Consider the following 144,179-nt stretch of genomic DNA (forward strand, 5'->3'; position numbering starts at 1 on the left):
GATCAATCATGTTAATTGTTTCATTCAAATTCTATCCTCAGCATCTGGTCCCAATCCAGACAGAGATGGGAAAGGGGGAGGGAGGAGGGACAATAGGGAGACAAAATTGAGGGTGATTCCAGTTACTTCATATTTCATGCAGCACAGACCTACTCAGAGGCAAGGAGCATCATATATCTTGTTAACAAAGCAAATAGAAGAAGCAAAAAGCAAATAAATTCTATACCTTTTACCTTTTTTGTCCCCTTCATCTGACAATTTCTGAAAGATATATATTAAAATCTCCCACCATGATGGTAGAATCGTGTACTTCTCTTTCTATTAATAGAAATTTTTGCTGTACATGCCTTAAGGCTAGCCTATGAGTCATGAAAATTTGTGATTATCAAACTTTCTTTAGGTAAGCTATTTCTTCCCTTGCTGTGTTCAGTCTCCTGACGAGGTCACCAAAGGCATTCCTCATTTCTGTCAGTCTTTTAGACTTCTAGCACTTCCTTCGATTCTTTCTTAGAATTCCCATCTGTCTGTTTACATCACCCACTTGCTCTTACTTGTTGCTGCTGTTCCCATTAGAGCCCTTATCATGTTTATCATGGTTATTTTTTAATTTTATTTTTAAATTTAATTTTATTTTATTTTTGGCCATGCCACATGACTTGTGGGATCTTAGTTCCCTGACCAGGGATCTAACCCAGGCCCATGGCAATGAAATCACCAAGTCCTAACCACCGGACTGCCAGGGAATTCCCTAATCACAGTTATTTTAAATTCCCTGTTTGAGAATGCCAATACCTGTTGTCATATCTGGATCTGGTCTGACGCTCACGTTGTCTCTTCAGATGTTTTTTTTCTTACTTTTTGATGTGCCTTGTAATTTTTTCATGAAATCCGAGCATGTTTTACTGGATAATGGGAAGTGAGGTGATAGGTCTTTAGGGTGTAGTTTTGTGCTAATCTGGTTTGGACTTGGGCTTTCCTTACTGTTTGCTGTGGCTGTTAAGTGACAAGACTTCAGACTCGTCTTGTGTCCTTTTTTTTTTTCCTTCTTGACTTTGGACTTCCTTAAGTACTTCTCAGAGAGTCTGTTTGTATACAGTTGTAATCGTTGTAATCCACTATTCTTATAATAAGGTGTGGATGACAGAGGGCATTCCACAAATTTCCAGTTAAATCTCTTTCATGGGGCCTATATCTCTGGCCTGTGACCTTCACGAGTGTTTTTTCTTGGATGGCTTCTCCTCTTAGGAAGAAAGGGACCAGGCTCTGAGGAAGTCTTGGTTCCTGTCATAGCAAAGTCTCTGGGCATTTATCACAAAGCTCACTCTACCCTTCCCCTGTCAGAGCCACTAAGGGACTTTTCCCCAGTCTTCACTGTGACAATCAGGGGAGGTCCCTAAAGGTAAAGTCCAAGAAGTGTGACGCTCGCTTGGAACTCAGCCCCCAGGAGATCTCACTCTTACACTAGTCTTCACTCTGCCTCGATAATTTGTCAAAATCTCATTTACGGGTTCCTATCCGTTCACAGCTCCAAGGGCTTCTGCTGCAGGTAAGCAGATCTCAGCTAGGAGGCTCTAGGTTTGCCTGTCACTCCAGATTCGGGGATGGAGACTTTCACTACGAACTTAGTTCTCCGCAAGGTCTAAGAAAAAAAAATCACTGATTTTCAGTTTATTCAGCTTTTTCTTGCTGTAGGTTTAGGAGTAACAACTTCCAAGTTCTTCCCAGCTCTTTACGTCTGAAACTGGAACTCCCAATCTAGTCTTTATCATTATAAATATACTTGGTTTTGGCCTCATTTAATGCTTTTCATGTCATAGGTCAGTTTATTTGATTTTTAGATGATTATTTAATACATCCTTAGTCATTTCATTATTGTTAGCCTTTCTATGTGACTTTGTTTTTGTCTTGTTCCTTGTGAAAGGCACATAGCTGGATTTTGTTTTCTACTCCAACCTAGTATTCGTCTTTTAATAGGGCAATTCAACCCATAAATGCCATACCATCATTCTTTGTGTTGTGTGTATTCTGACCTTCAATTTCCCAAATTAACTTGCTTTCAGCAATCTATTTTTAATTTTCTTTTCTTTCCTTTTTTAATGATTGCTTTTATGTATTTATTTAGTTATTTATTTTTGGCTGTGTTGGGTCTTTGTTGCTGTGCGCGGGCTTTCTCTAGTTGCAGCGAGCGGGGGCTACTCTTCATTGCGGTGCACGGGATTCTCATTGCGGTGGCTTCTCTTGTTGCCAAGCATGGGCTCTAGGCACATGGGCTTTTCAGTAGTCGTGGCACGCGGGCTCAGTAGTTGTGGCTCGCAGGCTCTAGAGCGCAGGCTCAGTAGCTGTGGCGCACGGGCTTAGTTGCTCTGCGGCATGTGGGATCTTCCCGGACCAGGGCTCGAACCCGTGTCCCCTGCATTAGCAGGTGGAATCTTAACCACTGCACCACCAGGGAAGTCCATTTTTAATTTTCTTTATTAACATTTTTTTAATATACAAAATTATTTTGTTGCTGTTTTAAAAATTTTTAAACATTTTTGTGTTCTCTGCTCTTTTCTTTGAAGTGTCTTCTTGTATTATTTTAAGAATTCTTTTTTTTTTAAATAATTTTTATTGGAGTATAGTTGATTTACAATGTTGTGTTAGTTTCAGGTGTACAGCAAAGTGAATCAGTTATACATATGCATATATCCACTCTTTTTAGGATACTTTTCCCATATAGGCCACTACAGAGTATTGAGTAGCGTTCCCTGTGCTATGCAGTAGTTTCTTATTAGTTATCTATTTTATATATAGTAGTGTGTATATGTTAATCCCAATCCTCCAATTTATCCCTCCCCTCCCTTCCCCTGGTAACTGTAAGTTTGTTTTCTGTATCGGTGAACCTATTTCTGTTTTATAAATACATTCATTAGTACCATCTTTTTAGATTCCACATATAAGTGATATCGTATGATATTTGTCTTCCTCTGTCTGACTTACTTCACTTAGTATGATAATCTCTAGGTCCATCCATGTTGTCTCAAATGGCATTTTTTTCATTCTTTTCTTATGGCTGAGTAATACTCCATTGTGTATACGTACCACATCTTCTTTATCCACTCACTCCTCTGTCAATGGAGCGTCAATGGAGTCTATTTTTAATTTCTTTTCCTCAATATACAAAAATCATTTTGTTGCTTTTTAAAAAACTTTTTTGGCTCTCTGCCCATTTCTTTGAAGTGTTCTCTTTTATTATTTTAAGATTCAATTTTATTTCCTTACCCATATCTGGGGAATGTCTTACCCAGGTGGTGAGAGGTTAGAAATGAATCCTGTCATCATTTGGTGAGGACCCCGTGGCCCGGCAAGCTGACCATAGGTCGAGTGGCCCTATTTGGACTCCTCCAGGTTTGTCAGCCCTTAGGGAGGGAGCAGAGAGGGGCATTCTTCTCCTGGCTTCCCATTCCCCCGGCCAGTCCTCCTTAGGGGGACACGATGGATAAGAGCTTTATGCTTTTGCCCGAGCCATGATCACAAAGCAGACAGGGGCATTCCTCTGCGAAAGCCACAGCCCGGGACGTCGTCACCCTAGTGTCCTCAGCAGGCTGTCCTTTCAGACTTCACAGCCTCGTGACAGACACTGCTGCTTGCAGGGCCCCTTGGAAGAGAGCACATTTTACAAGACAGGGTGATCTCCTGCTTCTCCCTAAGCTGTAGCCCCTGGCCCCAAATTCTTAGAACACACACACACACACTCAAATGACTAAGGAGGTAATATTTTTAGAAAAGGATTTATTGGTAGCATAGGAAGCCATCTTTATAGACTCTTTTGCTGGTTATTAACTTTTTTCCATCTTCTTGAATAACAAAAAATTAGACGAAGCAGCCCTTTTATATTGAGATCTGCTAAAATACAGCAATGTGTGCCTGACAAAGACTGCAGAATGCTTGATATTTCATCTTTATAAGTAAAAGAGATCCTCACATTTCAATTAACTGAAGTAAAGAACTATATCTATATCTTTGTATTAGAAAAACTCTTCAATTCTTATTTCACATCTGGCCAAGTGAAAATTCTCAAATCAAGACTGCCTTATTTATTCACAAAATAATATTATCCTGATAAATTGTGAAAATGAAGAGGCCTATTTCTTGAAATACATTTTGGCCTACTTGTCAATGTGGAGATCATAAAATACGTTGCTCAAAAACAATGGAAATAGCATTAAATTTACTGAGCTTTACTCACGTGTCAACATTCCAGTTTCTTTTGACCTCCTTAAATCTTGGCATACTTTCTCCTCCCTGGCTTTCCTCATCTTCCTGATCAATTCCCATTTGGAGCCACAAATTTGCTAAAAGCAGCATTTACGTGTTCATAAGGAAATCAGTGGAACTGCACTAAATGCCACCTACTGTAAAATCTGAAATATGTTCTTCCACGAGTCCTGCTTTTAGCTATTCCATCAGTAACACTGTACCTGGTGTGGCATCTGGAGGACACATCTTTTGTCTTGGTTTTCAAACGGAAACAATTAACTCAATCAGTTGCACATATTTTCCCTTGGAATTATACTAACCAAAATGGAATGGCAATAAATGAAGAATCATTTCTGGAATTCCTATATTTCTTTGTAAAACACACTCAAACACAAACACAAACAAAACTACCCCATAATTTTCCAAGGGGCGTAGACTCACATCTCAAGTATCATACTGATCTGTTTTTATGCTTGTCTTCCTAAATACATATCATTATATTCTAGACTAGAAAAAAGATAATAAATATTTTATCCTTATGCAATTTAAATGTATTATTCATCTGGAAGTTTTCCAAAATCCATGGACAGAGATTTATATTAAATAGCTAGGAATTCTGACCCTATTGTGTCATATAGTTCTCCAATACTTAGGAAGATAAAAACTTTAATTCATAAGTCTAGTGGAAAAGATTCCCCAGGGCTGCTCCAAATTCATCCTGAGATATAAATGTCTCTCTTCTTCCTCTTTAAGTGTTCCCAATGCAAGCCTGTCCATTGTGTGCACGTACTAGCATTCCGCGCCTGCTCGGGCATCAGGCTTCCAGAGGTTCAGCAAACCCAGCCACAGTTATGGCAGCACAGGCGGAATTTCCTTGAGTAACACTGATTTGTGTTAGAGCAACTATTTTTGCCAGCTCTATTTTTTAAAACAGAAGTAGAGTTGATTTACAGTATTATGTTAGTTTCAGGTATACAACGAAGTGATTCAATTATATACATATATGTATATTTTTTCACATTATTTTCCTTTTTGCCAGTACTATTTTTATTTTTAAAAAGTTTTAGGTACAAAATTACTTAACACATACCATTGGGATAGAGCCAGTTATCAATCGCGGATAGAGATTGGTTGACAGTCAAGTTTTGCACAGAATTTGTTAGTGGAGAGATTTACATTTTAAAAAATACCATAAATAACTTCTTGAATCAGTTTTACCTCTATTCTAATAAAATTACCTAAAAGTAATTAATATAGCACAAAATTGAAATAACGGTGCTGTGTTATTTTGGAATCGCAATATGTTACTTTGAAAGAGATTTACTCTCAGTGCAAATTCATTACACTGTTTGCTTAATCTATTTTAATGACACCCTTCAATATTTGACAGCAATTCAAAATCAGCATGTTCTTTTGCTAATCATACTTCTTAAATGTTAATCTGGTCGTTTTTATCTCCCAATTAAAGTTCTTCAATGGCTCTCATAGTCTTCAGAATAAAATGAAAATAAACTCTTAAGCATGTTGTTCAATGTTCTTCATTATCTGGTTACACTCTCCTCTCTGGCTTCATCTTTTTCCATTTCCCTATGATGATCCGGCCATTGTGTTAAGTGGCAACGTGTAACATAGTTTTATAAATATATCTGTTTGCCTCACTTTGGATCACTTTAGTGTAAGTACCATTTCTTACGAGTTTTTATATTTCAGTTGCTTCCACAATGTTTGACCCATAGTGAATACCCAGAACATGTTTTTATTGAAAAAAAAAATAGAATTAAAATGAGCTATATGATATTTCTTCAGCTTTAATTAATTTTCTTACTAAAAATAAGTATTGTCTGATGTCATTGTTCTAAGCATCTATCATTTCCACCTTCAAGAACTTTCAATGACCAGATTCTAGGTTTCAATAATCTACAAAGAAAGCATAAGAAACTGAGTTGAATTAGTTAGAATTAGTATATAAAAGAAATTGAACACAATAACGACAGAAGAATTTTAATCAAAAGTACAGTTAGTTATCTTGTCTTGGTTTAAATAGTTTTCACTTGGGACTATCAGTTTTGACTAATGAGAACTTCATAAATGCTTATGGAGATCTCTTATTGGCACTTGGTGACCTACATATGAGGTCGAAGAATGTCAAAAAAGCTACTTAGTAGAAATTAGCTTCTACTAATGTTTTTTAGAGTCTATCTATATCTAAGTATCTATCTATCTATCCATCATTTATTCTTACCAATTCTATTTTCTGTTCAATACTGTGTTTTGACTTCAAATGTATTTATTTTAACATTCCATATAGGTAATTTACTATGACTCATTTACATGAAGCAGGGTATGAAAATGAAAAGACCTAGATTTCAAACCTGGCTCTAACACAGAAACAAATGAAATCCGATACCTGCCTTCAGTGTCAGAGATACAGCCCATAAAGCTGCTGATGTGAGGTAGCGGATCCGTGCTTGTTCTGGGTCCCTGACCTCCCCCCCACCCCCCGACCGCATTTTCCCGTGAGCTCCATCTTGCTCATTGAAGATGGCAAACTGCAGCCTTAGGCTCTGAAGTCCTCTCTCTTTTTTTTTTTTCCAAACGCTCTCCTTTCTTCGCTTCCATGAATTTCATTTCCTTATCAATTTTAACAATTTCCCCATCATTCTTCCTCTAAGTGTAAGCGTCCCCACAGACGCAGCTGGCCCTCTTATTCTGTATTTTCCCTCAGTGTATCGGTTGGCATTGTGCCTGATATTACCTCTGCTTCCCTGACTTTCTCCTAAGCCCCGGTTTGCTGTCTCAATCTCAGTGCCCCTGAAATAAAACACTCCATCCTTCTTCCCACAATTGCACTTCTTCTGTTCCGTCTCTCTAGAAATATCCCAATGGCCACCTACTCATCCAAGTTCAAAAACTGCGCGTGGTCTTCGAGTGCTTTTCGCTATCCTCCGCATTCAATCAGTTCCCTGTATCAACTGCATTGTCAAAACACTGTCCCTCATGAATCTGTCCTGCGCATTCCAGGCGCTATGACCAAAGTCCAGGTGTTACAATAGGTCTGAAACGGTTCCCTCCGCCTTCGGAATAAGAGACGAGACCAATAACCTAATGCGGAGCAGTCAGTCAAGCGATAAGAACCCTCGCTGTGCTCCTCCTTCGTAACTGCTTAGAGCTCGTGCCATGGCTGAATCATGCCCGCCCCGCCCCGTCCCGCAAATGCACGTGGTGAAGCTCCAGCCCCTGGTACCTCCGAGTGTGGCCATATTTGGAGATAAGGTCTCCAAAGAGATGATGAAGGTAGGACGAGGTTGCGAGGGAAGAGCCCTCCTCCAGTAGGACTGGTGTTCTTATAAGAAGCAGAGGAGACACCAAGGATGTGTGCAGCACAGGGACGGCCACGTGGGCAGAAGCAAGAGGGCCGCCATCAGCGAGCCCCGCAGAGACGCCGCAGAGGAAACCCCGGTGGAGCGCTGGCCTTAGCCTTCCAGCCCCAGAACCGTGAGAAGATGCACTTCTGTTGTTTACGTCGCGCGGTCTTTGTAACTTTGTTGTGGCAGCCGCAGCAAACTAGTACCGCATTGACCCTGGGTCAAGGACGTTTCCATCCACAGGTGTCCACAATCCACAGGGCATAATAAAGCTGATCACGTGAGGAGGGAGAAGAAAGGTCTAGCAAAAGGAGCAAGCGCGAACGCAGATGGAGAGTTTCAGAGGCGGGGTGCTGTTTCCCACGACTTTGATTTTACTTAACACCAAAGTTTATTGTCAATTACTTAGCTTTCGGGGGAAGGTTCTTAGTTTCAAATGTTGGAAAGTGTTATGTTTAGTGCTGGGGTTGATAGGAAGGGAGTAGATGGAGGTAAAGGAAAGGGAGAGGGGAAGGCGGCGCCACAGCTCCTGAATGCGTGAAAGATGCTGAGAGTGGGAGCGAGGTGATGCAGCTGGTGGTGGACGGGAGGAGAGACGGAGAGGAAACGTTTTCTGTTGGCTGAGTGGAGGAGAAAAGCGATGTTCTCATCATGGGTAGGTCTGTTGAATGAACGTCGAGTGAATGCTGCCTTCTGTTTTGTCCCCTGGTGAGGGTGCGTAGGGAGCCGGGTGATGGAAGTTCGAGGACCGTGGAGAATGTATGAAATAACCATGGAAACCGGAGCAAACGTAATAAGATTGCTGAGCACATAAAGGGCCCGTCTACTGTAAATGCCATTAAAGTTGTTCTGTTAAGTAGTTAATCCGTCCACTCAGTTTTGGAGAAAGCAGGTCGTGGGCTTCACGCAGGATTGGAATTTTGTCAAGGAGGTGTAGCAGGACAATCAGGGAGTGCAGTGCAGGATATCGATAAGAAAGTTATTCCTTGAAACTGCCCAACCACAGGTGCCATCGTCCTGTCAGCCACTGAAATGAAATAAAACAAACCAAACACACAAGCCAAGAATAAGTTCCCTGTCGTGCCTGTTTTTGGCCATCGGCACACTTGGTTCTGCTACCCTCATCCTACCATGGTCCATCGTGCATCCTCAAGTCTGTGTCATCGATGTCTCTCTTATTCTCTGGACTCTTTTTACTTCCTGAGACGCTACCTACTGACAACTTGCTCAGTGTTCTTCTTGCTCCTTGCCTGTCCCAACACTGTCTCCAGACGGCTGTTCAAGTGATCACTCTACAAAACAAATCCGATTACATAATTCCCTTCTCTTAAGACCCTTCCCAGCTTTATGTCAACCTATAAAATAAGCATCATTGTAAATGAGGCCCTTACTTGTCTGGTCCATGAACCCCTCCAGCTTCATTTTCTGTCATTCTTTCTCTTCCCTGAATCACAAATTCTTTATGTTCCAGAAAAATAAAACTCTGTGGAAAAATGTCCACACCATGTATTGTATATCTATGTCTCCACACCCATCTTTCCACTTTTTAGGAATTCCCTTTGGTCAATCTGGCACACTGATTCTCTAAAACCCAACTCAGACATCATCTCCATGAGAGATAGTAATCTTCCCCCTTCCCCCAGGCTGTTAATCACTCCCTCCTCAGGGAGCCATGAATACCTCATACATGAGTCTTTTGTCGTAATGATAAAACTTTAGTGTTACCCTGCTGGTGCCACTAGTCTCTGATTTTAGCTAATATTCTAGTCTTACATGAAGCATAAAAAGCATAGAGATTATCAGACCAAGTGAAGTAAGTCAGACAAAGACAAATATCATATGATATCACTTATATGTGGAAACTAAAAAAAAAAATGATGTAATTGAACTTATATACCAAACAGAAATAGACCCACAAACAGAGAACAGACTTATGGTTACCAGAGGGGAAAGGGGGTGAGGGATAAATCAGGAGTTTGGGATTAACATATATACACTACTATATATAAAATAGATAACCAACAAGGACCTACTATATAGCAAAAGAACTATACTCGGTGTTTTGTAATAACCTATAAGGGAAAAGAACCTGGAAAAATATATATATATGTATAACTGAATCACTTTGCTGTACACCTGAAACTAACACAACATTGTAAATCAACAATACTTCAAATAACATCTATCTATCTATCTATCTATCTATCTACACTAAGAAAATAAAGCATTGCTTTCAACATTTCTTTAATCTCCCAGGAGCCTATTTGTGTACTGTTTTTGCACAGAGCAGTGTTTTCTGAATTATATTTCTTGGAACACTAGGTATATGGAATATTTATAGATACAGCATAAAAATTTGCTGGTCAAACATGTTTTGGAGATACTAGTTTAAATAATGTTGAAATATTTCTATTTATGACATAACAAAATATTTAATCTGCTAAAATACTTTATAAATCTTAGAAGGAAGATATGATAGATGAAAATTTCCAAGTTTGTTTAGAAATTGATTTTTCTTTTTCCCCATGAAGCACACTGAGGGCTAATGTTGCCAAGAGCACGCTTTAGGAAATGCTAGAGAATTGCATCCAAACATTTTATTCTAACCTAACCTAGTGCTTTACTAACTTTCCTTTTGGCCTCTCTGCCCTGGACACACCAGCTTCAGAACCTGATCTTTACCTCTCAGCCCTCAGTCCCTCTGCTAATGCTATTACCCTAGAACAAATGTCCTCCTTTTGCGCCACTACTATATAGAAATTCTATGTTGAATCTACACAAAATGATACAAATGAACTTATTTACAAAACAGAAACAGACTCACAGACACAGAAGACAAACTTATGCTTACCAAAGGGGAAAGAGGGGAAGGGGATAAATTAGAAGTTTGGGATTAACATATACACACTACTATATATAAAATAAATAAACAGCAAGGACCTACTCTATAGCACAGGGAACTCTACTCAATGCTCTGTAATAACCTATAAAGAAAAAGAATCTGAAAAAGAATGTGTGTGTGTGTATATATATATATATATATATATATATATATATACATATAAAATATATATCTGAATCACTTTGCTGTACACCTGAAACTAACACACCATTGTAAATCAACTATATCCAATAAAAAAAAAAGTGAATAGGAAAGAAACTTAAAAATAAAAAATGAAATAAACACTATATTTCCCTATTAAAAAATTCTATTGCTAAAGTAAGTTCTAAAAACTAGGTTAGAGAGATATTATGTTTAAAATGCACAGCAAGCTTGTGTCTAGAATGATGTATAATAAATGTTAATGAGTTATTTTTGAAAAAAAGACAAAAAAACAAATTAATGTAATTTAATATATATGGTATAATTGTTAGGTGATCAAATCTAATACAACAAATATTCATCTTGATTTCTAAAGTTGGTTTCACAAAAATGAACAGATTCTGGATTACTTTTCTATAACAATTTAAGAAGTTTTCTTCCTTAAATATTTGTGTTTAGAATAGTTAAACATTTATAATTTGCTTTTGTTCAAAGTAAATCTTTATTTTTAAATCATTTCTCATTTTATTTTTTTAATAAATGTATTTATTTTATTTATTTATTTATTTTGGCTGTGTTGGGTCTTTGTTGCTGTGCACAGGCTTTCTCTAATTGCGGTGAGAGAGGGCTACTATTTGTTGCGGTGCGTGGGCTTCTCATTGCAGTGGCTTCTCTTGTTGCGGAGCACGGGCTCTAGGCACGCGGGCTTCAGTAGTTGCAGCTCGCGGGCTCAGTAGTTGTGGCTCGCGGGCTCTAGAGTGCAGGCTCAGTAGTTGTGCACACAGGTTAGTTGCTCTGAGTCACGTGAGATCTTCCTGGACCAGAGCTCAAACACGTGTCCCCGGCATTGGCAGGCAGATTCTTAACCACTGCACCACCAGGGAAGCCCCCAAAGTAAATCTTTTTAAAAACATATACACCACCACGAAGCTCCACTCAGCATAAAAGCTGAAGAGAATATTCCAGCAATATTGCTTTTTATCATTAAAATATTGTCTTTGCCCCCCCTTCTTTGGAATAATTATTTTGGTGACTATGTCTCTAATCCCTGTCTCCAAGAAGGAACACATGATTCTGAGAAGAAAGTCATGCATCCAGGGCTTTTCAAATGATCTTTTGAGAGATGGGTCATGAAAATACCAAGACGTAACTAATATACTAATAAAATAAAGCCATAAACTCCAACATGCCAAAAAACCAAATCCACGACAAGCTAACGTTGTTCTTAATGATAACATGATGAGCTTAATTTGCTTGGTGAGGCTGATTTTAAATCTTATTTTAAAACCATAATAATTTGATACATACCACAATTTTATTTCTATAGCTTACTTTTAATATTTGTACGATCATTATACATTCACTTGCTAATTCTAAAACAAAAACTGCTGAAATAGGAAGCCAGTTCTTAGTCATCATCTCTCATATCATAGACAGAAATTGTAAATGGAGTTTACTGGTATGGCAAATAGAAAACACTTCCAACAAAGACACAGATTTAGAATCCATCCAATGTGCATTTTTGGAACTTCCAGTTGATGTAGCTTGGTATTAGAAAACTTAGAGGAATAAATTCTTAATATTGTCCATAGATAATACTTCTCTAATATTAATTGTTTACCTAGGTCTTAAAAAGAAAGAGGTAATAAGCAAAAAAAATGAACATTGACATTACTTACAAGTTTCTATAAGACAGGTTTTGGGTTGCTTTTTAAACTGATGTGACACATCTGCTCTGGTTACAGGGGAAGACAGCTGTTCTTCAGGAGACTTAAGGCATGAACTCCTGGAGGAGAGCATGACGTCTTCCCAGACTTGCAGCACTGCTGATGGGCACATTCAGAGCTGGTCAAAAGAGGCTGCTATTACTTTGTTCAGACTTGGTAAAAACTGAAAATACTTTTGGCAGAGATTCTGTTTCACTGGAAGATTTGTGGGCCTGAGTGACTGGCCATCTGCTTCTGCCCCAGGAACTGTCGTCATTGCTTCAGAGAAGCATCTGGCTTCGAGCAGTAGGAACGAGCTGACTTATCGCAAGCTAACTGCAAAGCAGAAGAATGAAAGACTCAACACACACAGAAAAGGCAGGAATGAGCGAGAGAAGGCACGAGAGAGAGAGAAGCATGATGTGAAAAAAATATATATGTTTATGTTAAAATATAAGTTTATATATATATTTTTAAATAACTGGGGAAATTTAATTATGGGCAGAATTTAGGTGATACTAAGGGATTCTTCATTTTGTTAAGTGTGAAAATGACATTGTGGTAATGTGTGACGGTGTCTGGTTTCCAGAGATGCATATGGGAGCAAGTATTGAAATAACATGGCAATGCCTTTAACTACCTTTAAAAAGACACAGATAAAGCAAATGTTCAGTTATTGATAACTATTTTATGATGGCTATATGGGGGATTGCTGCACTGTTTAAATTCCAGGTCTATGTCTTTCTAACCGTAACCTTATTTACACTAACTCTTCTAGACAGAAAAATGGCTTCAATACAACTTTCTGCGCCTATTAAAAAAATCAAAAAGAATAAATAACTCACACAAACTGATCTGTGGATGACAGTTGCTCCATAATATCTATCTGGATGTTAAGAGCTTTGGTGAAAATCAGTGATTTTGATATCGTTAATATTGGACTAGCCTTGATAATGAAACTGTGTACAAGCTTCTGTGTCCTTCCTTTTTTTGAAGTAAAAGGCTGGGTCAAGAGTTAAGGATTAGGAATATGAAGATGTAGAAACAAAGGTTAGCTGTTGGGCTTGGAAACTGGTAACAATTTAGACTATAAACCAGCCACATAGCAGAATCACTGAACTCCCAGTTCCCTGAAAGATACAGATAAAGGCCCGACACACAGTCCTAGGTTGTTTTTATAGGAAGCAGACCCACCAGATGAAAACTGCTGACTGTAAGAACGTAGACCCTAGACCATTTGAAACCAGAAGGTTGATGATGCTTGAAACCTCACCTTGATGCCAACCAAGCCGAGAATCGTGCATGAGCTAATCATGCACCCTGCAGCCCCTCCCTCACATGGCCTTTAAAACCCTTCCCTGAAAGCCATCAGGCAGTTCAGGTCTTTTGAGCATGAGGTGCCCATTCTCCTTGCTTTTGCCCTGCAATAAACGCTGTACTTTCCTTCACCACAACCCAGTGTCAGTAGTTTGGCTTTTCTGCACACCAGCAAGTGGACCCAAGTTTAGTTTGGTAACAATAACACTAATTAATCATTAAGTTCACTTGCTTTTTCCTAAGGCATATTCTTAAAGTATGGTAATAGTATCATGTCATTAACAAAGAGGTGAGTAATTTTTCCTCTTTTTTTGCTAAGGCCTTAGGACATACAGTATATCTAATTTATCTAAAAGCTGTATCATATAATGTCACTGCTTTTATAGTGAATATTCTGGCAAAACATTAAAATCTTGATATCCATACACCTCCAATCACAGATAGGTCCTCTCTATGGGGTAAGGGCTGTGGTGGATTAATAGAAGTTACAGTGGCCTTTGATGGTTCAGAACTGTTTCCTCAATTGGATGAGACAGAATATAATACTCAAATTCATAAACAGGAGTTTCTTACTCATATTTCTACTTTTATTTTCTCAAAATTACATCACAGTTAATGTGTTTTGGCTGTATATAAATGTTATTTTGGATGTCATTAGCTATTATTAAATATAAAATTTACAGCCACACAAAAATATTTTTAGTGCCCAGCTTCCAAAATCAGACATACTTAGGTGCATAGCTCTCTCAATCATTTATTAGGAATGTTATTAACAAACTTGGGAAAAGTTATATGATGCCTTTGGATCTTTATCTATGAATGGTAATAAGAAGAGTATTGCCCTCATAAAGGTGGAGAGGAGATAATAAATTTATGCAGCACCTGGAAAATAGTACACCCTCAATCAATGAAAATGATAATTATTATTATTGCTATTATATGGAACAGAAAGAAAAATTAAGTGAAAAACAATTCACATATTCATTAATCTTTAGGACCAACCTGGCATTGGAAGTAAAATTCTGGATCTATACTAGAACAGCCTCTTTTACTTCAACTTCCTAAACTGTAGCCAGAATTCTGTACAAGCCAAGTCTATGTCTAAAAAATAAGCTGCTTTAACTCATGTGCAACTAAAACTGGAGCTTTAATGTTCTAATATGACATTAAAGGTGAAGTACTCCTATCTCTTCCCCTTCAACTCTATTATCCTGGAGAAATAAATTCCTTTTCTGAGCCTCTGGTTTTTCATAGATAATAAGTGTATTAAAATAACTTGCAGTCAGAGTGGAAATACATGAAATAGAGACCAAAAATAAACACCAATAGAAAAGATCGATGAAACTAAGACCTGCTTTTTTGAAAAGATAAACAAAATTAATAAACCTTTAGCCAGATTTATCAAGAAACAAAGAGGGCCCAGTAAATAAAATTAGAAATGAAAGAGAGGTTACAACTGATATCACAGAAATATAAACAATCATAGGGGAATACTATGAACAGTTATATGCCAATAAATTGAACAACCTAGAAGAAATGGGAATTCTTAAAAACATACAATGTTTCAAGGCTGAATCAGGAAGAAAGAGAAAATCTAATCAGACCAGTTACTGGTAGTGAAATCAAATCAGTTATCAAAAAACTCCAAACAAAAAAAAAGATAGCTTCACAGGGGAATTCTACCAAATGTTGAAAGAAGAGTTAAAACCTATCCATCTCAAACTATTCCAAAAAAGTGAAGAGGAAGGAACACTTCCTAAGATATTCTTAGAGGCCAACATTATACTGAAACCAAAACCAGGAAAAGACACTACAAAAAAAGAAAACTACAGACCAATGTCCCTGATGAACATAGATGCAGAAATCGTCAACAAAATATTATCAAACCAAATTCAACCATACATCAAAAGGATCATACATCATGATAAAGTGGGATTTATTCCAGGGATGCAAGGATAGTTCAATATCCACAAATCATTCAATATGATACACCACATTAACAAAACAAAGAATAAAAAACACATGATCACCTCAATAGATGTGAAAAAGCATTTGACAAAATTAAAAATCCATTTGTGATAAAAACTCCCAACAAAGTTGGTACAGAGGAAACATATCTAAACATAATAAAGGCCATTTATGACAAACCCACAGCTAACCTCAGACTCAATGATAAAAAGATCAAAGCTTTTCCTCTAAGATCAGGAACAAGACGAGAATGCCCACTCTTGCCACTTCTATTTAACAAAGTACTGAAAATCCTAGCACAGCAATCAGACAAGAAAAAGAAATGAAAGACATCCAAGTTGTAAAGGAAGAAGTAAAACTGTCACTATTTGCAGATGACATGGTACCATATATAGAAAATCCAAAAGACCTCACCACAAAACTATTAGAACTAATTAATGAATTCAGAAATTTGCAGGATACAAAATCAGTATATAGAAATCTGTTCCATTTCTATACAGTAGTAATGAAATATCAGAAAGAGAAATTGAGAAAACAATCCCATTTACAATCCATCAAAAAGAATAAAATACCTAGGAATGCTTTCTTTAACCAAGAAAGTGGAAGATCTGTACTCTGAAAACTGTAAGACACTGATAAAAGTAATTGAAGACAGTACTAATAAAGAGATACCCAGTATTCATATATTAGAAGAATTAATATTGTTAAAATATATTTTCTACCCAAAGCAATCTACAGAATCAATGCCACCCCTATCAAAGTACCCATGGCATTTTTCACAGAACTCTATAATCCTAAAATTTGTATGGAATCACAAAAGATCCCAAATAGCCAAAGCAATCTTGAGAAAAAAGGACAAGGCTGGAGGTACCACACTCCCATATTTGAAATGATATGACACAGTTACAGTAATCAAAACAGTATGGTACTAGCACAAAAACAGACATATAGATCAATGGAATAAAATAGAGAGCCTAGAAATAAACCCACATGCACATGATCAATTAATACGACAAAGGAGGCAAGAATACACAATGGGGAAAAGACAGCCTCTTTGATAAGTGGTGCTGTGAAAACTGGACAGATACACGTAGAAGAATGAAACTAGAACATTTTCCCACACCAGATACAAAAATAAACTGAAAATGGATTAAAGACTTAAAATGTAAGCCCTGAAACCATAGAATTCTGAGAAGAAAACTTAGGCACTATGCTCTTTGACATTGGTCTTAGCAATATTTTTTGGATCTGACTCCTCTAGCAAAAGCAACAAAAGCAAAAATAAACCAATGGGACACAAACTAAAAAGCTTTTGCACAGCAAAGGAAACCATCAACAAAACGAAAGTGGAACCTACCGAATGGAAGAAGATATTTGCAAATGATATGTCCAATAAGGGGTTAATATCCAAAATATATAAAGAACTCATACAACTCAATATGAAAACAAACAAACAAACAAACAACCCAATCAAAAAATGGGCAGAAGACCTGAATAGGCATTTTTCCAAAGAAGACATACAGATGGCCATCAGACACGTGAATAGACGCTCAACATCACTCATCATCAGGGAAATGAAAATCAAAACCACAATTAACTATCACCTCACCTGTCAGAACGGCTATCTTCAAAAAAGACAAGAAGTAACAAGTGTTGGCAAGAATGTGTAGAAAAGGGAACCCGCCTACACTTGGTGGGAATGCAAATTAGTGCAGCCACTATGGAAAACAGTATGGAGGTTCCTCAAAAATTTAAAAATAGAACTACCATATGACTCAGAAATTCCACTTTTAAGTACTTATGTGAAGAAAATTCAAAAAGATACATGCACCCCAATGTTCACAGCAGCATTATTTACAATAGCCAAGGTATGAAAACAACTTGTGTCCATGTTTATACGGTTTTAGTGATTCTGCTCAATGTAAGTGCGCTTAAAAGGTCAGGCTTGGGGCTTCCCTGGTGGCGCAGTGGTTGAGAGTCTGCCTGCTAATGCAGGGGACACGGGTTCGAGCCCTGGTCTGGGAGGATCCCACATGCCGCGGAGCAACTGGGCCCGTGAGCCACAACTACTGAGCCTGTGCGTCTGGAGCCTGTGCTCCGCAACAGGAGGGGCCGCGATAGTGGGAAGGCCCGCGCACCGCGATGAAGAGTGGCCCCCGCTTGCCGCAACTGGAGGAAGCCCTCGCGCAGAAACGAAGACCCAACACAGCCAAAAATAAATATAAAAAAAAAAGAAAAAAAAAAAAAAGGTCAGGCTTGGAGAAATTGGAAATAAGACTCAGAGATGAAGTTAGATGCCAGGAGACAAGGCAAATGATGAAGTCACAGAAAATGTATGTTTGGTCCAAGAAGGTCATTTGTTAGTCTATTGTTTTTTTGTTCTCGTTGTTTGTTTGGTTGGTTTTTTTCTCTTTTCAAACTAATGGTCAAAAATAGACCCTAAACGATTCCAGCTCCTTGAAAGGGTTTTCCTTCTGATCCAACACTGCCCTCACCACCCCCGCCCGCATCGTCTCCAGCCCCTGGCGGGGACCACATTCTCCCGCTCAGACGCGGGGAGGGGGCTCTCGCGCGGCCGGGACACGCCTGCCCTCCCCGGCCCCGGCCCCATCTCCGTCCCCAACTCTGTCCCCATCTCCGTCCCTAACTTCGTCCCCATCTCTGTCCCCAACTCCCCTTCTCCGTCCCCATCAACTCCGTCCCCAGCTCCGTCCCCATCTCCGTCCACATCTCCGTCCCCACCTCCGTCCCCAACTCCCCTTCTCCGTCCCCATCAACTCCGTCCCCAACTCCGTCCCCACCTCCGTCCCCATGAACTCCGTCCCCAACTCCGTCCCCATCTCCGTCCCCACCTCAGTCCCCATCTCCGTCCGCATCAACTCCGTCCCCATCGCTGTCCCCATCTCCGTCCCCAACGCCGTCCCCGCTCCGTGCCGCGGCCGCGCATCGCCCCGACCGCACAGGCGCGGACCACACGGCGCAGGCTCGGCGGCCGGAGCAGGCGCGTCAGCCCATCGCGGGGACGCGGGGACGGAGACGCGGGGACGGAGACGCGGGGACGGGACGCAGCCGCTCCCCCCGCACCGGCGCGTCCGGCCCGAGCGCGCGTCCTCCGGGGCTGCGGGCGGGGCGCCAGGGTAAGTCGGCCCCGGGGGGAGGGGCGGCGCGGGGGTCCAGGGTGAGCATCGCTGCGGCGAGGCCGGGGCGCGGGGCGCGGGGGTCCGGGGTGAGCATCGCCGCGGCGAGGCCGGGGCGCGGGGGTCCGGGGTGAGCATCGCTGCGGCGAGGCCGGGGCGCGGGGCGCGGGGCTGCCGTGGCGGCGGGAGGCGGAGGCGGAGGCGGAGGCGGCGGCGGCGGCGGCGGCGGCGGGAGCGCCTCCCGCGGGTCCGCGGGTCCGGCGAGCTTGGCCGCAGGGGCGCCGTCGGCGGCGTTTGGTCTGCGGGGCCGCCTTCGGGAGGTGTGGGTGGACGCCGAGGCACGGGGCGGCCTCCCTCTCTCCGCCCTGCAGACCTCCGGGACGGCCTCGGGCTTCCGGGCGCCGGGAGGGAAGGCGGCGCAGCCCCTGCGGCGTGGGCACAGGTGCGGGGCCGGATGCCGCCGCCGGCTGGGCTGCGGGGCGACCGCGGGCAGCTGTGGGCCTGGTGAGCGCCCGTCGCCCTCGGGAGGGAGGAGTCCCCGCCTGCCTGCTTAGGGCTGCGAAGGGGAAAACGTGAGGAGATGAGACTTCCGGGGAGGAGGAGAGAGGAAGAACGTGACACGGGAGAAGCCAGATGATGAGGGCGAGCTGGGGCTTCCGCGAGTGCGGAGGAGCGGACCGGTCTCTTATTCTGCAGGAAGCAGTGAAGGAGACTCTGCTTATGGTTTGCGAATTAAGGATGCGGAAGAGGTTTAAATACTACAGGGTTTAGGAGATGCTTAAAGGTGTTATGTTTTTTTAATGCATCAGATAGGCAAGAATGTAATTCTCCTGGAGCAGGGAAAATGTTATTAAATAAAATACAGCTGAGAAGAGTATTTGGAGGAGGCTGACTGTATTTGCTATTTTATTTCATACAATGTTGCCTAGAATTTATAGAGTCAGAAATCGTCATTTGAATGATAAATGTCAGTATCATGTGAGTAGGAGAGCCAAAAGCTAACTTAAATCAATGTGCACCTTTTTTGGGTGAAAGGTAACTTGCGAATTTAATGTACATAAATAAAAACAATAAATTTAGACAGTGAAACTCTTTGATAATAATTTTTTCTTTTTTCTCTATCAGTCCTTTAATAGAATTATCTTTCTTCGAGAATAGTTTTATTGTTTTTGAAAAAATATACATGCAAAAGTCAAAGAACAGACGAAATTTAAAAAACAAAACATCGATTTAAATGACCTAGCACGACTTAACCATCTTAAAACCGTGTAAACATCTTTCCATGTATCTTTCTAAGCATATATTGATATACTGTGCGATTCAATATCAATTTACAATTTCACGAAACTATACAGTAGAATTTTTTGCATACTTACCTTGTATTCCTCATAGGGGTCTTATTTTCTATGAAGCATTATTTAAACTAACTTTTACTATGAAACCATCACAAAATGTATAGTAAAGTATAACCACGTAGGGCCTCCCTGGTGGCACAGTGGTTGGGAATCTGCCTGCCAATGCAGGGGACACGGGTTCGTAGCCCTGGTCTGGGAAGATCCCACATGCCGCGGAGCAGCTAGGCCCGTGAGCCACAATTACTGAGCCTGCGTGTCTGGAGCCTGTGCTCCCAACAAGAGAGGCCGCGATAGTGAGAGGCCCGCGCACCGCGATGAAGAGTGGCCCCCGCTTGCCACAACTAGAGAAAGCCCTCGCACAGAAACGAAGACCCAACACAGCCAAAAATAAATAAATTAATTAAAAAAAAAAAAAAGTATAACCACGTAGGTTTGAGCAATGAGAATTTTTTTAAAAGCCAAATAGCATTTATTCAAGTAAAACAAATCACAGACACTATACATGATTATACATGAAAACACACATGATATGATTTTAAAAGTCTAAAAGTGGACTTCAAAGATGGAACTTACAGAGTTTTTTCTTCAGAAGAGAAAGAATAGAAAATTATACTGAATATGTTTAATAAGCTTAAAATATGATAAAATCTTAATGTTTGCACCTGTATGCAAGACAGATGTTTGCCACGAGCAATGAGAACTTGATGTACAAGACACCCTTGCCCATTGGGTAGTAATGGTCGTACGCCTTAAAGAGTCGTGTAGTTACCATTTGCCTCATAAATGTAAACATTTTCTTGTTCTTTCTTGTAGATCGATCTCCTGAAATTTAACTTTTCAAGATGAAGTTTGTATTGGCGGTGGCCTTTTTTATTTTAATTTCCTTGTGTGTTGAAGAAGCCTGTTCTAAAGAGAAGTCGTCAAAGAAAGGGAAGGGGAAAAAGAAGCAGTACCTATGCCCATCGTATGTTCTTCATGTCTTATATTCTTATACGGAGAAATATTATTGCATTTTTTATCAAAGTGGTTTATTGAAACACATGCCAACAGAACTTTCCCTATCAGAATTGCACCCATTTGTTTCATAGGTAGAAAGTGACAGAGTGAAGAGGGCTTTACAATGGGAAAGCTAATTCTCAATATGATAAAGGTAAAGTTTTATAAAGTTTTGTTCGTGCCCTGGGCTTCTGTAATTTTCATACATCTTTTATAAAAGTAGAAAAATGTTACTATTTCTTTCTTACCCTGAATGTGCAACTTCCGTTGGTTACTGAGATTCCCTGCTTTGAGCAAATACCAGTTCAAAAAGTTGACTTTAAAAAAAAATACTCCTGAAATTGAATATTCATTTAAAAAATCAGATTGCTAGACTATGATTTTAAGGTCTATTTAATTCACATTAATGCACAGCAGGAGAAGAATTACATGGTAGATCCATTTTCCATTTCAGTGTTTTTTTTGGGGGGTAAAAGATTTATCTTAGGAAATGAGTATATTTCTCAAAAAATATGTCATTAAATTTGAAGTTACCTGTAAAAACAAAATCTAAATCCAATTCCCACTCCCTCCCCACCCAGAAAAAAAACAGCAACAAAATTTTATGGTTTGGACTCCATTTTTTAAAAAAATAAAGTGTAACTATTACTGGTGAATAACAGTAAATAATATCCAATAGTTAGAACAATTGAACAGTATATAAATCAATAACCTTCACAGAATATGTGCTTTTAAGTAGTAATGTTACAACATATGCAGTAATGTGGAGGAAGAATTAATTTGCTGGTACTGGTTATTTTTACATTAAGATTTCCTAAGTGCCATATTGATCTCAGGTAACATTATTCCAGCATCATCATTACTTAAATATTCATTATTATAGTTTCATAGATGTTCCATAAGAATTATTAAGGTACCTTCTGGGAAGTAAATTTTGTAAAGAAAGGATATTAAAGTTGGTATTTCGGAATGGACGTCTGTATGATTATGTGAGACGGAAGGTCTGGGGACGGTATGGTGACCCACATAAAGTCCCGTAGTACAGAAAGCTCCCTGTTAAGAAATACCTCCTAGTTTTCAGCGTTCCAGTTACCGCTGCTTCCAGTCTACACAGCCTGACGTCAGGGCCAGGCTTCTGGGTGTGACAGGATGGCCCCATCCGCCCGACTGAGTGTGACTCCTCTTCACAGATGAGAGTGTTTGAGCTGCGACCAGGAGACTAGCATTTTCGGGAACTGGACATGGTCAGGCCTTACTCTTCCCCAGTATAAGGACACCTTGTCGTATTTTGGATGTCCTTCATTTTAACGTTTTGTTTGATAAATCTTGGCATATTGATGTGGACTCCTGTATTTGTCTTGAAGGCACGCTGATCCTATGTGTGGAGTCAAGCCATCTGTGGTCAGTCGGGTTCCGCTCTCTGTGGAAGCTCATGGGGCTCCTGTCTCCCTCGCCCCAGCCCTGCTCCCCCCCGCCCCCCCCATATCCCGTCAAATGTCATGAATCACAGCTCTGAATATGGCAACTGCAAGCCTAACGGCTGCCGTGTACCTTACAAGAGTCTTTTAGAGGGCCTCCTATTTCTTCCCAGAACTGCGCTGTTGCCTCATATGTAAACTGACTGTATATGCTTAGGCTGTCTCTGGTTAGGACAGATTTTTAACGTTAAATCTGGTAGATAAAGAGTGAAACAATGAAGGTTCTCTTTGGTGCGTATGGAAACCTCCAAGGGGAAGGCCCAGCATACACGTGGTGAGCGCGTATCGCAGTGTTTTACGTATGTTGAGAAATTCAAAGTTTTATCTCTGAAATTTTCTACCACAGTTTTCAAATTTTGATTATATTACTTACTTTCTTGCAATTATGAGACTGAGTAAAGCTTTATTAACAGTAGCCCGCTGATGCTGCCCCAGATCCAGCTTATTAAAAAGCAGACGTACTTTGCAGAATTACGTTTGTGTATTTTTTGTTTGAGCATTTCACTAAGAGTTTTGATTTCATGGTCACTGAACTTCTGAACACTAAGGCTTTCTCTGGCTATTGTTGGATCCGTTGTATTAAATTTCTTTGGATATCCAGGTTGGGAATCTCAGTTATAATAACGGGCTGAGAAAGAATATGCAAATTATTTGTTTCTCAGCGGATGGTCCAGTTTGCCCATCTTGTGTAAGCTGATTAAGCATAAAACACCTTGATTAAGAGGAATATTTGAGATCACGAAACCCGGAAGTTACGTACAGGCTTCCATATACTCCTCAATATGGTGAAATTTTGCCCAGTGATGTTCTGATTCTTTACATTTTTTTTTGAATAGAGTTGAAGAGCAATGGTGTTGAATGGATATATGCAGTTGATGTGTTGTGCACGTGTAGTAAACAGGAGCAGAAACTTCCCTTTTTATTCTTGTAAGATTGGAAATAAGAGGAAAACTGTTTCTAAATGTAGAAAGGACTTAGGACCCTTCGTATTCTAGGTTGATGTGGAGCTTGAATCATATGATACACTCTCCCTGGCTCTTTATTATTTTTTTAACCTTTAATTGTTTTGAGAAGCTCAAAAATGATAAATTTCTGCTATTATTTATTGTTTTTTGGTGTGTAACCGGAGCAGCAGTACCAGGTTGACAAACTACCTGATAAATTTGAGTTCCAAAATTTTAGAAATTTAGTAGATATTAATAAACACAAAATAAACTTTAAATTAGAAGCTATGTTTTAGATTAAGTCCTTGGACACGGTTTAGCTTTTTATTTTAAAGCTTGAATTTGACACTGACCTGAATCTATTGGTCTTCTGATTTCCTATACATTGTGCCTCAGCGATTTTGTCCAAATCTCTGGCTGTAACTCCTTCTATGCACTGTTAACGCCGAAGGTGCTGTATGCAGCCCAGCCTCGCTGAAGAATGTACCCATACATCCACCATTTCTACCTGGTTATCCCATCTTGATCTTAAAACTCAATTCAAAATGATAAAACCCGAGTACAGAAATCCTCCCCACCTCTCCTAATACAGTGTTTCCATTTGCATCCAAACTCAGATCCTAGGGATTACCTAGGACCCCCTCTTTCTACCTTAGCTCCTCAAGTCCAGTCGTTGCTGAGACTTCCGCGTTCAGAGTCTGTGCCACCTTGGGAGTGTGTCCCTCACTTTCTTCCCCATCGTGACGCTGCTGTCGCTTCTCCCGCCAGCCTTTCTGGTGAGCTCTTTATTAGTCTCCTCTCCTTGTCTTCCTCCACCAGTTCCTACCCCACCCTGACCCTAGAGTGCATTTTCCTTAGTGCACTCAAGCCACTCCAGCGCTTAGAGCCCCCTGAGGGGCTCCATAACCTGCGGAAAAGGTTCTGATTTCTTGGCTCCGCACACAAAACTCTTGCTGAACTGGCCTCTGACTCCCCCGGCTGTATCTTTCCATCCCGGCCACGCCCTTACTCGAGTCTCATACACGCTTGCTCTTTCACACCTCCGAAGTGTTCTTCCCTTTACCAAAATGCCAGAGGTTTCCTTCTTCCATTAGTTAACCCCTGCCTCAGTGGTCTTATGAAAGTCCACAGCTGTAAATACCACGTGTTCGCTGTCGACTCCTGTATCTGTGTGCCCGGCCCAGATCTCTCAGGAGAGCACCACATCCATACATCCAACACTTTAATCTGACTGTCCCTTAATGACCTCACACTCAAACTTTGTTGTCTCCTTTGGGAAACCTTTCCTAATCCTGACAGTCTGATTTAGACAATCACACTCTGTGCCTTCGTGGTTCCCTAATTGCCTATCCTGCTTATAAAACTATGTGGTGATACCAGCTGTAATTGTCTGCTTCCCCTACTAGATTGTAAACTCCGTGAGGACTGTGTCTTATTGACTTAGTCACCAGAGATCAACATCGTGCCTGGTACAAAATGTACATGCAATCAACATTTGTTGAAAGAGTGAATACAAACTCAAGATCATTGACCCGTACAAGTCACTGTATCTGGATTTTGTTACAGTACTTGGAAATAATTTATATGATCTCTCTGGACAGTATGTAGACATATAGTCTCAATATAAGGAGAAGAAGGTAGTTAACGTCTAGGTTATTGGTAGAGCGTCTTCAGCCTGGATGATGCTTTCTGGTGAAAGTTTGGCCTCGTGATAAACATCGTATCAATGACTAAAATAAACTATACAGAGGAAACATCCAGATGGAGAGTAATGTGATGCTGAAACACATGGTGGGTATGTGAGACAGAATTAGGATCTAATATGACCTTGAAGGTCCAAAGCGATGGGCTGAATCTAACGAGATTGAAGTATAAACTGCACTTTGGTTCAGAAATCATGTGTGCAAGTATAGGATGGGGAAAGCAGTGTGGCCGAACACATTTGGAAAAAATATTAAATAGTGTTGTAACCATAATACAAATGAATAATAATATCCTATAGTATAGTATAATATAATATAATATGATATATAATATATATACCTGATGCAGATGAGTAACTCTGTACACTATCTTTCCATCCCAGCTAAATATAACTATATATATAGTTACGTAAGAAAGAAATTAGTGTTCTTATTTTACCAATTCTGTGTTAAGCATATTACTAGCCTTAAAAGAATTATATTATTTAAAGCAGGACTTACAGAGATTTCTGCACTGTGCTGGTCAGTACCTTCAGGGGAGAGAAATAAGAATAGTTGAGGTAATTAAAATAATGTCATATTAGGAAGTGCCGAAGGAACTGAGGTATTTGACAGTTATCTTCAATTTTGTGAAAACTTGTGATTTTAGATGACAAAGTAGACTTTGCTGCTTGGCACCAATACTTACAACCAGAACTAATGAGTAGAACCATGAGAAGGGATATTTTTGGCTCCAAATTAGCAAGAACTTTCTAATAGCATTCTGCCAGATATAATTGCCTGGGAACAGAGGCAGTGGAGCTCACAGCAACCCCAAGCACTCCGCCATGGGGGATAATTACTTGCAGGCATATTTGATAGAAAGTTTGAGCCTTGGGTAGGTAGTTTGGCCAGACAGCGGTGTTTAAGGACATTTCAATTTGTGAGATTTTTAAGAGTCGTTGATTCTAATATATTGTATGTGATGACGGTCTTATGATTATCCAATTGCAGAATGTTATAGAAAGAATCACCTTTTAAAAATTTAATCTCCATCCAGATTTAAATAGCTTGGCCGCTATTTTTGGTGCATTGTAGAGAGCTCTACCATATAAAATAAGTATATCTTGGTCTAATAATAAGGATTTAAAAACTTGCAGTGGTAGCATTTCTTCTTGAAATTTCACGAGTAATCAGGTTTTTTGAATATCTTTCAAACTCAGACCATCTTTTCTCTTTTCTGACCTAAACCAATCGGAATAAATATCTCAAGCTACTGTTAATCTCAAGAAATAATGATTGAGGGATGATATCTAATCAATGACTGCCATAATTGATAAGAAGAAGGCATAGGTTTATGGATTTGTGTTTATATGTCTATTGTATATGAAACCAGAACATTCTAAAATATACTTTCAGAATTCTTGATTGAATGAACAAAAACAAAACAAAACAGAACTATCTGAACCAAAACCAAAGCATTATGTGTCATTTCTATTTGTGCTCATAGCAGACACAATAACACTTTTTAATACTGAATTTGGCCCGACTGTAACCTCTTGACACATACTGACATTTTTGTCATCGCTGAGTTAGGGAACTTGCTACCATTTGTTGAGGACTGTTTGAATTTCAGGCATCTGATAGCTCACCGTAAGTGTAACTAATTTGCTTACAAGTTACATTTGAAATCTTTCTCCCATTTTGGGCCCAGACTTGTATCTTAGGTGTGAAGAAGCATCATAAGAAGCCCTTAATTGATACTTGATGAGGGCTGCTATTATTTATATGACTGTTCGGTCATGTTTGCCTGTATTTACTTCATCTTAATGATCTTTCCTCCAAACTGTTGGTAATCTAGCTTTAAAATCATGACATGAAGATTTATGGTTCTGTGTGTGTAATGAGAAGCAATATGACTACTTTTTATTAGTTTGTTCACAACCTAAAAAAGTTGTGTGTGTATAAATGTGTTTGATACCAATATGAGATTTTTTTTTGTCTCCTTCAGAGATATACCATTTAATGGTAGTATTTGTGGACATCAGTTCTGTGTAGTAAGAAGGGTTGGGTTAAGTATAATGTTAGCCATTTTCTTCCTATTCTAATTTTATTACCTGTTATTCATTAATAGAATGGATTGATTTCAGTTTAGTTCCATTTTCTTACTTCCTAATGGAAATGTTCAAGATAAATACATTGGCCCAAAAATGAAAGGCTGATTGGAAACGGATATGGAGAATCTGTACAATGGATACACTTGAAAACTGCCTGTATTCTTATTACTATAACAAAGGTAGATCAAATTTTTCATTGATGGGCAGTTATGTATTTTCTTACTACCTAACGAACAACTCTGATTTAATGGCATGATATTATTTTGCAATCAATTGAATTAATGATCTTCCCTTTCCAAATAATTTCCTAGGTTTTGAAATCGGCATCCTCATTATTTTAGTTATTCGGGCATGAATCTTAAATGGAACTTGTTTTCTCTTAAAATGATCTCCTGTGTCTGTCCTGTTCATTGCATCTCCACTTACCGTCATTTTCAACATAGTCTGTTACAATAGTTTCCTAATTACTTGCCGTATTTTTTTCCCCACTCATTATTATTCACCTTACATACTGTTTCCATTTTCATCTTGTTAATCTTATGTTCCAGACCCACAATGTCTTCTTATTCCCTCAAGGATCCAGGGCAGACTGTTCACTCTGACTTTCAAAGGTCTCTCTGATTTACATGTGGAACTTTGTGCGAAACTACTCTCTCATCTTAGAAAGGCTGATCTGTCCTCGTGCCAACCTGCCACTGCTTATGCTTAGACATGCTTATGGTTATAGAGCGACAACCTCTTCTTAATCTACGCAGTCCTTCAGGGCTCATCTCAGTCATTACCTTGCCTGATGAAACCTTTTAAACGATTAGAAGTGTTCACTGAAAGTAAGATTAGTGCAAATTATTAGCATGCTATGGCTGTTAGTGCACTGAGGTCTTGGACCTTGATAGAAATACAGTGTTTGCAGAAAAAAAAGGGTTAATTTCGTGATGGGTATATCATACCTGGAACATTGTGTTGAATTCTGGTTGCATTCGTTTGTGAGGATTGGACTTACGTGGGAGTTTGTTCAGAGAATCATGACCAGCGTTTGCAGGAACATGAAAGTCTGTGGTGTGATAGGTTTACCGTGGGTTATTTTCTTTAAGAGTAGATGAGTAATCCCCCATTTTGAGGAGTTTTCATATAATATGAACTAGAATTCATATTTAGACCTCAAGTTATAGAACCAGGACCAAAGAGAGAAACATAGAGGAAGACATTTCCATTTGAAAGGGTAGGATATAACTATCCAACGATATAACTATCCAAGGATTTCCTTGGGAGGTTCTTTGTCACCAGAGTGACGAACATAGCTTGGGTAGGGACACCACCTAAACGAAGCATCACTGGGAAGTTGCCGAATTTAAAAGTTCTTTTCACCAGGGTTTCATGAGCTTACGATTAGAGCTAAAATTAAACTCCCTCTTCTTGATCTCTTGGAATCCTTTTTGTGCATCCTGTATGTTTTGACACTTGATTAGATTTAATAGTAATATTCTTCCTATGATGTCTTTTATTTTCTAGTTGAAATATATATATTGTGTTAACTCTTTAGCCAAATTATAAATACTTGAGATGAGATGGCTCTCCCTCTCTCTCCCCTTTCATTACAGTATATACACTTTCATTTAGTAAGCATAAATGAAGCTCTGATTCAAGGAATTTTGAAGTAGGAAGAATATATATATACACACACACTTTCATAAAGATACACACTTTCATATATGTATAGTTTCATATTCTGCCTACTTCAATGTTCTTTGCATTTCAGCTACGTTTATACTTACTAAATCAAAAGGAATCAAATGGGTGACTGATCAAATAGAAAAATCATAAATTAATCTTTTGATGGGTCAGTGGCTCACTGGGACCATGTTTAGAGATCACCTTGAAACATGCATTGTTTAAAATTCCCTTTGTATGTCTGCTTAATCTAGATGGATAAAACCTTGTCATCTGGGAGAAAGCCCACTGCTGTATCTCAATTAGGACTCTTGCTGATGGGCTTTATAACTTTCAGTAAGTCATTTAATTTATTTGGGTCTCAATTTTCTCATTCTTATGGTGAAAAGTTTCATCTCAGTAGTTTCCTAATTTCATTCATTCATTCCAGCTCTATCTATTATGATGCAGTCAAGTTTTATTTATGATTGTTTTGCTACTTTTATATTCAGGGCTAACTATTCCTGTTTTTGTCAAGATTTTTCATTTTCTGATTTAGAACTAGACAAGCCTAACCAATGGAAAGAGAATACACAAAATTCTGTTTCTTAAGCAAGTTAATTACTAAGGGATCTAATTGCAGAGTTGACTTATCAAAATGTAGGTATGTAACCATCCTCCCAAATAGAAGAATCACATGTGTGCAAGGTGAATTGTACCCATTCTTAGCTCTATAATTTTTCACAAACTGAGGAATTTGACTTACAAAAATGTGTCCTATGTTTGTCTTTTGTTTTCTTTTGGAGGTGAATAATTTCTGTAATGCAGTAAAGGATAGCATATCTTTGCCGAAGTCTCTTGTATTCTTCTTGAGCTACTACCTGAAAAAAGCACATCACTGCGGTCCTCCAGAGAGCAGAGAGCGCATCATAAATGAGTTCCTTTGCCCTCAACATGGAAATTTACACTTAGAATTCAAGAAGCAAATTATTCAAATTTATGTACATACAAATAGCTCCTCTGAGAGATGCAAATAGGAAATTACCTTTCTAAGAGCTCTGATTGGAATAGCAGCAAACCAATGATTCAATCACTAATAGACTTTGTTGGAGAATGTGAAACATCTGACCTTTATTAGTCCTCCTGTGAGAAAACAGTGGGAGGAATTCTTGATGATTTGGGGGAGTTTAGGACTCCACTCCCGAGAGTAACCTAATAGAAAAGGCCCACATTTAATGAGTGGCCTCGTAGCCTTGTTTGCATCTGTGTTCAGCTCTCAGTTACACCATGGACGTGGCTGCCGAGATAATCCAAAGGTCGTACTGCAACACCCCTTAATATCTCCCGGGAGTTCCATATGTATTTGACCGGAATATCTATCATGTTTTCGGTTTCATTCTACAGATGTTGTTTGGCATCTTCACTGGTTTATTTTGTGTGTTGATGTAGCCTTGGCTGGGTCTTCATGGTGGTGCCTCAATTCTTCACTGGCCCTTAGTGGCTCCATGTTTCTCTTTCCCTAATAATGCTTTCAGTCCTTGATCAGTACCCCGTTCAGTCTTCACCTACGATACGAACTTATACTTTAAAGAAAAAAAATAGAAGTTGCTAGACTCGAGCTCACCCACCCCTCCATCTTCCCTCCAGAGCTGCCTGTGGCATCATCCTTTCTCTTCTCCTTGGCTCCTGACCGAGAGGAAGAGGGACGTCCTTTTCTCAGTCCCAGATTCCATCCCCCACCCCCTTCTGAGACTCCCCCCATCACCACACTCTGCTTGCCCCTGCTTCGTCGTCTTCTCTTCTTTGGCTCCTTTTTCTAACGGCTTAAAAATACGCTGAAGCGTCACCTACCTGAAAAAATGCATAGTTTTTTTGTTTGTTTGTTTGGCTGCACTGCATGGCATGTAGGATCTTAGTTCCCCAGCCAGGGATTGAACCCGCATCCCCAGCATTGGAAGCATGGAGTCTTAACTGCTGGACCACCAGGGAAGTCCCAAATGCATAGTTTTTGTATTCCTATTTCATCAACTTTGTTTTATCCTCTGTGTTCATTATCACATTTCTTAAACTGACAGCCCACAATTTCAGCTCTAATTCACTATTTTTTTTCCTTTTCTTTACTTGAAATTCTTTGAATTACAAAAGCCAGACATTATTGTTGTAACAAAGGAAGCAGTAGAACCACTTAATTCTCCTGTTAGTATTGACTCCTGCCACCATTCTGTTTTTTGATGAAGATATTTATTTTATTCCTTTTAAGCAAATCTGCAAAATTTCTTTGGAGTCCTTACATTACTTGACAAGGACAAATGATTGTCTTCTGCGTCCTGAAGTGATCTCTTACCCCCAACCCCTCTGCCCTGATTTGCCTTCCAGCTTTGCGTCTGCCTCTCCCGCTACCCCTGATTAGACACCTTCCCAGCTATTCTTTTTTGTCTGTCCAGAAATAGTGGGTTTTACCACATATTCATATCCTGGATGTTGCTAGATGTTCATCTTGGTCCTTTCAGCTTCTTACTTATCGCTCTCCCCCTGAGTAATTTCCACCTGTGTCTGTGGTTACACGCACATCCTTATCTCCAGGTGTAACTACTCTTGCGAGTTCCAGGTCATTATTTGTAACTTCCTATTGGACCTCAGAGTTAATGTATCAAACCAGCTGTGCCATCAGCCTTCCTCAGCTCCGCACCCAGCCTTTCATGAGAAACGGCTGGAACATCTGCCATTCTGTCCCGGACGTTCACCTGGATCATCTCATCAGTTACTCGTTCGGTTGATTCTTGCTCAGAAATGACTCTTGCATCTGGCTATTTCTCCGCATCTCAACGGGTGTGGTCCTTGTTGGGTTCTAATCATTTCCCCTTGAATCTGTTGTTGCAGGAACTTCCCCAGACTCCTGAATTCCATCCTGTCCTCTGTAGTTCATCCTCTATAACAGCGGCTCTCAAACTTTGGTCTCAGGACCGCTTTACAATCTGAAGCATCTTTAAGGACACAGTGAGCTTTAGTTTATGTGGGAGTTATCTATTGGTGTTGCCTTGTTATAAATTGAAACAGAAATTTAAAAAATACTTATTAAATTACCTAAAATATACTCATTGCAGATTAACATGAATAACTTATTTTTATGAAAATTAACTATATTTTCAAAAATAACAAAATAGTGAGAAGAGTGGCATTGTCTTACAATGTTCCTATCTGTTCAGTGGCTGGCATAATGGAAGACAGCTGAATTCTCATATCTGCTTCTGGATTATTGTTTTGGTTGAAGTAGGTGAAGAAAATATGACCCCATGCCGACATATAATTGGAAAAGGGAGAGTATTTCAATAGCCTTTCTATAATTATGAATATTCCTTTTTAATGCCATGCCAAAATTTGACAAGTGATAGTTCCTTAAAAGTTAGTTGTGATGTAAAATCTGAGCTCAGATCAGTGAACTTTTTTTTTTTTTTAACGAATAGCCCAGTTTGCTGTTTTTTTTTTTAAAGAAATTCACGTTCTTTTATTTATTTATTTATTTATTTATGGCTGTGTTGGGTCTTCGTTTCTGTGCGAGGGCTCTCTCCAGTTGCGGCAAGTGGGGACCACTCTTCATCGCGGTGCGCGGGCCTCTCACTATCGCGGCCTCTCTTGTTGCGGAGCACAGGCTCCAGACGCGCAGGCTCAGTAGTTGTGGCTGACGGGCCCAGTTGCTCCGCAGCATGTGGGATCCTCCCAGACCAGGGCTCGAACCCGTGTCCCCTGCATTGGCAGGCAGACTCTCAACCACTGCGCCACCAGGGAAGCCCCAGATCAGTGAACATTTTGATCTCTGTTGTATTAAAATTTGCTGGTCTTGCATTTTGAATGGCGCTCTTTTTTTTTTGCCCAAACATGAATTTATAACATGCATCGATCATTTGGAAAATATTGGTTTGCTGGGTTTTGCAGGTCTTCCAAATGTTGACAGGTTTCATTATACAGTATCAAATAATCACATCCATTTACTATTACTTTCGATCTCACTGGAAAGTCTGTTAGTATCAGGAAGTTGTCAAGTTCATGGTGGTGAATATTAAGTTTTCTAAAATTCCGGTTGTTTGAAAACTCATATTTTATTACTGGCAGCAAATACTCTCATTAGTTTTTCTTGAACTTATAGTCTCTCTTCTTTCACTTGTGAAAACTTTTTTGCCACATATCCAAGTCTGAATCACTATAGGTTTTCCATGGTCTTCCATGAAAACAGTGTTGCATGAAAAGTCTCTTGTTCACAACAAGTCAAACAGTCATCCAAGTGCTGTTCTTTGGAACAATTATCGTAGTTTAGTTTTCTGTGCAGCAGAAGTGCTGTCTGGATAATTCCCATTTTTTTCATGCAGAATATTAAAATAATATGGATTTAAATTGCAAAATTTAATAAATTTAATATTTTTTACTGCTTCTTTAAGAACATGACATGGGAACACCATCTTTAACATCTTTTATTTATTTTTTACTGCTCGTGTCTAGTGGTTAAGAATACGAACACTCTTGCTACATAAAACTGTTATTTTCCTGATTTGTGCACTGACAGTCTTATCCAGTGTTGCTTATGCAACATCAGTGCAAATGTCTGCAGAGTGAAACAAAGTAAATGTTGTTTTGAGGAGGATGATGATGATGATGATGATGATGGAGATGAAGAGAATAGTTTGACTTTCTGGACGCTCGGAAAAGATCTTGGGCACCTTCAGGTGTCTTTGGACCACACTTTGAGAACTGCTGTTTTCTAGTATCAACAGATTTGAGATGCTTATTGTATATCCAACCATGTATTTCTCTTTTCTTTTTTTTTTTAATTGGAGTATAGTTGCTTTACAATGTTGTGTTAGTTTCTACTGTACAGCAAAGTGAATCAGCTATACGTGTACATATATCCCCTCTTTTTTAGATTTCCTTCCCATCGAGGTCACCACAGAGCACTGAGCAGAGTTCCCTGTGCTATACAGTAGGTTCTCATTAGTTATCTATTTTAATACGTAGTAGTGTATATGTGTCAATCCCAATCTCCCAATCCGTCCCAACCTCCCCTTTCCCCCCTTGGTATCCATCCACACATCTGTTTTCTATGTGTGTTACTCTATTTCTGCTTTGCAAATAGGTTCATCTGTACGGTTTTTCTAGATTCCGCATATATGCATTAATAGATGATATTTGTTTTTCGCTTTCTGACTTCTTCACTCTGTATGTCAGTCTCTAGGTCCATCCACATCTCCACAAATGACCCAATTTCCTTCTTTTTATGGCTGAGTGATATTCCATTGTGTATATGTGCCTGTATATATGTGCCACACCTTCTTTTCCTGCCATGTTGAGCTTCTCAGTGCCTCTCTGTTAGTCATCTGCTGTGTTCGCTATGACCACCTCCTGGAATCTGCCCTCCCCCTTCCCTTTCCACCTGTTACCTGCTTCCTTATCCTTCCAGCCCAGCTCAGGAGTCACCTACTCTATTAAATCCCTACTCTAGACACAATTAAATGATAGAGGAATAAAATTAACATTGACAAATTTTAACGTGAAATTAGTTGAATCAATACAGGGGAGGAAGAATGGGAAGAATGGGGTTCTAGTTCACTCTGTTACTAACTCACTGTGTGTCCTCACATAAGTCACTCTGGACCTTAATAGTCCTGACCTGTAAAATGGAGGAATTACCAATAGGATGAATGAATTTTTCATGGTCATTAGGAGAGGAGTTTGTTTTGGAGTTTTAACATGCAGAAACAATGTTGTCTTGAGTCAGATGATCTTGGTTCTGTTCTAGGAAAGATCACTTAATACACTTGTGACCTTGAATAGGCAATCATTTTGCCTTGCCTGTGCTCAATTTTGTTACCTGTAAAATGGAAACGATAAATGCTATCTAATTTACAGCGCTTATCTGATAGTATAACTTGACAATGTATATGAAAGTATTTTCTGAACTCTAAAAGTTCTGCAAAGTGGATTACCTGTGTTTGTGATATTAGAGTTTCTTTTAAAGAGCTCAGAGGAGCTTGCATATTTTATATTATTCTAGGTCCCTTTTTTCTGTCATTACTTAAGCTAATTTTTACAGATGGAACACCTAATTTTACAGCTAGAAAATCCTGTGTCACCTTATTACACATCTTCTCCTTAGACTCAGGATATCAGGGCTGGGGTGGGTACAACTTGTGGCCTACCTTTCTGTGCAAGGGCAGCGCTGTGTGCTGTGTGTGGGACTCAGGACCTGGTGAATCCTCAGGCGATTCTCTACAGCAGGCAGCTGCAATCTCCTTTTATATAAGAGCAACCTGTGTTGTGCAGAGTGTTTCTTAAGGTCATAAGGTTAGTCAGTGATATTCCAGTGATCTAATTCAGGTGGGAATTTTAGGCTCACTTTTTGGTTGTACAGCACATGTCATAGTTTATCCTGTTTATTTGGGAGGTGAGAACACTGAGGTCCCAGGAGGTAAGATGGCTTTGCCAGGGGCACAGCTGGGCACCAGAGGGAAAGGTAGGCCTTCTGATTCCCAGTCCAGGTCTTTTTATGTGCTTTCTTGCCACATTGTATGTCTTTATTTAGTTGTTACCCTCACCAGTAAGACCATCTCTTTCTTTATCTTGATTTCACTTTGTGTATTTTCAAGCAACATATTAGATTTACTTGGGCTTTTACTAAGACTTAAACCTCACTGAAGTACTTTCTCTTTTTTTTAAAAATTAATTTATGTATTTATTTATTTTATTTATTCATTTTTGGCTGCATTGGGTCTTCATTGCTGTGCGCAGGCTTTCTCTAGTTGCGATGAGTGGGGGCTACTCTTCGTTGCAGTGCGCGGGCTTCTCATTGCAGTGGCTTCTCTTGTTGTGGAGCACGGGCTCTAGGCACGTGGTCTTAGTAGTTGTGGCTCCTGGACTCTAGAGCGCAGGCTCAGTAGTTGTGGCGCACGGGCTTAGTTGCTCTGCGGCATGTGGGATCTTCCCGGACCCGGGCTCGAACCCGTGTCCCCTGCATTGGCAGGCGGTTTCTTAACCACTGCACCAACCAGGGAAGCCCTGAAGTCCTTTCTAAATAACAGAATGTGACTTTCTGAGCCTGTAATCTCAGAAGCTTCCTGTTCATGGATGTGTGTTCCACCTCATAAAAACTATCCTTAGTTTGATTAATGGTATTCAGTCTGGATGTTAGTGACCAATAGAGTTTTGTAAATTAGAATGCATTCTGAGTGACTATTTTCAGGAAATAGTATGTGATTCATTACCTCTTCCTGCTGAATGTACTTATACAATAAGATCTACAGAGGACATGGAGTATAAAACACATGGTTCTCTGCCTCTGCTTTCAAGAGAGAAAAAGCGATTCTTTGGTTAAAGAAGGCAGAGTAGAAGGACGTGTGCTCACTCCCTCTTGTGAGACCACTGGAATCACAGCTAACTGCTCAACAATCATCGACAGGAAGACACTGGAACTCACCAAAAAAGATACCCCACATCCAAAGACAAAGGAGAAGCCACAGTGAGATGGTAGGAGGGGCGCAATCACAATAAAATCAAATCCCATAACCACTGGGTGGGTGACTCACAAACTGGAGAACACTTACACCACAGAAGTCCACCCACTGGAGAGAAGGTTCTGAGCCCCACGTCAGGCTTCCCAACCTGGGGGTCCGGCAACGGGAGGAGGAATTCCCAGAGAATCAGACTTTGAAGACTAGTGGGATTTGATTATAGGACTCCGACAGGACTGGGAGAAACAGAGACTCCACTCTTGGAGGGCACACACAAAGTAGTGTGCGCATCGGGACCCAGGGGAAGGAGCAGTGACCCCGTAGAAGACTGAACCAGACCTTCCTGCTAGTGTTGGAGGGTCTCTTGCAGAGGCTGGGCGTGGCTGCGGCTCACCATAGGGACAAGGACACTGGCAGCAGAAGTTCTGGGAAGTACTCCTTGGCGTGAGGCCTCCCAGAGTCCGCCATTAGCCCGACCAAAGAGCCCAGGTAGGCTCCAGTGTTGGGTCGCCTCAGGCCAAACAACCAACAGGGAGGGTACCCAGCCCCACTCATCAGCACACAAGCAGATTAAAGTTTTACTGAGCTCTGTCCACCAGAGCTACACCCAGCTCTACCCAACAGTCCCTCCCAACAGGAAGCTTGCACAAGCCTCTTAGATAGCCTCATCTACCAGAGGGCAGACAGCAGAAGCAAGAAGAACAGTCCTGCAGCCTGTGGAACAAAGACCACATTCACAGAAAAATAGACAAAATGAAAAGGCAGAGGACTATGTACCAGATGAAGGAACAAGATAAAACCCCAGAAAAACAGCTAAATGAAGTGGAGATAGGCAACCTTCCAGAAAAAGAATTCAGAATAATGATAGTGAAGATGATCCAGGACCTCGGAAAAAGAATGGAGGCAAAGATCGAGAAGATGAAAGAAATGTTTAACAAAGACCTAGAAGAATTAAAGAACAAACAAACAGAGATGAACAATGCAATAACTGAAATGAAAACTACACTAGAAGGAATCAATAGCAGAATAACTGAGGCAGAAGAACGGATAAGTGACCTGGAAGACAGAATGATGGAAGTCACTGCCATGGTACAGAGTAAAGAAAAAAGAATGAAAAGAAATGAAAACAGCCTAAGAAACCTCTGGGACGACATTAAACGCACCAACATTCACATTATAGGGGTCCCAGAAGGAGAAGAGAGAGAGGAAGGACCCGAGAAAATATTTGAAGAGACTATAGTTGAAAACTTCCTTAGCATGGGAAAGGAAATAGCCACCCAAGTCCAGGAAGCACAGAGAGTCCCAGGCAGGATAAACCCAAGGAGAAACACACTGAGACACATAGTAATCAAATTGACAAAAATTAAAGACAAAGAAAAATTGTTAAAAGCCACAAGGGAAAAATGACAAATAACATACAAGGGAACTCCCATAGGTTAACAGCTGATTTCTCATCAGAAACTCAACAAGCCAGAAGGGAGTGGCATGGTATATTTAAAGTGATGAAAGGGAAGAACCTACAACCAGGATTACTCTACCCAGCAAGGATCTCATTCAGATTTGACAGAGAAATCAAAAGCTTTACAGACAAGCAAAACTAAGAGAATTCAGCGCCACCAAACCAGCTCTGCAACAAATGCTGAAGGAACTTCTCTAGGCGGGTAACACAAGAGAAGGAAAAGTCTTAACAATAACAAACCCCAAACAATTAAGAAAATGGTAATAGGGACATATATATTGATAATTACCCTAAATATGAATTGAATTAAATGCTCCAACCAAAAGACACAGGCTCCCTGAATGGAATGAAAACAAGACCCATATATATGCTGTCTACAAGAGACCCACTTCAGACCTACGGACACATACAGACTGAAAATGAGCAGATGGAAAAAGATATTCCATGCAAATGGAAAGCAAAAGAAAGCTGGAGTAACAATACTCATTTCAGATGAAATAGACTTTAAAATAAAGAATATTACAAGAGACAAGGACACTACATAATGATCAAGGGATCAATCCAGGAAGAAGATGTAACAATTATAAATATATATGCACCCAACATAGGAGCATCTCAATACATAAGGCAAATGGTAACAGCTATAAAAGAGGAAATCAACAGTAACACAATAATATTGGGGGACTTTAACAATTCACTTACACCAATGGACAGATCATCCAGACAGAAAATTAATAAGGAAACACAAGCTTTAAATGACACAATAGACCAGATAGATTTAATTGATATTTATAGGACATTCCATCTGAAAACAGCAGATTACACTTTCTTCTTAACTGCACATGGAACATTTGCCAGGATAGATCACATCTTGGGTCACAAATCAAGCCTTGGAAAATTTTTAAAAATTGAAATCATATCAAGCATCTTTTCCAGTCACAACACTATGAGATTAGAAATCAGTTACAGGGGAAAAGATATGTAAAAAACACAAACACATGGAGGCTAAACAATACATTACTAAATAACCAAGAGATCACTGAAGAAATCAAAGAGGAATTAAAAAAACACCTAGAAATGAATGACAATGAAAACATAACCATCCAAAACCTATGGGATGCAGCAAAAGCAGATCTAAGAGGGAAGTTTTTAGCAATACAATCTTACCTCAAGAAACAAGAAAAATCTCAAATAAAAAATATAACCTTACACATAAAGGAACTAGAGAAAGAAGAACAAACAAAACCCAAAGTTAGTAGAAGGAAAGAAATCATAAAGATCAGAGCAGAAATAAATGAAATAGAAACAAAGAAAAAATAACAAAGATCAATGAAACTAAAAACTGGTTCTTTGAGAAGATAAACAAAATTGATAAACCTTTAGCCAGACACATCAAGAAAAAGAGGGAGAGGAGTCAAATCAATAAAATTAGAAATGAAAGAGGAGAAGTGACAAGGGACACCACAGAAATGCAAAGCATCATAAGAAACTACTACAAGCAACTCTATGCCAGTAAAATGAACAACCTGGAAGAAATGGACAAATTCTTAGAAAGGTATAACCTTCCAAGACTGAACCAGGAAGAAATAGAAAATATGAACAGACAAATCACAAGTAATGAAATTGAAACTGTGATTAAAAATCTTCCAACAGACAAAAGTCCCGGACCAAATGGCTTCACAGTTGAATTCTTTCAAACATTTAGAGAAGTGCTAACACCCATCTTTCTCAAACTCTTCCAAAAAATTACAGAGGAAGGGACACTCCCAAACTCATTCTATGAGGCCACCATCACCATGATACCAAAACTAGACAAAAATACTACAAAAAAAATTACATACCAATATCACTGGTGAATACAGATGCAAAAATCCTCAACAAAATACTAGCAAACAGAATCCAACAACCCATTAAAAGGATCATACACCATGATCAAGTGGGATTTATCCCAGGGCTGCAAGGATTCTTTAATATACACAAATCAATCAATATAATACACCAAATTGAAGTATGAAAACCATATGATCATCTCAACAGATGCAGAAAAAGCTTTTGATAAAATTCAACACCCATTTATGACAAAAACTCTCCAGAAAGTGGGCACAGATGGAACCTACCTCAACATAATAAAGGCAAACATCATTCTCAATGGTGAAAAACATATATGACAAACCCACAGCAAACATCATTCTCAATGGTGAAAAACTGAAAGCATTTCCTCTAAGATCTGGAAGAAGACAAGGATGTCCACTCTCGCCACTATTATTCAACATAGTTTTGGAAGTTCTTGTCATGGCAATCAGAGAAGAAAAAGAAATAAAAGGAATACAAATTGGAAAAGAAGAAGTAAAACTGTCACAGTTTGCAGATGACATGATACACTACATAGAGAATCCTAAATATGCCACCGCAAAATTACTAGAGCTAATCAATGAATTTGGTAATGTTGCAGGATACAAAATTTATGCATAGAGATCTCTTGCATTCCTATACACTAACAACGAAAGATCAGAAAGAGAAATCAAGAAAACAATGCCATTCACCACTGCAACAAAAAGAATAAAATACCTAGGAATAAACCTACCTAAGGAGGTAAAAGACCTGTACTCAGAAAACTGTAAGACACTGTTGAAAGAAATCAGATGACACAAACAGATGGAAAGATATACCATGTTCTTGGATTGGAAGAATCAATATTGTGAAAATGACTATACTACCCAAAGCAATCTACAGACTCAATGCAATCCCTATCAAATTACCAATGGCATTTTTTACAGAACTAGGACAAAAAGTCTTAAAATCTGTATGGAGACACAAATGACCCCAAATAGCCAAAGCAATCTTAAGGGGACCATGCTCTTTCTCACCTGAAGTCTTTGAATCCTGTTCCCTGTCTGAAGATACAGCCTCCCACCAGCCCCGCTCCATGCCTCCTAACCCCTGGTACGCAAACTGCACCGCACCCAGCTAGCTTTCTTCCCTGCTCCCAGGCCCTCATATGATGTCATCCTTGGGTCGCCTCCCTGACACTATGCACAAGATCATCATGGGAGTCTGGTCCAGCCTCTGGCCAGGATGTGATTTTTTGGCTTCTAATGCCCAGGTCCTCGCTTTTCTCTCTTGTCTGCCACACTTGTGCAGCCCCACATCAGAGGGAACACAGGTTCGAGCCCTGGTCCAGGAAGATCCCACATGCCACAGAGCAACTAAACCCATGCGCCACAACTACTGAGCCTGCGCTCTAGAGCCCGCGAGCCACAACTACTGAGCCTGTGCTCTAGAGCCCGCGAGCCACAACTACTGAGCCCACGGGCCACAACTACTGAAGCCCGCGCACCTAGAGCCCGTGCTCTGCAGCAAGAGAAGCCACCCAATGAGAAGCCCGCGCACCACAACGAAGAGTAGCCGCCGCTCGCCCGTCAGTCCACAGTGATGGGCATTCTGGGGGAGGGGATTCTGAGAACCCCGCAAGGATGCGGTGAACCAGCAAGGCAGGCGCAGAGCAGGGGCGGTGAGGCCCCCAGCACCCGGGGCTCCCGGCCGGGGAGGGATGGACGGCCTTGGCGTTTGAGTCACACGCGGGGTTTTGCTGCCTTCTGAGGACGGGGCATCTCCACCGTGGAAGCACCTACTTCAGTGGGGGGCCTTTTTACTTCTGAGAGAGCCTGATGGCGGGGAGCCTGCGTCCCAGGGCCCTGAGGCCCTTCTGGCCCGCAGAGCGGGTCTGGGTGCGCTCGGGGGAAAGCAGACTTCATCCCTGAGTGCCCTGGATGCTAGCGTCTTCAGTAACAAGTTACATTGGCTTCCAGCTAAGGGTGACGGGAACCGACAAGGCTGATCTCTCCTCGGCCAGGTCTCTCCTCTGTTACCTGGGGCAAGGAGGCAGTTCATCCCCAGAACGACATTCCTGCTTGCTACCTCGTCGTGGGACGCTTGTCCAGGACACGTGTCATTGTTCAGACGTGTCATTGCCAGTGCGTATTTTAGTGAAGAGATAACCCGAAAGAGATGACTCCCTTGTGTCCGTATTACAAACAATATTACAGGTCAGAAATGCCTCAAAGAGACTCTGCAGACAGGAGTGAAAGCGGAAACAGGCCCAGTAGCGGTGGTGGTCTCGTAGGAGTTTCGCCCAGACCTTAGACTTCCCCACAGTGGCAGAAGCCCCTCTATCCGTGGGCTCTGGAGCGTTCCTTGGAGTGATTTACTCTAAAGGGCTTTGGTGCTTAGATTATTCCTTTCGGTTCCCAATTTCTGCTCTGGCCTCTCTTTACTGAATATCTTGTTTCTGAGTTTTGTTTGTAGGAGCAAGGAAAACACTCCCTTTTACTAGCTCGGTGCTGTAAATTTCAAGGCAGCAGTAGGATTAGAGTGTTGATTTGGAAAAGAAGATGCATAAATTTACGTTACGTGTATGTGTAAGAGATCAGGATATTCTACATATTTGTGAATCAAATCACATACTGAAAACTTTCAACAGGTTTGGATCAGTTTTTTTCTGACTAGGGGTCTTTTTAAAAAAAATTTATTTATTTTTATGTATTTATTTTTGGCTGTGTTGGGTCTTTGTTGCTGTGCGTGGGATTTCTCTAGTTGCTGCGAGCGGGGGCTACTCTTCGTTGCTGTGCGCGGGCTTCTCATTGCGGTGGCTTCTCTTGTTGCGGAGCTCGGGCTCTCGGCGCGTGGGCTTCAGTAGCTGTGGCACGCGGGCTCAGTAGTTGTGGCTCGCAGGCTCTAGAGTGCAGGCTCAGTAGTTGTGGCACACGGGCTCGGGCTTAGTTGCTCCGCGGCATGTGGGATCTTCCCAGACCAGGGCTCAAACCCGTGTCCCCTGCATTGGCAGGTGGATTCTTAACCACTGCGCCACCAGGGAAGCCCTAGGGGTCTTCTTAATTGTAACCAGTTTCTCTTCCTTTGCCGATGACACAAGATAGGGTACCGTGCGCTGATAGATGTGTAACACCAAGTATTAGGTGTGTTCTAAGCTCTTACTTAAATCACCTAATTTAGTTCTGAAAACATGCCTTTTATGAAAAAGAGTGATTTTCCAGGATTATCAGCACAGTTTACAAGACAGCTAATTGAGGCACAGGGGTTAGGTGTCCAGGGCCACACCGCTAGTAAAAAAGGATTCAGACACAGGCGGCATGGCTTCCAGAGCCAGGGTGCTGTCACTAATGGTGCCTCTCATGTCAAGGGCTACATATGTCTTTCTTTTAGACGAGAAGGGGATGTTGCCTTTAATATATGGTTTAGGAAGGCTCAGAATGATACAGTGGCAATCTGAAAATCATCATAAACCGTACAGAAAAAGTGTATATAACAACGATGTACAGTGCAAAGAATCATCTCTAGCGTGCTTGCAGTGCCTCATGCCACGCAAATGCTATGTGAATAGTTGCCAGCACACTGCAGACTCAAGTTTGGCTTTTTGGAACTTTCTGGAATTTTTTTCTCCTCACATGTTTTCCAACTGAGGTTGGTTGAATCCTGGTTGCAGATATGGCTGGATGACTGTACTACAGTCAGTTCTCCCATCTTTGTTATGCATTTTCATGTCTTAACAGTGTCTTTTGATGAACTGAAGTGCTTATTATTATTTTTTTCTTTTGAAGTATAGTTGATTTACAATGTTGCGTTACTTTCAGGGGTACACCAGAGTGATTCAGTTATACATGTACATGTATCCACTGTTAGATTCTTTTCCCATATAGGTCATTACAGAGTATTGAGTAGAGTTCCCTGTGCTATACAGTAGGTCCTTGTTGGTTATCTGTTTTGTATTTAGTAGTATATATCTGTTAATTCCAAACTCCTAATTTAAGGTGCTTATTTTTAATGAAGTCTGATTTATTAATTTTTATTAATGCTTTTGTGTTTTATTTAAGAAATCTTTCTCTGATGCAGGTCACGAAGTAGTCTGTTTTGGTTATTTTCCTAGAGGCTGTCACTGTCTCGTGTTTCACGTTTAGCTCTGCAGCCCACTTCAGCTCATTGTTTGTGTATGATGGGATAGGCACACCCAGTGAGGGCGGCACATTTATGCAAAAGGCTCTCCTTACTTTGCTAACTGGCAAGTGTACATTTACTGTAGGTCGGTCATCGCTTCTCTTTTCTGTCCCACTGGTCCGGGACCGCTCACCTTGTGCAGTGACACCCCCCCCCCCCCCCACATCAAGGGAGTGGAAAGCCTCGCATCCCCTGCTTGGTTCTCCTTCCATGTCACCTTGGCCATCCTGGGCTCATAGCATTTCCCTGTGAAGTTTAGAATCAGCATATCCATCTTCACACAGGTAGATACAAAAGCTTGGGATGGTCCCTGACATGGTATGGACTCGATTTTGTTTCTAATTTTTAGTTGAACGTGAAATAAAAAGGTAAACAGAGCAACGTACATGGGAAAATAGGCAAAGCAAATGAACTGGGAATGGAGATATTTATCGTCAAGTTGCGACAACCACCTTTTCCTAAATGTGGCTGGATCATGGGTATTTGAAAGCGCATCAGATGCAAACCTTAGCACTGAACAGTTCCCTGCTCTTTCAGAACTGGGAACTGGGGGCTTTTGGATTCCTGTCCGGTGGCAATCACTCCCCGAGTCCGGGGTTGAGCTCCAGGAGGGCAGGGGTTTTTGCATGTTGTTTTGTGCGCACTTTTCCAAGGCTGAGGAAAACGCCTGGCTGCAGTTGTGTAACTCAATATGTGTTGAGCGCTACCCGTGCAGAATATGGAGACTGGTAGTTCCATTTAAGTGTGGGTTCTGTGAGGGAGAAGTAGATTCAACTCTTGCAAAATTTACACTCACAGAACATTTCCCCCCGAAGTTGTTAACAAATATAGACAATGATAGTCCGTGATTGATATTAGTCATGATTAGTGAATCATTTGGCAACAGTATTGGATACTGTATCATAATACCTTTAAAACATAAGTTTCAAAATCAGTCACATTGATGTATTTTTGGTTACCTTTAAGGTTCGGAATTGTTTTAAAATACAATTCAGTATGTTTCATTTTTTATCTTCTGGCTGCTCTGTGATAGCTTAATTCTTGGCAGGTAAACAAGAAAATTGTTCTGAATTGTTAGCGTGAAACTTTCAAGGAGGACAGGACATTGGTCTGACTGTTTTCCCACCAGGCATATGATCCTGCCTGTATCCCCCACCTTTCCCCTTTCAGAGAAGGCACTCCCCACCTCCATCCAGGACTAATTCTGTCTCCCATGGCTTAGATTCCATTGACTCTGGTTTTTTTTGGGGGGAGTGGAATCGGAAATGGGAATTAGTATTTTCAAGTTTTTCCACTCAACTGCATCTTTTATCACATACTCAGATTTTACATCACAGACTAATGTAAAGAAAAATTCCCACATGTTTCTGAAACCCACACTTGTTTCTAGTCAGTTTTTCTCCTTTTCTGGAGTCAGTATAGTCCAACTCTTCTTTTGGGGGTGGTAACAAAGAGTAGATTTATTTTATTAATTTTTAAAGTCCAAGTATTTAGGAACTATACCCAGTGATGTTTTGTCCTGCTAGTATTCATTTTTTTAATCTCTTCATGGGCCAGATTTTCCTTAGAAGAAAGCCAGGACGTTAAACTTGGTTTTCAAATATTAGCTAGGGAAATAGTTCAAATAATCAGCCATTTGGTTAAAAAAACACAAAAGCAAACTAGTAATTTGACTGACTTTTTTTTCTATCTTAAACTGAGTAATAACTCAGTCACAATATTTTGTATGTATAAACACAGCGTGGATTTTCTTTTGGGGCGAGTTGTCACTGGATATTGTTTTTTTTTTTCTTAAATTTAAAAGATTTTTATTGTGGCAAGAACACTTAACATGAGATCTACTCCTTTTCACAGATTTTTGTGTCCAATACAGTGTGGTTGACTTTGGGTACAACGTTGTACAGTAGATTTCCAGAACTTACTCATCTTACGTAAGTGAAATTTTACACCTGTTGATGACCAAGTCCAGTTCCCTCCTCACTCCCACCAACCCCTATTTTTTCCTTTGTCTCTATGAGTGTGACTATTTTAGGTTCCTCGTATAAGTGGAATCCTGCAGTATTTGTGCTTCTGAAACTGGCTTATCTCACTTAGCATCCTGTCCTCCAGGCCCATCTGTGTTGTTGCATATGGCAGGATTTCCTTTTTTAGGGCTGAGTAATATTCCATTGTGTGTATGTATGGACTGCTTTTAAAAATCCATTCATCTGTCAATAGACATTAGGTTATTTCCACACAGTGTCTATTGTGCAGAGGTGGCAGGGACCCTGGGGTGCAGATGCGGGGAGGAGCTGGGGTAGAGTTTTATTTTTTATTGTTTTAATAAATTTATTTATTTTTATGTATTTATTTTTGGCTGCGTTGGGTCTTTGTTGCTGTGCGCAGACTTTCTCTAGTTGCGGCGAGTGGGGGCTACTCTCCGTTGCGGTGCGCGGGCTTCTCATTGTGGTGGCTTCTCTCCTTGCAGAGCACGGGCTCTAGGCGCATGGGCATGAGTAGTTGTGGCATGTGGGCTCAGTAGTTGTGGCTTGCGGGCTCTAAGCACATGGGCTTCAGTAGTTGTGGCTCACAGGCTTAGTTGCTCCGCGGCATGTGGGGTCTTCCCGGACCAGGGCTTGAACCTGTGTCCCCTGCATTGGCAGGCGGATTCTCAACCACTGCGCCACCAGGGAAGTCCCCCAGAGCTGGGGTTTAGAGCTCAACACTGTGCACTAAGGTGGCAGGAGGGGCCGTGGCCAGTGCCCCTGGTTCCAGCCCCGGCTTGGATCTCTGTGGTCCCCACGGGACTGGTATCCACTGGCCCCATCATTGTCCGGAGGCAGGCGAGCTAGAAGCCCGTCCCTGGGGTGGCACCCCAATGAACTGGGATGCTGGTTCCACTCTTTCCCTGTTCTCTCTGGTCTGTGTTGTGGGGGGCGGTGCCTGGGGGATGGGGATTGTGGGGATACAGTGTCTCCCCTTTTCCTACTGGGGTCATTGAGGCTGGTTGGGTGGAGAAGCCTGTCGGTTAGTTTCTGGATTTCTCACAGAGGGGGTGGATCGTGCCTTGCTGTTGAGACGGTGTGTCCACGGCGGGAGGAGAATTTCCTGTTCCATCTCCTGAAGTCCCTCCAATCAAATTCTTCATGCCATCTCCCGCCCTACGTCTTACCATTCCATCCAGTGTGGCTTCTGTCTCTCCCTCAGCTGGAAAGCAGCTCTCCCTTTTGCTCAATCCTGGGAAGAGTCTTTAGTCCTCAACTTATTAACCTCTCAGCAGCTTTGGTCCTATGAACCAACCCTTCCATCAAATATTTTTTTCCTGGAGTTCTGTTGACTCCACACTTGCGGGTTTTCTCTGTTGACAGAAAAAAAATGCACAACCTAAAAGTTGAGAATTATGCTTTATTTGGCGGACAAAACTGAGGACTTAAGCCCAGGATGCAGCCTCTCAGAATAGCTCGGAGGGACTGTTCCAAAGAGCTACGGGGAGAGCCAGGACACAGAGGAGTTTTTGCAACAAAGACCAACTAATCGGAACATCAAAAGATTACCGTTAGTGAACGAAAGCCAGACATCTCAAGTTAATGAATTTAGCACTTTTCTATGTATGGGAAGATGCAAGAGTCCGGCCTCACTGAAACCCTTCCTTTGACGTGCCCCTCAGCTGCCGGGGGCCAGCGTCCTGTGCTTTCTCGTCCTGAGTCCCCTCAGGGGGCACCGCCGGGGGCGGCTGTCATGTGATGGCTTGATGGCTGCAGCATCCTTTGTTTACTGATATGGCAGGCGACATTCTCAGTCCACACATCCTTCCTCTTGGGCAGCTTATTATCCTTTGCCTTAATTGTCAGCTTATCTTCCTCCATCTACTCATTCAATGTTGGGGCTCCTGGTGTTTCAATTCCATGTCCTTTTGTCACTGTAAACTTTTTTTTTTTTTCTAACTAGTGATTTGTCTAATCATTAAAATCATCCAAGGAGCTTTTAAATCCTGATGCCTGGGTCTCACCCCGCACTAATTCAATCTGGAGGTGGGGCGTGGGGCTTCGCATCTGTAGTTTGCAGAGCTCCTCCGGGGGACTCAGTGCACAATCGAAGCTGAGAATCACCGGACACAGTCATCAGAACCTGCAGCTTTAAATACCACCTTCATGCCAGAATCATCCAGATGTGTGTCTGACTCTTGAATACCTAACTAGCACATGCACTGTGCATGGCGTGTTGTGAATGCCAAGAGCTTTCTTAAATGAAACCTTAAATGACTGAAGGAGAAGAGAAATGCAGCATATTGTAGTTGCGTGACTGGTGAAGCTTTTGTTGTTCTTTAAGGGATCTTATTGTTTAATGTCCTCAGTTGAGTTTTCTCAGGGACAGACCCTGAGATGGAGATTGACCTGCAGAATGAGATTGTTTTGGGAACAAGACCTCTTGGGGCTGAGAAAGGCAGATTCAAACACAGGAACAAGGCAGTTGCAGCTGAGGCTTCAGTTGATGCCCCGGGAGCTCGAGGCTGGGATGGCCTTTCAGAGCGGCCTCGGTTAGTAGAGGGGGACTTGGGGCTTGGTGTCCCCACAGAGAGTCTTCAGACGTGAGTTGCCTTCAGCTGAAGGCTGTTTCCGAAGAGACCGAGCTCAGAGCCTTAAGCAGCCACATTTCTGGCAGCCTCAGCTGCGCTGGGAGATCTGGGGGGAAGCAGCGCCCCAGGATCCATCACAGGGCGATCGGACGGACCTTAGAGGTCACCTCATCTAGACCTTCATTGAAAGGTGAGTACACAGAGGCTCAGAGAGGGTAGGTGATTTGCCAGTGTCACGTGGCCATCTCACAGTCTGTCTGGCACTAGAACAGCGCCCACTCGTAAGGTAAGAGTGTCTTCAGTGATACCCGTACTTAACTTTATTATGTGACTGTGGAGCTTACCTTATTACCACGTCTCTTAGGCCAGAAGGGAAGTATGTTACATTTATGCTACGTGTGGAAAACTGACAGAAGATAAGTCCTGTTCCAGTTGTAATTCGTCTCAGAGTCAGAGGTATTATTGCGATACTAGGGATTCTGATTTTCTGGGCTGGATGGAATACCATTTCTGTGTAGTATGGAAAATAATTGCACAGCAAACATTTTGTTTGAGTTGAGGTTTAAGTTTAATTCCTTGTGCCATGAGGCTTGTATCAAAAGGACCGCAGCCTTTGATGAGTTTTGGAAATCACTAGTGTCCAATATATAGCATCTCTAAATAGATGTTTCTACTTCATGAAAAATATTTTTTTCTATGGGCCATGGGTAACGTAATTGCGTAATTGAAGACAGACAAGTTTGTCAAATGTTTCCATGGGATTTAACAGTTCCTTAAGCCCAACTGGAGTGATAAATAAAACAGTTGTTAAGGAACACTGTTTGTAATTATAATTCTTGGAAAATTATAACACAACAGAGTTTGCTGCACATATACACATACGCTCATAAACACATTCTTTTCAAATAATATAAAACTAATTAAGTCAACTAGTCAGTCAAAGGTATCACTCACTGTATTCATAAACCTTCCGTTCACAATTTAATCTGGGAAAACCAAATGGAAAATAAATACCGAAGCTGTTAAGAGAGGTGATAATAAATTATACTATAGTAAGGCGAATACAAAACAAATAAAAATACTCTACAATAAACCCACAATTATCTGGATTCTTAAATAACTACTGACATAATTCATTACCTGAACCTAGGAAGTGTTTGTCTGTCTTTGTATGTCTCTCTGATTGTCTAATTAAAAATCCTTCCATGTAGATAAAAATGGGAACTAACCTCTTAGTAAGGGTATTGTACAGACTTGTAGCAGTGGTTTTTCATAAGCCCCAGCCTTCACGTATGATCAAAATGTCAGTTTTACCTGACTGTATAGAGAGTTTACCTCCAGTTATGGCTGTGGATTTTGGAATAAGAAAGTGTGATTGCCTCTCTTGAATCTTTTAGCTTCTTTCTTGTTCTTTCTCTTAACTTTACTTTTTCAGAGAATTTTTAGGTTCACAGCACAATAGAGAGCATGGTACAGAGATTTCCCGTGTACCCTCTGCCCCTACAATGGCCTAATCTCCCTCATTATCAACATCCCCACCAGATGGTACATTTGTTACAGTTGATGAATCTACATTGTGACCACTCAAGGTCCATAGTTTCCATGAGGATTCACTCTTGGTGGTGAGCATTCTGTGGATTTGGGCAAATGCACAATGACATGTATCTGTCATTATTGTGTCATACTGAGTATTTTCACTGCCCTAAAAATCCTCTGTGCTCTGCCCACTCATCTCTCCTCCAAACTTCCAAGCCCTGGGCAACTGCTGGTCTTTGTACTGTCTCTAGTTTTGCCTTTTCCAGAATGTTATATGGTTGGAACTATACAGCCTTTTCAGATTGGCTTCTTAGAAATATGCATTTCAGTTTCCTCCTTTTATTTTCATGACTTGACAGTTCATTTCTTTTTAGTGCTGAATAACGTTCCACTGTCTGGATGTCCCCCAGTTTATTTATCCATTCACCTACTGAAGGACGTGTTGGTAGCTTCCAGTTTTGGCAGTTATGAATAAAGCTGCTGTAAACCTTGTGTGCAGGTTTTTGTGTGGACATAAGTTTTCATCACCTTTGGGTATATACCAAGGAGTGCTATTACTGGATCATACAGTACGAGCATGTTTCATTTTATAAAAACCCACCAAAATGTCTTCCAAAGTGGCTGCACCATTTTGCTTTCTCACCAGCAATGAATACGAGTTCCTGTTGCTCCACATCCTTGTCAGCATTTGATGTTGTTGGTGTTCTGGATTTTGGCCACTCTAATCGGTGTGTAGTGGTACCTCATTGTTGTTTTAATTTGCATTTCCTTGGTGATACATGATGTGGAGCATCTTTTCATATGTTATTTGCCATCTTGCTCATCTTTGGTGAGGTGTTTATTATTATTATTATTATTATTTTTCCCCCCTCTTCTTTTTTGTTCCTCAAATAAACTTTTTAAAACAATTAGAACAGGGACTTCCCTGGTGGCACAGTGGTTAAGAATCCACCTGCCAATGCAGGGGACACGGGTTTGATTCCTGGTCCAGAAAAATCCCACATGCCGTGGAGCAACTAATCCGTGCACCACAACTACTGAGCCTGCGCTCTAGAGCCTGTGAGCCACAACTACTAAAGCCCAAGCACCTAGAGCCTGTGCTCCGCAACAAGAGAAGCCACCACAATGAGAAGCCCGTGCACCACAGAGAAGAGTAGCCCCTGCTCACCGCAAGTAGAGAAAGCCCACACGCAGCAACGAAGACCCAACGCAGCCAAAAATAAATAAATTAAAAAAAAAATTAGAACAGTTTTAGATTTATAGAAAAATTGTCAAAATAATATGGAGTTCCCAATATCCTGCATCTAGTTTCCCTTATTATTAACATCTTACATTAGTTTAGCACATTTTTTACAACTCAAGACTCAGCCATAAAAAGAAACAAAGTTGAGTTATTTGTAGTGAGGTGGAAGGGCCTAGAGTCTGTCATACGGAGGGAAGTAAGTCAGAAAGAGAAAAACAAATACCGTATGCTAATACATATATATGGAATCTAAAACAAAAAGGTTCTGAAGAACCTAGGGGCAGGACAGGAATAAAGACACAGACGTAGAGAATGGACTTGAGGACCCGGGGAGGGGGAAGGGCAAGCTGGGACGAAGTGAGAGAGTGGCATGGACATATATACACTCCCAAATGTAAAATAGATAGCTAGTGGGAAGCAGCCGCATAGCACAGGGAGATCAGCTCGGTGCTTTGTGACCACCTAGAGGGGTGGGATAGGGAGGGTGGGAGGGAGATGCAAGAGGGAGGGGATATGGGGATATATGTATGTATAGCTGATTCACTTTGTTATACAGCAGAAACTAACACACCATTGTAAAGCAATTATGCTCCAATAAAGATGTTTAGAAAAAGAACCAACAGTGGTATACTGTTACTAACCATAGTCTATATTTAGCTTGCTTAGTGGTCACCTAATGTCCTTTTTCTGTTCTAGGTCCCCAGTCAGGATACAAATTGCATCTAGTTCTCACACGTCCTTAGGCTCCTTTTGGCTGTGACAGTTTCTCAGACTTTGTTCTTTGTGGCCATGGAAGCTTTGAGGAATCGTGGTCAGGTGGTCTGTAGAATGTCCCTCCACTGGGATTTGTCTGATGTTTTTGTCAGGACTAGATTGAAGTTATGTGTTCTGGGGAGGAAGAACACTGGTTTAGAAATGACAGTCCCATCACATTATGTTAAACGTACACAGAATCAACATGACTTATCACCTGGTTGAGAGGTTAAGGTTGATCACCTGGGTGAGGTCGCATTTGTCAGGTTCCTCCCCCGGAGAACTCACTGTTTGTCCCCCTTACCATCCCGTGCTCTTTGGAAAGGTGTCGCCGTGCATTGCTCACACCAAGCTGGGGGTGTGATGCCCCAGCAATCTAAGGGCAGAGGATCTATGCCAGTTATTTGGAATTCTGCACCGGAGATTTGCCTGTGCTCTACCATTTCGTTTTTTACTCAATCAGCCATTTTATTCACATCTTTATGGACTCATGCATTTTTATTTTATACTTCGAATTATAAGCCAGTACAATTTTATTTCATTGCTCAAGTCATCCTAGATTTGGCCATAGGGAGCTCTTTCAGTTGGCTCCTGTGTCTTTTTGACAAAGTCCCATCAGCTTTAAAAAAAAAAAAAATCTTCCCTTAGCTCACTTTAGGTGATGATAACAGCATGGGTTTCCACGAAGGAGGGTTTCTTAACCTGTGGGGCACATCCGGGAACCCTCAGCGTTGCAAACTTTGTGGGCATTTTCTAAGGGAAGAACATAGCTTTCATCATATTCTCAGCGGTGTCTGTGGTGCTAAAAAAGAGGTAAAGAATCACTGCCCTAGAGTAAAGAGGAGAAATAAGACAACGTACACATTTTGCACGCCTCGCTCTTTCCTTCCTCCCCGGTGCTTGCGTGAGTTCACATCCAGCAGAAAGCTCTGCAGCTCCCTCCTTGGGATGACCTGGCCAGTGCCCTGCCACACGCAGGTCGGAGAAGACCTGTGACCATGGTTGCTGTATTTATAACTGGAAGAACAAAACGGTCCTTTGACTCAGATTCCTGGTTTAAGGGAGGCTGTGAAGCCAATATGCTCGCGCACACCAGCTTTGAAATGCAGCAGTGCAGTGTGGTCGCTAAAGGGTCATGGAAAATAAGTACCTTCTGCAGTTAATGGAAAACTGAGCTTCCCTCTTTGGAAAGACATTTCTGGATTTTTCCTTTAGTGCTGGAAAACATTACATCATCCAGCTCTACAGCCTGGTCCATTCCTTAGCGTATTAGTCATGACATCAGTTCAAGTTTAGGTGAGTGAACAAAAGAGGACAGGCTGTAAAAAGGCTTTTGATATAAAAGACATTATTTTCTCTAGTCATTTGATGACTGCCTGAGTAGACTCAGTTAGTGTCTTAAATTAATATCATATTTCCATGAAATCAATCCTGTTGTGTAATAATGTCATAATCGCTGATAGATTTCTTGAAAGAAAACACAATGGCCTCTTCAGATGGATAAAACATTGGACTGAGATTCAGAATGTGAAATCTCTAATAACGAAATAGACGGTGAGCGTGGAACCTAATTAAAATCATTTAACTCTTCTTATTCCTGGTTATTTTGTATAAATACTAGCCGCTTTCCAAATTACACGGTTAAGTATAGTAAAGTGCAAACCCAGGAAAATGTGCTGTATGCAGATTGTTTCAGCTCTCTTGAAGAAAGTGATGTAGCTATCTAGGCTTTTAAAATATATTTTAATGTGTGGAGGTGACTTTAATGTTATTTTAGGATTGACCAAGCTGAAAAAGAATGATTTCTACTTTTTTATTTAGGTAGGAAAAAAATCGCTGAATTCATCCATGTGAATATAAACTACATGAGATTTCACTTAAATTTTAAAATGTCTTTGAATTTCTAATATAAAGAAAGGTGAAGTGTTGATTCAAGACTCATATCAGGTTACCTGCAGCAGAGACATGAAAATATGTATTGACACAAATGAGAATAAAGAAAAAGGGCTATAACATATTTGATATACTTCTTTCTTTTAATTTCAAGAGATTTTTGTCAACCAACACTGTGCTTTTGCTGTTACTGGCAAATAAGATTTTTAAAAATTTAACTCTAGAGAGAAATCTAGGCATTTGGAGATGGCTAGAGGGAAGAGTGACCCTGGCAAGTTGTAGAAAGGGCAACGTCAGATTTTCCAGGACTAGTGATTTTAAAAATTGGTAAGACTAATGTAATATCTATCTACCTATCTATCTTATCACCTAAAGCAATACATGGATGGGTGGTAATAAGAAGATAGATAATATTTCACTTCCATTACGGCAGGTTTGTGAAATGACGACTAGGAATGGGGGTTACCAGGTTTCACTCTTGACTCTACCACTTCAGACAATCTCTGAACCTTGCTGTGACCTGGTTTCCGTATACCATGTACCCTATGGCTCCAGTAGCAGTCAGCTACTGCTGACTCTCTACCCATCTGGTTTTTCTCTTTCTCTGCTGAAAAGCCATTCTCTGTGTGGTTCATGTCTCTCCTCTGTAACCAAGGGAGTCTTTGTGATGATCAAGTGCAATCATGTAATGGACATGGTGGTTGATTATCCAGTACCTGTTCTCTATCAGATTATTGATCTGAGCCAATCATGATGGCTTCTTCCTCTTTGCTAATGGTTGGTTCAGGAATGGCTAATGCTGGAAAGCTTCTGAGGGAAATGAATCCTTTTTCCTAAGAGGACATCTCAGGAGCAAATGCTCTTCATCTGGAAATGTTGAGTGAAGCTGCTACCACGATAGCACCCGCGGGCATCCTGAGGCTGAAACCAACCTAGAAGAGCAGGCACGTGGGGGACTGCCTGGGGCCACGTGTATTCAATGCCGTACAAGTGTAGGGAATTACAAAACCATAGAAGCCACGGTTCCCTCAGGAATCACTGGGTGCATTCCATCTGGTTGGTAATATACACGTAGATATGAAAAAAAAGCTACAAAGTAATTGCCAAACAGTAAATGTATCAGTTTGTGTTTTTTACAGGAAGCCAGGATGATTGGGGCAGGATTTCAGAAGGGCAGCATTAAAGGATAGGTTGTGTTTGGATACATACAATGTGGAGGAGTTATGATATTCCATGAATGGGGGCGGACTGATTCTGTAGGAAGGATAAAATCTGGTAGTGAGTTAGACGGGCTATCCAATGAGTTTGGACGACACAGCTTACAGATGAAGGGGAGGAAAGGTTTGTTGGGGGTTTTTTTTCCTCTCTCTATCCTCAATAGCTGGGTCTATGAAATAGTCTGACAGCAGTCATGCTAACAGGATAAAAGGTATACACATTTATTAATTTTGGGGACTTAAGACAAGTGACTTCCTTCTGGAGGATCTGTCTTTAGGCAGATAAGAAGAATTTAGAGAAATCTTCTCCCTGCATTCGCTGTTTTTCAAGTGCCTTTAGCTCAAAATAACTTTTATGCTGAAGAGATATTATGGGGTGGCAAATTCTGCCTCTCTTCACAGCTGGAGAAAAATCAGGCTGGAAATGTCTCCACCACAAAAATTATCGTGGGACTTCCCTGGCGGCCACTGGTTAGGACTCCGCACTTCCACAGCAGAGGGCACAGGTTCCATCCCTGGTAGGAGAACTAAGATCCTGCATGCCCTGTGGTGTGACCAAAAAAGAAAAGAAATTGTTAATTGTCTTTATGTTGCCTGGTTCATTCTATTGCTTAGAAGAAATGTACTTGTGAAGGATTTTATATCGAGACATAACAATAGCAGGCCTTAACTGATCCAATTCAAGTGTAGTTTGTAATCTATCAATTCCGTTTTCCTCCCTTGAATGAGAAAACTTGTAGATGGGTTTGGACACTAATTTGCATCTTAATATCTAATTTTTCCACATAACCTCATTCTCTTGAGAATGAAGTAGAAAAATGAAACGGAAAATGATTGAATGGGAAAATCTCATTACTGGTCCCCAAATCCTGGAGAATGAAATGGAAAAATCTCATTACTGGTCCCCAAATCCTACAGCTAGGATATGGGAGCTGATAAGGTCGTGAGAAAAAAATCTACTTAATCTCCTGCACCTTTGGGAGGTTTAACTAATTGGTTTTCATTTTTTTCCTCCAATGTTTTGGATTCTTTCTGAGAGCTACTTGAAAAGGTTGTCTGTATCAACTCATAGTAGTTTTAGATTTTTTCATACGCTTCTTAATATCTGTCATATTTCACCTGTAGTAGTTGTATCTTATCAGCACATTGTATGATAATTAACACAAAAGAATTGCCTGATAGGTCAGAGCTGGGATTTTAAAACAAAGCCAAGCACATGACATTTTTTGCTTCCTATAATGTCATTTATGAAATTGACACTTTTACCATTTCGGTAAAGAATAGACAATGCTGGATGCTCCAAGTGTAGTTTTAATCTTCCCTGTGATTTTCATGGATATTATTTTTGGACTGGGAAAATGATTATATGATAAGACTTTACAGGTGGTAAACGAATCCAAACAAACAGTAAAGAACAACAGTTTCCATTGGCTTCCAAGGAAGTGTTTATATGGTCCCAAGCAACTACCAATTTAGTCAAGATTCACTGTTCAAAGGTGATTAAAATAGAAAAATATGGCAGTTTTTCTCTTTTTGATAGTTGACAGCAAATATGTGCATATAAAAGAAAAAGGCAGCTGTATCTCAGAGCTCTATACTTTCCCTATTTAATTGGTCTGCTATTTGAGGAATTGCTTTTACCCATCCCTGATGTATTTAACTCCACGGAGAGCATTCCTTGTGTGTTTCTTGAACAATATCATTTTATATGTCAGCATGATTGTTTTATGAATTCTTGGACTCTCTCTGGCCATATCATCCTGTAGTACTCACATACTCCTTTGCTTAGGTGGAAGGTTAATATATATATTATTCAAAAACTATTTTTTTCTTTTTTTTTTCTTTTTTTTGGCTCTTGTTTCTTTGTCTGCCATTCTTTTGTGCTTGTCTAGATTTTGATTGCATGTTGCTTCAGGACAAGTGAGAGGTCTGCTTAATTTTATTTAAAGAAAGTAACATGAAGTATTTAGGGCAGTGTTTCATGCATTTGGTAAAATTAAATGCTAAAGTACTTTTTGTGTTTGTTTGTATTTTTTATGACAAATACCTTTTGGGATTCTGATAAGGTCTACTACTTTTCACCTCTATTTGGAAAAGTCATGCTACAAATTTGTCTCAAAAAGCTAAGTCTTTTCTCCAGTGAACATCACGCACTCCTGTTGCTTGCTATTGTAAATACTTAGCAGGGCTTTGTTTTGCTTTTTCTCATGTAGGCAGCAGTCAGCCGAGGACCTTGCCCGAGTACCGGCCAACTCCACCAGCAATATCCTGAACAGGCTATTGGTCAGTTACGATCCCAGGATAAGACCAAATTTCAAAGGTTGGTCTCCCTCCACCCCAATATCTCCATTCTTTGCAGTTTAAAAACTTATTTTATCTGTATAAAATCATTTATTTGTTTTATTCAAAACAGTGTATTTTAAATTGACATCTGTCATGTAATGTGCTTAAGTCAGAGCAATTTAATGCCAAAAATGTTTAAAGATAAGCAAAGCATTAGTTCTAATAGGCTTATGTAGTTCCCAGTTAAAAAAAAAAAAAAGATATGTTGTGAATTAATAGGCTAACCTATCTGATGGGTTTTCTAAGTACTTTGTATTCTTAACCTTAATAATTTAAAATTTAGGTTCTGACTTTCATTCAGACACCAAAGTTCCACTTTGTAGGAGAATGGCCATATACTCATTTGAGGATAGAGAACACTCTGATAGACATTTAAATTCTTTTTTTAAAATCTTTATTAGGTTTTCACATTGATTAAAAAAATTCCCTCTACTTTTTAGCTGAAAAAAGTGGCCATATGGTTTTTAAAAGCGTGTTAACTTTGTGAATAAAATGACTGTGTTTTCTTCAACAAAACATTATCTCCTATCATTCCTTTCAAGAACCAAAACTGTACTTGAGCTAAAAGTTGTGGGAAGATGGTACAGCTTGCCTCCCTCCCTCCCTCCCTCCCTTCCTTCCTTCCTTTCTTTCTTTCCTTCTTTCTTCCTCTCTCTCTTTCTTTCTTGCTTCCTCTTGATGAGTTAGGAAAAGTTATATGAACATATCTCTGGAAAACTGTCGTCGTTGTTGCTGGTTAAGGACAGGTATTAATGTAGATCGGATTAACATTATAAGGCTTGATTATTTTTTCCTTTGTGGAAACAAAAAAAGAAAGAAAGAAAAAAAGAAAGAGAAAGAGAGAGAGAAAGAAAGAAAGAAAGAAAAGAAAGAAAGAAAGAAAAGCTTGCAGCTGCTTCTAGTCAAGTGAAGTTATAGGACTCTGTTGTAAAAACAGGGTTTTTGTTCGTTACCAGAACCTGCGGTTACTTTCAGCAGTGCTGCGCTCTAGGTTGTCACATGTCTACCCTGCATTGATTCAACACCTGTTTTTCATCAGTCAGAGGTTATGTGGCTAAAAGGCTAAATTCACATTTTCCCTTTGTTAGCCCAAGCAACAGTTCACAATGAGTAAAAAAAAAAAAAAAAAAAAAAAAAAAAAAAAAAAAGAAACAGAAAGAAATTGGCAACATTATAATTTAGTTCTCACTCCATGAACTTTAAAATTATTTTCCAGCAGGTCAGGCAAAATCTTAATAATGATTTTGTTACATGTCTGATTAACTTTGAATTTTCATGAATTAAAAATCAAAATATAGCAATCGTAATTGAATTCTGCTTTACCATTTAAGGTAAAAATTTAAAATGATTATAAAATGCAAAAAAACCCCATATTTTAAAAATGATGTTTTTTAAAGAATAATTTACAGTCTCATAAAGTAAATGCATCAGCCCAATTAAAAAAAAAATTAAGGTAAATGTATTTTCCCAGAGTTTCTACAATTTAAGAGAGAAATATTTCTGAATAATTAACGCTATAAAGTACAATGTAACTCATTTTTTATTTGTGTGTTGATCCCTATTTAGAAAAATAAGTCAATAGCAACTGTGAACATGGTATCCTGAAACCACAGGTTTATAATTTTACATCCATGCGGATTGGAAAAAATAGAAAAATCAAATGCATAAACCATAAAAAATGAAGATTCTGACCAAGTTTTTTACAGCTACTAATTATATCCTTAATTTTTATTGGCAGGCATTCCTGTTGATGTAGTTGTAAACATTTTTATCAACAGTTTTGGATCCATTCAAGAGACAACAATGGTAAGATTACAGCCAATTTAATATTTTTAATTGAGAAGATTTTAACTGGAGGATAGTGGAAGAAATTATAACTGAAGAATAAGGAGTAACTCTCAGGGAAAAAAATGCAAGCTCTCTCCTAGTATAAAATATTCAAATTTCAGGGTTTTGTTGAATCAGTGATTTCAATGGCTTTGTAATTTTGCAATTCAAATTTAGTCTTTATATTGTACTGAAACTTACAGACTTGGGAGAATTAACGTACCCACTCTGAACGACTAATTGGAGACCACCTGGGAAAAGGATTTATGCAATTAATATTCTGGAGTGACATTTTTTTCCTAATATGCTTATGTGTAGAAGCATTCAAAAATATTTAAGTGTTCATGGTTTTTTTTTTTTTCCTTCCAATTTCCTGAGAAGAATCTTTGTTTTTTCTCTTGTGCTAATTTTGTGATGTGTGGAGCAGAGAATTGTAAAAAGCAAATTTGATTTTCCTAAACTAGAGCAGCGGAGCTCCCTGAAGGGATTATGCGACACAAAGAAAGGGCAAGGAGAGGGCCAGGAAGGGAAAGAAGGGATAGAAAAGAGAGAAAGGAACAGAGAAGGGAGGCTTGGTGTGGGGCTGCCATCCAGGGTGAGTTGGGCTTTAGGGACAAAGATGTCTGTGGAGGGTGATTAGCAGATGCCCTGAGCGACGTGTGATGCAATTACCCCTCAGCTTTTAGAAGACATTCGGTACAGTCCACTTGCTTATTAATGTTTTAACATATTAGATTTGTACCCTTTTTGAAAAACCATATGCTGAAATGATACTGTAGGTGGGAGAAAGAAAGCTTAATGGGTTTTTTTTTTGGTATCTTTTTTCTTGAGATACTTATATTTTTCTTAAGGAATAATATAAGGTTTGGGTTAAAAGCCTAATAGCAGTGGTTCGAACACAGTAGAGTTTTTCAGGGAAAATCTCAGGCCAGAGAAAGAATGATTTTAAATATGTTTTCCTTTATTCCTAGGAGCAGCATAGTGTGTTACAAAAGCAATTGTATATTGCATTTAAATTATGACACCTATTTTTATATTAATTAATATAAGAATATAATATATTAACTGTGAGGAAGATATTATTTATTTTTTATAGAACCATGTCTTTAGCCCTGAGTACTTGATTTTTTTAAGAGAGTGTGTAGATATTTTGGATAATTAAAGAGTTTGAAATCAAGTCCAAAATTTACTTGCAGTGACTTTAGTTCATCTAAATGGCTGTATGTCTAATACAGTATAGATCACTAGAAGACAGCTCTGAAATAAAGGACTGACAACCGTATATCACTCAGGAGACAAGGGTAGCCCTCATCATTTGAAAATATGACTAGTTTATCTAAGCACTTCACTTAACAAGAGTGAGAAATTTCATTTTCTCAAGGTGAAACTTTCAGGGGATCTATTTGGTCTCTTTACCCTTCCCTGTACCCTGTTTTATCTTTCATGGCACCATTACGCTAATCCCGAAACACCACCGACGAGGTGTTTCAGCCTGTGGGAAACATTCCCAGCTCTATCTTGCATTTTAGGACAACTAATGCAGGGATTTTTTTCTCATTTGCATGAAGGCTACATATGTGTCCCAACTCAGGAAGTACCATTAATGTATCTGTCTTTTAATAAATATTGAATGCCTCCCAAATATCAGATGCTACACTTCTCTAGGTCCCATCAGCAGTTACTTAATTGTATCAAGCTGAAAACACCTGGGGTAAAGGGACATAGAAAAGGAGTAAGAACTTTCTTACAGGTTATTTGAAGATAATAACAAAATACTGCGTAATTTCTCACATAATCTTCTCTTGTCCTCCTGCCCGCTCTGCACGGTAGTGAGCCCAAAGCACCCGTTGCTGAGACCAGATCTCATCAGTTTTCAGCATCAGTCTTTCAGCAGGTCTCTTACTCTGAGCTACTCCCACTCACTCTGTGCCCCCTTTTCCATCCAGGTCTTTCAGCTCTATCACCTGTTTGTTTGTTAAACCAGATTGCTTCTTGACCGTAATGCAGCTATTTTTGTGTCTTTTCCTTTTGTTCTCTGATGGACTATTAACTCCTTAAAGTCAGGAAAAATGTATTCAACTTCTTCATTTCCTGTGAAGTGAGGAGACAATAGGCCCTCAGTTAGTGAACACATAAATAATGTCATATTATTAACTAATACTGGTTAAATAAATGAACAAATAAATTCTGCTATTTGTCTAGCAAAAAGTGAGTCCATGTAGCCATAAAAAAATTGGCAAACAAATTTAAACAATAGACTCATGTTGAACATTTATTTGGTTAAAAAACAGAGCAAATAATGTTATAATAGTAAAGGGTTATTTTTGTCAGTTTTAGAGACCTTTATGCAGAGGAGCCAAATTATTTATATTTACTGTTTCTTTTGATGAAATAACCTGCCTTTCCCTTTGTGTTGTGAAGATACAGCCTAAAGGTTCAGAATTGCAACCATACTCATCAAATAGACTTAAATGTTCCATTTTATCATAAGAATTATTTTTTGCTTTTGCAGTGTTTATTTCATACATACCTATAAGACAGAGTTTTATAGATGTGTGTTTTAAGGCTGTCATATTTTATAGATTTGCTCAGTCTTTCCAAAAACAGATGCCCTAATACCTTGTTGCTTAATAGTTAGGAAAGGTACAAGCTATTCTCGATGTAGAGATAACATTACGATGTCTTCTAAGGGAAAAAAATGTATCTAAGACAAGCTTGCTCTTCATTACTTGTTACAAGACACCAGTCAGAAATAATAGTGATGACTCAGCAGGGTAACTAAGAGGGTCCAGGTATGGAGAGCAGTTATTTCTTTCTTTTTCCTTCCAGGGCTTATTTATTTTTTTTCAGCTTCATTGAGGTATAACTGACAGATGAAATTGTAAGAAATTTAAAGTGTATGTGATGATTTGATATGCCTCTACATTGTGAAAGGATTTCCCCCATCAAGTTAATTAGCATATCCACATTATCTCTTTTTTTTTTTTTGATGAGAACATTTAAGTTCTATTCCCTTCGCAAATTTCAGTTACACAATTGTGTTATCAACTACAGTCACCATGTTACACATTAGATCCTCAGACCTTATTCATCTTACAACCTAAAGTTTATACGTTTTACCAACCTCTCCCTATTGCCCATACCCCCAAATTCCTGGCAACCACTTTCCTACTCTCTGTTTCTATGAATTCAACTTTTTTTTAAGATTCAACATATAAATGATACCATGGAGTAATTGCCCTTCTCTGGCTGGCTGATTTTACTCAGCATAACGCTCTCCAGCTTCATCCGTATTGTTGTAAATGACAGTATTTCCTTCTTTTTTAAGGCTCAATAATATTCCACTATATATGTATATATATACCACATTTTCCTCATTCATTCATCCGTTGATGGGCACTTAGGTTGTTTCCATGCCTTGGCTATTGTAAATAATGCTGCAGTGAACATGGAAATACAAGCATCGCTTCTAGATGTCTTGTTTCCTTTGGGTATAGACCCAGAGGTGGGATTGCTGGATCATATGGTAGTTCTATTTTTAATTTCCTAAGGACTCTCCATACTGGTTTCCATAGTAGCTGTACCAGTTTGCATTCCCACTAATAGTGTACAATTGTTCCCCTTTCTCTACATTCTAACCAGAATTTATCTCTTGTCTTTTAAAAAAAATTTTATTGAATTATAGTTGATTAACAGTGTTGTGTTAGATCTCTTGGCTTTTTGATAATAGCCAGATAGCATATTTCTTAAAAACAAAAGAAAACAAATAAAAAGATGCCTCCAAAAAAAGAAGTTGGAAAAGCAGAGAGCCTTAGATTTGTCTAAATATAAGATATATGTTCATAGAAACAGTATGATGAATAGTGGATAAGTTGTGATATCAGACAGGCTTGTGCTGGAATCTGTTGTGTACTTAATGTGTTGCACCCTAAAAAGAGTGAAAAAACTATAGAAATAAAGCAACAGTATTTTGCCTGGCATAGTAACTCTTAGGAATGGTTCACTGGTTGTCATGCATTTGCAAATTAACGTACTATCAGGATAGAATCTCATCCTAAAGAAAATGAACCATTTATGTTTGTTAGTAGCATCACTGTACAGTTGTGGTTTTGTTTATGAAGAGCCCCATGGAAATTTCCCCTATAAAGATTTGCTGAAATAAAGGAAGTCCTAAAATTTGGAAGCTTCAGTGTTGCCCGGAGCTTTCCTCTGCAGCTCAGATCTTTCTACTTTAACTGGCAGTTGCTTACTCCAGAAAACATAATGTAGAACACAGAGCTTTGGGTGGGCATAGCGTGAGGACCTGCAGACAGAGGTGGGGCAACTTCTGAAGGAGGAGGGCAGCCCTTTCCTCCAGTGTATAAAGTTCATTACCAAACAAAGAAGCCATGGAGGTGATGCACATTAACACTGCTGTAAGGACATTTTAGCCAATTCTGTTTGGAAAACATTCCTTGCTGCTTATTTGTCTTCTAATTCAGAGGCTATTTTTTTTTTTAACACCTTTATTGGTGTATAATTGTTTTACAATGGTGTATTAGTTTCTGCTGTATAACAAAGTGAATCAGTTATACATATACATATGTTCCCATATCTCTTCCCTCTTGCATCTCCCTCCCTCCCACCCTCCCTGTCCCACCCCTCTAGGTGGTCACAAAGCACCGAGCTGATCTCCCTGTGCTATGCGGCTGCTTCCCACCAGCTATCTATTTTACATTCGGTAGTGTATAAGGGTAAGCTGGGATGAAGTGAGAGATTGGCATGGACATAATTCAGAGGCTAACTCGCTAAACTAAAAGCAATCTCACATTTGTTCACAAACTGTAGCTGTGTAGCGGAAGAAACAGCGTCACAGCCATATTAATACTCCTTAAGCCCTTCCAACCTGCATGGTTATGTGCTCCTTCAGCTTGTTTCATAATCTCATGTTTTAGCTTTATGGTTCCTATTTCTCATGTCTGTGGGTTCGTTTGCATTCTGCTACCTTCCATTTCTGTAAGACATCGTTATTAATGCTGTAAGTGATATTTACTGACTTAATAGCAGCATTACCCAAATCATCAGATAAATGTAATCACCCTCATTGAAGTTGGTACAGCAGTCACTTACTGTATCGTTTATATGCTACTGCTGGTGGCCACTGAAATAAGACCTTCACAACAGAAGAACGGTTTGTTAGAGGCGAGGTAGCATCTGCTCTATGGTCATACTGAAAATATTTGTTGATTTTTCCGTTCAGTTCCTACCTTTGGCTTACATCAGTTGGTTTTTAGAATTGAAAATGTGAACTGTTGCACTTGTGGGGAAAATTAGGTATTAGGTTTATTGTAACGATCTGTACACAGACATTTTACCTCATCAGAAGTACGTAAGAACTCTTTCATGGAAATAAAAGCCTGATTATACAATCCATTTTCTTCGGTGTAGACACGCTTTGTAATTATATTGAATTATTGTCGCGCTACGATCCATGATCCTGCCACACTTTCTGTGCCTTTGTGCTGCATGGCTTGTTCAAGAGGAAAATCATATTTGGGATCAGCTAAAAGAGCTTAATTCTAGTTCTTGGCAATTACTTATCTTTGTTGTTTTAAAACAATTTTATTTTATATATTTTCTTCTATATGTAACTTTAAATGTCTTTCCTTACAACTTGTCTTAGTTTACTAAGTTACTCTCTATCCTATTTCTCCTAGCTATATTATTCAGAAGCACTGGTGATCAGACATCATAAGTAAGAGGATTGTACAGCTGACCCTTGAACAACACGTTTTTGAACTGCACGGGTCCACTTTATACAGATTTTTGTCACTATAGTACTATATACGTACTACAGTATTACACGATCTACAGCAGTTGGTTGAATCCATAGATACAGAAGGGCACACAATAAAGTTACACGCGGACTTTTGACTGAATGGCGGGTTGGCACTACTAACCCTGCGTTGTACAAGGGTCAACTGTCTTAGACAAGAAGGAAGGATGAGAAATGTCCCAGTTTTATTTTCTCCTTCCAAAATTTGTCATTATCAGCTGGTACAGAAAAATTAAATTAATGGTGTAAACAGTGCTAGCCAAATATCCTAACCTGTCAAAATGTCATAGAAATTATTTCTTCACTTCTGTATTTAACAGAAATATATTGGGCACTTGCTAAATATCCAGTCCAGCAGACTGCAACTCATGTAGTTTATACTTTAGGGTGGTCGCATTGTATCACCTAGCAGGCACCCCTAATAAAAGTGGAATGTTGACATAGGTCTAGAAAAATTTAAATATTCATAAGGTGTTATTAAACAGTATTTAACTAAAAACTCTTAAAAATGACATATGGAGAAAAATAGATAAAGCATAACCTAAGAATTTTTACTGACATTTTGTTAGCTTGCAGTTCTTACATGAAATTTCTAACCTCACTAATGACTAAATTTAAATCCTTTTCACACCAGGCTTTATAACAGCTCTGTTGACAGAACTTTAATTATAATGCTGCCAGATGCCATGAGAGTTGATCTTCTTTATTTCCTTGAACGCCATTTTTTTTTATCGTAGTGTAGAGAAATCAAATGAGGAAACATCACGTATGTGAGAGTTAGGTAAAAATTACAAGTAACCAGAAGAGGTATCCTGACAACAACACAAAATATAGATGAACAGTTCTTAATATTAAAATATCATTAATGAAACTAACCATTTTTAATGTCTTTTTGTGAAATGTTTTATTGCCTTGAAGAAGTAGTGTAATTTGGGTGTTAATTGGTACTGAAAATGTTGGAGAACATCCATTTTCCAGATCATGACTATTAGTGTGCTATTTGGAATGAATAATGATAGTATTTGTCACCAAGTTCTTTCAAAACAATTAAGTAATTTCCCAGTGATAAAAGAGGTCTGTTTCTGATGGGAATTTGTTCATTGCAAAATAAATGATAGAGCTATAAGTATAGTGATTGAATAAATGAAAATGAAATTAAATAGGTTTCTAAGTTAGTTATCTAAATACAGAGCCTTTGAAATGCCAATAAGTAGCAATTATTTAGAAATGACCATAAAACATGAACCAAAGCATACTAATTAATAATCTTTTATCTTTTAATGAATGTTAAGCCAAAGCTATTAATTTAAATTGTGAAATTTTTAAACACTTAAAGGATGCATCAGTGTGCTGCAACTTGTATTGAATATAATACTATGTAGCTACATAACTAATAGAAAAGCATCTTGGAAGCACTTTCCTAATGAGATAATAAGATGTAATGACCAAGAATGATACAATGAAGTAACTGATTTCCAGTTTTTCAGCGATGCTCATTGTAATACAACTGGAGTTCTACTCAGAAATAAAATTTGAAAAAGGATTTCAGTAGAGACTCAAAGCTTATGGTATATTGAGCTTACATCAATGCAGCTGAAAGCAAGAAGAGTTCATTTCAGGAGATGCTCAAAGCAGTTTCAAGATTTGTGACCTAGAAGTGGATTACCATTTAGAATAATTGTAGATTGATCACAGTACAGAGCAAACCCAATGAATTACGGTATAGGCTTGATTTTTTTTTTTTTTTTTGAGGCAAAAAGCCTATTCGCCACTATTACCAACATTATAAAAGAATAACAACATTAAGGATATATACTATCAATAATAAGACAAAATATCGATACTTGCTTAGTGCTTAATGTAGCCAGATGAACTTTGTGTGCTTTACATATGTTTTCTCATTTATTCCTGATAAAAACCCTGTGTTGTGGTGTATCACTATTATCTTCATCTTATAGATAGGAAACATTGTTCACGTCCTAATTCTCTGTCATCTTGCTTTTATATGCCACAGTGGTTTACTGAAATCATCAGTGTCTCCCTCATTTGCTGAAAGTATTCAGTTTGATTGTACTTGACCTTTGATGGCATTTATTGCTGTCGACCATCTTAAAGCTTTTGACTCTGGTTTGGTGAAATCACATTCTCAGGGCTTTCTTCTTTTTCTCAGACTTCTGAGAAAGCCAGCCCTTTAAATGCTTACCCTCCCCAGGGTTATTTTTTCCCCTGCATTCCTTCTCTAGGTAGTAATATTGGACAAACTCTTTCTTAGTCTTGATTTTTTGGGGTAGTGTTTTCAAGGTTCATTCATGATGTAATATGTATCAGAATGTCATTCCTTTTTATGGCTGAATAATACTCCATGGTGTATATGTATATACCACACTTGTCTATCTGTTCGTCAGTTGATGGGCACTTGGATTGTTTCCACCTTTTGATTATTGTGAATAATGTTACTATGAAAAAGGGTGTACAAATATCAGTTGTAGTCTCTTGCTTTTAATTCTTTTGGGCATGTACCTAGGAGTGGAATTGCTGGATCATATGGTAATTCTATATTTAACGTTTTGAGAACAAAGCACAATTTTTAAAAAGTTAGAAACATGAATATTGTAAGGACATGTCAGTGATTTATTTAGCTCATTAATGAGGGAACCAGCCAGATAGTAAAGCTGATTCAGTGGAGAATTCAAGAGACTGGAGAGAAAGAATGCTGCAATTAGGTTGCTAAATTAGATATACTTGTTAATGTTCCACAGGGCGATAAAGGCATACCTTTGGGAATGTCTTTCCTACCTGACAGAAATGATTTGTAATTTAGCAGTCTTCTTGAAATGACATAATTGTACAGCATCTGGGCCCTAATCCATAGAAAATGGCAGGCCAAACAAAGTTACATTTTCCTAGAGACTCATACAACCCTTAGGTGGGCTTGTTAGATAGCATTTAGTGTGATATTGAAAGGGCCATCTCTTTGCCTGTCTCCAAATTTTGGCTAATTTTTTAACTTTTTATTTATTCCCTTTCCTTTCGTTTACAGAATTTTTTGCATTTCCTTCTTTTAAGTAGACTTTATTTTTTAGAATAGTTTTAGGGTCGCCGCAAAAATGAGTAGAAAGCGTAGAGAGTTCCTGTAAGCCCCTTACCCCTGGACGTGCAGAGTCTCCTCCACTATGGATTTACTCCACCAAAGTGGTCCTTTGGTCGCAATCGATGACTCTACGTGGACACGTCATCACCTAAAATCCAGAGTTTAGATTAGGGTTTGACCTTGGCATTGTCCATTTGATGGGCTTTGACAAACATATGATGACATGTATCCACCATTATGGTATCAAACCGAAGAATTTCACTGCCCTGGAAAACCACTGTCTTCTGCCTGTTCATTCTTCTCTCCCCCTAATCACTGGCAACCACTGATCTTTTTACTGTCTCCTTAGTTTTGCCTTTTCCAGAATGCCAGTATAGTTGGAATCATACAGTATGCAGCCCTTTCAGATTGGTCTCTTTGACTTAGTCATATGCATTTAAGGTTCCTTTATGTCTTTTCATGGCTTGATGGCTCATTTCTTTTTAGTGTCGCATAATATTCCACTGTCTGTGATGGAGCACAGTTTATTAATCCATCACCCACTGGAGGACATCTTGGTTGCTTCCAAGTTCTGGCAGTTATAACTAAAGCTACAATAAATACCCATGTGCAGGTTTTTGTGTAGACATAGTTTTCAACTTTTTTGAGTACATACCAAGGAGTGCCATACGATAAGAGTATGTTTAGTTTTGTAAGAAACTGACACACTGTCTCCCAAAGCAGCTGTTATATTTTGATTCCCAGCAGCAATGAGAGTTCCTACTGCTCCACACCCCCATTTCCATTTGCTGTTGTCAGTTATTTTTAGTCCCTTTTAGCTTCTTTATGGCTGCAGGAAACGTGTGTCCAGGTGCAAGCCCTGCAGCAAAGGGTCCCAGGTCCCAGGTCCCAGCCTGTCTCAGACATATAGAATAAAAAGAGGGTTGACTGTAGATTAAAACATTCTTGTATCATTTGTAATTTTGTAATTTTTCCCACAGACAGTTTATTTTGTCAAGGTCTCTGACACTATCTAGGGCTTTCATCAGCTTTCAGCTGATTAAAATGCTTTGAACTTAATAAATGATAAATGACATGGATATATTCTGGGATGGTGTGGAAACATTGATTAGACTTCAAGAAGAATTTATAAAAATGGACTTCACATAGAAAAACACTATTGCAATTGCTATAAAATTTTTAAAAGAAAAATAATTTTGCTATACAGTTTTAGATGAGTTAACCATTCCATTTTAGAAATAGGTGGGAAGTAGAACAGCGCTCCCAAAAGAATGTGTGCGTGTGTGGAGATTTTGAGGGGAGCTCGACATAACGCAGGCTTAATTCCTGAAGTTCCAACCCAAACATTTGTAAGATGGCTTCTTTTTTAATTATGCAAAATATGCTGAAGTTAAAGGTTAGCGTTGCTTTAATTCCTGTCAGATATCTTGCTGATATTAAAAAAATACTGATATAATGTCTTTAGAAGTTAATTGCTAAGAAGCAAAATGTAGTTGCTTGGGTCTAGATAAAGAATACCAATGAGATCTTAATATTTCTATCTCTATACATATTTCTCACCCTCTTTAAAGTAATAAAACCTAATATTAGGCTAAAACAAAGCATCCAGATTTTAGAAGCCACACTGGTAAAGTTGCTTGGGAGTTGTGCCCAAATAATACTGAAAGAGTCTTGTCAGTATATGGCAGTGTCTCAACTGTTATTTATTTTTTTATCCAGCCCCCTATTTCTGGAGAGGATTTACAGTATATAATAATAACAAAAATACAATGAAGTAATTGAAATAGTACTAAATGTGCAGGAGGCGTACAATGATAGTCATACCAGGATGTGAGCTATACATTCATTCAATTAGCTATAGGGTTTAGCTTTCAGTTCCCTCGCTGCCAGACAAAAAGGAAAACACGACAATAGGCTTACCTTGTACTTCCCAGTAATAGGAAGCATTTACGAGCATCAAGAGACCATTTTCATAGTATAAACTTTCAAAAATAGACACATTTTTGTAAGGCACTTAGGCCAAATATGCCTAGCACGTAGTAAATACCTATACAAAGATATTATAGTTATATTTGGATAAACAAATGAAAAATTAAAGAAAAATTCATCTTCAATATTTTCATGTCATGGTTACTGACCAAAATAAGGGACCGTAGCTTTAATAATAAGCTTATAAAAGATAAATCGGCAACCTCATCTGACCCTTAGGACACAGTATTTTATCATAATACCGTGAATGCGTATTTCAAATGCCACAGCTTAAAGATGTAGTATTTGATGATTTACCTGCATGAGAAACAGTAGCTATAAGAGGGTAATAGAATAGCTTTTACTGTATATAATTTTAGAATACCACTCATTTTGGCTGATCATTACAGGGAAGCTTTTTAGCAAATAATTTGGAATTGGATACTGTTAAGTGCTCAAAGTAATGGCAAGGAGATATCAACCATGCGCTTTAGCGAAGCTAGCATAATAGGAATTTTATGCGAAAATGGTCAAATCTATGGTGTATTAAGTTGGGGGCCATGCATGTTTTTCTGGGGTGAGAAAAACTTTGGTCAGGAAGCAGCATTGTGGCCACTGGAAGGCTTACCAGTTGATAGGCTTATGTCCTGGACATGTTTTGAGCTAATTTCTTTAGCTGTCACAATCAGATATGCGGTAACCACTTAAGTCCCGTTATGGATTGTAGGATATGTGTGTATTTGACAAAAAGTTAATGGAGTGTAGTGCAGGTCTTCGTCTTCCAGGGTCCTAGGCCTCCTTCACGTCCTCCTTGATTCCATGTTCGTTTGATTAAGAAAATGTTATTTTTGTTTTCCCTGCCAGTGGTACAGATATGTTCAGTGTCAGCTTCCATAATTCTTAATTTATTTGACTTTTGCGCTTCAAGACCGTCTGCGTATGATTTTTAACAATCAATTTATATTATGTGTTGAAGTTTATTTATTTATTAAACATGTATCTAATTGAAGTATAGTTGATTTACAATGTTGTGTTATATGTGTTGCAGTTTTTATAAACATCAAGTTTAGCTGTTAGATGTAGGTAGGTTAAATCTTACTTCACTGTTTGTAGTTCAGTAAATATTTATTATCAATATGTGCCTTACCCTCCTCTGATTACTATTATAGAATCTGAAGATCATAGGAGAGAGAAAGTGAATTCCTCAAATTTTCCCAGAGTCTCTGCGCATTGCTTATGCTTTATTTTATATTTTATACATAAATAAAATGTGCGCATTTATGTTTCATATAAATATGTTAGGTCTTATTATTTAAAGAAAGATAATCTATCATCTCTTCCTATTTAAATATTTGGATTTTGATTCGAAGTTTATGATCTGATTCATTTTGATCATGTCAAAAGGCCATGGATAGGTAGTATTTTGTGAATTTTGAATGGTTGAAAATAAGGCTGCTGAAGCCCAATGTCATTTATGCCTTGAGCACTTTGGTGCATATTCTGAGTTCAGTGTATAAAATTAAAATAAAAAAACCTGAGCATAATGCCACAATGCTGCTTTTGACTGTATATACCCAATAACCCAATGTGTGCCAGAATCTCATTTCACTGGCAAATATAAAATGTATTAAGGTATTAAACATGTTTCTAGGTTCATATATTCTTAGAATGTACATGTCTTGATATAATCCAACTTTTACAAAGTTTTACAATTAAAACTTTGGAGATAGGCAAAAAACTGAAGTAAAATAATCAGCTGTTTAGTGGCTTTCAAAACCTTTTCCTACTGTAGTTGAATATAACATTTACAAATTTTTCGTGTACTCTCATCTGCTTGGCAAAATCCAAATGTTATTTGACTACCTCTGTATAATCATTTACATGTATGAGAAGGCAAGGATAATTTTTCCTTTTCTTCCTCAAGTATATATATAAAGTATGTGTTTTATACATATATGTAGTTCTATTTTTATTTTATTTTTATTGATGTACAGTTGATTTACAATGTTGTCTTAGTTTCTGCTGTACAACAAAGTGATATAGTTACACTTGTATACACACTCTTTTTCATATTCTTTCCCATGATGGTTTATCCCAGGATACTGAATGTAGTTCTCTGTGCTCTACAGTAGGACCTCGGTGTTTATCCATCCTATGGATAAACAGCTTTCATCTGCTCACCCCAAACTCCCAATCCTTTCCTCCCGCACCCCCTTGTAGCTTTATATACATATAAATTATTTTTGTAGTTTGCTACTTAGTAAAAGACAAGTGAAATATTTTCTCTTGGCTTCTTATCTATTTTTAATCAAAATGTATCCTACTTTTGGGAGAAGAATAATGGCAGTATTTAGCAGTTCCTGTGCTTTTTTGACAATACCAACTAACCCCCTGGTATAATTGGTGTTTGTATTACAGTAAAGCAAATATTGGTAAAGTTCTATGACGACGTTTGAACTCGCAAGCGCTAAGAGGATGTCTGTAGAGAGTCTTAGAAAGACACGAGGGGCTTTTTATACCAAGCTGTTGTGATCCTTGTTGGTGCTGGAAGAGCAAACGTATTTGTGCTGCTAATGATTGAACCCTTTTTATTCTGGTGCTGAACGCATTCTTAAAAATGGCAGTAAACACACACGCACACGTAATTTTCCCAGGATTATAGAGTCAACATCTTCCTGAGACAGAAGTGGAACGACCCCAGACTGAAGCTGCCTAGTGATTTCCGGGGCTCGGATGCCCTGACGGTGGACCCCACGATGTACAAGTGTCTGTGGAAACCTGATTTATTTTTTGCAAATGAAAAAAGTGCAAATTTTCATGATGTAACCCAGGAAAATATCCTCCTCTTTATTTTTCGGGATGGAGATGTCCTCGTCAGCATGAGGTACTCTTTTCTAATATTTGTAGATTCATATTTTCCTTTAAAAATCAGTATATCACAGAGACATGTGTTAAACAACTTCTAAGACGTCTGTTTCTGCTTTCAGGCTATCTATTACTCTTTCGTGCCCTTTGGACTTGACCTTGTTTCCCATGGATACACAGCGTTGCAAGATGCAACTTGAGAGCTGTATGTAAATGAGACCCTAAGTCACCATAGGGATAAAAATGCTTAAAATTTCTAGGCAGTACATGCTACTAATATCTTAGATAATAACGGTGAAACTAATGCTTTTGCTTACAAATAGACGTTAGAATAAGTTATTTAGGGAGATTATAGTTTTCCTTTTACTATATTAATTTATATACTAAGATAGATGAATTCTTTTGTTAACAGTTGATTTCAGTTGAGTTGTCGTAGGTGTAGGTGTGTACCCTTCTAACTTATTCCAATCACCACCTTCATCTGAATTAGTAATATATAGGCAAGGTAAAGGAGAAAACGATGTCCTAATAACTTTTCTAATGTTAAAACCACATTCTTCAGAGCAGAAAGTTTGGAAAACATTGAAAAATATTATCTAAATGCTACCAAACATTCATTTTCTATGGATCTATAAACAATTTATTTTTTTACAAAATTGGATTCTGGATTTTCTATGTTTCTAGAATCATATTTTTCAGTTTCTAAAAGAGGTACCAGGTGTAGTCATTGAAATGATTATCTCTAAAATATATTTATTAATTACTTTGCTATGAAGCTTGTCATGTGAAAATCAAAGTAGGAAATAAAACTTGAAAAATTAACACTAATGGAAGGTATCTTCAGCCTAAATACCCATATACTGTGACCTGTTCCTACAAAGAATCACCTTATAAAATGTATGTGCTTGCTTGATGACATGCTTTAAAGTTACTTAGTGGTTACTTGTTGTTGTTGATTAATTTACTGAAGCTGGATCCTAAATTTGAACAATATTTTTTGCTTTCTAACTATAATGTGAGATTTTGCAGATGTAAGTGTATGTATGTACACGTCTGTGTATGTATTGTATATACGTGTGCCTGTGTGTCAATACACATTTGTATAAACAATTCCAAATGTGTATATACATTCAATTCTATTACTAGATACACTAAAGTATGGCTTTAAAAAATATAGGCATGTAAGAGTTGAACGGTAGGCTACAACATGCTGTAAACCCATGGGGCCCTTGAATTGTAGCCAGGTTACCTAAGCCCACAATGTGGGTTCCAGGAGGCTCTAGTGATGGAGTGATGTCCATTTGAGGGGCTGTTTTATTGCTCTCCTCTGGCCATGCAACTCCTCTAGGGAAGTTGGTAGTGAATTCTTCAAAAAAACCTATTTTGGTGCTTAAGTTTCTTTAAAAATCTCCAGGTAGCACATTGCATGATTGTAAATGTATACATTCAGAAAGCTAGTATCACTTATTTGCTACTTTTTCATTGATGACAGTTCAGAATTCTGACATAGACAGATGTACTACTGTTCATGACACCCGAAGATTTTTACCATCTGCCATATGCTGATTATTTTAGCTTGTTCTTTCTTTAAGCCAATTATCTGTAACTTCTGTGCTAATATTTTTATTAGTGGCCATAGATTTTACCTCTTTACATTTCTAACAAAAGTTTCATAAAAGGGCCTATTGTTTTACCATTTCTGTGTTTAATATCTGGATGTTAAAATGTTAAAGAAGTGTTAATAATTATATTTCAAACTAATATTTTATTTATTTTTGTTTATAGTTGGTTACACAACTGATGACTTACGATTTATCTGGCAGTCAGGGGATCCTGTTCAATTAGAAAAAATTGCCTTGCCTCAATTTGATATTAAAAAGGAAGATATTGAATATGGTAACTGTACAAAATACTATAAAGGCACTGGTAAGTAATATTCTTTAAATTAAACAAAACTAAGTCTTATTTCAAAGATTTGTTTCAATATTAAAATATGCTAGGGACAGAACAGAGAAAACTAGTTAAAAAATAAATTCAATATTTATAAACATTATATCTGTATGTTGATATATTTAAATCTTTCATAAAATTACATCCACTAAAGTTAAAATTTATTTTATCACTAGATAGTTTTGCTTTTCTTTATGTAATTCTGGATAACAAGAGGTTTTCAACTTTTTATTTTATATGAACTCTCCAGGCAGTGGTTTTCTTAGATGTTGCCTAGAAATTCTGCTCTGACAAGATTCATATTAGGGCCAAACATTATGGATGTAAACAATGTAACCCATATATATTTGTCTGCTGTCTTTGGGGCAGTTTTTCGATGTTTGTTGACCCATTTTCTTAATTTTCAAAAAATTTAATCTTTATGCTGTGCAGGAAACAGTAAACACATGAAATAATTGGACATGAGTAAAAATTTGCCGTACAATATTCTTGATCTAGGTTATGGAACAGCCAATTATGAAAGCTCAACAAATTAACCTCATTCATTAAATGACATCAAGCTTTACAGAAATGAAAATACAGTACTCACTGATCAATACTTTCATAATATGATTAGTATTCAACCTTTGGGTCTCCTCTGGAGGTTATAGGTTATTGAAGGCTCTAGATATTAAATATAGTGCTATTTTCCTCAGCAATATAAATAAAAAGGTGATTGACTTTTGATCAATACATTCACACTAATACATTCACACTAATAATCAGTCTAACTTGTAAATTACCAGAAAATTCTAATTCTGTATGAGGAAGTAAATCATGGCAAAGATATTCAGGAATAGATGTAATTAAAGTTTAAGTTTGTTGCAACATTTATGTCGACTTTGCAAAAATAAAAATGTGTAGTGTAATTGTGGAAAATTTACAGAGATGAAATGTTTGAGCTAAAATGCTGCATCGTGACATCATCAAGGACAAAATATGATTTAAAACATACCTGTTGATTAGAATAAAAGAGTGAATAGTTGCATATTTACGTTGTTGTAATAATAAATACAACACGGGCCAACTTAGAGATAACGTTAGTTTAAGCATCTGTTGTCATTGACCTTTAAATAAATTAACAGATTATATAACATTTATACATAAATAGTCCCTTCTCTTGTAGAGCTTATAGTATTTTAGGACAAGAGACAAAATGAGCAAATACACTGCTGAAAGAAATATCACAATTTTTAATGGAAAAACAGAGCTCTTAAAAATTTGACCATCAAAGTACTCAGTGAAGAAATCGTAGATACCTTGATTGTCAGATGTGGCAGTGATCTTTCGGCTAATGCTGAGCCAGCTCTTTTGTTGAACACATAAAATCACTGAGATGCAGGGTCAACGACTTCCTGAAGGTCAAGGGCAAATCAGTGTCAGCTGTGACCTGGGCACAGTCAGTCTCTTCTCTACGACTCATGCAAATTGAGACTGACTACAGTTTTCAGGGATTTCTCACCTAGTAATGGAAAAAATAAACTTGAAAGCCAAGAGAAGTTTTTTGGAGGATTGATGTATAGAAACATTTAATAGATGGCTTTTTGAGTTCTTGCTATCTGTCAGGCATTGCTTTAAGCACTTTGCAGGAATTCTATCATTTAATCCTCACAACAATCCTATGAGTTCAGTGAGTGCTATTATATTTGGAAAATAGTTACCCACATCCAGATTATATGATTAACATTTCAAAATGAATAGTCTCTGAATTGTTTGAGAAACTTGAAATAGAGTTTACTGAAGTTTTAAACTTCATCTAGAGATGAAAAATAAAACCAGTAATTTTATTTCTAATTTTATGTAGTATAAAATCATGTAATAGTATTGAAAATCATGGGGTTATTCATTTTTTCACCTTTAAGCCCTGAACTTAAAATGTCTCGGGACTTCCCTGGCGGTCCAGTGGTTAAGATTTCGCCTTCCAGTACAGGGGGTGCGGGTTCGATCCCTGGTCAGGGAGCTAAGATCCCACATGCCTCGTGGCCAAAAGGACAAAACATAAAGCAGAAGCAATATTGTAACAAATTCAATAAAGACTTTAAAAATGGTCCACATCAAAACAATCTTAACAAAAAAGAAGCCTCTACTTGGGGACTCAGCAGTGAATAAAGGACAGATCTCTGCTGTTTTACAGATCCATAGTCTTACATGGCAAATAAAGCAAATAAAGTAAATATAATTCTTTTAGTCCTAAGAAGGAACTAAGAGGGTATGCTGTGGTAGAGAGTATTTGGGTATATACTCAAGATTTACGATAAGTAAATCTTTCATAGATTTTTGTGTGTGTGTGGTATTTTTCGAGTTATCATAAATAAGTCTCTCATATCTCATTAGATACAGAAAGTAACAAAAAACTCATGGCTAACATAATAATAATTGGCACTATATTTCAGTAAACATGCTTTGTCAGTATTTATATGAATCAGTATATGGATATAAGAAAAACATTTTAATGTTTGGATAATACTTAGAAATGTATGTAGGAAAATAGAACATTCAAAATATATGGAATGCTTAACAGTGTAGAGTACTGGAAAAGATACAGAAAGCAACACATAAAATGATGGCCAGTATTTTCTTTAATTCGTACAAAATTATCTGAAACGGTGATTTGGCTTTAACTTTATTAAAAATTAGGGTTTTATTTATAATAGTAGAAATTACACAGGTGGAGAAATATATGGGTACACAAGTATAGAAAAATCTTTAAATTGGAAGCCTGAGTGAATAATAATCAAATAAAAGCTCAGAGGAAATAGAAAGTAAATTGAATTTGCCAATGAACATTTATATCCATTAGCTGCCCACCTGCCCCTCATAAATGTAACAGTACCAGGAAATCAAAAAAGATCAAGAAATGTTTCTCATAAAAGTTTATGGAGCAAATCACTATGATATCCAAGCGTATATTTTAGTGCTAAATGCATCCGCATCTTGGGAAGCTCCCCGGGGGGTGGCTTCAGAGGAAGCACTCGGTTACTAGGCTGTCATCTAAATATGGTGGATGCAATGAGCAAATGCATTGGAAAGCGAGCAACTTTATAGAAAATTGTTATAATCCTTGTGACAACCTAGGCTCCTACAGATACATAATAAGCACATATGTGTTCTTCCCCATTTCATAGGCACTAGGTGAATGTAAAGTTACCTTGAGGGAGTGACGCTCTTAGAAAGCAAGGTACTGCAGAACCACGTGTAGGAAACACTGTGGGCCTCCTTAATTGCAGCGAATGGGCTTATGAAAGATTATAGTTTGGAAGTTTTGCACATGGTTGTTAGTTGGAAGCACATGTTCTCGTTTGTCCAGGCAGGAAGTTGAGATAAGAGGTAGGCACTGAAAAGGGAGGGGGATTTTCCATCGTTTTGCCTTTCATATCTTTTTAGAACCTGTGCACCATTTAAATGAATTGCCTAGTTTTAATGAACTTAAAATTTTAAAAAGACAAACACTCTGCATTGCTTGTCTTATTTTGATATAATATGGAAACATTTGGCATAATTAGAATTTACTTCAGTTCAAATCAACTATTTATTTTTGTTACAGATTAGCCGTAATATCTTTCTAATCCCTCCGAGGTATTGATGATTATTGGGAAAAGGATAGATTTCTAATATAAGCTATTTGATAAAGGGATGAGACTAGCCATTCTTTTAAAGACACTATTTGTGTGCAATTACTGCTCTAGATACTATTAATGAATAAATATGAAGATTATTCTAGCATCAGAAATATATACCTTCTTCCCAACTAGGAAAACTAGATAAATACAACTTTTTAAACTAAAACACAGTAAAAAAGTAATATTGTCATTTTCCCCATAATTATTTTATTTATGCACTGTCCATTCATTTGTCTCAACATTTTAAAATAATTCTGTACAGTTTAAGCTGAACACAACTGAAGATATTTTAACTTTTTGGAATTCATGCATAACCTTCCTTTTGTTGAATGGGAAATGACATTTTTATCTAAATTGAACATTTAAAAAAATCATCTCAAACATCTGGAAACGTCTCTTGTATGCCAGTGCTGGGAGGATATTTGTGTCACTTATTTTCTTTCTCCAGTCAGCAAAGGCTGTTATGAGGCTGCCCATAATTTATGATTAATTTGAGAGACCAGTTGATATCATGGCAGCCCTAGAATGATGTGTAAGGGCAATGCCTGCTTTAGTTTCAGCCTGTGAAAGTGAAGCCCTTTCCCTCGATTCCAGAACATTTGAGGTCCTGGAGTGGAACCAGGGGAGACTTGGGAGGGATGTCAGATGTTTGCCCTTTATTAACTTTTACCTGCATAGACTGGGAACACTCACTTCTTACCCTTGCTAGTGTTTACCCCCAAGACTGTCTTCACATTTCCTGCGTAAATATGCATATGAGCTCCTGTAGATGGTCATCCCTTCCAGATAAGAAGTGGTCCACGTGGCTGAAAATTATACTGACAATGTGTAATCCAGGGATGTTTCTTTTTAGACTTGCTCTGCTTTGATTTGCTGCTCCCAGTGGCTTCTTGAGATCTTTTGCTCCCAGAGTAGCCAAGGATAATGGGAAGTTTAAGTCACTGCAAAATCTCGGAACAAAGACTTCAAAGCCGAGACTGGCCATCCCAGAGCAGCATATGGTGTCTGTTTGTCAATCTCATAATGAAGTTGCAGAAGGTCAGGTGAAACAGGTCTCATCGTGCCATCCTCTTAGATCATATAAATGATATATATTTACAGAACCAGCCCCCGTCCTTTTCTCGTGGAGTTCACTTTGTGAAATTGCCTCAAGCAGAAGCGACCTGTAGTTTACGGGCACGATGTGATTTTGCGGTTGGATGTTGCGGGAGTGTCACTCTTGCCTGTGTCTGTCGCTGGCAGGGTACTACACGTGCGTGGAGGTCATCTTCACCCTGAGGAGGCAGGTGGGCTTCTACATGATGGGCGTCTACGCCCCAACCCTGCTCATTGTGGTTCTGTCCTGGCTTTCCTTCTGGATCAACCCCGATGCCAGTGCTGCCAGAGTGCCCCTGGGTAACGTGTTCCAGCCCCTCTCTCGGGGGGTCGGGAGTGTGCTGCAGCTTTATACAAATGACTGTATACTTTTGAAATTATACCAAATGATTTTGAGACAGTGAGTTTTGGAATTGATGGCAACCTTTTTTTTTTCAGACTTCCTTCAGTCCTTGACATTGAACTAGATTTTCTCCGTGTTTAGGCATTCTATAATTAAACTAAGTTTTCTCTTTTTGTGTCCTTGGGGTATTTTAAGCAGTTAATCCATCCTACTTGGACTCTCATGAAATAATTATTAATAAGCGATTTTCACGGATAGCAGAAGGCTAAAATCCCCAATGGTGCCAAGCTTAAAAACAAGTGACTATTTGGATAGAAGTCTTTCTAAATCATATACTGTCTCATACTGTTCATCAGGGAGTACGTAATAGAATTTATCTTTTTAAACATGACTTTGCATCATCTTCCTAAACACTAGTTATTGTGTACTGTGCCGTCAAGAGAGGCTGGAGAGAGGGAAGGCTGGTTAGCTGTGCCCTCCAGTTCGCTATTTTTAATGCTCTGTGACATAGAAACACCAATAGCCAGACTTCAAAATTATGTCTCTATAGGGCTTAAATAGTCTTGGGTTGGGGAAATAATCGAGAGCCTTTCCTTTTTTTTTTTTTAATTAATTCATTTATTCATGGCTGCGTTGGGTCTTCGTTGCTGCGCACAGGCTTTCTCTAGTTGCGGCAAGCCGGGGCTACTCTTCGTTGCGGTTCATGGGTTTCTCATTGCGGTGGCTTCTCTTGTTGCGGAGCATGGGCTCTGGGCACGCGGGCTTCAGTAGTTGTGGCGCACGGGCTCAGTAGTTATGGCTCGCGGGCTCTAGAGCGCAAGCTCAGTAGTTGTGGCTCACGGGCTTAGCTGCTCCGCAGCATGTGGGATGTTCCCGGACCAGGGCTCGAACCCGTGTCCCCTGCATTGGCAGGCGGATTCTTAACCACTGCGCCACCAGGGAAGTCTGAGAGCCTTTCTTATGGGTAAAGTGAATAAACTTCAAAATAAGGACATTGTAACAACAAATTTTGATTGCTTGGAGTGTTTTAAAACTTGTCATTAATGTGTGTGTGTGTGTTTTCTTAATATCACCTGGAACTTCTATCAGTAAGTCTGTGAAGTACCCGACCTCTTGGTGACTGATTAGTTGCAGCATTTAATTTTTTCTATTATCAAAAAGGCCTTGTGTAAATCTCCCTCCTGACTTACTGGGGGAATTAAACAAAATACAGATTTTAAAGAGTAGGAAACCAGGAAAGTGCCAATGAAAATAACAATTTTATCCAAATAAGAAATTTGGTGATTTACATCAGACTAAAACCCCAAAGACCAAATCCATATCTTAAGAAGCAAAAAATGTGAGAAATTTCATCCTAAAGGTGGTGTATCTGTAATGAAGCAATGACAATTGATAGAGTAATCCTTTAGGGAAGAAGAATTAACTATGTAGTATATTGTACTGGGAATAAAACACCCCCAAAACTAGATTTAAATTCTTACACTTGTCAAAAATATCACGCATTTCCCTCAAATTGCTAAATCTTTTGGTTTATTACAGGTATCTTATTCTCATGTAGTGATATAAATTGAAATTTCAGCCTTCCAAGGGTTCTCTGGAGACACCCCAGTCCCTGACATATTCTCAAAGGACATTCTCTGTAAATCCCCGTCTCTTGCAGGACTTCTGATATAAAATCCGTGAGCTGTCACTTAGCATCCGGCAGACCTGTTGTCTGGAAAGCAGTTAATGGTTAAAAGTGAAACCAGGTTTGAATTCCAGCTCTGTGCCTACCCGCTGTGACAACTTCCCATCACATCCAGCCTCTGTGAACATACGCTGTGGACGTGTCCAAGTATGGATGGAAAAGTACTCCAGAGGTTTTTGGAGGCTTGAAAAAAATGAACGTAACACGCATTCAGGAGTTCATCATATGCCTCCTTTACAGATTGCTTTACACTTTTCAAAGCACTTTGACACATTCGGATTCATTCCACAAATATCTGTTGTGGGCTGACTATGGGCTAGGTACTATGCAAAAAGATGGAGATATGGTTAGAAAGTAAATAGCGAATAAATAGTTAATAAAATAGATTAAAAAACAAACAAAACTCGGCCTCAGTGAGTTTATACTCTCTTGGGAAGAAACAGACACCAAATAAGTACAACCTATAATATATAAGATGGTGATACAGGGATGGGAAGTTGAGGGCGGCAGCCTGCTTGTCAGGAATCACCTTGATGAGAAAGGGATGTTGGACAGAGGCAAGAAGGAGGGGAAGGAATGGACCACTGTGGATAAGATAGGGTAGGATAGGATGGGTTAGGAAAGGGTACTTGGAGAACGATCAAGGCAGAATCCCTGAGACAGAAGCGTGCCTGGGGTATTCGGGGAACACTAAGGAGTCCAGTGAGAGAGAGGGAGATTAGCAGATGAGATCAGAAAAATAACAAGGGCGAGGGGTGGGCTATGGAATATTTCTTAAGGGATTCTGGTGATTTGGGCTTTTATTCAGAGTGCAATATGAAGCCCCTGAGGGCTTTTGAGCACGATTTGATTTAAATTGTAAGTGCTTATCTTTACTGCTTTGTTTAGAATAGACTGGCAGGGGGCAAAGGTAGAAGCAAGCAAAGCAGGTAGGAGGCCTGCAATAAGCATGGTGTGAGCCAGGGGCGGTAGTGCAGGTGCTTGTACATATTAGATGAAGGACGTGGTAGAGAAAGATGTGCAGATGTGCTGCATGTGGGATTTAAGAAAGCAGAATCAAGGCTGACCTCAAGGTGTTTTTGGCTTAGAAACTGAAGAGATGAAATTGCCATGAATGGAGGTGAGCAGAGCTGCAGGTCAAGTAGGTTTGAAAAGGTGGGAGGACCAGGAGCTTGGTTCCGGATGCACTGAGTTTGAGATGTCTGTTAGGTGGAGATAGCAGGTAGACAGGTGGATGTACAAGTCTGGGGTGTCTTGGAGAAATCAGGACCGGAGGTCAGAATTTAAGGTTTGTCAGGATGCAGATGGTATGTAAGGCTGTGAGTGGAGTGTAGGTAGAAGAGTCTCAGGGCTAAATCCTTGGGATTGAGAAGATGAGGAACAATCTATGTGATGTAGCTTCCTGGAATCCTGCCAAGCGGAGAAGGTGTGTCCAGGCGAAGAGAGTGACCGGCCAGCTGCTTGTAGGTCAAGGTTAGGGCTAAAGATTGCCCTTGGCTTTAGCAGCCTAGGGGGTCACTGGGATCCAGAACAGAGACAGTCTCCATGGAGTGAGGAGAAGAGGGAAGCCGGGTCGGAGTGACTCAGGAGAACACAGGAGGGGGACCCAGAGCTGTTCGTTGGAGGTTGTTAGCTGCCCACAGGAGGGCAGGGTGGGGAAATAGCCATGGGGGATGGGAGCTGAGAGGGTTTCTTGGTTTTGTTTTTCTAAGGGGGACAATCCACACACATTTATTTTTGGTGGAAAACAACCAGTAGTGAAGGAAAAAATGAGAGATGGAAGAAGTGCAGGAGCGGTGAGAGGGGATGGGAGGTAGGAAACAGAGGGATTGGCCTTTGCTAGATAGAACACAGTGGATTTGTCCACGGGGTCAGCAAACGCCTTCGGCGACAGACTGAGTAGCAAACATTTGAGGTTTCTATTGAAACCCCGAAATCCGCTGTCATAACACTAAAGCAGCCTTAGACAATACATAGCTGAATAGGTGTGGATGTGTCCCAGTAAAACTGGATTTATAAAAATAGGCGGTGGGTCAGATGAGCCTGGTGCATCAGGTTGACTGACTGCTGGTCTGTAGCGTCAGGAGAGAAGGTAGAGCTGATGGGCACATACTGAGACACAAGGGTAGACGTGGTCATGGGGGCTAGCCTCTGATTTTGTTTTCTTAGTGAAATGGGAAGCCAGGTCATGAGTTGCAAGGGTGATGGGGAAGAGCGCTGTGGTTCTGAAGGGAGAGAGAGTGGTGAAGGAACTGGGGAAGTACACCCTGATTGCCTGGTAGGATCGCGGACCTCTGGAGGTCAGTGATCGTAAATTGAAAGTGGGATCAGTCAACATGTTGACTCATTAAAAGAAAACTAGGGACATATTTAGGTTTTTGAGATTTTTACTTGTTGTTGCTTGTGTTAATGTTTGGTTCTATCTTATTACCGAGTAGCGTTTCGTACTATGGATATACCACAGTGTGTTTCCCCATTAACCAGTTGTTGGGGATTGGGTTATTTCCAGTTTGGGGGTATTACACATGATGTGACGAATAATTGCGTACAAGGCTCTGTGTGGGCATACATTTTCATTACTCTTGGGCAAACACCTAGAAATGAGATTTCTGCATTTTATGGGAAAAGTATGTTTAACTTTTCTAAAATATTAGCATAGTGTTTATCAAAATAATGGTACCGTTTTGCCTGTTTCACATACTCCTGTGTCATATACTCCCCAAATACGTAATTTTTTTTACATCTTGTAGTGCCTCGGACCTTGGTACAATGTTGAATAGAATTGTGAGAGATGCTTATTCCTGATTCTGGGTAGAAATAGTTGAAGTATTCACTGTTGAGTGTAATAGTGGCTCTAGTTATTACAGATCTCTTAATCAGGTTGAAGAGGTTCCCTTCTCTTCCTAGTTGGCAGAGGGTTTTTGTCATGACTGTTGACTTTTACCAAATGCTTAAATGCTTTCTCTGAGTATATTTAAAGGTTTATATGTTTTTTTCCTTTATTTTGGCAAATTTTACCAATTGATTCCTAGCTATTAGATGAGTAGGTAAAATTATTAGCACAAACTTGTTCATAATATTGGTTTTTCCTTTTAATGTCTAGCTGTAGTGATGTATTCATTCCTACTTACTCCTGATGTTGTTAAATTGTGAATTCTTTTTTTTTTTTTTTACCACGCTAGATAAAGACATCCATTTTCTTGGTATTTTCAAAACATCAGCATTCATTTCATTCATTTCTATTTGTTTATTTTTCTTTTTCATTGATTTTTGGCTCTTTTCTTTATTATTTCTTTTTACTCAGTTTGAATTTTATTTGATCTCTTTTTGATGATTGAAGTGGAAACTCAGATAGCCGATTTTAGACCTTTCTTCTTTTCTAACATGGGCATTTAAAGTTACAAATTTCCCTTGTAAGTCCTGCTTCAGCTGCAGTGCACAAATTTTGGTATACTGTATTTTCATCTTCTTTCATTAAAAAAATATTCTCTAATTTCCCTTGTGATTTCTTCTTTGGCCCACGGATTCTTTAGATATGTGTCGTTTGGATTCCAAATATTTAGGGTTTTCATAAGTACTCAAATATGATTTGTTTTTAATTTTGGCAGGGAACATACTCTATGATTTCAGTCCTTTTATGCTTATTGAGACTTTGTTAATGGTCCAGCCCAGCATATGTCTCCTGGCAAACATCCCATGTCACTTGTGCTGTATATTTGTCACTCTTGGGTGTAGAATTCTGTAAATATGAGTGGAGTCAAGCTGGTTCATAGTACTGTTAAAATCTTTTATGTCTTTTGTCTAGTTATTATAGTTATTGATGAGAGAGTTGTTCAAATCCCCAACTCTAGTTATGGAATTATGCTTCAGGTATTTTGAAGCTCTGTTATTAGACCCACACATATATATAATTTTATCTAAAAAGAAAGAAGAAATAATATTACCGACAGATTAAATATCAGGATATTCTGTTGATACGGCTGTTTTGACCCAGTGTATCTTTCCTTTTTCTACTTTTCTTCCCCTACATTGTTCCAAAAGATTATGAAATCAATTTGCCAATCTTTTCCTTCTATGGCCCATAATTTTTATTTTCTAAAATTTAGGAGAAGAACATATATCATTTACCCTAGACTCATTTTGCTTTTTAAAAAAAAATCAGTTTTGTGTTCTAGTTTTATTTTTCTTCCTATCTCTTTTTGATTTACTTTTTCCATTGTTAACAAGTATCAAAGCTTCCTCTGTGAATTTTAGGTAGACTTTGTCTTCAGCTATTTCTTTAAGTATAAAAGTAACTGTGGAGGTAACGTCTTATACTTTTTACCCTACGTAAACTTTACTGTAACACTTTCTTTTCCTGGTACATGAAATGCTTTAGTTGCTGCTAAAAAGGATTTTTTTAAACAAATACTTTTTAATTATAGATGTAAAAAGATGAATAATTCAGGTCACAATTCAGACCTCTAGCAGGTCACACACAGTACCTTTCTTTCTTATTATAGTCTTTTCTTATCATCAGAAACAGTGGTTCAAGATCTTTTTGATTATAAGGATCTCTTTCAAAAATGTCAGAGATTATTTCTGGATTCCCACATGGTAGTAATTGTAGTTTTCCTTTTAGTATCCTTTGATTAGAATGCTGTGCAATGATAACATGCTGATGTAATAATTTAGCAGTATTTCTGAATGAATTTTCATGTTATTAATCACAACTCCATATAAGAATTTGGTGCATGGTGTAGTTCATCTCAGTATGGGATAAAGATGATTTCAGGTTTAGACAGTAGCTGTTGTGTACAATTTCTCCTTGACTTGCTCTGTTGGTTCTATTTGTTGTTAATAAAAAATACTACAGGGACTTCCCTGGTGGTCCAGTGGTAAAGAATCGGCCTTGCAATGCAGGGGACGTGGGTTCGATCCCTAGTTGGGGAACTGAGATCCCACATGCGGCGGGGCAACTAAGCCCACGCGCCACAACTACTGAGCTTGCGTGCCACAAACTACAGAGCCCACACGCTCTGGAGCCTGCATGAGACAACTAGAAAGAGAAAACCCGCATGCCACAACTAGAGAGAAGCCTGCATGCTGCAACTAAGACCCAGCACAGCCAAAAGAAAAAGAAAAATAAATAAAATAAATAAATAAATAAAATATAAAAAAAAATACTATCTCTACCTCCCCTTTCTTTTCCTTTTCTTTTTTCACCCTTTTTCTTGCTTTCCTTTTTCAGTCTTCTAGGTTTTGGTATTCCTCTTTTAGGCAATAGATTGCTAGAGTATATGCTATTAAAGAATTATTTTTCAGATGTTCCCTTGTCTGAACGAGAAATCTCTGGGCATCCCATAGTCAATGGGAGTTCATTATCAATAGTGGTCTCTTAAATAAGGATTTTATCACTATAAAGTTCTTTCTGCATACTGATGAGCTAAACAACTTTATCTTCACCCTGAATTCTTTATAGAAGTTTTTATTCAGGTTAACTTTTTTATGTAGCTAATTTATTAATACTTTGATTTATATTATTTGTTAGCCATAACTTTTAGTAGATGTAGACCCCACGCCTATTTATCAGAGTTGATATCAATTTTATGACATATTCCCTGATTTGAAATCTAGACTTGGTTTGTTTTTGCATTAGGGAGAGAAAATAACAAATGACAAATAAGGACTATATGTTTTAAACACGTTAGAGAAAGATTATACCAAGAAGTCCTGGAATTTATTAGACAGGTGCTCCATTAAATGGGGATAATATATTAAGAACACAATATTGAAATTATAAATATCGCCATTTTTATGAATGATGGGTTTCACATTTCTTTTTATTGGTTCATAATGTAGTAAAATTCAGGCAGCATTTCACTATGGGTTATTTAAACAATGAAGTAATCTCATCTGAAGGCCATATTAAGATAAGGCTGAAATATTTGTCCAGAGAAATATTTGCTCAGATTTCTTATTTTAGGGTAAAAAAGCAAGTGGACGTTTCTTATTTTAATATGATTTCCTGAAGACAAGGCACACAGTGAGGTCCACATTCTCCTCCTTCTCAACTGATCTCCATTTCCATTCTTACATCTTCGAAATGATACAGATCTTAACGGAATTGGCCGCTATGGTTTCTAACCTAACGCCGGGGATTATAAGTATCTCCCAAACGTCCATTAATATCCTATTATTCCGAATCTTTCTCTGCTCCTTTGACCCCCTTTTTCTGATGCCTGAGCCTCTCCAGAGTCCCCTCCCTTTCCACCACAACCTCCCCTGAACGAAACTGGCCAATCTGTCCTTCAAGAAGTTCCTGGGTGCCCTGTGCTGAGTCGTGGTCACCAGTTCTTTGTTTCTCGGCCTTTATCTGACCTAACTCGGTGTTTTCCTTCCAAAGTCACATCTTTTCTATATTCTGCTCTTCCTATATTTCATGGGTATTTTCCCAGTCATTCTGTTTAGAAGTTTGTCTCAATCTTTTCCTTCTTCCTTTAAACAGTAATCAAGTTTTAAAAAATGCTTTCTCCAAAATCCTTTCACATCCATCCTATCCTTCATTTTCTTATTCTTTGTTTCTGCATCTCCTATGTTTTTCTTTCTCAGGATATTTTTTTTTATCCCTAGAAGAGTGACGTTATTGAAATTTTCTCTTGATAATGTCATTTCTCTATGAAATACGATAAAAGATCCACTCTAGGACTTTCAAGGCCTTCTATAATCTGAAACTATTCTCCATTTCATTCATAAAGTTGCTAACATATCAGGATAAAGATTCAGGTATACTACTAAGTTTACTACAATTTGATACATTCTGTGCCATTGATGAGCATGAAATGCTATGGAAACACAGAGAATGGTGTCAATATATGCTACTTCAAGGCTTGTTTTTGATTGATAAGTTGACATAACATTTGATTAAGAATAAAAAAATAACTTGGGAAGATGGTTTGCCAAATTAATGCCCGTAAGTATAATTAATTGAGTTTAGGGCAATGTTTGAGAAGATCTTGGATATTTATGTTACTTTTCACTTCCAGGTTAGAAAACATTAAAACCTATATTAACTTTTAAAACATAGTCCTGTTAATTAGTTTTCTTCAGGATAGAGGATAGTTACAATATAATAGTAATATATATGTGTATATATATATGTGTATATATATATATATATATATATATATGTAATATTGTTTCAATCTGCAGAAGTTATATTTTACTAAAAGCCTTTCTTTCTAGGAGAGAGTCTCTTAGTTCTTCAATATTAAAAAAAAAAATCCCCAAGACTCCACACCTTTCAGGAGCCTCTGAAATGATGCAACTGGCAGAATATATATTTTTCAATGTTTTAAATGATTATTGATACTAATATAGTGTTTACCGTATTCCCAATGCAAGAGCAAAGAGACCCAAGTACATCTTTCATTATCAGGATAATAAAAAATAAAAAATAAATATTTATTTTTTTAAACTATTAAGTGTTTACACACATACCACCCACATTCAATGATTCTTACATAAGAAGCAAGTACATGGTATTTCTTCTACTCTTTGAGTTTTAAGGGGACCTGAGGGGCATTGAAAGTTATTGGAGGGGGATTTCATCAAAGAGCAGTGATTGTAGAACATTTCACGGGAGTAAAAAGCAACTTGAGTTCCTGTTTCTGTCCGGCAGGAATCTTCTCAGTGCTCAGCTTGGCCTCTGAGTGCACAGCCCTGGCTGCGGAACTTCCCAAGGTGTCCTACGTGAAGGCTTTGGACGTGTGGCTCATCGCGTGTCTCCTTTTCGGCTTCGCGTCCCTGGTGGAGTACGCGGTCGTCCAGGTGATGCTCAATAACCCCAAGAGAGTTGAAGCCGAAAAAGCCAGAATTGCCAAGGCTGAGCAAGCAGACGGGAAGGGGGGGAGTGCGGCTAAGAAGAACACCGTGAATGGCACGGGCACACCTGTTCACATCAGCACCTTGCAGGTAAGGATGACGTCGGCCAGCAAAGTGCATTTAACGGGTTTAAAGCTTTGGTAGAATTGGTCCTCACCCGTTTTTCTCTCACAGATGAAAAGGGACTAAGCACAACCTACTTTTTGGAAAAGAATAGAAAACACTTAGGTCCAATACTAACCGAGAAAAAAATCAACACTTTATCAAATTACTGGAGAACTTTCCGTGGAATTTAAGGATGCTTAAATTCCTTTGCTTTGATGGTCACCATTGAATGTGGAGGCCTTGCCCAAATGACAGACCTTCTTACTCTTTCTCATTTGACAAACCTTCGTGAGTGGCCGGGGGGCTGAAGGCTGACGGGACGCACGTTCTTGATTCAATCTCCCGCCCATTCCCCATCAAGTTGGAGAGCTTCACAATGCTCATGTCAGGCAGACTACTTCTTTATTGGGTGCCTGGCTCATAGGGAAACTATGCCCATGGTTTGGGATCTGTCCAGCGCAGAGTGAATAGCTAGAGAAGAACTGAACAGTTAAAACCCATAACCTTGCCTTGTCACTTGGTGATGGGTCTAAGAATAGCGGACCATGCCTCTAGATTCAGGTACTGATAAATCCTGGAGCCACAGACCACATCATGGATTGAGGACAGTTGTCTACTCACCCCAGCATGCCTGTGCTTGATGACCTCTAGCTGAGAAGACCCTAGGCCAGGGGACCATTTCCACTGAACGTAGCATGGTAAGTTCCACAAGAGACTAACAGGTCCAGACCATCCTACAGCCTTGGAAACCTTGCCTACATCTGGCCCCAGACCATGTCCATTTGTCGACCGCCACTCCTACCAACACCTAGAACGTTAGACACGTTTTTAGAGACAGAGGCAAGCAAACTGTTCTGACGTGGTGCCGTCTGCAGGTCTTTGTTTGTTTGTTTTTTTTCTTTTGAGTCATTCATCTCATTTTCTGAGCCCACAGCCAAGACCCCCTGCAAATACCTTGTTGCCACCTTGTAAGGAGGTTCCTCCAGCCCCAGAGCTCTTTATACCCTAATCCTCTTCATGAAGGATACGTATACAATATCCATTAACGCAGAGCTATCATGGCCTTAAAGAATCATGTCTTCGGCATATCTCTTTCCATTTCCATGCAATGTGTCTGTATCATTCCACGTGAAGTGAGTTTCTTGTAGGCAACATATCATTGGTTGATGGCATGTAATCTTCTCTGCCATTCTCATGTTTTAATTTGTATATTTAGGTAATTTAAATTTAATGAACTTATTGATATATTTAGGGCTTCAGTCTATTTTATTTAATTTATTTAGTTTTTAAATTTTATTATTATTTTTTATTGGGGTATAGTTGCTTTACAATGTTGTGTTAGTTTCTGCTGTACAATGAAGTGAATCAGCTGTATGTATACGTATATCCCCTCCCTTTTGGGCCTCCCCTCTCCGCCCCCATCCCACCCATCTAGGTCACCACAGAGCACTGAGCTGATCTCCCTGTGCTATACAGCAGGTTCCCACTAGCTGTCTGTTTTACACGTGGTAGTGTATATATGTCCATCTCAATCTCCCAATTCATCCCCCACCCCCCATGTCCACATGCCCATTCTCTACATCTGCCTCTCTATTCCTGCCCTGCAAATAGGTTCATCTGTACTATTTTCCTAGATTCCACATATATGCGTTAATACACGATATTTGTTTTTCTCTTTCTGACTTACTTCACTCTGTATGACAGACTCTGGGTCCATCTACGTCTCTACAAATGACCGAATTTCGTTCCTTGTTATGGCTGAGTAATATTCCATTGTATATTGTATTGTATACATATACAATATATGTATTCGGTCATATATTGTATATATGTGCCACATCTTCTTTATCCATTCATCTGTCGATGGGCATTTAGGTTGCTTCCATGACCTGGCTATTGTAAATAGAGCTGCAATGAACATTGGGGTGCATGTGTCTTTTTGAATTATGGTTTTCTCAGGGTGTATATTTTGTGTCCTGTTTGTTCTATTTTTAATCTCTTTCTTCTTTCTCCTTCTTCCATGTGACTGTTTGAACAGCTTCTAGAATGACATTTTGAGTTTCCTGTATTGTTTGTAAGCATGTCACTCTCTTGCTTGGAGGCTGCTCCAGGTGTCCCATTATATACACACGACTTTATCAGTCTCCTGGTGTCACTCTGTTGCCACTTTGTGTGATGTGTAGAAATGTTACCTCCCTTTAACACCTTTTGCTTTCCTCTTCACATGACAAAATTATTGTAAATACTTCTTAGAACCTAATTAGAAAGTGTTACAATTTTTACTTCACCATCAAACATAATTTGGAAAACTCAGAGAGAGAAAGAAAGTTTATTGTATTTGATCTTTGATCTTTCTTCCATTCTGATATTCCAAGATTCTATCTTTTATTGTTCTCTTTCCTTTTAGAGAATTGCTTTTATCCATTATTTTGGGTAGCTCTGCTGGTAACAGATCCTCCTAGTTTTCCTTCATCTGAGAATGTCTTGGTTTCCCTTCATTCCTGAAGAATGTTTTCACTGGGAATAGGATCCTCGGTTGAAAGTTCTTTTCTTGTGGCACCTAAAAAGTATTGTGCCCATTCCTTCTGGCCTCTGTGGCTTCTGAGAAGAACTCTGCTTCATTCACACTGTTTTTCTCCTTTAGGTAAAGTGTCATTTTTCTCTGGCTGCTTTCAAGATTTTTTTTTTTTTGCCTTTAATGTTCAGAAGTTAAATTATATATTTTCGAGTGGCTTTTTTAGGGTTCATCTGGTTTGGGGTTTTTTCAGCTTGTTAAAAAAAAATGCAGGCTTATGCTTCTTGCCAAATGGGAAAAGTTTTCAGCTGTTATTTCTTTGAGTACCTTTCCCCCATCCTTCTAGGACTGTGATGACATAGATGTTAGATACTCTGTTACAGACCCACACGTCACCACCGAGGCTCTGCTCATTTTTCTAGTAAGTTCTCTGTTGTTCAGGTTGGGTAATTTCTCCTGTTACACCTTTAGTTCACAGATTTCTTTCCCCACCCCCTCCTCTTCCTGTTGAGCCTATCCATGGAGATTCATGTTTTGATTAAATGTATTTTTCAGTTATAAAATTTTCATTTGGTTTTTCTTTTTCTTTTTTTACTTTATTTTTTTCTTTCCCTCCCTTCCTTCCTTCCCTCCTTCCCTCCTCCCTTTCTTCCTTCCCTCCCTCCTTCCTTCCTTCCTTCCTTCCCTCCTTCCCTCCTTCCCTCCTTCCTTCCTTCCTTCCTTCCTTCCTTCCCTCCCTCCTTCCCTCCTCCCTTTCTTCCTTCCCTCCCTCCTTCCTTCCTTCCTTCCTTCCCTCCTTCCCTCCTTCCTTCCTTCCTTCCTTCCTTCCTTCCTTCCTTCCTTCCTTCCTTCTTTCTCTCCTTCCTTTCATCCTTCCTTCTCTCTGTCTCTCTGCTGGGATTTTGTACTCCTTTTCTCAGGCTTTCCGTTTCTCATTTGCTCCAAGCATGTTCGTAATTGCTGATTTTGCCGTGCTGCTTTAAAACCTTTCCTGGATAATTCTAACACGTTTCATCTTGATGTTGGTCTCTCTTGACTGTACTCTGAGATCTTCCCCAGTTCTTTGTACCATGAGTGATTTTTCTGTTGCCACCTAGACAGTTCATATTATGTGATGAGATACTGCACCTGTCTAAACTTTCTGTTTTTGCTGCCTTCTCTGGCTGTTTGTCCGGGAGAAGGAAGGCTGCTCCCTCCTTGCTGCCTGGTGGACATGAAGTCCGGGCCCCTCACACAGTGGGGTGGGAGCTCCCATTCCTGCCTGGTGACCTCAGCATCCTTGGTCCCTGTGTGGCCTGCCTGACACGGGGTGCCTCAGTACACTGGCGATGGGGAGCAGCTTGGTGCTGACATGCAGAAAGGATGAAACTCCAGTGCCTCGGTCCCCATTCCTACTTACCAACATTGTCTTGTGTACTTTTGTACAATTATACTTACATAAACATCTTTTTCAAAAGTTCTTACCCAACAGGATGTACAAATATCTATGTGGTATAAAGATATAATAATAAAGCCAACATTCAGAGACCAGCTTCAAAAAATAACATTACCAGCACTTGTTCAAAATTGAAAAAAAAAAAAGGAAACAACCTAAGTGTATAAAGCCAGAGGACGTGGTAACACATTTTCATTTGTTTTTTCACTCAGTCTATGTTGGTTTTCTTCGCTCTGCATCTCTGAGCACTGCCATCTGGCTTTTGCCCAGAAAATATGCCTCAGTGTTTGTGCGGATAAAGGATACCGTCCTGGTACCTGAAGGGCTGCTGGGGAATGATTTGTTTTACATCTTACAGTAAGCATCATTTTTACCCAGCCACAATCTAGTAAATGTGAATAGAATCCACATAATCAGTCAATGTATTATTCTAACTAAGGCAAAAACTAGAGTGTACTAATAGTGTACAATGACATGGTTTCCTTTTTCAGTAAAACAGTAAATATTTTAGTGAAGCTTCCCAAGGTGAATCACAAAGGTCGGGAGTAAGAACAGTGGAAGATTAAGCAGTGGAATCATGGGCTCCCCCTTCTGTGGCCTCTCCTTAAGCCACTGGTCAGCCCTATACCTCTGTCTTTTCCAAGAGCTTTTCTGACGGCCAGAGAGAGTTCAGTGTGAGATAATTATTTTGTATATTGTAGGGAATTGAGTCAAATTTAATAATCAGAGATGATCAACTGAATAGTCTCTGTAGCATATGATCTGGCTGAAGTATCCACAGTGTCTTTGGATTTTCTGAGTTTGGATTCTCTGGCTAATACATCTTCAGGCAACAAGTGAGGAACCCCTTTCGCTGGTCAATCTTTGGTTCATGATCCTTGTGACCATTTTTAGTTCTTACTTGTGAGTGTGGTTTAGAGACACAGTCTGTCTCATTGCAGGGATAAATGCCTCAGTCTTTTATAAACATCCCAATTTGGCAGTAGGATCCCTGGGGAAATCAAAGGTCAGAGGTTCCAGAAGACGTTTGTATTCTGTATGTTCTGCTAATATGATCTGTGTCATGGTTAAATGTTGGATTTTCATTTATTGGTCAGTCTTTCAACTGAGAACTCTCACAAGCCTGGGAGCACCTAAGATAAATGATGATTTGCGCCTTGATCCCTTAATGTAAAGTAACCTACCAAAGGTTTATTCCATGACATAAGCCTTGTTATATAGGCAACGTTTTAGAGCCCTAAATGTTCAGGTAATTCCGTGGTTTAATCAGTTGACTATTATTTCTGTTTGACAAAAAGACATAATAGTCAACTGAATAAACCATCATATTTTTAAAATATCTTTTTGAAGACGTTTTATAGATAGAAAAATTCTCGATATCCTGTCTTTAATTTTTATTCTCAGGTTGGAGAGACCAGATGCAAAAAGGTTTGTACGTCCAAGTCTGATCTGAGATCTAACGACTTCAGCATCGTGGGAAGCTTACCGAGAGATTTTGAATTGTCCAATTATGACTGCTATGGAAAACCCATTGAGGTCAACAACGGACTTGGGAAATCCCAGGCCAAGAGCAACAAGAAGCCGCCTCCTGCCAAACCCGTCATTCCGACGGCAGCGAAGAGGATCGATCTTTACGCAAGAGCGTTGTTTCCTTTCTGCTTCTTATTCTTCAACGTTATCTACTGGTCTATATATTTATGATAAACCTTTTCCATTCGTATAAAGTCAAGTCCCATTGCATTGTGAACAACCTCGTTCATTAATGCCAACCTGTGAACATTCTTTGCATTTTCATAGCAATATATTGCATTTTGGATGCCATTGGAGTGTAATACAAATATGGCGCCTTCATCATGGGGAATGGCAGCATGATCTTGTTACGTCTGTGCTCTAATCATGATGTATTTATATAAAGCAAACATAATTGCTTTAGGACTAAATGAAGGATAAGCATACTACATAAAATAGAATCCGAACATTTCTCTCCAGTTAGTGTAAATTGCAAATATGCCGATAATTCTGATAATAAAATGGGGTGCACTCTGAACCCTGTTATGTCATCATCGCAATGTATGTAGTGTTTCAAATCCCTTTCCTTGTAACTTTCAGAGAAAGCCATCTTATTCTTGTACAATTTTAGATGGTATTATCATAGATAAAGCAAAAGTATATTACATATGGTATAACTTTATAAGTAGAAGTATATCAACTCTAATTACATGAGCTCTGTGGAGAAATAAAGTTCAAACAAATTCCTAATTTGTAAAAGCAGCTCATTTTAAAGTGTGCCTGTGTTGTCAAATGCCAGATAATAAAACCCAGTAAGCATTTTTGAAACAAAGGGAAATCTAGATTTACCTAAATTCGTGCTGAATTCTGGTTTCTCATAAAATAAAAATTAAAGTAGATATATTGATTAAATATTTCTGATAAAAGAAATTCTATTTAGTCCACTTTAAAACCTAGATATATTTTCATGGATTTTATTTTGTTGATACAGAGTATACAAAATCATTGTGCCTTAAAAAGAGTCATAAATATTTTAAATTGGAATATAGTAATGAATATGTGATTTCATACCATTTGTAAGAAACCAAGAGGAAAATACCTTATTACTAGAAGTAACTTGACTTGGGAAGAAAAATCCATAATCATTAGAGGATTTTAACTTCTTTATTTTATTAAAATGCTCACATATTTTAAAGTAAAATTAAATTTTTTTCCTGAATTTCTTTTTTTTTTATTTGAATAGTGTTTGATTTTGTTACAAGACATTTAAAGATTAAATAAATGATTACTTAGTTAGGTCTCACCTCCATTTGTATTTTCTTTCTTGCTAAAAGTCCAGGCTACTTGGATTTACTTGCTTTGGTCTCATTCCAACTTGCAAATAGGTACTTTCTGGTCTATAAGACTTGTATTTCCTAGTAATATCAGAACCAACGTACCTTTTTATTTCTCCATAGCTGGTACTAGGACTATCAGTCATCCATGTAACATAAACATAAGACCAAATAAGTATATTGACATTATTTGGAGAGTTTGCAGCAGCTGAGGGTTTGGATTGTCAATTCAATAATAAAATGTGTTTACATATTGTTTATGCAAATTGCCATCTATAATTCAATGTTATTTTATTGAAGACTCTAATTTGTAAAAGAGTCACTGATTACTAACTCTTTAAAAGACGAGATATATCTAGTCCTCTGTGGTACTTCAGCACCCTCTAGTTGCAAAAGTATAGTCAATTGAATCATTTTAAAAATGCCACAAGTCACCCTATTGATGGACTTCAGCATCCTGCTAGGACCCGGATAATAACATCTTAAACTCTGAGAGGAAACAATGTCTTGAATAATACTTAGACCATTTAAATTTGTATTTATAATAATTATATTTGCTTATGATCTCTGTTCTTCATTCTTGCAAATTTCATTCATTTTAGGGAGTTTGATTTAGATATAGAGTTTTAAGTGGGAAATGTACGAAATGGAAGACAGTTCTCATTCTGTAAGAATTTATTTCTTGAAAATAATGTGAATGAATTCCTTTCTGTAATATAATATTGTAGCCTCTTCAGATCCATTTTAATACCCAAATGTATATAAATAGCTATCCCAGGATTAAGTGTGTATATATAACTACAAATGGAACACAATGGTCATAAGGAAGTACAACTGGTGTCCACTAACAGTTGCTTTCTATTGTTATCTCGAGAATTTAGTCACTTAACCCCAGGGTAGTTCTGATCTGTGTACTTTAAATATTATGTCTTTCTAGGAAACTAGCAGTATATTTATCTGGATGTCAGTATCACAAATTCCATGTTTCCAAAATAAAAAAGATCTTCTCCTTACAAATCAGCCGCTTCTCTTATTTTCTGTTTCCAGTAAAGCCATCACTATTCCAGTCCCCCGTGGGCCATCTGCCTTCCTCTGTCACACGGTGTACCCTGTCAAGTTCCAAGTCCTAAAATTTCCCCCCTTACACCAACCACTGCTTCTCCATTTCTGTGGACACCACCCTAATTCAGTTTCCCTTTCCCGTGCATCAGACGATTACAGCAGTCTACAAACTTACTTTGTGATGTTTATTTTGTAATTGCATAAGTAATACATGAATATCTCGACGTATTAGAAAAACAGGTGTGTCTAAAATAAGTAAGCCCTTACTGTTGTCATAACCTTCTATCTTCAAACCTTTCTCTTTTCCCAGAGGTCACCACAGTGACCTCTAGGCATCCACAACCTCTATCTACTTTTTAAATATAAAAGATAATGTAATGGGATTTAACGTAAATGAGATTTTACCATATGTACGGTTTTGCAATTTATTTATTTTTCATCTACTATATTTTGGAGCTCTCTCTATGTGAGGATATATTGGATGCTAATAAATCTTTTGCCTCCGATTATTCTATAGCGTGAATGTGCCTGAATTTAGCTTCTTTTTAAACATGAATTTTGATTGTTTTTCTTTTCTAATACAAAATAGCATTGCACTAAATATTTTTGTGCACACGTGCGTATATTTCCGTGAAGTGGATGCCAGACGTGGAGTTGCTGAGTTGAAAGATGTCTACATTTTAAATTCTGGTAATGTCTTTCAAAATCCTTCCAAAACACCTTTAGATTGTCAAGATGCTGTGTGCAGACTCTCACAGCCTGGTCATCTCTTAACCTGTTGTATGTAGTGTACGTATTACTTTTCTTTTTTTAAAACTTTTTTGATCTTGTTTCAGACTTCCAGAAAAACGTGCAAAAATATTACAAAGAATTCCTGTGCACCATTCATGCCAGCGCCCCAAAGGTTAGTACTTCATCACACTGGGTTTATTTTCCCTCTCCCACTGTGTGTGTGCTCACATGAGACACTTTTTTTCTGAAACATTTAAAATACAGTTGCAGAGGTGATGATGACCCTTTGTATTTACACACTTCAATGTTTGTTTCCTAAACAAGGAACATCCTTTCATAACCACAGTAGTACCAGGTACCCACATCAAAAAATTGACATTGATAAATTACTATAATCTAGAGACCTTATTCAAATTTGCCAATTGTCCCACCTTTTTTTGTTTGTTTGTTTTGATTCTGGATGTAATCCAGTATCACATTCTTTATTTACTTGTCATGACATTGACTTCTTTAAAATAAAGCTGAGAGCACGGCATTCTGCTCAAACGTCTTTAGAGCTTTGTATTGTCCGATGAACTAAGTAAAAAAATCCTCTCGCTGACATATAAAATTCTCCTTGTTAAAGTTTAACTTATCTCGTAGCTGTTTCTCACATTACCCACATCTCAAACTCCAACCAAACTGAAGCTGACCTTTGCTTATCACACGTAGCAGTGACAGGATTGCTAAGTCCAGCGAGGTACCTTTCCTTTTAGGTTAGTGTTTAATTTTACGTCTCATTATTTCTCTTAAGTGGGTCAGTCTTGGATGGTTTGTCTTCACATACTCATTTTAACTGATATGATTTTATTCAACATTAAGCGTTTGTCAGTTATACAGTTTCGTCTCTACTGAATAATAAAATTAAAAATATTTCCCATTGCATATGCAGCGTTCAAATTAAGCTGCTTTAAAAACCATTCAATTTATCATCACCCGTATCATGGAAAATTTCAGTTTACATAAATAGCTGGATATAAAAATTTAAAGTACCAGGCCTAAGATGAGAAATAGTTTGAAATCATTTTTTTATAACCTTTAATAAGGATTTCTTGTTAAAATTTTATTATCTTGTTTTTAGAAAAGCAGATTTATTCCAATTATATTTTCAAATGAAGTGCATATGTTTACACAACCTATCAATAACCTAGCATTCACTAATTCCCCCCAACCTTTTTTTATGAAGCTGGTCGTAACCTTTTAAGAGGTTAGGGTCCAGTTCTTTCGAAGCATTGGAAACATCAATGGAGTAAATATGCTTTACCGACTTTCTTGTGATGGATATGAAAGGATAATATGGATGCCATATTCAAGGGTGGTTATAATCTTAGGGTGTTTATATACACATATGCATAAACTTCATATTTTGTATTTTAATACATTTTGCATTTTCTCCACATACATACACACACATATATACATAGGTATTTTTTAAAATGTATTTATTTTATTTATTTATTTTTGGCTGTGTTGGGTCTTGTTGCTGTGCGCGGGCTTTCTCTAGTTGCAGCGAGCGGGGGCTACTCTTCGTTGCGGTGCACGGGCTTCTCATTGCGGTGGCTTCTCTTGTTGCGGTGCACGGGCTCTAGGCGCAAGGGCTTCAGTAGTTGTGGCGCACGGGCTTAGTTGCTCTGCGGCATATGGGATCTTCCCGGACCAGGGCTAGAACCTGTGTCCCCTGCATTGGCAGGCGGATTCTTAACCACTGCACCAACCAGGGAAGCCCTACATATGTATTATAAAATTTTGTCCTTAACCAGCAAGAACAATGAGAAAACTCGTGAATTCTGTTCCAGTTGGAATTTCTGTACTCCAAACAATAAGTGCATTTTCACTCTCATAAGTATTTTTACAGTTCCCAAATCTCATGTATCACACCCAAAACAGGTCTTTCTAAATCCTCTCAGAGTAGAATACTAAATAACAACAACAAAAATGTTAATTAGTAAATGCTTCTTGGGTACTTGATATTTTGAAGGTCTTGTGTTAGCCCAAAACCGTGAAGATGAAGAAAACATTTAAGAGTGGAAGCTCTCTTAAATGATAGTCAATAGTGTGAGGAGGAAAAGTATGCTGATTATACAAATCTCTATAATGCAAATCAGAATGCATAATGCATGTCATTAAAAAGCATAAGGGAAGGAAGAAAATCAGTGATTTGAAAGGAAAAGACTTGTCTTAAAGAAAATGAAGTAAATTAAGTAAAGTATACTTTACTGTAGTTAAATAAAGGCCATTTTACTATGGATCATAGAATTTTGAAGCTAGACATTAACTGAAAGAAAAATTATGAATTGTAAAGTGCAGAAACATTGCCATAAAAAAAGTTAAAGTGCTATTTGAATTTTATTTCCTAGTTAACATTGCTGAGGAAATAGTGAAGAGGAAAGCAGATTTTCCACAGCTGATGATGGAAGGCATTTTACCTGGTGTTTGTTTCTTAACTAAAACTCGAATCTGATCTTGATCCTATAACTTGAAAGAATTTTCAGTAAATCTCAGTTTGCAGCCCGAGGCAATGGCAGTTCAATTAATATTATGCACAGTGAGGTGACCAGAAGGGGTCACCTCCTGGGCTCCGAGATTTAGCGAGAATGCAGTCAATTACCACATCAAATAGGGATTTTATTAGTCAATTAGCATTGCCTTGCCCCTAAGCCACTGCTGACAAGCAAGAGAAACCCTATTTTGTGAGATGGTAAACTAGATGAAGAGGCAAAGGATTTTAGCTTTTGAAAAGCTCAGCTGAGTTTCCTGTATGTTCTCAAGGGATGTTCTTTTAAGTGTTTCTTGGAGCTGGCAACGTAGCAGGAGGAACATGGCGTTTAGCAATAGTAAACGCGCTGGCTGCTATTCTTCAAGGACCACGACCTCGTGCCATAAAGCTTTTAGAAACCTGCGGAGGACAAGAATTTGACACATGATAGCAGCATCATATCTGCTGACTAACTAACAAGCTTCAGCATTTTTAATAAATCTGAGTCAGAATCTGCAGGCTTCTCAGCTACAAAGATGATCTTTCACTTATTAACTGAGAGAATATTTTATGGAACTCATTAGAGGGAATACCTAATAAATTCTGCCTTGGACTATTATAAAGCCTCTTTCTAAACACAGCTGCCCTTCTCTGGTTTATTCATTTGTATACTCAAAAGCCCTTTCATTCAAAAATCTCTAGAGTTTCCAATCAGTCCACTGACATCTTGGAAGCTTTCAAATTTTAAATGTCCAAATAAAAATGTGAAATTTCCTAAGGCATATACATGGGAGGTGCATCCTACAGAAATAATCCCAGGACCTACGCTAAATCAGAAGCCAATCCAGTATGTAGACACAGAGGGAACAGGAGAGGGTAGAAAGACTTGGGCTGGAAGGAATACGAATACGTGGTTATACTTCTGGGTTTCCTCTTCACAGCCCTGCAAACCTTGTCAAAGGACGTTTTTCTCAATTACCCTATTTCTGAAGAGGGAGTAAAAATAATCTAAGAATTACAGATTACAACATGCAAGTGTATCTTTTATAGTTGTTACAAACAGTGATTTTTCAAACACATAGTCTAGGCTAACGTCCCATTTACTAGGGTAAATCTTGGCAAATTTTTTTAATATCCTGAGCCTCAGTTTCCCCAATTATAAAACACGGTAATAATGACCACCTCATAACATGATTGTGAGGATTTAATGTATTATGTAAACTGCTCAGCAGAATTCCAGCACATAGTAATTGTGCAATAAATTGGGGTTATTATTATGCCCTTTTATCTCTTAGTACTGCACTATTTCTAGCACTACAACTACTTTTTTATTTTTCTCTTCAAATGAATTTATTAATTCAGCTCTTCATGTTCCATAAATTGTCACTGATTTGGTAATTTGTTGAAAACATTTATATATAAATATTCCACTAAAACATAAAACTTTAATCATAAAGAAAATAGTAAAACTACTTTTAATGAAGTTTGTCAACAATTTCAAATAAAAAAATGCACTGACATCCATAATCATTGAGCTCAAATTTCTTTTTAACATCTTTATTGGAGTGTAATTGTTTTACAATGGTGTGTTAGTTTCTGCTTAATAACAAAGTGAATCGGCTATACACAATTTTGAATATAAAATAATTTAAGGAGAGGAACAATAGCAGAAACTATCAATTGCATATTAAAATATTCTTGGAGTGTGTTAAGGAGTCCTTAGAATATTTACTTGGAGGTCCGAAATTTAAGAATTAGGTTGTGGGCAATGGAATGCCCCAAATTCAGAATCCACATAGTTAAGGGTCATATTTTACATTTATCCTTTAAAAAGAAAAATAAATGAGAATACTTCAGAATTTTAAAAAAAAGAATAAGGAAAAGAATTTCCTAGATGTATTAAACATGCTGCACAAATCAAGATCATATTAACTCATGCGTGTATGGTAGTGAGGCACGTATTGTAGGATCTCTTATGACTCATGTGTGTATAGTACTAACAAAAGATAATTAATGCTCATAATGATCATCCTGGAAAACTGCATGATTGTGAAATTCTTTCTGAAACAGAGAGAGAACAGTAAATTGTGTTCAATAGAATTGTCATGTTAAAATATTTTATTGTATTCTCATTCTCTGAAGATTGGTAATGCAACTACTGAACATAACGTTTATTCTCAATTAATCAAAATATCCAATTAACCCAATTCTGTATAAATGGCAATGTATTGTATTCTGAATTCATACTAAAAATGTATGAGGTCAACCTCTAAGTAATAAAACCATATTTAACTCTCTTTAAGGCAATATATTTTATATTATAGTAACAATAGTTATCCATTTATTGAAGAAACATGGTTAACCACTTAAAACCTAAGTATAATACTGGGAAGATATTAGATTATAAAAAGTACATATATATATATGAATGTGCATATATATGTGTGTATATGTATATGAATGTGTGTATGTATGTGTGTGTGAGTAGGTTTAGGTAAATACAGGTCTATATTTGTATATGTATATACATATCTGTACATGTATACATGGATACATATAGTATGTAACATTAATTGGTGTTTTATCTGCAACTAAGACATACCACATTTTTGCCCTTTTGGAAGTCCTGCAGGGTAGCCTATTTTATGTATATCTGGAACAGTTTCACAGGCAGCTTACATTAGGAGCTCTGGAGGGAATGCCTATTTAAGGGTCAAATAAGTGTGTGCTAATTGACATGAACCAGACGGCGCCCAGAAAAAATCTTAGCCTCAACAGATTGTTCCATTTATTTACTTACAAGCAATTCATTGAAGACCACTCCCATCCTTGTGTATAGGCCAGGTCCGTTCTGCCCCGCCCCAGGAAACGCGCCGTCCGCTCTCCCGCCCCATCATTCTAGACATGGAGAACCGCTCCTCTTTCCTACCTGCCAAGCGGTCCTGGGAGGAAACGCGCCCAGGTGCATCCCTGCTCACTTAGTCTCGGTCTTTTGGACCCACGCGTAGTTTAGGCTGAATCTAACAGCTTCCACACGCGCCGGGTCACACCTGTCCTCCAGGGCGGACTGGCGCTTGCAGGATGCCCCATCTCGTGGGCATGGACCATCTTAGTACCTGAGAACCGTCGGCCTGATCACAGCCCACGCCCCCGCTCCTCTGGTCCTGTCACTTCCTTCCCCAGGAGCGGCCCTCCTCCCGTTCCCTCTGTGACTTCTGGAGTCTCCATCCTTATAAATAAAACCTTAGCGTCCTGAAACTTTACGTGTTTTATTCCCTCTCCTGCCTCGCCTGCACTTAATCAGAATGCTCCAGAGAACTGTTTAATTTAGATATCAAACCGTGAACTAGATCTCAAACCGTGTATGTTTCAAGTGGCCCCTGTTTATTTTCCCTCACCATCTAGGGATGTGGGACTCAAATTAGCATTTTTCTTGCTCTCTTAATTATGCTCCCAGATTATTTCTCTACCCACGTGTCTTAGCTGGCCTGAGCTGCTTTAACAAATTGCCGCAGACTGGGGGGCTTAAACGGCAGGCACTTATTGCTCACAGTTGTGGAGGCTGGTGGTCCAAGATCAGGGTGCCAGTGTGGTCGGGTCCTTGGTGAGGGCCTCTTCCTGGTTTACAGAGAGAGGTCTTCTGGCGGCATCCTCGCATGGCAGAAAAAGAGCTGGCCAGCTCGTTCTCATGTATAAAAGCACTAATCCCATTTAGGAGGGCTCCACCCTCATGATCTAATGACCTCCCCAAACCTCCATCTCCAAATACCATCCCATTGGGATCAGGGTGTCAACATTTCAACGTATGAATTTGGGGGGTAACAAATATTCACAACATTGCACTATGTAAAACTCTTTTCTTCTGAGCTTGAACTATCTTCCTATATTATGCTTTTAAGTGTGTGTGTGTGTGTATCTACGAGAGAGAGAGAGAGAGAGAGAGAGAGACAGGGGCGGGAGTCAATAAAAGCCAGAAAAATGGTAAAGGAAATATAATAATTACCCATATTCCAACACTGAGAATTAAATCACTTTAACTTTCCGACATATTTGATTGAAGTTTCACTCTTTTTATCTATTAAGTAATATATAACTTTGTCTTTTTTAAAAAAAAATTAAACCTTAAAGATAAACTTGAAATTGTCATCACCTCCAAGTCTTTATCTTGGTCCTCTGCAGTTATACCTTGAGGCAATCATGGTTATCAGTTTGTTTGTATTTTCCAAAAAAATTTAATAATATTTTAAAGAAAAAAATGTACAAATATTAGTGTTTTTAAATTTACATTAATGCTATGTATGTGTGTCATTCACATTAGGTTTTTTGAGAGCTATTCACATAGATATCCAGATTATTTCATCATATGCATGTGTCACATTTTATTTAATAAAGAATATTTACATTGTTTCAAAATTTTCATTATTTCAAGCATTGCTGAAATAAACATTCTTGTGTATATATTCTAGTATTTATGGGAGACTGACTCTGTATAGTAGATAACTACAGATAGAACCGCTATGCAGTTAAAAAATTAATTGGTAACTCCAAATTTTTCTACAGTAACAGTATCAATTTACACTCCTGCCAAGATTGTAAGAAAGAACTCATTTCCCACCCTCCATTCAACAAGTGGTGTAATCAGAATTTAACACGCAGAAATTTTGCCAAGCTAAAATGCTGAAGAAACTCATCTCAATTTGCAACTATTGACATGATATTGTTTTTCTCCTATAAACTGTAACATAGTTACTGTGTTAAAAGATTTTCTAACTTGAAATAATTCCTGGGATAAACTGGTTTTGCCTGTGATGTATTAATTTTAGCACATTCTTTTTAGTTTTAGTATAGTTTTTCAAGAGTTATGTAAATTGTTATATCTGTATTTATAAGTGAGATTGGCCAATAATAGCATGTTCTTATGTCATCCGTATTCTGTTTATGCATCAGGGTTACATTTGTCTCATAAAATGAGTTGTGTATCTTCCTATTTCTTTCTGGACTCTGGAAGAAATTAAGTAAGCCTGGAGTTAATGGTTCTTTGAGTTTTCTAAAACTCCTATAAAACAGATCCAGCCTTCTGTTATTGAGGGTAGATTTAGGGACATTTATTATTCTGAGCACATTAAAAAAAAGTACATATTGTTCAATGCAGACTTTTTCCTTCTTAGATGAATTTTGATAACTTATTTCTCTCTAGGAAATTATCAGTTGTATATGGTTTTTAAATTATTAACAATTATCCATGAAATAATGTCTTGGGACATCTAAACTCTCTGTTATAATCCATACCCCTCCTTTTTTAATTAATTAATTAATTAATTAATTAATTAATTAATTAATTTTTGGCTGTGTTGGGTCTTCATTGCTGCGTGCGGGCTTTCTGTAGTTGCGGCGAGCGGGGGCTACTCTTCGTTGTGGTGCGTTGGCTTCTCATTGTGGAGGCTTCTCTTGCTGCAGAGCACGGGCTCTAGGCGCGTGGGCTTCAGTAGTTGTGGCTCACAGGCTCTAGAGCTCAGGCTCAGTAGTTGTGGCACACAGGCTTAGCTGCTCTTGTGATTTCTCTTTTCTTAATCACACTTACAGAGGTTTTCAATTTTGTTAGTCTTATCAAAGAATCAGTTTATTTTTTTATTGATCAACTCTGATTTAATGTGTGTGCATTCTACTTCATTCATTTCTCCTCTTCAGTGTTGCCTTTCTTCTATTTTCTTTGGATTTATTTTGGTGTTCTTTCTTAAACTTCTTGATTCAAATGCTTAGTCCATGTTTTTCCAACCATTCATATTCTCCAAATGCATTTAAAGCTATAAATTTCTCTTTAAGTACTGCTGGATGCCACAAATTTTTATATGCATTTTCATTGAAGTAGAGTTATAAATGCTTTTAAGTTTATTTTTCATTTATTCTGTAACCTGAAACTATTTAAGAGTGTGACTTCTAGAATCCAAATTCATGGGCTGTTTGGCTAACATTAGGGATATCTATTTTTTTGGCTACTATTTTATTATTGATATCTTATTTTACTAGATGTGATTGCTGAACATAATCTATGAGAAAAATGCTTAAAATTTGTCCTTTTCTTTTCATAATTCTATTAGATTTGGCTCTCTATAGTTTGAGGCTTTATGAATATTTCTCTTTATATTTATCATACACACAAACACACACACACACACATATATATATATATAATTTGCACACATTTGAATGCAAGACTGGCATTTTGTGATGAATTACTTCATTTGTTTGTATGAATTCTGCTCTTTGTCTCATTTCACACCTTTCTACTTTCATTTCATTTTGCATGATGTTAATTTTGTCATGTAACTTTCTCTTTGTTGATTTTTCCATCTTTTTGGTGTTGCTTTGCCTTAGGTGTGTCCCTTACGAACTGCCTATGTCATATGGGTTATTTTAAAATCTAACTTGAATGCATTAGAGAAGGTCAAATTGAGGGACATTCCTCCAAAGACTTGACAGTCTTCTTCGAAAGTGTCAAAGTCATGAAAAAACAAGGAAACTCTCATGGTTTGGAGGAAACTGGAAAGACATGAGAACTAAAGGCAGTGTGGTATTCTGGGCGAGATCTTGGAACAGAAAAAGGACATTAACGAAAAATTTGGGGAAAGAGAATGAAGTCTGTAATTCAGTCACAATACTGTGCTAATGTTGCTATTGTAGCTTTGATACATATACGGAGTTTATTTTCTATGTCAACATGAGAGAAAGCTAGGGGGGAGGTATAGGGAACTCTGTATTTTCCTTGTTACTCTTCTGTAAATAAAAATTTATTTAAAAGTAAAAGTTTACAAGTGTAACTTGAGGCAATCCACTGGTTGTGTGGAGGTTAATTTTATTGACGTGTAGTTGATTTACAATGTTGTGTTAATTTCTGCTGTACAGCAAAGTGATTCAGTTTAATATATATATATACACATTCTTTTTCAGATTCTTTTCCCTTATAGGTTATTACAAAATATTGAGTAGAGTTCCCTGTGCTCTACAGTAGGACCTTGTTGAGTATCCATTCTATGTATAATAGTGTGCATCTGCTAATCCCACTTCTATTTTATGAGAGAACTTTGCTGTGTGGCTCTCTGCCTATGAGGATGATTCCATGACGTCACCTCCATGGTCATCGATATTTCTGGCCTTAGATTTTCGAACCCCGTCTGCTGTGGGGGGGAGTTTGGATTAACATCCGGCAAGGAGTCAACACTTTCCTTTCAAGCAGGTGAGAATGAACGGCGGTTTTAGGAAGTTCTCAGATCCGAAACCTGCGAGGCCTCATCTGGGGAGACTGATTCACATTTTGCTAAAAGGTCTAGTCTGTGTGTGTTTGGGCTGCAGATAACTCCAAGGTAATGTGAGCGGCTCAGTCCTCAGGGCTCAGCGGGGGGCAGCGCTCCGTAACACTTCAGTGTTCCTTTCGGCTCAGAGCCCAATTCAAATTCAGATTTCCTTAAAACAGATAACCAACAAGGACCTACTGTACAGCACGGGGAGCTATGCTCAATATTTTGTAATAATCTATAAGGGAAAATCATCTGAAAAGACTATATATATAAAATATATGTATATATAAAACTGAGTTGCTGTGCTGTACACCTTAAACTTACATGATGTTGTAAATCAACTATACTTCAATAAAATTTTTTTTAAAAAATCCCCTCCCTAAAAAATTTAGATTTCTTTCTGTTGACCTTGTGATTAGGAGCCAACAGGAGTCCTGAAAGAGAAGGAAGATCTTGCTTTACATATCAAGTAAACTGAATGAATTGGAGGATTCACCACTTTAACCCTTAATCGGCTACTGTTCACCTTTTGTTCCTGCCTGACATACTGGCTGGACAGGATTGTGACAAACAGATTAAGCCTTTAACCGGTTCCTTAATCAGAGCAGTGATCGTTCATTGCCCTTCTGGATGTTTATCTTGCTTAACGTTTACTACTGAGCAGAGCTCAGGGGATTCCACAGTTCCCTTTCATCATGGCCAATTTAAACTTGGCCAAAGGCAGACTTAATTTACAACCCTCATGAAAGTCATCCCTGTGTCCCATTCACATGTAACATCTATCCCAGTGATGATGTCTTCAAAGGCAATGAGGCCCCAGACTCATCCACCCGGCCACCGCTTCCAGGCTGCAGTTCCATCCCTAGCTTGCTTTTCCTAGCTCAGTGTCTTTATACCCTCCCACTCTCAGCCTTGGGCCTTTGAGGGCACCACCCCCACCCCCAAGGGGATGACTTTGAGCCCTGGGCAGGGAGGCATGTGCTTGGCATCTTAGTCCAGAAGCTTCATTCACTGTCAAGCTCTTCTTCCTTGTCCTATACAGCAAGTCCCCTACATACGAACCTTCAACTTGCGAACTTTCAAAGATGGGAACGTGCGTTCCATCAACGTCAGGCGTGAGTGAAATTGCAGCTTGCCCTCCGTCTCCTGTTGCTGATGATTCTTCAGCTCTACCATCTCCCACCTCCCCTCCCTCCTCCAGTCAGTAACTCTTCCTGCCTGGTCCCTTGATGCCAGCCCCTGCAGGCCAGCTGTTGTGCTGTACTACTGTACTTTTCCAGGTGCTGTACTGTAAGACTAAAAATGTTTCCTTCATTTTCTGTTTGTTTTTTATGTATTAGTTGTGTGAAAAGTATTATAAACCTATTCCAGTACAGTACTATATAGCTGATTGTATTAGTTGGGTACCTAGGCTAACTTGGTTGGACTTAGGAACAAATTGGACTTAACAAACGTGCTCTTGGAACTGAACTCGTTTGCATGTAGGGGACTTACTGTATTGATCTCCTGGTCACTCATATTTATTGAGGAATTTGACAAGTGCTATTGCACTTGAAAGTTCGAAAGTTGAAGGTTGTTCTAGCTTTGGTCAGTGCTACAGTCCAACTGACGCAAACCATCAAAATTTTCCTTCAGTTGCCATTTCCAAATATTAAAAGAATTTCTACCATATGACCCTGCAATCCCACTACTGGGCATATACCCTGAGAAAACCATAATTCAAAAAGAGACATGTACCACAGTGTTCACTGCAGCTCTATTTACAATAGCCAGGACATGGAAGCAACCTAAGTGTCCATCGACAGATGAATGGATAAAGAAGATGTGGCACATATATACAATGGAATATTACTCAGCCATAACAAGGAACGAAATTGGGTCATTTGCAGAGACGTGGATGGACCCAGAGTCTGGGTTCATACAGAGTGAAGTAAGTCAGAAAGAGAAAAACAAATACTGTATGCTGACACATATATATGGAATCTAAGTTAAATCTGAGTCTATGCCCTAGCTTCCCAGCTGGTAAGAAATTCAATTTTGTCATAGTTTGAGGGACCTTCCCTTTCGCATAATAAACTGGAGAACTTAGCAATGCCTGGAAAATGGAAGAAAGAATTCCAGTCTCCAGGTCATCAAGCCATTTTCTGAGTCCTGTGATCTTTCACATTGCGTGAGCAGCTCTGTCTTTCTGCAGAAGCCTCAGCACAGAATGTTTGCTCAGCACCAAGCGGTGGTGCTTAGGGCTCTCAACCTCTCCAAGTGTCCACATGCCACCCCGTTTGGGCTCCTATCAGCTCTCAAGCTCTTCCATATTTTTCCATGTCTTGTGAAGAACCGCATTCCCCACAACTCTCATGACAAATAATCAAATCCAAGGTAAACAAAGCACCCATCTCTATCCTTCACGTCAGAGAAATTGTCTAGCGGTTTAGACTTTTTCAGCCTTAATTTTCCACCCTTCAGTGTATAACAATTTAATCCAAAACCCATTAAACCTGACCCTAGGGTAAGGGCAACCTTCTGCCTCTAGGACTCAAAGCCCAGCAAAACATTTCAAAGGGGGTTAGCGGTGAGAGAAAGAAAATAGTTCTCATTCTTTAGGATTCTTCTGTAAGACGGAGAACAAAAGACTTCTTGTCATTAATATCTGAGCTGCGATGCCTTCCAGTGAAAAGGAAGGTTAATGGCACATCTGAATGAGGCTTTTGTGTCTAACCTGGCAGAAGTACTTTTCCAAAATTAATAATGAACTAGACAGATTGTGCAAATTTACAATTAACTTTCAAAACTTCAGGTGGTTGGTTTCCTTATTTCAGTGAGTAGCTTTGATCCATAGGTGAAATTAAATGTACTCGAACTGGGATTTTTGCTTTAATGTCGCCATCTGAAAAACATTTTTTGGCTGCAAATTTAATGTGTTCATCCATACATGATATAAAGCAGCAAAAATCTGTCATTGGTACTAAACCAGTCAGACATGGCTCTGTTTTAATGCCGGGTGAGGGGAAGCAAGCAAACAAAGAAAAAACAACCGACAACAAAAACAAAACTCTGTCTTTCTGTTATGACAGTGTAAAATTTTGTTTTTTAATTTTTAAACATAGCTATCCAACCACGATGTGTTTTAGCACAGTCACATAAAATACCTAATTAGTGTTGCCAAAAGGAGTCTGAACTAGTATGTTTGTGGGCTAGGAATTCTTTTATGGAACTCATTAGTGGTATCAGACACATAAATATTTATGATGTTATAAAACTGCTGGGAACAGAGAGGGCATTCAGGCCAGCTGAGGGTTAATTTGCGCCTCAAAGCACTTTCACGGCCTTGAACTTTTCTCAAGCTGTACGTGTGGTAGCAAAAATGCTGTTTCAAAGGAGTTTACAGTGTTACCGGAATTTATACAATGTTGAAGGAAGAGCCTTTGAAGTGAACGGAAGGCTATAGTCATAGCACATTCTACTTAAGTGACCGAATCAGTGTAAATGTTTCTAAGATGAGAGAAAGCATGTTTCTGTATAAAGTCATAAAAATTCTCCTTGATTAGAATTACCCTTATTCTCCCATATTTATGCTCCCTGGTGGACAGTCTTGTCTCTGTGCTCAGCTCTCCTTTCTCCCTCCTTCCCACTGGTAATGGCACCCACTAACTCCTGGTTGTAATGGTGGGTCCCAAATCCAACCTCTGTTATTTCTTCCTTCCAGACACAGGCATTGGGTTAAAGCTGGAATGTGACCTTGGCAAGCTGATTAGGATAAACCTCAAATCTTAGGATGTCTTGTTGGAAACTGCTTTCTTTCCAGCTGGAAACACCAGTTGCTACCTCCATGAGAAGAATTCACTTTTTTTTTTAAACTGAAGTATAGTTGATATACAATGTTGTGTTAGTTTCTGGTGTAAAGGAAAGTGACATATATATATGGTTATTTTTCAGATTATCTTCCCTTATAGCTTATTACAAAATATTGAGTATACTTCTCTGTGCTATACAGTAGGTCCTTGTTGGTTGTCTATTTTATGTATAGTAGTGTGTGTATGTTAATCCCAAGCTCCTTATTTATCCCTCCCCCCCGCCCCACCTTTCCCCTTTGGTAATCATAAGTTTGTTTCCTATGTTGGTGGGTCTATTTCTGTTTTGTAAATAAGTTCACACTCTGGTCAGAATAGCCATCATCAAAAAATCTACAAACAATAAATGCTGGAGAGGGTGTGGAGAAAAGGGAACCCTCTTGCACTGTTGGTGGGAATGTAAACTGATACAGCCACTATGGAGAACAGTATGGAGTTTCCTCAGAAAACTAAAAATAGAATTACCATATGATCCTGCAATTCCACTCCGGGGAATATATCTGGAGAAAACTCTAATTTGAAAATGTACATGCACCCCAATGTTCATAGCAGCTCTATTTATAATAACTAAGACATGGAAGCAACTAAAATGTCCATCGACAGATGAGTGGATAAAGAAGATATGGTACATATCTAAAATGGAATATTACTCAGCCATGAAAAATAATGAAATAATGCCATTTGCAGCAACATGGGTGGATTTAGAGATTATTAAACAAAGTGAAGTAATTCAGAATGAGAAAGACAAATATCATATGATGTCACTTATATGAGGAATCTAAAAAAAAAGAGAGAGAGAGGAGACTTCATCTTAATCTTTGACTAAAACTGATTGAAAGAAAATCAGAGTGATTGGGTCAATCAAATCCTACTGTAACTCTGGGATTATAGTTCTATGAATCAATATATTTAGCTTATTTTTAAGGCAGTTGGAGCCGAATTTTTGTTGTTGCTATTTGCATAAAACTTCATGTACTTAGCAACCAAATTACTCTTTTTAGAAAAGGAAACTTTTATTCCCTCCCACCGCATTCAGGTATAATAAGAACTTAAGTACTGCCGTATTAAAATTGATTAAAATTTTCTGTAGCCTTCAGTCTCCAATAGTTATTTAAATTTTTTCCCCTTAGAAAAAATATTTTTTCTAAAATGTGTGACGTGGCTGTAGATAATTCCTCTGAATATCCAAAATCCTTGCAGTAACTTTGCTCTGCTCTCTGCTGATGCAGAAGTGAAACTTTTCCCCACAGCAAGGTTTCATGGAATGTTAGGGTAAGGAAGAGGGTTACAGCCTAGCAAGACAAGCTAACTTGGAATATTAGATCTTCATTTTTTAGTAAGTACTTTATGTCCTTTTTCCCATGAATTTCTGACCATCTCCTCTGTAGGATCCTGGTTCCTGCTGTGCTGTGTTTCTTTGTGTCTGTTTTCCAGGCCACTTATATTGGGTGTCTTCTGGAAATTCAATTCTCCTCCTTTTAAAAAAAAGTGTAATCTAGCTGTCTCTGCCTTTCCTTAGCTGTAGATCCACTTCCACAGGTCTCTGTGGAAAAACTGATTTATCTTCCTTGTCATGAGCATCATGCCTCCTCTTTTTTCCAGAACACCTTATCCCCTCAATGCAGGAGTCTCTCTCTCTCACTAGAATGTGTGCTTTCTGAAGGCAAAAACTATCACATTAACCTCAATTTCTCGGGACTTCCCTGGTGGTGCAGTGGTTAAGAATCCGCCTGCCAATGCAGGGGACACGGGTTCGAGCCCTGGTCCGGGAAGATCCCACGTGCCGTGGAGCAACTAAGCCCGTGCACCACAACTACTGAGCCCGCGTGCCGCAACTACTGAAGCCTGTGCGCCTAGAGCTCGTGCTCTGCAACAAGAGAAGCCACCGCAATGAGAAGCCCATGCACCACAATGAAGAGTAGCCCCCGCTCGCCGGAACTAGAGAAAGCCCACGCACAGCAATGAAGACCCAACGCAACCAAAGATAAATAAATAAATAAATAAATAAAATTTAAAAACCCTTCAATTTCTCTAGTAATCAGCATTTACGTGACCAATAAATATTTGTTGAATGTATTAAAAGGTAACTGAGCAATAAAAATAAAACTTTAAATATGTAAAGAATTTAAGCCAACCTGATAATCAGACATGGGCATTTGCACAATCCCATCCAAGTATTATATCCTCTTATTACTCTCCATGTGATATTTTTCTAAATTTAGACTATTCAGTCTTTAATATTATTTGAATTAGAACTCCTTAGGATAACTGCCCCATTTAAAAAGCTTTGTATATATTATGTTCGTTATATTCCAGAAAAAAAAAAAAAGCTACCAGAGGGTAATTTCTTTTACACTTCTTATTAGTCAGTGTTGAAAACAATAGCAAATTCATGTCTAAGTACTAAGCTAGGATTGTACACCTATTAATAAAGTTACATCTAAGAAATTAATTTCAGAAGATCAGACTAACTTCTAGTTTGGTCATATCGGAAAGGTAACAAGGGAACCAATCCCCTAAAAACTGATCTCAACAGTGTAAACAGTGTTTCCCCAGGTCTCCTCAGGCTGTGAATTGGGTAGTTTTAACATAATGCTTAGAATTTCACTGGCCCTTGTCTTCTGCAAAATGCAGTACTTAGCCCCAAGAAAGTCCTCCCCCAACTGAGGAAGGCTCCGGAGCTGCCTCACATGTGCTCACGAAGTCCTCCCAGGGTCTCCGGCGCTGGCCTCTCATCAGTCCCTCGTGGGTACGAAGCCACTTTATGAAGTGCCCTCCCCACCTCTGATGCTAGTGCCCTAAGTGAGAACGTCCATGTGTTTTATGAGGTGTTCCTGCAGTGACGGAGACCTCAAGCTGCCAGACTTGCATAGATCTCCCTGGCTCTTCCTTCTGACATAGTCATATCACCATCCAAGCAAACCCAGGGAAGGGCTAATACAAAATGGTACTAAGGTGCCACCCTGGCTCCTAGAGACTCTTGTGGAATCGTTTCCTTCATCACCTTCTTCTCTCTCTGAGTGTATCTGAACCCACGTCGGGCAGCCATTATACTGTCTGTCCCTTCCCTGCCTTTCCTCTAGGGACTCTGGAAACCCGAATAAGCAACCAAGCCGGCTACTCACCACCCACTGAAAATGGGAAACAACGTCCTGCCCATAGAGAGCTATTACGAAGCTCGACTCTTGGTGTCTCTGCCTTGCAGCTTACCTCATTTTCTATCACTCATCTGAATCTTGATTAAGTTTAAGAAATAATGGTTCATGTGTGCTGGATATATTTCCATTTCTTCGTCAAATTCACTCTCTTTTCTTCTTCATCCTGCATTAATGGCTTTCTTCACTCTGACTTTCTGTTGACTTTAGCCAACAGGGAGCTTGGTCAGGTGACTAGAGGAATAAAGCAGAGTAAGCTGAAGATACTCCTTCCTCTGGCTTCCTTCTGATAGGTCACCTCAGGTGATTTGTGTCCTTCAGCCAACGATCACTGCATCTTTCAAGATGGCCTTCTCCTCATGACTCTCCTTTTGGCTTCAGGTTGCCTGTTTCCTCCTTCATCTCCTTCTGCCAAAAGATGTCAACAGGTCTGCGGCTACTACCCTGGATTGTTTACTAAATTTTGTGGTTTCCTTCACTTAGACACGCTTTGTAAGTAAAACACCCTTGGGACATTCTGTTAGCAAAAGTCATCTGTTTTATGCTGGGCCCCGGTTAGAGAGTAATCGGGGTTGCCGAGGGCCCTAGGGAGCAGAACGTCACAGTGGAATTCGAGGATTAAGTTGCTCATACATTTGAGGAGCAGGGGATGCGCTCTTGACAAAGTGGGGGATGGCAGGACTTGGGTAACTTCTGGCCGATGGTGCATCATGATTACCCGCATTGTCACTGATGGTGGCAAGGGACGAAGGGGAGCTGGAGGGAAATTGGGTAGCTGTGGCATTTTGTGGCTAGGACAACAGGAGTGGCTTGAAATATTGGAGCATTTCAGCTTCTTTTTCTGACCTCGAAGGACAAACACAGAGGACTTGAGAAATTAAAACCTATGAGCGTACAATTAAGAGTATGTGTGAACCAGAAAGACTCCTTGATGTTTGAATGAGTTCCTCCTCTCAGGTAGTAGTGGGGAATTTATGGCTTGGGGAAACCTAAGTAAACAGTGTGCACTGCCCGTTAAACGCTCTAGCACAGGTCCCTAATGTAGTGGTACTGGCAGACAAAGTGGGGAATACAGGTGCATCCAGTAACGACATTTGTACAGACTTGGATGAGGCTGGAAGCCTAGAAATTCCAAACTGCCCAGAATTCCCATTTCTTCCCAAGCAGAAGCAAACCTTTTAACTCTGCAAGGGAGCCATCCCCTATGTGCAAATACATATATTTTAAATACATGTTTAACATATAAGTATATATTAAAATGTATATTCATATAAAATATCTAATATATATTAAAATATATACATGTATTTTAATGTCCATGCATGGAGCAGTTGCTTCCCAAGATGAAGCCAATCCTTTCTCACGCCAACATCTCTCATTGTCTTTAGGCCAACGGTAAGAGTTTTATCCCACCACATCCTCAGAAGAGGTACTGGAACTACTCTGGATGTGATGACCTCTACAGCAGAACACACTAAACTGGGTACATTATATTGATGACACCATGTAAATTGGAACTGATGAGCCAGAAGTATCAATAGTAAGTCATTTAGATGCCTTGCAGAAATATGTGTGACCGAGTGTGAGAGATAAACCCCTCAGCAGTTAGAGGGTCTGCCTCCCAGGTAAAGTTTCTTAAGCATCATTGATCTCAGGCTGGCTGTACCTTTCAGCACCTATCACACAGAAAGAAGCAAAGTCTGGTAGATCTGTTTGCATTCTGCACGCAATGTGCACCACATTTGGGCTTGCTGCCCTGTTCCATTTATTTATTGGTACTCACCTACGAGGCTGCCAGTTGGACCCAAAGAAATAAACTACAACAGCAGTTTCAGGCTGCAGAACAGGCTGACACTTGAGTCTTGAGACCTAGTAGACCCAGTGGTATCTGAAGTGTCTGGGGCAGACAGCTGCTGATATAGACTGTGGCAAACTCCAATAAGGGAATCACAGCACAGATGCCTAGGGTTTGAAGTAAAAGCTTGCTCCCCGCTGCTGGCAACTACTTTCCATTTCAAAAGTAGCTTCTGACTTTCCACTGGGCACTGGGACTGGGCCTCTGTCCAGAGGATTTGACATGACTCTACAGCCCACTATTCCCATCCTAAAGAAGCGACATTATGTGATCCACGGAACCACGAGATTGTACACGCACAGCAGCGTACCATTGTGAAGTAGAAATGGTGTGACCCGAACCAGGGGAGAGGAAATGGACATGCAATGGAGGAGAAGTGATTAACAATCCACTGCAGTGTTTCTTGTATTCTCTTGTCCAGTATTCATGCAAGAGACAACTCTAGAAATCCCAAAAAGAAAAGACCACAAGGGACTCAGATCCTGCAGGAATGAAGGTTTGGACCCCATACACCAAGGAAAGACTTCCGTCTAGCTGACGTGCTGACAAAATAATGTGGAAATGGAACCAGTGCTTGAAGAAGGTGGCTGCGATTACGTATTTAAATCTTGTAACCGTCTGCAGATTGGGAAATGGTTGTGGCTATGGTTTAAGCTATTTATTTGTTTTTTTTCTTCTCCTTTTTGTCCCCTCTTACATGATATGAGAACCACAGGGGAGGCCTGCTGAATACTTTTGGCTAGCAGCTTGCCCTTCTATTTTCTGCTGTCACCCATCGACTGAAAGTCAAATGCATTAAAAAAAAAAAAAAAGAAAACATTTTATGACAGTTGAATTTGATACTGTGATTATGTAATTTAGTTAAAATACCTTGTAAATTGACAACATGTGAAAGGAGAATTGTTGAAAACTCTGTTGAATGTTCTGGAAAGGATCAGTCATGCAAATAGGCACAAAATTTTATTCTGGTTAGGAGTGAGTGAGACTATCATATAATATTAGAAAAATCCTAAAAATGGAAAAAGATTTAGTGTTAAGATTTCTCCACAGATATTCTTAAATTCTCGTCCCACTTTAAACAGACTGAAATGGGAAAGTATTCAGTAGAGCCATGTTCAAGGTAATGGCCTGGTCCCCCTTCAAATAAGAGGAAAGATTGTATGTTTATCCGTATGAAGTGAAAGCAGGATTTTTAAGGTATGCATATGTCTTCTCTGTTTTAGATTTTTTGCTTTAACTGCCTTTTTAAAGAAATAGTAGCTATCATATGAAACACCAAAGGCTGATAATACTCAACATTAACCTCTGGGTTGAGACCTCTTCCCCGAGTTTCAGAATCATTGTCAAGTGCTGACACAACATCTGGAGAGGGCGTGTCCCACAGACCCTGTGAACCCAACACATCAGAGAGTGAACAGACCACCTTGCGTGCTTCCCGGCTTCTCTACATCTCGTCCTAGGATGAGGTAGCATTTTCCTGGGCCCTCAGCCTCCCGTCTTGGGAGTCGGCTTGTCTCTTCATCCCCTGTATCTCCAGCACGTACAAGTTCACTGACGAGTTCTACTGAGTTTCCATCCTAAATACTTCCTGAAACCAACCTTTCCTTCCTCTCTTCACCCTTACTCTCTTAATCCAGTCAGCCCCACCAGGAATCCAGCCATTTACCCGCTCCCCTACATTCAATGTTTCCCCATAAATACATTCTCCCCACAGCCTCCAGAGTGTTCCATTTAAATGCAAATCTTAAGAACTCACCTCTCTACTTAAAACTCTCAAATGGTTCCCCTTTCCTATTGGATAAGCTACATATTTCTTACCACGGCCTGGCGTATTCCTGTTTCTCCTTGTCTCACGTTTCCCATCCTACAAACACTGCACTGCGTGCAATTCCTGGATCGCACTCATGCCTGTCCTGATGGGACTGCACTTAAATGAGGTGTTCTTGGGGTCAAGCAAGATGGCAACGTAGGAGGCTCTCTGTGGTTCTCCCTCTCAGGGCTCAGCACAGAGGAAGCAGGCAAAAATGAAAGGGACCCACTGAGTCCTCAAGGATATACTGTACAGCAACAGAGAATATAGTCAAGATTTTATAATGATTTTAAATGGAGTATAATCTATAAAAATCTTGAATCACTATGTTGCACACCTGAAGCTAATACAATATTGCAAATCAACTACACTGCAATTTAAGAAAAGCTGCTATCTGAGGGTCAGGCTTCTAACTTAGCATGCATCTAGGGGCTGGCCAACCTCCTCCCTGGAGACTGGGGAAGCCAAGCAGACACGTCCCCTGCTTTCTCCCTCCAGTCCTCTCTAAGTTGCTAAGTTGCCAGTATCCCCCTCGAAGGATCTTGTACACATGTCTGGACCCCCAGCTTTGGGGCTGCTGCCCAAGGGACAGGCCCCAAGATCGCCAGCTCTGATGGCCAACAGGGCTTGCATTCATCAAGAAGCAGTTCTTAATGGGTGCAGGAGGCCCCTCCCCATTCCTCTGTGGCTTTACACCGGGGTCCAGCACAGAGAGAGAGCAGGAAAAACACCGATCTCCAAGTTTAAGCCCCTGGAAGGGGCTTAATTACTTACTATGCCAGCTGCTGTCTGAAGACCCACCTTCCAATCCGCCTGCATCTCTAGATGCGGACTACAATTCTCCCCTTTGGGACACTGACAGGTCTTGGCACGTTCTCAACTGCTAGAACAAATAAGAATGAGGATGGTGGCTTGGGCAATCACAAAGGTTTCAGAGACAACCCGGAGCTCGGGCCAGGCTGATTGACAAGGTTTTATCTTCCACACCAGACCACTCTGTCAAGACTGGGAGAGGTGGTCGTTTTATCTAACGTGCGGAGACCAACACACAGAGTCAAGGAAAATGAAGAAACAGAGGAACACATTCCAAGCAAAAGAACAGGATAAATCTCCAGGAAGAGATCTTAGTGAAATGCAGATATGTGACTTACCTGATAGAGAGTTCAAGATAGTGGGCATAAAGATTGAATCATGAAGAAATAGAAGATCTGAACAGACCAATTACTAATAAGAGGCTGAATCAATTACTAGTAAAGGGGTTGAACCAACAAAGAAAAGCACAAGATAAGATGGCTTCTCTGGTGAATTCTACCAAATATTTAAAGAAGAATTAATACCAATTTTTCTCAAACTCTTCCAAAAATCAGAAGAGGAGGGAACACTTCCAAACTCATTTAATGAGGCCAGATATCAAATCCAGACAAGGACACTACAAGAAAAGAAATTTTCAGACCAATATTCCAGATGAGAATTCATTAAAAAATATTCAACAATTCATCCCACCACCACCCCCTACCCCGAGATTGGGATTGACATATATACACTAATATGTATAAAATAGATAACTAATAAGAACTTGCTTATTTATAAAAAATAAATAAATAAAATTAAAATTTAAAAAATTCAACAAAATATTAGCAAAGCTAATTCAACAGTACATTAAAAGGATCATACACCATAATCAAGTAGGATTTATTTCAAGGATGTAAGGATGATTCAACATCTGCAAATCAATCAGTATGAAATACCACATTAACAAATGGAAGGATAAAAATTATCAATAGATATAGAAAAAACGTTTGACAAAATTCAATTCTTTTCATGATAAAAACTCTCAACAAATTGGGTATAGAGGGAATGTTCCTCAACATAATAAAGGCCATATATGACAAGCCCACATCTAACATCATACTCAATGGTGAAAAGCTGAAAGCTTTTTCTCTAAGATCAGGAACAAGACAGGGGTGCCCACTCTCACCATTTCTATTCAGCATAGTACCAGAAATCCTAGCCTGAGCAATTAAGTAAGAAAAAGAAATAAAAGACATCCAAATTGGAAAGGAAGAAGTAAAATTGTCTCTCTTTGCACATGACAAGTTACTGTATATAGCAAACCCTAAAGACTTCACCAAAAATCTATTAGAACTAATAAACTCAGTAAAGTGTCAGAATACAAAATCAACATACAAAAATCAGTTGCATTTCTGTACACCAACAATGAACTATCCGAAAAAGAAATTGAGAACGCAATACATTTATAATAGCATCAAAACGAATAAAATACTCTACACTGAATACTATAAAGATATTGATGAAAGAAATTGAAGAAGACCCCAATAAATGGAAAGTTATTCTGCATTTATGGATAGAAGAATTAATATTGTCAAAATGTCCATACTACTCAAAGCCATCTACAGAGTCAGTGCAATCCCTATCAAAATTCCAATAGCATTTTTCACAGAAATAGAAAAAAAAATCCTAAAATTTGTATGAAATCACAAAAGACCACAAATAGCCAAAACAATTTTGAAAAAGAAGAAATAAGCTAGAGGCAGACACTCTGCTTTCAAACTATATTACAAGGCTTTAGAAACCATGACAGTGTGTTACTGACATTAAAAACAGACAGATAGATCCATGGAACAGAATAGAGAAATAAACCCATGTATATATGGCAAATTCGTTTCTGATAAAGGAGCCAAGATTATACAATGAGGAAATGATAGTTTCTTCAATAAATGGTGTTGAGAAAACCAGATTGTCACATGCAAAAGAATGAAATTGGACCCCAATTTTACACCATACACCAAAATCAACTCAAAATGAATTAAAGACTTGAACATAGAACCTGAAACCATAAAAATCCTAGAAGAAAACATAGGGGGTAAGCCCCCTGACATGGGTCTTGGCAATGATTTTTTTTTGGATTTGACACCAAAAGTGAAAATAAACCATTAGGCTTACATCAAACTAAAAAGCTTCTGTGCATCAAAGAAAACCATCAACAGAATGAAAAGGCAACCTATGGAATGGCAGAAAATATTTGCAATTCTTATATTTGATAAGGGGTCATATCTGAAATATATAAGGAATTTATCACAATAGCATAAAAACAAATAACTTGAATTAAAAATGGGCAAAGGAACTGAATAGACATTTTTCCAAAGAAGACACACAAATGGCCAACTGGTACATGAAAAGGTGCTCGATATCATTAATTATCAAAAAGATGTAAATCAAAAATCATAATGAGATATTACTTCTCCTTTCAGGATGGCTATTATTAAAAAGACAAGAGATAGCAAATGCCGGCAAGGATGCGGAGAAAAGTGAATTACTGTATACTGTTGGTGGGAATGCAAGTTGGTGCAGCCACTATGGAAAACAGTATGGCGTTTCCTCAAGAAATTAAAAATAGAACTACTATATGATCCAGCAATCCCACCTCTGGGTTATACCCAAAGGAAATGAAACCAACATCTCAAAGAGATATCTGTACGCCTATGTTCACTGCAGCATTATTCATAATAGTCAAGGTATGGAGACAACCTAAATCTCTGTCAGTGCATGAATTGATCAAGAAAATATGATATATATATAGTATATATATTATATACTATGTATATTATATATATAATATATATAAAAATATTCCACTGTGGAATATTATTCAGCCTCAATATGCATGGACCTGCATGGCATTATGCTAAGTGAAATAAGCCAGGCAGGGAAAGAAATACTGCATGATGTCACTTATATGTGAAATTAAAAAAAAAAAAAGTCATACTTACAGAAACAGAGAATAGAAAAGTGGTTGCCTGAGGTGGGGGGCAGGGAAGGGAGAAGTTGGTAAAAGGGTTCAAACTTTCAGGTGTAAGGTGAACAAGGTTTGAGGATCTAATGTATAACACAGTGACTATTGTTGATAACACCTCATTGTATAATTGAAATTTAGTAAGTGAATAGAACTGAAATGTTCCTACAAACAAACAAGGGTAAAACTGTGAGGCAATGAATGTGTTAATTAACTTGATGGGGATAATCCTTGCACGATGTATATGTGTATTAAATAATCACATTTTATACTTTACTTTCTATTTTATTTGTCAATTATACTTTAATAAAGCTAAAAAATTAAAAAAAAAGAAGTGTTCTCTTTACCTACATCTCAACCTTCATCTGGTTAACCTCTACTTGAATCAATTTAGGTGTCAGCCTTTAGTGATTTTCCTCTGCCCTGAGCTCCAAGATATAACGTGCATAATAAGTTTTGTTTTTGCCTTGTTATATTTCTTAATCATATGCCTATTTATTTCATTTCTTATTGCCTTTCTCACATGGTCCTAACCATTTACTTACTTGAATGAAGTCCGGAAACTTCTTGAGGAAAGCTTCTGTTGTACCCATGTCTTATCCACTGTTACGTCAAGCTCATTATTTAGAATATCCTTGTCCCATTTAATTTGTCGAATTAATTAATGGATTGAAACACTTTTCCAATATATAGTTCTGCTATAGGATTGCTATTAATTGGGGGTAAAATTAATTAAAATCCATGTAATCAGAGCCCCTAAAGGAACCAAAATGAAAACTTCACTTATTCTTTCCATTTTTGGACTTCATTCTAAGTTCATTTTTAAAAATATACAAAAGCTTAACTTTAGATATATGTTTTGAGTCATATAAATTGATTTTATTCAATCAATGATCGAGTGTGTCACAAAAGAAAAGAATAATCAATATTGTCTCAATCTGAATAGCTATTTAGATTAATATTATTCTTTATCTTAATTAAAGAACTGAAACTCCCCGGAATGAATCTCTCTTTCTATTTACTGTCCTGAGTGATTAAAATCCTCGTGTTTTTTCTTCTATTTTAAAATTTTCTCTGTCTCAGCCAATAATGTCTCAAGTTTGGAACCTGGCTTCTTTCTGCAGAATCTGCTACCCTTGCTATCTCCTGCCGAAAGGGGCATGGAGCCACCTTCTTTTTTAATGCTAAGTTGCATCCAAGCCTTTCCGATAGCCTACATGTTCACAGTTCCAGAGGATCAATAGGAAGGTAGGTGATGATCTTCACCTTATTGAGACTTCATCACGGGAAACTATGGCATTGACATTTGTAATCCAATTTTGGTAACGAATTCAGCTAAAATATGCTCTGCCAGTCATTTCAAAGCTGTCCCCCCCCCCGCCCCTGTCCCACCCCCTCACACACATAATGACTTTCCTTAATGTTTTTTCATTACGGAGCACAAATTAAAACTTCACAGAATATGTACGCATATATAAAATCCTAAGCATTGCAAACCAGATTTACAAAGAAAATTATTATTTCCTATATTGAAACAAAGACTGAGTAAAACAGAAATGAAAATTTTATGTATAATGTTTATTTCTAGCCTTAATGCTAAAATTATATTTAAACATACACACAAAACAGCAACAGTAAAAGCGACCAAGCAAACGAACAAATGACAGAATGGATAATATTTTTATTTCTTCCATTTTTACTGTAATTTATCCTTGCTTCAGAAACCCTTACATTTTAGATAATTATCAAAATTGAACAGCAGAGGGCAGAAAATAGCAAACTGTTTCTTTGAGCACACTTTTCTATTGCAGTCCTGGTAGTTTTGAAATGTTCAAATTTGATTTTATTATTGATCAATATGAGGTATTTTCTTGAAACAGAGTTTCTCAGCATTAAAAATACATTGCAGTATTTTTCATTTATTTGCATAACCACTTCCTTCAGCCAATTTAAATTTATCACATTGATACTGACAGTATTCTATGCCTGAAAAATGTTATGTAATAAATGTTATAGTGAATTTGAAAAAGTTCCATGAATGATAATATAAGTACAGTGATGTTAATTCTGCAGGAGATGTATCTATATACGATGCAAAAGGTACATGCCTTGTGAAAGGCACATTAACAGAAAAACAGTTGAATTACAAGTCATGCCTACTAAAATTATTTCCATTTTATGTATGAATTATAATTGGTCACTAAACAGTAATACTTGCCTTGAGTTATTACATATTATTTACTAGGAAAGGTGCTTCTATGATTCAGCAAATTCTTATTTTATATTGTTTGTTTTTATAGAATGTAATTCAGTCAATTTTGAGTCCATCTTTTTCCCTGACTTTAAAATAGATTAAGATGAAAATAGTTTTTAAAAAGTCCTCTTTAAAAAAAAATTAATTTACATTGACCCATACTTCAACCATGACCAATTCTCCACATTTAACTTTTTTTCTCTCTCTCTCTTCTTTCATTCCTAGTTACTTGGCATGAAGTTGAAGTTTTTCTTGTGGAAAAAAATTGAATGAAGAAAAAGTATGGCTGAAAAAAGTATTTTTTATTTTGCCCTGAGCTGTTATTCATTCTTTTACGCATTATATTTTAGAGAATAATTCAAATCATTTTGGTGCCTTACATCACAACTAGTGATTGAATAGATAAGATGTATTAATTATTGTTTATAGTGTAAATTTGGATATATATTTATGTCTTCCTTACCATTTTTATTCTTTTTAAATTTTTTAAAAGGCTAAATGCATTTTGACGCACGACACCTGTTATATGCAGAGAAGTGTTTATTAATGGACTAAAATAAATTCTTGGTGATAAAATTGGGAGGTATTTTTACCTGTAGTATAATTGATAATGGATATTTTAATATCAATTAATAATTGATTAATGGATATTTTTTACTTCCTGCTTAGGAAAACATACCGAAAATCAAAAACAGGGAAAGACCATGATTTGAAATCAGGATTACAGGATTAGAGAGCCATAGAGGCCGCTTTGCTCATCTTTCTCATTTTCTTAAAAATTGAGGCCCAAAGTGGTTAAGGGTCAAGTATGAGACCCTACAGTCAACAAGGAGGCTGTACGAACGATACTAATGGGACGAGTGCACAGGAAAGCAGCACGATAGACTAACTCTTGGCGTTCTGACATATCACCAGGCTACGCCTTCCGTATCGTGGGCTCCGATCTCCTGCCTTCTGGAAACAGTCACGTGTACTCAGTCGTCCTTGATTGCTTTGTTTAAACCGCAAAAGCCATAGTCGGAGAGAGGAATTTCTGCCACAGCAGGTCCCAGGCATGAGTGGCAGGCAGTGTGAGGCCCCTAAGTTCCCACGGGGAAGTCCAGGCTTCCATCCTGCCCACCACCCCCTCCCCGCAAACTTTTAATCCCTAGCCTCATCTTTCTTCTCCAGTGGCCTCCAGTTCGCGGGTTCAAAGCGGTGAGAGCTTAGTTTACTTTCTTTGGGCGGAGATATTTTCAAAACTCACGACCAAAACGCGATGGAGCAGCCTGTTTCTAACTCAGTCTCTGGGAAAGCGTGTGCAGCTCAGCGGCCTCGCAAGACTTGCTTTTAATTGCTTTATCCTACGAAGCTTTCCTTGAAACGGAGTCTTCTGCTTTCAAGCTGTGTAAAGACAGACTTCTAAGGAGCCAAGACTACACATGTCTCTACGACGGGGCGGGGGGAAGGGGGGGAAGTCTGCAGTGAAAGCTGCGAGAGGGACCCGCACGCAGCAGGCTGGGCACAGTGTGAAGATGGGGTTTCCATGCAAAGTATTTCACAGGTTCAGTCTTGATCTTCTCCGGTGCGGCTTTGGCCTTCAGAGATAGACCTCGGGGTTCTCCCTGGACCCCGGCTACCTCCCCTTTAGCTAAAGTTGACCGTTTTGGAACCCCTCCTCGTGGGTGTTTTGTTCGCTCGCTCGCTTTCCTGGTGGATCAGGGGCGGCGGGGGGCAGCGCTCCTCTATTGCTAGGTGGGTTGTACAGGCGCTGGCAGATAAAATCGGAATTGCTTGTATCGTACGGCAGCAGGGCCTGGCGAGAGAACGCTTCAGCGCCAGCAGCACGGAGCCACTCGGCTTCGCACGGCAGCCGGAAACGGGCTTGGCCGCGTTCGGTCCGGGCTGGAGCAGCTCCCGGCGCCGCAGCTGCCGCGGCGGCACAAAGGTAGCGCCGCGCCGCGCGGGCGGGAGCGGGGGCGCTGTCCGCGGTGCTGAAAGGCGAGCGCCGGTGGGCGCGACAGCTCGCGAGACCCGAGGTCTCGCCCGGGGGCCGCGGCGGCCCGGCTCCGAGCCGCGCTCCCAGCTCCGAGCGCGCGACGCCGGGGCGCGCGGGGCGCGCAGGGGGAGGAGCGCCCCGGCCGCCCGCCCGCCCCCCGCGACTCGCGCACGCGCGCCGGGCCCGTCTCTGGGACTCGCGTGTGTGCGTGCGTCTGTGTGTGTGCGTGTGTGTGTGCGCGCGCGCGTGTGAGAGCGGGGAGGGGGAGAAGCGCGCGAGGGTGCGTGTGTGAGTGCATGGGCGCGTGCTGAGTGTGCCGAGGCGCTGGGACCACAGCGGCAGCCTGCTGGAAGCTGCATCCAGCCAGTCTCCGGGCTTCGCGAGCGGGGACCGGGCGCAGGGCGGCAGCCATCCGCAGGACCTGGGAAACAGGGCTTCCTCTGCCGCCACTTCGGGGTTCTAGCAGCTCGGTGCTACATCGCTGTCTCAAAATGCAGAGGATCTAATTTGCCGAGGAGAACGGCCAAAGAAGGAAGAGGAGGAAAAGGGGGGAAAAAAAAGAAAGGGTATTTTGTGGATGCTCTACTTTTCTTGGAAATGCAAAAGATTATGCATATATCTGTCCTCCTTTCTCCTGTTTTGTGGGGACTGATTTTTGGTGTCTCTTCTAACAGCATACAGATAGGTAGGTACCCTTTGTGCTCTGCTTTTGAATTGTGCATAATTTGGTGGTAATCTTTGTTCACGGTGGACAAATTAATTCATGTCATGTAGACTTATGTCATACCTTGACTGCATTCCAGGTTTAAACTGCCTGGAATATATATGTTTTTCTTAGGATGAGGCAAAGGCAGAAGACTATGCCTCTGATACAAGAGACGGAAAGGGCTTCTCATTAATGACCCCCAGATTTTTATTCCTTCTGCCGTCACAGCGTCTTCCCGTTTGTTCAGCTTCTCTAGGGGTCTGAATGCTCAGCTTGTGATCACTAGGAAGGGAGGACGTTTCTGGCCACCCACCTTGCCCTCGGGCCCCCCTGTGCCTTGACCCTCGGCCTAGGATGCTGCCGCCCCCCCCCCCCCGCACACGCACACGCGCACACACACCGGCTCCCGGGTCCGTGGATGTGTTTATTCGGCCTGCTAGTGTGGACGAGGGGCTCCGGGGCAGTCGGGCGCTAGCGGGCTCCCCTGCTTTCCGCCGGGCGCTGACACTGTCCTCCCGCTTGGTGTTTGTTCTTTGCAGGGGGGCTGTTTCCCAGGGGCGCCGATCAGGAATACAGTGCATTTCGGGTAGGGATGGTTCAGTTCTCCACTTCGGAGTTCAGACTGACACCCCACATCGACAATTTGGAGGTAGCCAACAGCTTCGCAGTCACCAATGCTTGTGAGTAAGGAATATTCATGCCCTTTCGGGGGGCCGCACGCGGAGAGCGGGCTGGTGTGTGTGTGTGAGTGTGTGTGTGTTCCTGCGTGTCCGTGTCGGGGCGCAGTGACTGCACGCGCGCGTGCGTGTGGCAGCGTCGGGGGAAGGTGTCGGCGATCGCGGGGACCCCCGCTGGCTGGGGCCTGGGGGGCGGTGAAGAGCCGGCGAAAGGCGGCGGAGAGTGTGCGCCCTGGGGCTCGGGTGGGGTGGGTGTCGGAGGTGAGGGGGCGTCCTTGGGTGCGGGGCTCCCGGCGTAGCTGGAGTCTTCGAGGCGAGCCCTCCACCCTTGCGCCCCGCGGGCACGCGGTGCCTCGGGGCGCGCCGTCGGGCTGCTGGGTAGACGCCACGGCCCCGGGCTGGAATCCGCCGGCCCCGCTCGGGGTCCCCGTGCGGACCCCGTGAGCCTGTGTGCTCCCCCGAGACGGGACTCGTTGTCACAGCGGCCCCGCAGTGCGCTCGGCACCCGAGGCCCCCCGAGGGGCGCGGCGCGGCTGACGCAGGCCGGGGATCGCGGCCCCGGGGCGCCGCGGGCCCTCTCCGGCCGGGGCGCTTGTTCGCAGGTCGCGGGGCTGCCGCCGAGGCAGCGGGAGGAGGAGGACCCGAAAGCGGCGCGATGCGCCGAGTTCGGAAGCTGGCGAAGCCGCCGACCAGCCATTTTAGCCTCCGCAGCCGTCCTGCTATTCCCGGCGCGGCGCGCGGTGTCCGGGGACCGGCCGCGGAGCTCCGTCCAGGCCTCAGAGTGTGGGACCCAAGCCATTAAGTCCCCGCGCGGTTCCGTGGGAGGGCCGGCGGGCCCGGGTCCAGGCGCGGCCGCCCCGGACCCCCTGCCCTCTGCCAGCGGCTGGCATCCTTTCCTGCCGGCTGGGTGGCGGCGACTCTTTCCGGACTTGACGTTCTCAGTGTTCATTGCACAGTTGACAGTTTCGCGGGGGGACTTGCAGATGGCCCCCCCTCCCACTCTGGCTACCTGCAGAGGAGCCAGCGGGACATGACCGCAGAGGAAGCCCGGCCGCGGGGTCCCCACGGTAGACAGGCAGCTGGTGGCCGTCCCGCCGCTCCGTGATAAGCCTTCATCGTAGAGCCCAGGGGTTAGCTTGACTGTAGTGTCCGAAACAGCCTCCGCTAGGTTTGGAGCTCCCATCCACCGAATGAATGAAGGAACGAAACCACTGGCTTTGACCCATAGAGCAGGGGTCGTCATCACGGTCCTGCTATGCTTAGAAGTCAACTGTTCATGAAAACCTGTTTAAGAAGGTTTCAGTGTTGTGTGTTTTCTTCACATGTTGGTTCTAAGTGAGAAAAGGAAGTGGGCATGGTGGGGGGGGAGAGAGAGAGAGAGAGAGACAGGCTTAAGTGGATTTGCAGTTTAAAAAAAAACTCCATAGAAGAATATAATAATATATATCTTGGAAAATGTATATATATATATATATATGTATGTATACAAAGAAACCGGCTGTAGTTTAATTTTTGAAGGCTTTTACGCTTGACCTGTTTACCTATCAAGTAAATTATTTTATAATTATTCATTTTATTTGATATCAGGTTTCCGGTTTTTTTTTTTTCCTGGATTGTGAGTTTGACACACAGTGGTGCTAAGTATCTGACTGTATGTAATTGTATACTAGTGTGAAAATGCTGTGGAAAGTAATGAACCTAAGGCAAGATGATTATTGGAAGGATCTAGATTTTTTAAACAAGGTGAAAAGAATTTGAAAATGGTCAATGACAGAGAAGTTCACTCATTGGTGAAAATCATGCCAGGGCCTGGCTGAGAGCACAGGAGATAGGTTCCCTGAAAGCAATGAATATGTCTTCATTCCAAATGCTGAATGACTGTGCTGGGCCTTGGTAAAGACTAAAAATAATGGTTAGGTAAGGTTAGGTGACTAGTTTAGGTCCTCAGTCTCAATATTTTTGGATAGATTTATTTAATATAAATTTTATTGAAATGAGATATGCAGGCAGAAACTGTACATATATTAAACACATATATAAATCCATACATTTCCACAGAATGAGTACATCCATGTAATAAGAGATAGATTTCATTTAAAAAAAAAAAACCACACAATTTAATTCGCTTGACCACAGTTCTGAGAAAATGGGAAAATCAGATCTTCATTTTGCACGGATTTTTTTGTTGTTGTTTTTCTTAGAAAATGGAGCTAAAGTAAAAAGTTACATGTCTCCAGGTCCCAAATTTTCTCCTCCATGGATTATTCTAGGACACTAAAACAGATTATGGTGAGGAACTGAATGCATTTTCAAGTTTCCGACCCGGGAATTCAGAGCCATGTTCTCTGCAACTCCCGTGTTATAAGTAGTCTTACTGATTGCTGAGCAGAACTAGTTGAGGCCCTGGTACAGAAGAGAGACTCATTGAATAGAATTTTCTGGAGCTGACATTAACTCGTCGACCGGGCACTCAATTTCTTCATTCCTTTGGGAATTTTACAATCTAGAGTTTGCAAAATGAAATGGAGTGTTTGTATCCTTTTTTTTTTTTTCCCCCCAAGAGCAATAGAAAATGTAAAATTAGTTTACCTCTTTTCAGAGAGAGAGAGAGAGAGAGAGAGAGAGAGATGCTTGTATAAACTACACTCACAAAGTTAGCAGTCAAGAAATGAATGGAGATCTCTAATATCAAATTTATTAAGATGAGTCTTGATCACTTAAATCGTGCTCAAGGCTTTTTCTCCTTAGCCTTTGTTTCCTTGTCTTCTCAGTCAAGGGGACTCCATGATTCTTTCCTATATGAAGTGGAAGCAGCAGTGTCAAATATGTTGATAGAAACCCAACCGACTTTCTCCCATTTCCTCCAGAAATCTAAGAAATTCTGCTTCTTAACTCCAGTATTAAAATGTGTATCATCAATCAGTGTTCATAAAGTAGCTTGTCCTTCCTCCGAGTTAAACCATAAAAATCCCATAGGGTCAATTTAACCCTAAATGGAACGTATAAATTTAATATATTAAGAAAGCAGAGTTGTAAACCTTAATAGTATAATTTCAAAATAGGAAAGATATTAGTCTGCTAATTGAGTTGTATTCCTGAGATGGAGGGACTTCTTTGGAACTGCTGAGGCCGATGGGGCTTTCAGGCTCCAGCAGGATCCATGGAATGGGTTAAAGTTATGCGAACGAAATGAAGTCATTATATTCTGAACTGAGTAAGTGACTGTGCAGGGTCTGAACTCCCTCCCACTCCCTCTTTCACAGTCACAGTGGGAATAATGGAAGGACCTACTTGTTCCCATTTGTTTCCATGGGTACCTGAGGAAATAAAGACAGATTTCCAATTGCTTACTTTCTCCTTTTATTTTCTCCTCCCTCCCCACTTCCTTTCCTCCTTCTTTCTTATTAGCTAGAGAGCCTACTAAGGTGAGTTTTCTTTTTTTCCTTGAAGGTTGCTTAAACATAAGACTTCAATATGAGAAAATCCATGAAATCAGAAAAATAAATAAATTAGCATCTGATGTTCAACAGTTGAATCAGTAATGGGCCTCAAGAATTCTTTCCTTCCTTCCTTCCCCTCTGCCCCCTTCAGTATTTGCTGAGTGTCTTCTAGATGTCAGAGAATAAATGAATGCTGTTCCTATAGTAATTCATTTTTTCCTAACCTTTCCCCTCAATGCTCTTTCAAATAGTTTTCAAATTCTTTTTGGCCTGGACGCCTTTCCTGTGCACTGTCTGCTGGGTCTTGTCTAAGAAGTTTAGTCTGAGGATGTGGAGATAGTCTAGTAGTTTTTCTACAAAAGCAATTTATTACAGTAACTCAACATTTTTGTGAAAATAATAAATGTGATATTGGCATATGTGTATACACCACATATTGTGTATAGGTTAACAAAATCAACAGCAGGTTTTAGGCGAATACTACATATGTTTGCATTCTAAAAAGTTTTAATAAAGTTTAATGTACTATTTACTAAAACTTTGTTTTAGTAAATTTGTTTTATTTTAAACAAAATAAAACTGTCTGAAAGGGCTATGAACATGAGTATTTATTTGATCACATAGGGCTTTGGAATTAAAAATATTAAATAGTAAATGTCCTCTTCAAAATCTTTTCTATTTTTTACTGAAAGACTTTGACAAATAGCTATTAAGCTATTTAAAAATAATTTAATAGTTTCATATTTCAATTTCATAACAATAAATTATAAAAATAATTAAATTTCAAGAAACAGCAGATAAAATCTACTTTTCCTCTAAGCCAGCAGATGGAGATGTTGGAGAAATACTGTTCTTTTGTAAAACTGCTGCGCACACTGCCTTTTGAAGCAACGTAAACCTGTTCATTTAGAGAGATGGAAGAAATATGTGTAAATGGCATCTATTTTGGAAAAACTCACTTAAAATGATGTGTTTGAAAAATAACTCCGAATGCCTTTTAAGAAGAGTGCCTTCGATTTTATTTTTAAAATAGATTATCTTCAATGTTCTTGTGAATTTGATTTGGAAAGAAATTCAGGAACATCATTGATTATAAATGCTCTTGGACAAGAGAGAATTCTAAAAGTATACTTTTTCCTTGGAGAAAGAATCAAGACTTTTTAACCTTGACTCTTCAGATCTTATTTACTTACTTATTTTATGGGAGTAGAGTTGATTTACAGTGTCGTGTTAGTTTCAGGTGTACAGCAAAGCGATTCAGATACATATATATATATATATATATATATATATATATATATATATATATAATTTTCCTTTATAGATTACTGCAAAATATTGAGTAGAGTTCCCTGTGCTATCCAGGAGGTCCTTCAGATATTATTTTAAGGTATATTTCTTATCATTGAATTTTAGTCATGAATTATTGAGATTGTGTATCTGTGTTCATCACATTAATTGGTGCTTGCTAAACCTTTATTACACTTTGCATGAATTTGTGTGTGTGTGTATGTATAGTTATAGATTGCGAGTAATTATAGATTGGCTGGGCTATCATGTTTTGTCATTTTGTTGAGGTAATTACGAGAGCCTGGCGTTACCCACTTTAAAGTATGCGAAAATTTCATAAAACCAGAATCAACTTGGATGCGCTTAAGCAATTATGAGAATTTGTGGTGTGAAGAAAACTGGGGACAAATGTACCAGAACACAATACCTTACAACCTGGGGTGTAAATCTTCGATTATAAGCAATTGGAAGTTACAAAGAATGAAGTAGCTCTTAATACGTGAGAATAATTAATCATTGGACTTTTTGTAGTTAAGCTTTCATACTCCATGTATATCACGAGAGAATTTCAAGAAAAGACATTATACCAAACAGAAATCAAAGAATGGCTTTGGTTGAAATATTCTATTTAGGATGTGAGAAACTGAGTATTTAAATAAAAATTACTGTATGAAACTATAGAAGCTTCATAGTAACAGGGATTTATTCCTGTGCTATTCCTTTTTGAGGTCTCGAAGACTTCAACCTGCTGACTCAAGAGGTTTCCCTTTCATGTCAAGCCTTTAAAGTGATGGGGTCATTGCACCTTGACATTAGGACCATAAAATGCTGATTCATGCCAGAGCCCAGATTCTCTCGGAATCTCTTCCAAAAACACTTACACTTTCAGACGTTCTGGAGTCCTGACAATGTTAAGGAAGGCTGTAGAGGACCAGTTGTTTCCTGGTTATTCCATCAGGTGTTGCCTTATGGTTGACTTTTCAAAGAGCGTGGGCTGTTTTCCCTCCTCTTCCTCTGTTCTCCTCCTTCTCCTCCCTTTTAAAAAAAGTCAGTGAAAGTGCTTAATCTGCAGAGCAGATGCTACTACAGGAAATAAACTTAAATTGAAATAGATTTTTTTTTTTTTTTTAGGTAAGCAGAGGATATACTCCACAGAGCTAAAATCTTGTATTAGATTTAAACATTTTATTGGGATGTTAGTGGCCACTGGGTAAATTATATTTTTCTTCTTTAACTGAATTCTACTGAAGATTCCCCAGACATGATTAAAATCCTAGCTCTTTTATTCTGGCAATTTTCATTCAAATTTTCTGAGGTTTTCTCTAATGTTCTGAATAACTCATTGCCAAATGTCTTAAGTAACTATGCCTCGTCAATACAATAGGAAAATTAGTTGTTGAATTCAAGGTTACCCACGATTTTTTTTCGAATCTCAAAATCACCCACGATTTAAAAATTTTCTAAAACTAAAAGGTTTCTCAAAGCAGGTTTCACTAATTTGGGAGAAAAATGAATGTGATTCCTACAGAGGTGTCCATTAGTAGTCTAATACCTATTATTTTTGGTTACTATTCAGTTCAAAGTATTTTGTCATTTTTGATAATGTTAATTTATAGAATGAAGACATTTAAAAATTAACGTGGAGAATGAAAACATGCCTTTCTTAAAGGCAGGGTCATGCCACTGCTGGCTTTGTATCCTTCACGACTTTTTATCTATTACACAGACTGCATATAGCAGAATGTCTTGTTATAGAATTATACTTGTTAAAGTCAGAATTTTGCTCTTACGCTACTTTTGGATTTCAGAAGAAACAATTTATTTGGTAAAATCTGCCTCCGATCCTATTTAGATTGAGGTGTGATACATTTTTCATTTTCATCTACAACTTAGATATGTTCAAAGTTATTATGTTTATCCCTAAAGCTACATTGCTCTATGTTAAAATGCTTTGCTGAAATAAATGCTGTTGGGGTGATGCAGAAGCCGTGTTGCAGTGGTTAGAATACAGGGGTCCTTTCTCAGGGCCCTGAGGACTATGGGTGGGCCCAGCTTCCATTTTTGTTTTGGACTTTACACAAAAAGTGACTGTTCATATACCTTGAATAGCCACAAAATTGTCTTATCCAAAAAGTGACTGTTCATATACCTTGAATAGCCACAAAATTGTCTTATCTCCCCCCAACCCCCCATCCCCAGGATATTATATACCACAGTTTTCTGTGAATCCTTCATTTTTTATTTAAATTAAAAAAAAGCCTCCAATATTTATTTTATTTTATTTTTAATTAATTTTTACTGGAGTATAGTTGATTTACAGTGTTGTGTTGGTTTCTGCTGTACAACAAAGTGAATCAGTTATACATATACATGTATCCACTCTTTTTAAAATTCTTTTCCCATATAGGTTATTACAGAGTATTGAGTAGAGTTCCCTGTGCTATACAGTAGGTCCTTATTAGTTATCTGTTTCATATATAGTAGTGTGTATATGTCAATCCCAATCTCCCAATTTATTCCTCCCTACCCCCTTTCCCCCTTGGTAACCATAGCAAAATTTTTACAAAGCACCGAATTACAAAAATATATATTTTTTAGAGATATTTGAGAATGAGAAATTTATAGACACAGTTTCTTACGGACCAGTTGCTTTAATATTTGCACTAATGGGTGTGATTCTTTTATATGCATGTCTTTTTTTTCTTTTTTGTATTGGCAGTTTATCCTTAGAATTTGTTTTCCAGTAATTTAGCTATTTTTATCCTATTGATAGTTTCCTTCAGCAAAAATAAAACCCAACTTGTAATTATAGTTTTATTTTTCATATGTTAATTAACATAATATTGCAAAAAATCATCCAAAATGCTCAGTACTAATGTGTACCTTAAGGTTAAAGACAGTTTTAAAATGTAGAACCTTGACAATTATAAGAATCTTCAACTGAATAGAACAAGTAGGTTTGGGAGATAAGGGTTCATTATAGGAGGGGATTTATGTGGAGATAGTTTCTTAGATTGTTTTACTTTTCATCTCAACATTTCTTAAAGAAATGACATATACCCGTCACAGTTTTACTATTTAAATTGTTATTCAGAATTTTACTTTGTAGTTTTAGTTATGTTATGTTAATATCTACATTTTTTCCTGATTTTATTTTAGTGTGTACAATATGAGCACAAACTGAAATGAATTGAGAAATGCCTGAATTGTAGTTTGTCTACAGTCCTCTGAACAGGGCATCATATTTCTACTGAGCTATTTACCCTTTGTGTAAAGTTAATTTCAAACTATAAATACTATGGCATTCACTTTATTCTGCTCTGATACTTGTACTCTGATCAAATTTCGGTACCTCAGAAGGTGTCCCTTCAGTGCAAATATTTTTTGTCTAATCTTTATAAAAACCCAGTGATACTGATTGAAGTGATAGAAATATGTTTATATAAACTGAGTGTATCTATGCTTATTATGAAAACATAGAGAAGTGTTACCTAATTCTTCATCGCTACAACATAATATGGCCTTGGTCAATCATTTCTAACTTCAGCATAAAATTAATTGAAGCTCATGTTATATAATTTGATAAAAAAAAAGTTTTCTCAGCCCCTAAACCTTTTGCAGCTGATACTAAGACTTTGCATTAAAATACTCTTTCAGAATTAGTATTAATTTTACAATTTCCCTTGCATAAGTATTGGGTCCACTGCAGTAAGAATATGTCAGCAATATGTGATTATGTATTTTTTCATTGTTTATGCAAGAATAAAAGGATAGAATGAGCATTTTGAAATAATTATTTTCACACCAAAAGGAAAAAAAAATTCCTTTGTTGTAGGTTGAAATTGCAAGATTTCTTAATGTGTCAGAAGGGGACCGTGGACTAACAGGAACAATTCCAAGAGGCAGTGTAACTTGGTGTACTAGGCAGAGGAGTTGGAATTTGGAACTGGGAATTTTTTCCTTTTCTCTCTCTTTCTGTTTAAGCTTCTCATTGACCTGGTGTTTGCTTAGTTTGCATGTCTGCAGTCAGGCTTCTACACTAACATTGAGCTACTATAAAACAGTGAGTTCTTGTCATAGTATTACTTTTGATAGATAGAATTTGATAGATACTATTAACTACTTCCAGAGGGAGAAAAGAAAGAAAAGAAACGTTCTGGATCCCTCATAGGCAAAAACACCACTTTCAGGCACTTTATTTTTCTAGGCTGGTAAAAAAGTCGTTCTTGTTAATTATGAGGTAAAACATTGACTGAAAAGTTTCAGAAAACGTTGTAGCTAAAAATATGTAATGTGGAACATACTACTAGGGTTTGAATTTATGAGAGTCATAATAAACTTTACCTCCTGCTTGGGGTTCCTGAGATGTTTTAGCAACTCAACAACTGATAAATGCTAATAGGGCTTATCAGCAGAACACAGAAAAATTTGTCTTTTAGTTTTATCTGGTGGTGATTTATTCTCCTTTTTTTAACATCTAGATAATGGTCCTAACAATCCTAGATATATTTTAAAATATGTTAGCATGTCTTACAAGAATATTTAACAAAATTAATGATAATTCTTGAATGATATATAGGGTTTTTTGTCATTGAAGTTAGTCACACAAAAAATTACTGAAGCGCAATTTGGGACTGAAACGCAGAACACAACGAGTAGTTTCAATTTGAAGAATAAAGATTTTAAGGTGTAGGGGGATCAGCTTAGTCCATATATTGGGGAGTATTGTCATCTATAGTTTAGTGGCACTAATTTGGAACATTTTAAACATATTCCTCGAAGGTTTCGTGTAAGCTGTTTATTGTGAATTGCAGCTATTGAAAAGGACTGCCTGTTTTCAATAATCCAGCTACCACAGAAGTAGCTCCTGGATTCTAGAATGGGAGGAGGACTTCCCTTAAAAAAGTCTCTCCTCCTCGCAAGAATTTGGCAAGGAAAGTTCTGGAAGTGCCGATCTCCAGCCGTGGTAGGGAAAGTGTGTGTTTGCTAGTTTTTCTAGAGAGATACACTTCAAGTGAGGGCATGAGTTTCTTCTTTATTCGTATCTTATCTTGTGCTTGGGAGGAATTGAAAGATTTCAATCTCATTTTCAGTTTGTGTATGAAATGGAGATATTGAGCTTTGTAATTCCTGAGCACTTTCACAGTTTGTAGCTTTATTCGTTTTATCAGTTTTTAAGTTGTTACTAGTTTACAGTGTTATTATTAATTTCCATCTGGAGAAGAAATTTTAGGAACAGAGGCAACAATTCAGAGGCAATATCAAGGAACAGTAGCGTTTCAGTTTTTTTTTTTATCTCTCTGAACACAGACAAGTCAAGAATTGTCATCTTAATGATAAATGCGCAAGCATTTTGTCTACAAAAATAAAAGACGTTGATCCTTTGCAGTTTGCAGCCATGGTGTCCTGGGACACAGAAGAGCATTAGTTGAGTCTGAACTTGGAACGGAATTCTGGTCCTACTGTTAGATGTGTGACATCAAACAAGTTGTTTAGCACAGCTAAGTCTCCGTTTCCACCTTTGTAAAAGGGAATCATACATTATAGGATTATTTTGAAGACGGAGAATAGGCGTAAAAGACTGTGTTTGTCACATCTAAGTGCATGGAAGTTAGTGGGCTTGTTATCACTTTCTGTGTTGAGATATTTGGATGGTTTTGATAAGCACTTGTTGGGGACAGAGAAAAATGCATTTCTAGTTTCTTGCTGGAATCTTTTCCTGCTGTTTGTATACCAGGGCAGGACTGCTAGGTGACAAAGAAGAGACTAACAAAACAAACCGCATAAGCCCCTTAAAGATATGTTTAGCACACTAAAATAGGAGAATGGCTTTTAAAAGCCGAGATGCTGAAACTCAAGCAGTATCACCGTGTCGCATGTCACTTCCAGGAGGATGTTGAACAGTCTGGGCTCTTCATTCCCGGTGGGGCTTTCAAGCACATAATTAAGATAGCTACACACATTGTCCTACTGTGCACATTATAGACTCCTCACGGTTTAATTCACCTAATTAAGTAAATTATATTTCTTTAAATGAAAAGCAGATGAGAGAACGCAAGCTTTAGAACCGGACAAATGTGGGTTTGAATATGATTAGGAGCTTTATGACACAAAGCGTGTGTTTTTCTCTTTTGTGGAATGAAGCTATTTCCTCATCATGCCTGATATTGTTATGGGGGGTTGAAATGAGAAACTAAGAGCCTTGATTAGTTTGTCACAAGTGACCCGAATATTCCCTTCTTCCCTGTACCCCAGCCTTTTACTGTGAACTAAACAGTGTGCTTGGAGAGGTGGAGGAAAATAAAATGGAAATTCTTGTCTTCAGAGAGCTTATACATTCGATAGCTTTATATTTATGCATAACTTTTGTCTTCTCAAAACACTTTCCTAGCTGTTTGGTCTTCACTGTAGCTCTGTACAGTTTATAGGATAAATGGAATTATTATTATACCCATTTCCAGGTGAGAAAACAAACTGGAGTTGTTCTAAGCAACTCTAAATTTGTGGAGGAACTTCTTTTAGAAAACACATCTTCTGCTTCCTGGGTCAGTTTTTTCACAGTGTCAGAGGGCAACGCAGCCAGTATATTAAAATGAGCAGATGTGGTTTGAAATTACGGCTCCAACATTTACCAGTTGTGAGACTTTGTATATATCAGTTAAACTTTCTAATCCTGTTTCTTCCTCTGTAAAATGGGGGCTATTATAATACCTGCCTCATGAGGAAATTGTCAGATTCAAATGATAATCATTGCCCCATATAATACAGTGACTGATGCTGCTAATTTTAGTGATTTCCAATCCCCCCGAGGGCATATTAATTATATACACTTAGCTCCATGGAAGGGAGGCATGGAAGGGAGATAGCTAAGGAGATCTAACGTAGCTCTCTGTGTAATATTTAAATTAGTAAGCTTCTTTAATACAACCATTTGAACTAATACTGGAGACTAGGGTTTTATTGTTGTCATTTTTAGAATACTGGTGAATGTGCACGTTTACCAAGAATTTTAATGTGTTCTTGATCCCAAAACAGATAAACAGTAAGAGCTAAAAATCATGCATGAGGTAAAAAATGCAGATTTGGGTTATCGTTAAGTGTGAATATGTAATACTGTGCAGTTATCCGTTCCACCATCAGTACATTTGAGCAAATGGAAATGATGGTGTCGTTGCCCATGACGAGGGTGACATTAGACATGGGATTGGCTCCTTATGGCTTCTTCCCTGTGGATCGGTCGTCTGCCTCTTACTGCATCCAAATCCATCACAGGATTCGCTTCTTTCTTTACCTTTCTAAAATTTTAGTAGATACCTGTTTAATGCCAATCTTTTAGGTAATGTCTCAGGTGACAAAGAACAAGATAAGGTTTCTGTATTGGAAATTATTCGTGGGTGCAGAATTATTTTTATGGCAAAAAGTAGAAGTAGTTAATCCAGGTCAGCTACATGATTTTTGTATTATTTTAGAATGTATAGTGTACTCATTGTTTCCAGATCATTTATAAATATTATCGTATACCTTGGAACTAGATTTGGATCAAAGTGTCTTAAGAGCAGAAATGGTAATTATAAAAATTATGAAGAAAATATAAAAGAGGTAGAAGCTGAAAACTCATTGCTTGTCTACTGACTTAGAATATATTGTTGGAAAATGGGGCAGCTAAATGATGAACTAGTGGTATTAACAGTGATGTGAACTGAAGAACTTTTGTAAACAATTTTAATTTTTGAATCAGATTTGGAGATGATAATTTATATTTTATTTTGCAAGATTTTCCTTTTTTTTGGCTTCTCTGCCAAAAGTTCTTCAATTCAGTTTGAAATATAGACTACAGAAATTGCTGGGTAGTTTTATATAAATTAATTTGATGTTAACTAAATTATTTAATTATTATAAATACTGTTTTAGTTTGTTACTGAAGAAGCAGGTTGCAAGTCTTACAATACTGTAATACGTTGTATAAAATATTAAAAATGTTGATGCATGTAGCTATTATGAGTAATCTAAGAGACACACCTGGCTAGTTCTCTTGTAATGTTAAAACAGGTTTTATATGATCTAAACGATTGTAGTAACAGTTTGAAAATTTCGGGTGGCAAAATCTTGATTATCTGAAAAAAATTGAATCAGTTTTAACATGTAGAAGAAATATATAAAAGGATTAAAAATTTGTCAACAATAACATTTAGATATTGTGGGTGATTTAAAACCTAAAACATGCAAAAATTAGAATTTAGATTCTTAAGGATTGTGTTTTGAGGTTTAAACATTATGAAGTAAGTAACTCAGTCACGTGGTAATTTTTAAACATTACAAAAGGGGATATAATAAATACTAACTATGTCTTTTCTCCCTCAATTCCACTTCTCTCACATAATCACCATCAATGGTTTCCAGAAGTACTAGTGTCATAAATACACTGTTCTTTCCGTATCTTGATAATTTGCTATATTAACATAAACTGGAGACCTCTTTTATCTGCACAGTTTCCTCCTTTGGAGTTCCTGCATGGTATTCTGTTGTTATTTTAGCCTGTCTTTTGTTGATGACTGTTTCCATCTTTTCCTGACTATATTAATAATGTGTGCCAGTGGGTTTTCAGAATAGATTTCTATGAGTGGAATGACTGAGTCAAAGGATGTTTGCATTTAAAATTTTGCTACATATTCAAAAAAGGTATGCGATTTACATTCTTACCTAGAGTGTAGGAATATGCCTGCTTTCACCTACTCTCAGGACTAGTGTACAATATTAAACTTGTTTAAGGTTTGCTATTGCTATTTCACTGCTTAGATTTACAACGATACGTTTTGACTGAAGTTAAACGTTTCTCACCACATTATTTGCATTTCTGTGTATGTGTGTGCATGTGCTTGCACTCAAGGGTCTGTTCATAGCTTTGCCCAGTTTTCTCTTGGGTTGTGGCTCTATTTATTATTTATCGATACAACATACATGAAAGTAACACCTACTTGTCATGAGTTGCCACTGTTTTAGCCAGATTTTTTTTATTGAACTATAGCTGATGTAGAATGTTGTGTTAAATTCTGCTGTATAGAAAAGTGATTCGGTTATGCATATATATATATACATTCCTTTTCTGATTCTTTTCCGTGATGGTATATCACAGGGTATTGAATATAGTTCCCTGTGCTCTGCAGTAGGACCTTGTTGTTTATCCTTTCTATAAAAACTAGTTTGCATCTGCTGACCCCAAACTCCCAGTCCGTCCCTCCCCAACTGCCTCCACCTTGACAACCCCAAGTCTGTTCTCTATGTCTGTTGTTTTTCTTTTAACCTGTTCATGATTTTTTAAAACCATGATTTCTGTTTATAATTTTTAAGAATGCATATATTCTTAAATTTTCTTCAGTTAAATTTAGAAGTGGTTTATTTTATTGCTTCAGGATTTTTGTGCTTTGCTCAGAAAGACTTTTCCCACTCAGGGTGGTTTGAAGAAAAAGAACTGCCCATCCTTTTACTTAATACCCATCCTATTATGGTTTCAAGATTCGAAACGTATCTTTCATCTGGATTTATTTGGGATAAATACTAAAATAGGTATACAGCCTTTTCTTTCATAAGGTTAGCCAAATTTCACAGCATATAAAAAAAAATCCATTTTTTCCTCCTCGATTTGAAATGCCATCAGGTATTCTTCTTGTGTAAATAGTTCCTCAGGGATTTAAAAACAAACAGGAAACTTACGCAGAAAATGAAATAAACAAGATTAAAACTCTATTACAGGCAAAGGAGTGTATGTTCTGCAAGGTACTTGTTTCCTCAGTAATGCTGTCCTTGTAAATTGTGGTTCTGTGTCACTGTGGTCTCAGATCAATAAAGAGGATGTCAGACTCTGAAGGTTCACTGAGCCCAGAGGGATAAATAAAGGATTGTGTTATGTTTCTGGCTTGCGTTACAGCACTAATGTCACTTAAATGGACTGCTGGTTTGTCTATTCTTAACCTATATCAAGGCTTAAGTAATGGGTTATGATTTCGACTTGGGTTTTGAATGTCCCTTTGAAGATAACTTAGTGTAACAATCCATATATGTTCACAAATAGAATATTAAAACCAGAGAATGTAGTTCATATGCAATAAAGGTAAAAGAATTCAGATGCTCGTGGTTTTATTAACTTATAGTTTCATCCTCAGTTTGTCTTAAAAACTAGTTATGTGGTCTCTCTAAAGCCAAATATCCAGCTATCTATGGTATAAATCTGATTTAAACTGGAATGCTAAATACGATACTAAATTGTTAATTTCATCAACGAATACTTTCAGTTTGCCTTATGGTGGATGGCATGCACTGTGTATTTTTGGCCAAACATCAGGGAATTTATAAATCTTTAACAACTACATTTTGTGGAACTCTGAACTTAATGTGGCCCTGAAGTGCCTTTCCGTGATCATTAAAATGGAAAGATTTTAACTTTCGAGATAACAATTTTATAAAATGTATTTCATTCCGTTTCTTTAAGACTCTAGTCATCTGTTTATATTTTAATATCTTTTGGAGAATAGAAAAATGTTACCTGGATGAACATAAAACAATTACATAGGCAGAACTTCAGTGTTAATTTTTTATGCTAATACTTTAAGCAAATTAAATATTTTCCTAACATTGGCTCGGTCTCACTCCTTACTCCACTCCTAAAGGCAAAGGAAAGTCAGAAAAAGCCATTTGATGCCAGTGAACTAAAGATGCTGAAGTACCCCTAAGGGGGGATGTAATGTAGTTCTGGTCCCACAGTGGAACAGGCCACAGGTGGACTGAACAGACAGATTTTTCTAAAGGACTCCATGGTACACAGACCCTGTTCTCTTTTACGGGATGACTTCTGCTTTTCTTTTCTTTCTTTCTTTCTTTCTTTTTTTTTTTTTTTTTTTGCCTGTACTTACACTTGTGTCTAAATGGATATTAGTATATGTCATAATAATTTTTTGTTTTGATTTAAAATCCTCAACGTTTGAATTAGCTTTCCATTTACTTTTAATTGTCTTTGGCAAATTCTGGTTTCAAAGCACTCTGTAATCATAGTTGTCCCTATTTCCATTCATTTTTATTTATCTCTAAGTTTTCTCAAGGCACTTGTACATCATAATGTTTCTCAGGTGACTCTAATTCAGGACACATTTATTTAAGTCTTCCTCCAAAATTAATATAAAAACTTCCTAAAGTTC

General features: G+C 38.8%; 2 protein-coding genes across 11 annotated transcripts in view; both read left to right on the forward strand.

Moving 5' to 3' along the window:
- Positions 1–18,350: 18,350 nt before the first annotated feature.
- GLRB (glycine receptor beta) lies at positions 18,351–98,130 on the forward strand. 2 transcript variants are annotated; one of them, XM_082461799.1, is made up of 10 exons: positions 18,364–18,775; positions 20,944–21,094; positions 57,369–57,475; positions 59,237–59,304; positions 72,854–73,083; positions 73,187–73,269; positions 74,850–74,990; positions 79,916–80,068; positions 89,459–89,751; positions 95,121–98,130. In XM_082461799.1, the coding sequence occupies exons 2-10, from the start codon at positions 20,973–20,975 to the stop codon at positions 95,415–95,417; spliced, it is 1,494 nt and encodes a 497-aa protein (XP_082317925.1). In that variant the 5' UTR covers positions 18,364–18,775; positions 20,944–20,972; the 3' UTR covers positions 95,418–98,130. The 2 variants fall into 2 exon arrangements, with proteins under 2 accessions (XP_082317926.1, XP_082317925.1); XM_082461800.1 differs by lacking the exon at positions 79,916–80,068 and having other exon boundaries at positions 18,351–18,775.
- Positions 98,131–127,114: 28,984 nt separating this feature from the next.
- Positions 127,115–144,179, forward strand: part of GRIA2 (glutamate ionotropic receptor AMPA type subunit 2) — a 169,690-nt gene continuing 152,625 nt past the window's right edge. For 3 of the 9 annotated variants that reach the window (XM_082461693.1, XM_082461694.1, XM_082461700.1), the window contains exons 1-2: positions 127,116–127,562; positions 128,123–128,263. In XM_082461693.1, coding sequence (XP_082317819.1) covers positions 127,475–127,562; positions 128,123–128,263 — 229 coding nt within the window. In that variant the 5' untranslated portion in view covers positions 127,116–127,474. Of the gene's footprint in view, positions 127,563–128,122; positions 128,264–144,179 lie in introns of all 9 variants that reach the window. The other 6 variants (XM_082461696.1, XM_082461695.1, XM_082461697.1 and 3 more) reach the window with 4 other exon arrangements.

The sequence above is a fragment of the Balaenoptera physalus genome, assembly GCF_965194825.1.
Source record: "Balaenoptera physalus genome assembly, chromosome: 5".
NCBI classification, from domain to species: Eukaryota; Metazoa; Chordata; class Mammalia; order Artiodactyla; family Balaenopteridae; genus Balaenoptera; species Balaenoptera physalus.

Coding starts and splice junctions, on each gene's coding strand:
- GLRB (XM_082461799.1), top strand. CDS start 20,973: ATGAAGTTTGTATTGGCGGTGGCCTTTTTTATTTTAATTTCCTTGTGT. Junction 21,095..57,368: donor AAGCAGTACCTATGCCCATC/GTATGTTCTTCA, acceptor TTTCTCATGTAG/GCAGCAGTCAGCCGAGGACC. Junction 73,084..73,186: donor GATGTCCTCGTCAGCATGAG/GTACTCTTTTCT, acceptor TTCTGCTTTCAG/GCTATCTATTACTCTTTCGT.